Below are 110,037 nucleotides of genomic sequence, written 5' to 3' on the forward strand. Positions count from 1 at the left end.
AATGATAAGGCAAACTACTGCTAGAACTCTGCTCTGAAGCAAAGCTTGCAATCACCAACACAATAGGGCCTATACCAACAAAACAAAAAAAAAAAAAACGGGTAAAACCACCTGGAAGCATCCTCGCTTAAAATACTGCACCTGCTGGGTTACTTGCTAGTAGGGCAGTGCGATGCTAGAGTAGAGAGGTGTTACACACCAGAGTTGGCCAATGCCAAGCTCCGACACGAACCACCGCCTTGTTTGGGCTTAGATAAACTTTACCACCAGGATTGTCAGGAAAATGGCTTTTTTTATGGCAAGGAAGCATATAAATGTTGATAGACTGGGAGATTGATCTCAAAAAGCCTCATGACGATGATCCAGTAAGTAAATGGAAACAGCTAGAACCGACACTGCAGGACGCGATAGCGTGCAGCACATGCAATACAATCGGGAAATTCGAGAGCTATCAAAGAAAAAAAAACACAACTCCTGTCTCTGTCTTGAAAACCTAATAACATTTCAATTAGATCACTCATTGGATCACTGGAATCGCTGGCAAATAGATTAAAGATCTATTCATCAGAAAATTGTAAGAGCGGAGCTCGATGAATAACCAACATTTGAGGAAGTAGGCATTGCAATGAATAAACTAAAAAACAAAACATAGCGCCTAGTTATGCCTTCTGTCAGAAGTCTGCTTGATATGGGGAGGAGTGTGCCCTAACAGATAGACTAACAACCTGTTCACTGTCTATGCTGGGAAAACCCGTTGTTTCACCTGACCTTCGAGATATTCCTATTTAAAAAGGGTAACTGATCACTCTAGGGATAACTCTTGTCAGTAGCAGAAAATATCTTTGCACGATTCATATTTAATTAATCGGATTAACCAAGAGCCAATGTGGCATTAGAGCTGCTAAAAGTACATTCGACATATTATTCAAGAACAATACAGAGAGCAAAACCTGGACCCGTACGCAGCCTCGCAGCTTTTGTGGGTCTTACTTATGCTTTTGAACGATGATTTATAATAGAATTGTAGGCTTATCCACGCTCGGTTGCCTTCGAAGGTTCCTATCTATTCTCATCATCTTAATGAGGAACAAAAAGGCCACATCAGACACAATAGCGACCTGATCATTTCCCATAGAGAATAGCATAAAGCAGATTTGTGTAGTTGCTCTAACTCTTTTCGCTATTTTTTCTATAATGCTGGGTCAATAAAGCAGCGACTGCACGAAGGCACCTACATCAGGTTCCGCTCAGATGGCAATGCGATCAACCTTCGGCGCCTATTTCCCCATACTAAAACAAAAGAGATAATCGTCACAGAGCTTCTCTATACCAATAATAGCGCCTTACTTGGTCACACCGAGCATGAGCTCCAGCTCGCCTTCAACGAATATGTGTACTCTGCATAATAAAACTCTGCACAATAAAACTAGGGGAAATAGAACAGAATTCATAGTTCAGAGGTTATCCAATAAAATCTACTTAGCCCCACAGATTATCGTGAATGGACATCTCCTCAACGTGGTAGACTACTTTAAACAGGGCCGCCGCGATGGTTGTGGCCGCATGCGTGCAAAATTTTAAAATGCCGCCCCAGCCCCCTTTTTAAAAAAAAAAGAATCATTAGGACTGAGATGGACACCTATTCTTTGATTGAAATCCATTTTTTTTAAATTTCACAAAAACGAGTCTTTTTTTTTTCCGAAATAGTGTTGCCTACATACATTTTAATCGTAAAAGTTTCTTCCTTGAGATAGAATGGACCTCATTCATCAATCGTAAACAAACAACATTTAGCCACGTGATCCTCTATCTCTTCTATACAAATTACGATCTAATTTTAATACACAGTGGCAGTGGCGTAACTAAGGGGGGGAGGGGGGGAGAAATTTTAAATCCCCCCGGGCCCCCACCTAGGGGGGGCCCCCAGGGGCCCCCAAATGGGTGTCCGAAATTTATTTGTAAATACATAAATTAATATATTTGATTGACAAATAGTGTCAACGGGTGTCTTTTTTTTCAACATTTATGGATTAAAAATTTATCACAAAGACTAAACCTAGATCTAGGTCTATCAGTACGTTGACTTTGTTGACATTTTAAAAATATTTTTTCCCACAGAGATCAAAGTTTTTTTTAAAGTTGGTTTTACATTTTAAACTTTGTTGCCACGAATAAAACTGCATGATATACAGCGAATTCCAGGTATCTTGTTACCTTTACTAATAATAGATCTAAATGGCGAGTATTTTATGGCTACACTAATTAACCTTGAAACAAAATTTACAGAATCGAGTATAACAGATCCAAAAGTTATTCTTAATAATGCAAGAATAGTCCATTATTCGGGTTTGGCGTCTATAATTTCAGAATTAAACTTCACACTCGAGTTATTACCCCTCTATTCATCTTTCCTCAATCCAATGGAAACTCTATTTTTATTTCCATCTAATCCTTTTGCTTTCGCACAAAACATAAACAACAAACAATAACGTAATATCATATAATATTAGCACATCCTTCCTTTTGAAGTTATTATCACACCCTTCATTTTAAAGTTCTTAAGAGTGGTATCTACCATTTGCGGGGCCCTATGCAAAACGGATCGCGCGGGGCCTAGTCTGGGTAGGGATGAGCATAATGTCAATATTTTTTTTTGGAATTAGAAAATAGGCCTACTTTCGTCTTTGCAATACATTTTTATCAAATGAAAGCTCGCAATGCCACTTTTTATTTATTGGCACCCCAAAATGTCAATTTCGTCTATTCTTCAGGAGATTTGAATAAATTCAAAAAAAGTTCAGGACTTTATCGTATATTTTGCCTTTTCATGAGATTTCCTGGAGGCCCTGGAAAATCAAGAGGTCACGAAAACCCTGTTATTTTATATACGTTATAATGGTTTAATTTAATAATGTACACTTAGAATTAGCGCGTGTCCTATGAAAGCGCGGGGCCCACTGCGACCGCATAGGCTGCAGTGGCCTAAGGCCGGCCCTGTCTACTAGGAACTTTAACAATTCGTCCACTTCTCGTTGTCTTGACTGGCACAACAAGTTCTCTAGACGTTGGTCTATAACTGTCTGTTTCGTTTGTTCCAACAGTTTGCAGTTCATTGTCTCCATCGGTATCACAGTACCCATTGATGTCTTCATCGAAACTCTTATTCAAAAAGCGTTGATTTCTTCTGTATGTTTTTCCGTTTGCCTTTATGATGTAAGATCTGGGTGCTGAATGTTTTTTATGACAACTGCTTTCTGCCATGTTTGACCTAGACGAACTCTCCGACAGAATAATCTTTAGGTAGTCTTGCTTTTGCATCGTATTTCACTTTGCTTTTCATCTGTCGTTCGTTGAGTAATGTCTCTGCATTTTCAGCTACCGATGGTTTCAATAGTTCGGGATCAGTTCGAATGATTCCCTGAGTCTTCTACTCGTCAGCAGTTGTGATGGTGAATACGGCAGTCCACTTATCGGAGTATTTCTATACTCGAGCATAACGAGATAAGGCTCTTTCCCACTTTTGTATGCTCTGAATCCTTTTGCTTGCGCACAAAACATAAACAACCAACAATGACGTAGTACCATATAATATTAGGACAGAATCTTCTTCATGCAGTGGAAAATTAAGAATTTTTTGCCTATCTTCAATTCTGGTCAAAGCTCTTGCTCCCAATTAATATAGTTCGGAAGAAACTACAAAAGTCTGGACTGCATAGATGGAAAGCTGCTAAAGAAATTAGTACCCTTTCATGCTTTCTGCAAAATGATGAGAAACTGACAAAAACCCAATCCATCAAAAAAGCAAAAGAAGGTAGTGAATACTATGGATTCCCTGTAATCCCTGTGGGAAGCGTGGTCGAGAGGCTAAGTGCGCTTGAACTTGTCTTGTCTTGGCTACCTAGAAGGGGACTCGAGGTTCGACACCCGACTCGGGCAGAGTTGCGTTTACTGAGCGCCTAAAGGCAGAACGGAAAACCAACTCCTAGATTGGACCAAAGCGCTCTGAGCATGCTATAAGCATGAAAGTAACGATATATAAAAGCTATAATAATAATAATCAAAACAACCAGAAGAAAGAAAAGACTTGATGGGAAGTTGAGTTCTAATGTAGGACTGTCAATTGAACTGCAATTCAAACGTGTTGCGACAGAAGTGCTGGACAGATTTCATATGGAGATGAAGGGCAGATTTCAAAGGCTGGAAAGAAAATGGATACCTTTGGGTTTCTTCTTGAACCAAGACACCTGTTAGATGAAGACCCGCTTATGACAAACTGTGCTACTTTTCCTGTTTGTATGATGAAATAAATGGAAAATCGCTTTTTCAATGATGTCATTGATGCACGAGCACTTTTCATCAACAAACCAGTAATACAATCACCAATAGACATATTGAGGAAACAGGCTTCATATGGTAATTACGTGTGCTCAAACTTTGCAACCTCCTCCGAATACTGCTAACTCAGGCCACTTCCATTGCGTCATGTGAGAGATCATTCTCAAAGCTCAAGTTCATCAAAAGCTATCTCAGGAGCACAATGACACAAGAAAGGCTTATCATGGCTTTAATGTCAGTGAAGTCACAAATACTAGAAAGTATCGATGTAGTTGATGTTATAGATGTCTTTGCTGCACAGAATGCACGGCGATATCAATTGAGATTTGTCACTTGTGCATTATTTAAGTAATAAACAAAGCTTTTATTCATTAAAAGAGTCTTGATTACTTTTTGTTAAGTTTACTGATATACTGAACCAATTTGATTTGGGGCTTATATATTTTTGCGTACATTATTCCATGCCATATGTCGAATGTCAAAATGCAAGGGGCCCCAAAAGAGGTCAATCCCCCCGGGCCCCCAAATCCCTAGTTACGCCCCTGCACAGTGGCTATCATGTGACAGTTTTTTTCCGTTGTTTTATCAATATTATCATGTGACTAAATGTTTGTTTACGATTGGTGAATGAGGTCCATTGAAGAGGCATCAGGTTTTCGCTTTAGTCGGCAATGGGTTTGATTTAGGGCGGGACTCAGCGCTAAGGGGAATCTGGCGTTTTCAACTTCAGAAATTCTTTTTCCTGGCATCAACGGTGCCTTTTTCTCTTAAAAAAGATTTTTTTAAAAAGGCTAATATTGGTGTGTTTTCTTTCAGAACGCACTATTCATCATAATAAAAAAAAAGTCGAGGGCCATATTAGGTCTAATAATAAAGTGGCAGCCCAGGCCAGTAGTATTATGTGAGACGCAATTTAGGTAGGCCTACATATTGCCCACGTCTTGAATGGGCGTGATCGTTTTAAAAATATTCTTCGTGTTAAGTAAGACGTCTCTGTCGCGGACGTTTTTAGCGGCCCCCGTAAGGGGAAAAAGCCGCTATTAGGTTTGTGCAAAATGTCCGTCTGTCTGTCTGTCCGTCTGTCACACTCAGATCTCGAAAACTAGAAGAGATATGAAAAATATTATTTCATCATTAAATGCGGCTTGAAAAGTTTAGGTGCAACGCCTATTTTTGGTTTTCTAAAAGCAAACCGTTTAATTTATAACATTAATTATGCAAGCGATTTTTTCATAAAAATACACCAATTCTAAAACAATTACGTAAATGTAAGGGAGGCAATGTTACAATATGCTAACAAAGATGGACAATATTGTTGTGTATTTTCAGTATCACTAAGTCAAATATATTTTTAAAATGTACAGGAAATGTTTACAACAAATATAAATAATAGTTAAAGATGTTTTTTCTGGTCAACTAGCTGCTAAAATTAAAAGAAAACATTTCTGTTTGTTTATAAAGGCTAATAATGCATTTTGTATGTATATATCACGCGATTTTCGTGCAGTAGCGTAACGTCGCTACATGATCGGGTGCTAAACCAATTCCTAAAACTTTTTTAAAAAATCAGATTTTATTTATTTTTTGTTTAGTGCCCCCATCCGAATAAAAGAAGATTATTTTTGTGCGTTTTGTCTGTTGGTCGGTATGTCCGTCACGATTAAAATAAAAAACTAGAACTCTAAAAGCTATTGAAAATCTGATTTATACTTTAATGTTCCTTCCGTAACATCTCAATAGTTTTAAGTATCTAAAAATTTATTGTTCCGGATTTTTTTGTGCAAAACTAATCAACCCCAACAAATGTTTGTTTGCTCTTCTAATTTATAGTACATTCAATTTCCATGCTTTAAAGTTGCAAAAACACATTATCAATAATATGTTGTTCCGTTTTTTATGTAAATAGCATATTAATGCTAAATCAAAATCTCTATACTGAATTATATTTCATTAAGTGTAAAAATGTTTCGGATATTGTTTTATAAAACATGAATTATGCCTAATGATTGAAATCGCATAATTTACTAATATTACACTTATATTATTTGACAATGCGTCCCTATAATTTGGTTATCAATATCAAATTGTTCCGTATTTTCATCTTTAAACAAATTTTTAAAAAATATCGACAATAGGTTGTTTAGGGCTTTAAAAAAAGTAATTTACTAGAATTGATTACTAAAAATTACTTTTTAGACATTCAATTTTCTTGCTAAAACATAACATAGAAGTTTTGTAATCGATAAAGAAAGTTCCGGATTTTGTTTCTTACAAATCGTCGCCAGAAATTTCCGAATTTATTTAAAAATCTACTAACGCCAAATAATTGTTTGAACTCCCTCTTCTAATTAATAAACAAATAATCTTCTCATTTACGAAATAATGTTTTTGCGGATTTTTATGAAAAATATTTTAACTCACTACTCTCTAACAGTACATTTAACTTTCTACCTAAAACATTAAAAAATCTAATTATCGTTAATATTATGTTCCGATTTTTAAGGAAAACAGAATCCAAACACCAAAGTAAGGTATGAAAATCTCTCCACATGGCTGTATTACATCTAATTTTTATACGAGACCATCCAAAAAATTTAATTAACGGTATTACATTTATCTGAAATTCTCTTTTTCTTTTACTATTTATACAAACATCCGGAACAATCTATTATATAAACTTTTCAATTGTGTTCATACCTAAAAATTATTGCGATGTTTTAAAACGTAAAATAAAGGTTAATCAATTTTTAATAACTTTTAGTTGTTGTTTTTTTTTTGTATCATGATGACGGACAGACCGACTGACAGACAAAACGCAAAAACAATGCGGCTTTGATCCTTTTTAAATAAATTCTATTAGAACTCAGTGCACCAATGTCTATGAACCCTCGTTAAATATCTCGTGTAAATAAAGACATTTTTTATGGTACCGTACTTGCCTATTGTGAGGTAATGGAATTTTTTTTCTTTGACGTCATATGAATGGACTCTTTAAATGTAATGTTAAAAGAACGCACTCGGTGCACCTATGTCTATTAACCCTGGAAAAATTGCTCGTATTAATGAAAACATATTTTAGTCTAACTAAGCCGTGTGACGTAGTGTTTTTTTTTCTTTGACGTCATATGGAATGAATTCTTTAAAAGAAATGCTAAAAGAACGCACTCGGTGCACCAATGTCTATGAACACTCGATAAATGGCTCGTAATGATGATGGCAATTTTTATTCTAGCTAGGCCGTGTGACGTAGTGTTTTTTTTTTCCTTTGACGTCATATGGAATGAATTCTTTAAATGAAATGCTAAAAGAACGCTCTCGGTGCACCAATGTCTATGAACACTCGATAAATGGCTCGTAATGATGATGGCGATTTTTATTCTAGCTAGGCCGTGTGACGTAGTGTTTTTTTTTCCTTTGACGTCATATGGAATGAATTCTTTAAATGAAATGCTAAAAGAACGCACTCGGTGCACCAATGTCTATGAACACTCGATAAATGGCTCGTAATGATGATGGCGATTTTTATTCTAGCTAGGCCGTGTGACGTAGTGTTTTTTTTTCCTTTGACGTCATATGGAATGAATTCTTTAAATGAAATGCTTAAAGAACGCACTCGGTGCACCAAAGTCTATAAACACTCGATAAATGGCTCTTATTGATGAAGGCGATTTTTAGTCTAGCTAGGCCGTGTGACGTAGTGTTTTTTTTCCCTCTGACGTTATATGGAATTAATTCTCCAAATGAAATGAAAAAAAGAGCTCGGTATAGTAATGTTTATTAAGCCTCGTTATGTGACTCGCGTTTTAAAAAGGAATGATATCTTGATTTAGATCTAATCTAGATTTTTTTAACTAGATCTAGATTTTTATTACAGTAGGCCTATATCTAGATCTGGATTTATATTCTAATTAAAATTATTTTAGAGTGTAGATCAAGAATTTCTAGATCTAATTTAGACTAAAATAGACTAGATTAAGATGTAGAATTTCAATTTCAAAACTTAAAGTGTAAGAAAAAAGTGTAGATTTTCATTTCCAAACGTTTTGATCAATATTGTAATGTTTTAATATACTAAAACTAATCTACTATTTTTTCTTTAACTTAAATTTTAAATTTACGGCAAATGAATCTTTGAAACATTATTACTTTTGACCATCAAAATTAAATCACCTCTTGAATATTATTTGCGAATATGCAGATCCGACAGGGATCCGACTTCGACGGGGGCCGCCTCTGAGTTTGTGTAACACAAACTCTCTTTGAAATCTTGTTTTTTCACACGATTGTCGTCACTATAATGATGTGCGATAAACTAAAGAAATTCGACCATTCTGAGACAAAAATCCAGAAGAATCACACTAGCGGGACGTTTTGAAATGTTTTCTTCAATACATTTTGACCCATTTTGTTGCATACGCCCCTCGCAAAAAAAGGTCTACATTTGACAAGGTCTTCTTAGAAGATAAAACAACGTCAAACAGCTAGTAGGCCTACAACTGAATCAATGTAGGCGTTTTATATTTTAAATAAATAAACTTTAAATAACTTGAACAAACTCTTTTATATAAACATAAACTTAATATAACTGTTATTTCAATATTCAATATTAACATATTTTACTTGAGATGAGTTGAAGATTAATGAAATAAACTGATATTTAAACGAAATCTAGCTCACCACAAAACAACGTCTTTACACTTTCATGTCTCAAGATCGTTTGCCGTTTAACATTGCATTTCGCTAATTTCATCATCCTCAATGCATAACCACCAATCAATCGTCTTACCGTCGTTTAGGAAACACACACACTCTATAACAGCCCTTTTGTCAGGACGTTGAGCCCCTCCCCCATTAGGGGTACTAATGGGAGTCGGGGGCGATTGCATCTACAGCCCTCCCCACTCTAGACTTTTGAGTGTGGTAGGGCGGTCCAATTTTTTAAGCAGAAGTCATAGTGTGTGATCAATGAAGAATCTTTATAATATAAGCTACTTATTGATATTTGAGCCCATTTGTATATTATGTCACATCACACTCTAATCTCGAATTAAATCATTAGTAAATATTAAATGAAAGAGGATGTACCAGGTGGTAGGGGCGATAGATGTAATCACCTCCTCTCCACCTGGCAGGCCAGTACTTTTTCTTTTGTATTATAGTTAAGAAATTAATTTTTTTTCAAAAACAAAAAATCTGTCACTTAGATAAGTTATATATGCTAAAAATTGTCTTCTTATATCAAGTCACCCCAACCCACACTCTTTAATGCTAAACTGCAATAATTATAAAAAGGAGAAGGGACTCCTTGCTGTCTCTTACAGACCCAGATGCTCCTTATACTGTAAGGGAGGCCACCAACGTGACTTTTTGCTTATGACGAAGTTTGAGAAACTGTGCTTTAGTTGTAATATGACCAGTTTTTGTTATTCTCGTATATTTGTATCAGTAAACGCCTACCTAGATGATGAGGTTGACTTCCGTGTTGCTCGTGCCAGTGCTGCTTTGGGCAGACAACAAGGACAAGTGTGGCAACGGAGAGGACTCAGCATATCCACAAAGCTGAAAGTCTACATTGCTGTAGTTCTCCCGTCGCTCATTTATGCATCAGAGTCCTGGACCCTATATTCCCGCCACACCAAAAATTTAAACTCCTCCCACCTACGCTGTCTAAGGAGTATCCATAAGGTACGTTGGTCCGACCACATACCAGACACAGAAATCTTAAAGCTGCCCAACATGAATAGTATCAGTGCGACAGTAAAAAGGTCCCAACTTCGATGGGCGGGACATATAGTCCGCATGCCAGACAAAAGCCTTCCCAAACGACTTCTGTACGGGCATTTGTGTGCAGGAAAGCGCTCCCAAGGAGGTCAATACAAGCGTTATAAAGACACTATCAAGAGCTCCTTCAAGGAGTGCGATATCGACATTCACGGCTGGGAAGCACTAGATCTCGATCGCTCCTCATGGCGTGAAGCTGTGAGTCTCGGAGTCTCAAGATTTGAAGCAGGAAGATTTGCCAGGGTAAAAGAGCGCGGAACCAACAAAAAGCTGAGAGAAGAAGCAGGCCTATCTGCAACTGACCAAACCCACCCATGCCACGTAAGCGGCCGGCTTTTTAAAGCTAGGATATTGGACTTTACAGTTATCTTCGAGTCCATAGGAAATGAGAAATGTGCTCATTTTCGATCACGAAGGAGGAGCTATATTTATAGGCATAGACATAGAGCTAGGGTTTTGAAAACAAAAATCGCCCCCCCCCCCCCACTCAGATCGGATAGTGAGATACGTTCCGAAAAATAAAAAAATTTCGCGGCATTTAATTTTATATACGTTTACTATTTTTGGATACGAACAGTAGCACATCCCGTAACACTTCAACAACTCTTTCCCATTCTCTTAATAACCTTTACAAGCCAACTGTTTCTGACGTCACCGCCTATGAAGGGGTAACGAGCTATTGGTCTACACAGGTTGCTACGTCTTAGGTCAGTGTTGAGACTAACTATAACGATTGGTCTCAATGTTTAACCAGTTCATGTGCTGTACGGTTATTTCGGCATATCAGCATCCAAAAGTTTGAGGTATTCATTTTCCTCCCCAATTGGCTATTGTGCATATACATCGGGTGGCCGTGGAAAAACCTGTGTTAAAAAAAAAGGAGGGAGTATTTTTTCATTATTTATTTTGAAAACCAGTGGTATAGCCCTTCCGCGAAGGTCGGGGACAACTATAGCTCCTATCGCACACCTTTTTCTTAAAGAACCGCAATTTGGATTCGGCATTCGGACTCCGCATCGGGAGAGAAGATACATTAGTTCCGTGACTGAATCCATCTGTGACCGTCTAAGCAACTATTTGGATATTGCAAGCAGTGCTTTTTTTTTTTTTTTTTGTTAAAAAAAATAATAAAAAAATAGGTGCCGGTATTCAGTGATGGATTGCCTAACTTTTAACTACCAGTTCACTGCGTTTGCACCTCGATGCAAGCTAAATCACAACTACAAAGATACTAAATGTCTAAAACAATTTTATTTTATAATTAACCATCTTAAATTGTTTTATTATTAGTTTATTAAGCAGTTTTGTATTTTATATTTCAATACTTATTGCGCGCAATTAAAAAAATCAAATTTAACAAATTAATAATATAAGAAATTAATAATAAACGTATTTTTTTTCTCCACAATGAAAAAGGTGCCAGTACGCCGTACCGGTGCGTACCGTCAGGGCCGGTCCTAACAATTGCGGGGCCCTATGCGAAACGGATTGCACGGGGCCCAATTTGGGTGAGGATATATATAAGGATAATAAGTGAAAATTAAGATTTTGTATTAGAAAATAAATTCAGATTTGCATTTTATTCATTTTTACTAAGTACAATATCACGATCAAATTATAACTTTTCGAGCCTTGCGTGTAGGGAAGTAACACAGTAGCCTACATGTATAGGCCTATAATCAAAATTCTGTTTCCTACATAGATCACGCTCAAAAGCAATAGAAAGTATTGCCAAATCGTTCAATCTATCTTCTTCAATTGTTGACCTCCAGTAATTGAATTACACCCCAATATGTCAATTTCGTCTATTTTTCAGGAGATTTCCATGTGCCGTGGAAAATCAGGAGGCCGCGGGAAACTTGCAATATAAGTTAAAATGGTTTAATTTAATACTATACACCTAGAATGAGCGCGGGGCCTATGAAAGTGCGGGGCCCACTGCGGCCGCATAGGTTGCAGTGGCCTAAGACCACTAAGACCGGCCCTGCGTACCGTCACAAAAAAAAAAAAAAGAAAAAAAAGCACTGGTTGCAAGAGTTCTAGTTCTCCGTAATTAATAGTTACTTTCCGACTCCAGCAGAAATTATTATCATCTTATTTGTTAATTCGTGTAAAATGTTTCTGAATCATTACTTACGTTTAGTAACCTTAAAGGGCGAAATCTTTCATGAAGAACATTTACAATACAGTATGTAATTAGTGAAAGGCCAATAGTACAGTACCTACGTTATGTACTATGTTTAGTAGCAAAAAATATGACTTACAGTGTTAGAGGCGGACGAACCCGTTAACATAATGTGGTACGGTAGGCCTATATATATATTGGCTCAGTGCCCCACATATGACACTCGCCCAGGGCCCCGCTTTCTGCTAAGGCCGCATCCGATAGGCGCAAGCTTGCTTTAACTGACATAGAAGAAAGCAAATGGCAGCAGACGGCTTCCGAACAAGACAGATGGAGATTTCGTTATATGGTCGCGGGAGACCAAAAGGAAGTCAACTGCGAGGCACAGACGTAGGCCTAGATGGCGTAAGCCTAAAGAGAACCTAAAACGACCACCGGAAGACAACGGTAATGTCTTCGCTCGAGCCTGGATGTTGCAAAATATATAGATCACAGCTGCGATTGCGTAGCCATGCACATGGAATGATGTAGGCCCACTCCTCCTTGATCCTTGAACTCGAAGACAAGCTTATAAATGCATGTTATTATTATATTATGATTGCGTATGAATCAGCGAGGAAAAAAAATAACATCCTGTTGTAATTCTAATAGAAAAGATCTAACCAAACAAATTTAAATTTAAAATATTGAATAATAATTATAATAATAATAAAAGCTAGGAAAAAAAAAAAACAAAGAAAAAATAACACTTAAAATCTAGATGAACGTTAATGCAACTTTGATTAAATTTTATGTTTAAAAAGGTGCTAGATTTAGATTCCCTAAATCTAGATCTAGTAAGGGAAACGATATTATGTTTGTTCAGTAATCACTGACATTTGGTATTAGAATCTAGACTAGATCTAGATTTAGATAATTTAGATTAAAATGTTTTATTTTAATTTTATTATTATTTTTTTTTAGTTGTAGGCACAGTCACATTTTTGAGTTGGCAACCGTAGAACTGTAGATGTGGCCTTCGCTATGGCCGGCATGCAGTTTGAGTATGACGCGGAAGGGGGAACGTTCTTTTATTTCTTGCTGTCGTTTTGGGCCTTATTGCTTATTCCAGCCACCTACTTTTTATGGCCTTCTAAACAGAGCACTGGTAATTAAATTTTCTTAGATCTAGAGTATTCTAATTCTAGAAGGTCTAGATCTACCCAGAGTCGGCAGAGTGAGAGTGTCACCCGAGTCAAGAGTCAAGACTTGTCAAGAGTCGACTCTTAGTACAATAGTAGTCACTCCAGACAGTCAAGACAAGTCACTGACTTCACTGCTGAGTATCTGGAGTCTAAGTCACTAACTCTAAGTACTCTAACTTAACTCTATTGTGACTATTCATCTCTAGAGTTAGAGTCTATCAGTATCAGATAATCAGTCACATTCAGTGTCATGACACAGAGAATGAGTGACAATATGAATATGATTCAATATGTGATTATGTCAATATCAATACTTCAATAGACAATACTAATACTAGTAATACTCAGAATACTTCAACAATATGATATGGCAATACTCTAATAGTAATTAACAGTGTATTGTATAGTAATAGATCTAGTATACTATTCACTATTGTCAATAGTAATAGACAGTCGCAGTGCTGGTTCACATTAGTCTAGACTCTATAGTATAGTCTGTACAATAATACATACATATGTTTGTATGATATTATGAGTATACGGCTCAGTATAGTAGTATACTACAGACTCAGTGACTGTGACTAGAATTAGGTACTTCGATAAAAATTTCAAAATGATCACAATGCAATGGAACCTATTTAGTTAGATAGAGCTTGAGAAATGCTTTCCAATGATACCAATTTTATATTGCTGAGTTAATTGTGAGGGAAGTTATTACATTTTTAGTGGCCAAAAATTAGCCTTCTTTAGCCTTTGTAAATAAAAAAAAAAACTGACCGAAACAACTGACAGTTGAACTTAAATTAACTGTATTATAAAAAGTCTTAAAGATATGGGGTTGAAACTTCACACTCTTTTACATTAACCAGTATTCTGTTAAAATAAATTAAAAAAATAAGACCAAGCAATAAAATCTTTGAAAAAAAGTTAATTAATATATAAAAAAAAGCCTTCGACAAAAAATAAAAATATATGTGATTTTGTCATCATATGAGCCCAAAAATCACAAATAAAACAAATCAGAGATCTGTATTGTGTTTTACTTTGTTTAATTATAATTCTACTGTATTTAAATAGCTATTTATATGCATCAGATAGATAATTCTTATAAATTATAAATGAAAATAGCACTGCGCAGAAAAATATTTCCTAAAATTTAATGACTATAAGTTTCATAAACTTCATAAAAAAACAGTTTTAACCTTTTTGTAGAGCACTTGCAATTAATCATTTTAAAATGCCTTAATTTAAATGCTTTAAAAATTAGATTGTAAATGAAAAATTTCTTGCTTCGGACAATAAAATAAAAAAGAAACCTTGCGATTTTTTTAGAAGTTATTAAAAGATTTTTTACTTGAATTTTTGTGCAATAATAGCTCATCATTTTAAAAATATAATGTACTCATTTATTAACTATTAATTTACATGTATATTAATAGAAAAAAAACAACATACAGAAAAAAAAATTATTAGTTTGCTGAGCTAAAAATATGAAAAAAAAAAAGTAATATTTAATATTATTTTTTAAAGTAATTAAACTTTTACTTTAAAATTTGCAGATTACAAAGTCATATAATAAAGACACATTCCCTCTCCATAATCTAGCATTCAAACACTATAAAAGTTAATCTAAATGAAAAATTCCTATGTGTGCTTCTAAAAATAGCTTGTGATAGACAGAAATTGACCATTTCCAGTAAATCACAGTGTTGGTTGTTACTAAAAATAGATTTTAACCATCAACTTTGAAAATTAATATCTAAAGAGTGCGCCAAGCTACAAAGTTCAAACTTAGCACACATATATATATTAACATGCTAAATTCAATAGAATTAGTGAGATTGTTGTAACCATAAACACTTTATTTAAAAAAGCAAATTTTTCCCTTCTTTGTCTTTGTTAATTTTAATATCAAATATCTTTAAAGTGCGCCAAGAGAATTTAATGAAATTTGAAATATACACATTTCATAATATGATAAATTATTGTAGCAAACAGCATTGTTGTAACTTTTATAGGAAAAAAGTTGTAAAAATGTCAACTTTCACATTAACTTTTGTTAAGAAAAATTTAACAGATTGGCTTCAAAAGCAAATAAAAATGATCTCTGATATCTTATGTTTACAAAAAGTAATCATAATTAGTCCTCAAATCAAATACAATATGCTAAAACTTGGATGGAAATGACCACCCCTAAAAAAAGGGTAAAATGTGCTGACACACTTTTCAGCCATTTTTTTGGGAGAAAAAAAAATGGATCTAGGTCAGTTTATCGAAGTACCTACTAGAATCTAGTGTGACTCCTCAGCACACACATAATAATATTATAAATATAGTATAGTAGTATAGTATATAGATAGAGAAGTTTATTTATTCCAGACGTTACATGAATTCGGACACTCGCTGCTTTTGTAGCCATTAAATTGATTAAATCTTTATTTTGATATTTAATATAAACTAGCATGCTGTATAATATGCTTGTCCATTTTCCAATTATTCTGACCCAATTTCCTTCATTTAGCTGTCTTTTTATGTTAGAAAAAAGAATTTCAAATTTGTAAGTCAGGTTGTTGTTTTTTCCTATGTTACCCGGATGACTTTACCTCTTCCTAGGGTTAAGACTACATTTTTTGATTGGCTAAGTCTATGCTAATGCGCCCAGCAATATTTATTCTGTTTTTGGAACTGATTTATTTGATTCATAAGTTGTTTGATTCCATAAAAAAAAATTGAATCTAATAGGGTGTTTGTATTAAATTATGATTTTCTTACCAATTTTTTTTTCGTTTATTCATTTAATAAATTTCTTATACAAATGATCTTTAGTCTGACTTACTGGTTTACCATGAATAAGATAAGTGGAATTAATTTGTCTTAGTTTTTTTGTTACTCTTAATAACTGACATTTTTCTGGGTGGAAAGACATGCTCCAATTTGATTCCCATTTCTGTAATTCATCTTTTCTCTTTGTAAAATTTCTGTATCTTGTGTTGTTTTTATTGTTCTATATATTATGCAATCGTCTGCAAATCTGACTTTTGTTCCTGAACTATGGTTTATGTAAATTAAAAATAGTAGTGGACCTCAGACTGTTCCTTGAGGTACGCCTGAGTTTACTGTTATTGGTGTTGATTTAGAGCCATTTATTATTACAGTTTGTTCTCTCCCTATCAGAAAATCTTTAATCCACTGATGCAATAGACAATCAATGCCAAAATATTTTTTAATATTTGTAAGTCAGGTTGTTGTTTTTTTCCTATGTTACCAGGATGACTTTACCTCTTCCTAGGGTTAAGACTATATTTTTTGGTAGGTTTTCTTACCAAAATTTATTTTAAACAGCCAGTTTTGGACATCAATGTTAATGATCTTATATTATATTTCTTTAAGTTTGTTGTTGTTTTTTTTTTAGAGAATAAATGGGCAAATGTTTGGAGTGAGCTTGATACATTGAATGAAGTTAAATGCCTAGATCTTGACCTACTAGATCTAGATTTATATAGAGAGAATATCTAATAGAGGGTTCAGCTATTTAGGCAAGAATGGTCATTCTAGCTTGTACTATACTACAAAAGATCATTTGTATTAGAAATTTATTAAATAAATAAACAAAAAAAAATTGGTAAGAAAATCATTTGTGGAGGCGTCCCGAGACATGACGTTAAACTGCGCTCCTCTTTCCTTAGCACTTTTGGAGCTCAAAAGTGCCCTTCTTCTTTTCTATCATTGTGTCTGCCTCCTCTTTTCCTTAGTCTGCCTTCATTGATCATCACACTGTCTCCTTAACTTTAAATTCTCACTACGTCCTAGACCAGTCCGTTTGCCGTGGACTGCGACGGGTAAGGGGGGATAAAGAGATCCTGGTGTTTGAGTGATGGCTATCTGAGGATAAACCACAACAACACAATACTTTGGCTCCAAGTTCCCCTAGACCTGAGGCCCAGATGGCCCGCTCTGGGTCAACCGGCTGGTCATGCTGAGCTACCAGCATAGGTCGTCGACCTATGCTGGAGGGGGGTGGCTGGAGGGTCAATCAGGGAGCTGCTGTATCGGACACATGTCCGATGCAGCAGCTGACTGAGTATAGCACCTGTGTAGCCCTGGTGGCCTCATTCTGGACATCCGAATGGCTCGTCCCCTTGTTGGACTCGATGGCGGGTGGGGAGCACAGGTGCCGAACTAACAAGAAAATATATATGGATTAAAAAAATCCCAATAAACTACTTGCCCCAGATTTAAGTCTGGGTAAGAGACGCCGTATTGAGGCTAAAAAGGAGGAGGCCACAAAAAGCTGTACTACCTGGCCATCATTTTTGGTGGTCATGCGCACAGAGGAGGGGAAAAGCCTGACAAAGCTGAGCCCTTTCCTTATCTATAAGGGACTCAAGTCAGTAGTGGGAGAGCCCAAGAGTGTGTCTAAGCTACACAAATCAATGGAACTTCTTGTAGAAGTAGATGGCAAGACACACTCTGATGGGCTTTTAAGATGCAGAAGACTCTGTGATCTCCAAGTGGAAGTCATGCCACACAAGAGTCTGAACACCAGCAGAGGTGTAATCAGCTCTAGGGACCTACTGGAATGTTCTGAGAAGGAAATAGTGGAGGGCATTGAAGGAGTCACCCATACCCGGCACATTACCAGGCGCAGGGATGGTGAAGAGGTCAAAACCGCCACTATTATCCTCACATTCTGAACTAGGACACCGCCAGAGTAGGTGAAGGCAGGATACCTACGAGTTCCAGTGAGGCCCTACATACCTAACCCCATGAGGTGCTTCAAGTGCCAGGGTTATGGACTCGGCACGGCAGTCTGCAAGAGGAACACTGTGTGTGCCAGATGTGCTGGAGAGGGTCATAAGGACAAGGGCTGCACAGCCTAGTTCAAATGCCCAAACTGTCATGCTGGCCACTCAGCCTACTCCAAGGACTGCCCTGTGTGGAAACAAGAGGTTGCCGTGCAGGAGTACAAGGCAAGAAATGGATGTACCTTCAGCCAGGCAAAATCGGCTGTATTGGCCCTACCCAAGGGCCAATTCGGCTTGACAAAGACCTATGCCCAGGCTGTTGCTAAGATAGGAAGATCCATAGCCACACAGACGGACACACTGACCCTACCACCCCCTCCTCCTCCTCCAACTCAGAAGAAAACACCGCCAAAGAACACACCTCTGAAGAAACAAGAAAGCCCTGTTGTCATGCTAAAGAACAGGTTCTCTGTGTTCGCTGATGAGAGCATGGAGACTGAGCAGCATGTCAAAACCAATACTCCGGGAGAACCCGGAGACAGTATGTCTGACACAGGTTCTCCTCAGAGAACCCAGCCAGACACCCCAACCTCTACAGAATTAGAGGTTGATAAACTCCCTAAGGGGAGAAATCAAAGCGGAGAGGATGCCCGAGGTGAGAGAGGAGAAAATAACCTCGGCTCTAACCAGAGGGATCTCCCCTCTCCAGAGAGAAAGACTTCCCCCAAAAGGGGGTTGTCCTCCTCTCCATCCAAACCCAAGAATAAAAATACCAAGGTCACTGGAATAAAGGGAAACCCCTCTGGGGGCCTCCCAAGGCCAAATAGCTCCAAGTAGGTCATCCAGAATTGTACAGTGGAATTGTAGAGGCCTCAAGGCCAATTACGAGGAAATGCAGCTACTGATGGACTCTGAGACTCCTGTAGCTGTCTGCTTACAGGAAACATTTCTGAAAGATAGCATCAGCTTCCGAAGCTACCGTGCTTACAGCAAGAATGTTGAGGATGTAGAGAGAGCATCAGGTGGAGCCTGTATCCTTGTGAAGGATAGCATCCCCCATGAGAGGGTAGAACTACAGACCACACTACAGGCCGTAGCAGCTAGGATAACCCTTCACAAGGTTATCACTTGCTGCAGCCTGTATCTACCACCAGGCGCTCCATTAAACCCAACAGACATGGAGGACCTATTGAAACAACTCCCCCGGCCTTATTTAATCCTTGGGGATTTCAATGCCCATAACACGATGTGGGGATCCAACAATACCGACACAAGAGGTCGTATGCTGGAGGATATCTTCCTCCAACATGATTTATGCATACTTAATGATGCATCACCGACCTACTTGCACCCAGGAACTGGATCACTCACATGCATTGACCTCACCGTATGCGTCCCCGGACTTCTGGACGACTTTAAATGGTCAGTTAGCAATGATCTACAGGGAAGTGATCACTTCCCAATCATCATTACTAACAATCTACCTTCATTGGGACAACCTCAGCGGTGGAAACTGAATAAGGCCGATTGGGAACAATTCCAAAAAAGATGCTCAGAGGATATCACAGAAAATATCCTCGATGAACAGAACCCAGCTGATACCTTTGCTAGCAAGCTACTAAGTATAGCCAGGAAAGTTGTACCCCTAACCTCTGCAAATCTAAAACGGCCTAGCAAACCATGGTTTAATACAGCTTGCAAAAGTGCTATTGGCAATAGGAAAAAATGATGGCTTCATTTATAAAGAATCCTTTCCAGGAAAACCTAAAGCTATTCAGGATAGCTAGAGCAAAGGCTAGACAAACCATACGGTCAGCCAAAAGGAATTCCTGGAGAAGTTTTGTCAGCAGTCTGGATGCCAAAACTTCTGCTAGAGCGGTTTGGAAGGCAGTAAGGCGAATCAAAAGGAAAGAATCAAATGCAATAGGGCATTTGAAAAACCAAGGATGAACTGTCACGTCCCCCAGAGAAATAGCTGACTGCCTTGCATCCTCAATAGCAGAAAAATCATCCACTGCACACTACACGCCAGAGTTCCAAAAAGTCAAAACCAGGGAGGAAAGACACCCCATTGATTTCAGGTCAGAGAACAATGAAGACTACAACAAACCGTTCTCGCTTGAGGAACTGAGGGAATCGCTGGACAAGTCACATGACACAGCGCCTGGAGAAGACTAAATCCATTACCAGTTCCTCAAGCACCTTCTTGAACCCTCATTGGCAGTCCTGCTAGGGGTCTATAACTGTGTGTGGCAAACAGGCGCTTTCCCAAACAGCTGGAGGAAAGCCACAGTTATACCGATACCTAAACCGGAAAGAGACGGCTCTGACCCAGCTAACTATCGACCAATAGCACTAACAAGCTGCATCTGCAAAACCATGGAAAGAATGATTAACATTAGGCTGGAGGGGAATAAAGTGATCTCCAACTACCAGTGTGGATTCCGGCAGGGGCGGACAACAACTGACCACCTGGTAAGGCTGGAAGCTTATATAAGAAATGCATTACTCAGAAGAGAACATCTAGTAGCTGTATTCTTCGATATAGAAAAGGCCTATGACACAACCTGGAAACATGGCATTCTATGTGACCTGGAGCTTATGGGGCTTAAGGGACACCTCCCCCGTTTTGTGGGGGAATTCCTGAAAGATCGAAAATTTCAGGTTCGAGTGGGCAACTCCGCTTCTGACACTCATGACCAGGAAATGGGTGTACCCCAGGGCAGCATTCTGTCAGTCACCCTGTTCAACATTAAAATAAATAGCATCATAAATGCGCTGTCCCCTGGCATAGAGTGCTCTTTGTATGTTGATGACTTTTTCATTTTTACTTATGGGAAAAACATGAACACCTTAGAAAGAAAATTACAGTTATGTTTAAACAAAATTCAGGGTTGGGCAAACGACAATGGTTTTAAATTTTCAGACTCCAAAACAGTTAGTATGCATTTTTATAATCTAAGGGGACTCCACCCAGACCCTGAACTATTTGAAAGAAGATCCCTGTCGTGAAAACTACAAAATTTTTAGGCCTCACCCTAGATTCCAAATTTAATTTTCTCCCCCACATTAAGGAACTTAAGAAGAAATGCCAAAAGTCATTAAACATACTTAGAGTACTCAGCCATACGGACTGGGGAGCTGACAGAGATTAGAGATGGGAATCGAACCCAACTTTTAAAGTTCGGGTTCGGTTCGGTTCGGTCAGATTTAAGTTCGAGTTCGGTTCGGTTCGATGACGAGTATAGTTCGGTTCGGTCAGGTCTAAAGTTCGTCTCGGTTCGATGTTATGAAATTATGTAATAGCAAAATTAAGTTATAAGGTTTAATCCAATTTATTAGTTAAAACTTTTTTATTTGAATTTTTACATAAAACAAATACTATGCAATATATAATAGGCCTATGGGCAATACTTTTGCCAAAATAATGTTGCCTACATACATTTAAAGCGCTGTAAAAATTTCTTAATGGAGATACAAATGAAGATGCGGCAGGTTTTCGCTCAAGTCGGCAAGTGGTTTAATTCAGGGCATGGCTCGGCGCTAAGCGAATTTTTTAAAAAGGCTAATATCGATGTGCTTTCTTTCAGAACGCACTATTCATCATAATAAAAAAAAAGTCGAGGGCCATATGAAATCTAATAATAAAGAGGCAGACCTGGCCAATAGAATTATGCAAGGGACATTCTAGGTAGGCCTACATATTGCGCACGTACTTCTATAATGGGCGTGATCTTTTTAAAGAAATATTCTTCGTGTAAAGACGTCTCTATCGAGGATTTTTTTCACACATAAGTCGTCACTATTATAAATTGCAATGTACGGAAGAAATTCGACTATTCTGAGACCAAAGAAAATGCAGAAGAATCACACTAGCGGAGATGTTTTAAAATGTTTTCTTCAAAACGTTTTGACCCATATTGTGCATACGCGCCTCGCAAAAAGCAGTCTACAGTTGACAAGGTCTTATTAGAAGATAAAATGACATCTCCACTTAATATATTTTAATTTTTAAACATGTAATTATACTAATATTCAGATAAGTTACAATAAAAATAAAACTTTTTTTTTCGATGCCCCCTCTCTTTGTTAGTTGGTCGTTGGTTTGTCGCTTACAAACAGCTAGTACAATTGAACCAATATAGGCGTTTTATATTTTTAGATGGACTTCTTATGGTCCGACAGTTATGCTGGGCAGGGCACGTATCCCGTATGGGAGACAAACGTATGCCAAAGGCAGTCTTTTTTTTTTGGTGAGCTAAAAGGTGGTCGACGTTACAGATGCGCCCCACGAAAACGCTTCAAAGACCAGCTTAGAAGCCAACTTGCCTTAGCTGACATAGAAGAGAGCACCTGGTTGCATGCGGTCTTAGAACGAGTCAGTTGGAGTTCACTCCCGAAGTCCACGGGATACACATTTGAGACCAAAAGAAAATCCGCTGCCGAGGACAAACGCAGACGCGAAAAGAAAAACTAAATCGACCACCTGCGAACAGTGGTTATGCTTGCCCTGGATGTGGCAAAATATATAGGTCACAGCTGGGCCTGCGCAGCAATGGGAAAAACTGCATTCCTCACTAATCTTCGGCTTCGGGCTCGAAGACAAGCCTTATAACAATATATAAACTTAATAAACTTTAAAATAAAGTTCTTATGTAAACAACTCAATATAGCCTAACTGTTATTACAATATTCACATATTTAACTTGAGATAGAGTTGTAATATTAATGAAATATACTGATATTTAAACAAAATCTAGGTCACCACAAAACATCGTCTTTACTCTTTCATGTCTTAAGATTGTCTGCCGTTTCACATTTGCATTACGCTAATTTCATCATCCTCAATGCATAAACACCAATCAATCGCTTAACCTCTTCTTACCGCCACCAGAAAAAAAAACACACACACTTTATGACACCCCTTTTTGTCAAGAAGTTGCGTCTCCCCATCCCCCAATTCAAGGTACTAACCATCCCCAACCACGGGAGAGGACCCAAAGTTTGAGAAACGCTGCATTAAAAATACTGATGATCAATAATGCATAACAGAATAATAGTAAAAAATATTCAGGGGCGTAGATAGGAATTTTTCATCATTTGGGGCCCGGGAGGGGCTGGACCTCTTTGGGGGCCCCTGCATTTTGCGTAATATTGAATATTTATTGTAAAAAAACACTAATTTGGGAGCCCGGGGGGATTTTACATTTCTCACCCTCCTCCCCCTCCCTTTCTACGCCACTGATAATATTCCAATATAGAATACTTCACAATTTTGTAAAAATAAATCACTTAATAGAAGATAATTAAAATTTATTTTAAACTAGAACACAAATGAACTTATTTATATCTACACTCTCTAATCGGCAAAAAATATTCTACTCTCAACTATCAGTCATCTCAAATAAAAGTGACAATATTTGAATGTCAACTTTCTACTTACTAGGAACTTGAATCTAGATCTAATTAGAGGGCGCCTATTCGACTCAAAACCAATATTGCAAACAGCCGCGAAAATTCAAGGTTAGGGGAGAGTCGGCACGTACGGAAAAACCCATGGGAATCAAAGCGAGCCGCTTTTTTTTTTTCAAAATACCACCACCACCCCCTCCCAAGTTTTCAAAGTATAATGGAATCATTAGAATTTAAATAAAATATTTAAGTAATTTTTTGAAAACCCAAAATATAAATTGCAAAATTAGTTCGGTTAAGAAAAGGAGGGTTCGTTCGGTTCGGTTCGTACCAAGCAGTTTCAAAGTTCGGGTTCGGTTCGGTCATAAGTGAGGTTCGGGTTCGGTTCGTTTCCCATCTCTAACAGAGATACCTTGCTGCTGCTATATCGGAGTCTAATTCGATCCAAGCTAGACTACGGATCCATAATATATGGAGCAGCAAGGAAGTCTTATCTAAAAATACTGGAACCAATACAAAATGCTGCCCTGCGTCTCTGTCTCTGTGCGTTTCGTACATCACCTATCCCAAGTCTCCATGTGGAGGCTGGAGAACTCCCCATGGATATAAGAATGAAAAAGCTTGCAATGCAGTATATAGTCAAGCTAAAATCCAACCCCACGAACCCTGTTTTCGACTCCATATTTAACCCCACAGAGGTAGAATTATACAATCAAAGGCCTAACGTCATACAGCCGTTGGGCCTTCGAATGAGAGAACCCATCCAAAATTTAACCCCACCAATTGACCAAATCTCTAAAATAGAAACTCCTCAGAATCCTCCTTGGCTAATGAATAAACCCAAATTAAATTTATCCCTCCTTAATTTCAAAAAAGAAAATACAGACCCAAGCATACTACAAGTCCACTTTAGGGAACTGCAGGAGAGCTATGGAGATTGTGGCACCATCTACACAGACGGATCCAAAATGGATGGAAAAGTCGCGTGTGCCTGCTCCTTTCGGAACAAAACAATCTCCCCGATGGCTGCTCCATTTTTACGGCCGAATTGCATGCAATATCGCTTGCACTTATGGCCGTTAAAGCATCAGAAAGGAGGAAATTTATAATCTGCTCCGACTCCAAATCTGCATTGCAAGCTTTGGGGCGGATGAAGACTGACATTCCATTGGTACATAAGAGCCTGAAGCTGTTGGACCAAATAACAGCCGACCGTAGGGATGTCACCGTCATCTGGGTCCCCTCCCATGTTGGCATTGAGGGAAACGAAGCCGCAGACAGAGAAGCAAAGAGAGCCCTAAATCATGCGGTGTCAGGAACCCAGGTTCCCTGCTCGGACCTGAGACAAAGTATTGCCTCTGCCACCTATTGAGGGTGGCAGAACCGATGGGAGGCTGAGACTCACAGTAAACTCAGGCAGATTGTGGCGGATGTCAGGTGGCGGCCCACATCTAAGGGTCTGACAAGGCGTGGTAGCACGACCATGTCCAAACTTAGGATTGGCCACACCTACATCACGCACTCATTTGTGCTGAAGAGAGACGAGCCCCCACTTTGTGAGTACTGTGACTCTCGCCTCACCGTGGAACATATCCTTGTTGATTGCCCCACATACCAGGATGTCAGGGAGAGGTATTTTGGAGCCACTAGCAGCTCACTAGCTTAAAGACACTGTTTGATAGTGTCAATCCTGGGAAGGTACTGGGCTTTATCTGAGAAGTGGGGTTGTCTACGAAGATCTGATTTATGAATTTGTGAACATGTACTATTTACATTAGATTTTTACCAAATAATTAAATTTTTACTACCTTAACTATGTTAACTGTGAATAGACCTTGATTTTAATGATAGGACTGTATAGAATTTGGCCCTTGTTGTTTAGAGAGAGAGTGGTCCTTGAGGGACTGCGGGCACGACATGGCCTAAATTGTGCCGATGTGCCTAAAATCAAAATCAAATCAAATCATTTGTGGAGCTTGTCTAGGTCAAATCTTTTCCTTTTGTTTCTTTCTGTTTTATTGCTGGCCAGCTTCATTTTTAGTTTGGCAACAACTAGGTGGTGGTCTGAGCCAATATCTGCTCCTCTTCTGTTTCGTACATCTAGTAATGTGCTTCTCCAGTTCTGCCGTATGGTAACGTGGTCGATTTGATTCTCTGTTTTATTTGGCATTTTTTGTGGGGGAAAATGCTGCCTCCTATCATTAATTCATTAAATGTGCAGAAATCTGCAAACATTTCTCCATTTTCATTTATGGTGCCAAGTCCATGGGTGTCCATACTTTTCTCTCTCTCTCTCTGTTGTCACTTCCCACTTTGGCATTCAAGTCTCCCATGACGATCAAAACATCTCTTGTAGGTATTTTGTCAACTATACTTTGCAGTTGGTCATAGAATGTATTTTTGTCAGTATCACTTGCAAGGTTGGTGGGAGCATAGCACTCTAATTATTCATTCTGAAACTGGTTCCCATTCTAAAAGACTTTTGAAAGCTTCCTTGTTTAGTAGTAGTGCTACACCATTTTCATGTAAGTCATCTTCTTTTTCCTTTCCAGAGAAGAGAAGGTTTCTCCTGATTGCAGTCTTGTTTCACCGATTGTGTTCCATCGAACTTCACTCATTCTGTAGTTTGTAGTTGGCCTTTTCCTTGGCAATTTGTGCACATCTACCTGGTTCTAGTAAAGTGCGGACATTCCATGTTCCCAAGTTAAATGCTGCCTTCTGAATAAGGAAGTGTTTCTTTTTCATTGGTTTAAGTAGAGTAGTCGGCCTCACAGGATTCGTTCGACTTTCCCTGCATAGCTTCATAGGTCTCCTTTGTGGAGCTCTACTTTCTCCTCTGACAATGTTTAGTGTTTGTGCTTTTGTTCTGGTTTCTATAACACTATTTTTTTTTCCATGGACAGGTTGTTAGCCTATCGCACAACCCCTGTGTCCCGGGGAGGGGGATGCACCTTTTGTCTGGCCTCTTTCCTAACAGACCTGTCCGGCTTGGTAGTACCTGCCAGGAGTGATGAGCTCCCGCCGGTATAGCTCTGAGGGTCATTGAGGCACTCAGCTGTCACACCATGGCAGTTCTGGTCCTTATGTTATATATATTAATAACTTAGATATCTAGAATCAAGATCTATGTCAAGAAGAACATTATAATTATGAAATATTTATGATGAAAATAAGAATAAGACTATATAAGCGTAATAAGGTCCATGTCCATATCCTCTTAGACTTCTGTTAACTAAATTCTCAAATTCACACATTGTTACTTTACACACTTACTTGACATAATAATAAGACTTCCTAAAGTTTATTTTTACATTTGTATATAATTACTAATGAGCTTTTCTTGGACGATGTGGAGATAATGTGCAAAGCATTTAACTCTCTCTATATATATAATTGCATATTTTCAGCAAAAACACTGCATTGAATAGAACTTTTCCTTGGTGTTATACTTGACACTAGTGTGCTTCTCAGCTCATTTTTATTAGTTTATAAATGTCTGCTAATACTTAGCATGGACCATAGTTTCTCTTTTACTAGGGTTTTTGACAATCAAAGATAGATGAATAGCAAGGCAGATTATCATGAAAACTTGGGCAGAAGTACATGAGATTATATATTATAAAATCTGCTAATGGGTCATTGTTCATATTAAATATATGAGAGTATCTAGGCAATAGCTTTTGTTCATCAAATTCTGTATGATTGAAATGCTGAGATGTTTACAAATTATGTGATCAGTTTGCTTTGCTGGCAATCATAGTACTTTCTATTATGTCATGACAAAGACACATGTACTAGTTTACTAAAAGATTACTTGGTACATTTGGATTGGGATAAAAAAAAAAAGAAGGTACATAATAAATAGCATAATATAATGTGTACATTGTACAAACAGTTTGTAAATTTATTACATATTCTTCTTGTATATATTAATATTTCAGTTAAGCTATTTATGCTTTCAGGTATTATAATTTGTAATTATTTTGTAGGCTCTGATGATAAAAAAAGAAAATGCAAGTGCTTTCCTTGTCTCACAAAATCTGAGTCATTGGTTAAAGAAAAAGCAAGTGTTAAACCAGTTGTGATGTAAGTATGTAACTCAGAAGCTACTGATCAAAGGTCTTTATTTCTCTGCAGCTGGTTGCATACCCATTAGATTCATGTTTAAATATGTGCATGTACCTGCATAGCTTTTTCAAAAAAAACTGACAAAAAATGTTTAAAATTCTAAAATGCACACTATTAATTTTCAGAACAAAATTAAGTCATTAAAATACTGTTAAAATCTCTATATTTAAGTATTTAAAAAAATATTAGATATAATTACAGAGAAAGACATTATGCCTGAAGATTTCATGTTTGTTATTATCTTTTTACCTATACCTTCTCTATGGAACTATTTTTAGGGTGCATACAATTTCATAGCACAAGGTTAAAAAAAACTAGTCTCACGCATTTCTAAATTTAAAAAAAAAAAGAACAATGTTTAATTATAAACTACTCTTTGTTGTTTTGCCCAATAAATTGGTAGAAATGTAGAAATTTGATTAAGCTAAAAAGTTTTTAAAATATTTTAATAGATGAATTTTTAAAAATCTTAATTTTCATAATGTTTGTCTTTTTTTTAATGCAGAAAAATTGTTTTATTAATTGGCTGGATTATCTTCATACTTCTGGCATGGAAGGTTTCTATGATACAATTGGACTATTCTGAGTATGATCCTTATGAAGAACTTCAAATTGACAGAGTATGTTCTGCATATATTTAGTTTATATACACATACAAGTACAAATCTTTAAAAAAATCTTTGATAGATTTTAAAATTTCATAACAGTGTTTAGTCTTAATTTCAAATTAGGTAGATGTTTTTCAAAAGTTATTGAGAGAGACATTGAATGGACCTCATTCACCAATCGTAAACAAACAACATTTAGTCACGTGATCTTATTGATAAAACAATGAGAAAAACTGTCACGTGACAACCATCATGAATTAAACATGAGATCGTAAATTATATAGAAGAGATAGAGCACCACGTGGCTAAATTTTGTTTGTTTACGATTGGTGAATGAGGTCCATTTACATGTATGAATCCTGCTATTGATTTGTTCTATTAAAATGGGGTACAATCTATTCTGACTTTACTTATCAATTTTGGAAAGGCAGACTTTGCTAGTACTTGCATAAAAATGTGACTCCTCTTAAGACTATCACTATGGGTAGTTTTTCTTCTCTTTCTCTTGTTCAAGGCAGCCTCTCTCTGCCCAGCATACACAATGTGTGGCCTCATGCTGTTCAATCATGGCGATTACCTTCCACTTCGATGTGGTTAAGGGGATGTTAGTGTTTAATACCTTGAGTCTGGTAGCCCAGCTCTCCATGCTTTTTTATTATTTATTTTTCAGAACCAAGTCTTCTTGTGTCAATATTGCATAGACAATGTGTGAAATGGCTAGTTTCAAAACTTTTAGTTTTAAGATATGATCTTCCTTGAAAAATAGACATCACATATGAAAGCTGTTAAATACATGCTTTAAGTACATGTTTGTTAACCAACTCTCACTGCCTTACAGTTAGGTAGACTAACATTTTAGTAGTTCTGGTCTATGTGACATTTTCCTAGACTCACTTTAAAAGGTTTACCATTGTTACAAAACCTGTTTCCCTTCTTTTATAATAATAAATGTTTTTTTTTTTTTTTTTGTTTTTTTGAAATCATATGAGGCCAGTTAAGAGAGTGGCATGTGGTTTAATTTAATAATCACAAGTCCATGTAGTTACTTGTTAATTGTCCTGTCTCAATTGTCTAACAGAATGGAACATTTCCTTTCAATATTTAAAAAGAAAAGCAAACCAAAAAACTATACTTCTTACTATTTTGTAAACTGTTAGATTGTAAAATTGATTCACATTTATGTTACATCTTCTTGTCTATCTAGTTTTATATAGTCAAAATGATTCAAATAATGTTACATGTTGTTTTATATCTTGTTTATCTCTTCATTTGAATTCACTCTTAATATTGATAGGGTGCAGATGTTGCTGAGATAAAAAAAGCTTACAGAAAACTGAGTAAAGTTTACCATCCTGACAGAGAGACAGGTGATCCTAAAAAGTTTATGCGAATTGCTAAAGCTTATGCTGCGTAAGTATGACATTAAAGATGCAACTGCTTCATTCACTTTTTAATTGTAATTTTTCGTGCTGTTATTTCTTTAACTGTCTGACGACTTTACTTATATACTGTGGCAGACTATAAAGTCCAGGTTGTCACTGACTGTGTATGACCATTAACACCTAAAAATTGCACTGGAGCAATTAGTTTCTTTGCCTTGTCATTATTAACTTGGCAAAGTTATGGTATGCATGCTGTTGTTGTTTGCCTGCCAGTACACCATGAGCTAATGTCATTATTTTGTTTAATTTAAAAGAAGCTGAATTATTTAGTATGATTAATTTTGTATAGTGGTTAAGAACTTAACAAAAAATAATGTGTTACTGGAATTTTAGAAAAAGAAATTTCAATTGGACACTCCAGTTTTGAAGCAATTACATTGTGTCCTGTGTTTCCAGTAAACAATCTCAGTAGGTTTTGATATTCATGAAAATGAGAACTACCAGATAATAGCAAAAATGTACCAACAGCCATTTTCTGGTGAACTTACTTTTGTTTATATATTTAGAATGCACTAGTCAAGTATTGCAACAACCTGAATTAAACTCTTCTATATTTGTTCACACATTTTAGTTTTCTATTTGACTATAAACTCCTTAAATTATATCTCAGCACCACATTTTTTAGAATGCATTTTGTCCTATTACAGTTTAACTGATGAAGAATCAAGAAAAAATTGGGAGGAGTATGGAAATCCAGATGGACCAGAAGGTGAGTTAACTAGGTCCTTTTTGTGTTGTTTAACATTGTTTACATTTATTAAATGTTGTTTTTTTAGAGAATATCTTGTAAACAATGTACAGGTGCTAATGTTTCAGATTGGGCTGTAAGTTTTCATCATGCTCTGGCTATAATTCAAAAAACAGAAATGGAAAAGTGGTTTGAGTGCTGGGACAAGTCCCAAAAAGCCTGTGGAGTCTGGGAGCGCATGAGGCGCCCTGACCGCACTTCCCCGTGGTGGAGGCTGTCCAGGCCTGAGCAGGCTATTATAGCACAGTGCAGGACAGGCCACTGTCCTGTTGGCTCATATTTCTCTCAGCTATGGCCAAATTTTGATTCACAGTGCCCCCGCTGCGGGGTAGAAGAGGAAACCGTGCCTCATATTCTTTTTGACTGCCCCAGACTTGCTGATATCCAAAAATTCTCGACCTGTATGGTGACGCACTGCAAAAGACAGCAGGGTTTCTGTCCAGGGCTTTTGCAAGAGAGGATTTAGGCCTCTCAAGCCCTCACTCAAATGGAGTTTGATGATGATGATGAATGTTTCAGATTAAAAAAATAATTTTAGCTTAAAAAAAGTTATGTAATAATCTTTTTGATGCTACATGTTTTTTATGTAGGCTTACGCTGAATTTTTTTTTCAGCCACACGTTTTGGGATTGCTTTACCAAAATGGATTGTGGAAAGAGAAAATTCTATGTGGGTAAGAATTCTTTTTCTTATTAATTATACCTTTTATCACCTTTGTCTGCCATTTTAAAATCTTTGTTATTTTCCTGAAGCATATTATGTAGAAGTGATGTTTCCTAAGAGTGGCAGGCTTGAAGGGAAGCTGAAACCCACAAGAAATTAAAACCAATTGGGGCAGATGTGAAGCAACAGGCCACATATCCGGGTCTGGCACAACAAGGAAATATGATCATGTCCAGACTTTAGGATTGGTCATACCTACATCACACACTCCTTTATACTAAAAAGAGAGGAACCCTTACAGTATAATATATATATATATATATATCAACCAACCCATAGATGCCTGCCCTGTACTGTTGGGGGGCCTTGTAGACACACACTTTTTATGGATTATTCTGTTAATAAATTCTTCATCAACTTTATTTCATCAATCATAGATAGGAATTAAAACAATAAAGTGACAAAATAGTAAAATAAAAATAATATTAACATAGATATGTCATTTAAAAGTTTTGCAAATTGTTCAGTAACTAGACACATAGGGACGGAGCCGGATACCTAATTTTACTGTCTGGCTAAATCAAGCTCCTGCTGGATAGTACAATCCTGTGCACGTCTAGTCCTAATACTGGTTGATAGTCTTCTAGTGGTTTAACTTGTAGGCCTATATCATATTTTTTATTTACTCTGTTTTTGATTGGTAATGGTATCAATCTAATTTGATTGAACATGTATTGGAAACAAGCTCTATCACTTCAATTATATCTGTAAATGAACAAAGTTTAGCATTTTTTTCCTAGGTCCTAGCAGTTTATGGCTTAGTCTTCATGATCATCTTGCCCATTGTCGTGGTAAGTTTAGTTCATATTTGTATTTGTTCTATGCCTGAATGTGTTTGATGTTTTAATGAAAAACTGTATCAAAATTTTATTATTTCTCTGTGATAATGATCATTAATAAATTAAATGTTTGAAATCCTTACATTTTTAATGTCTACTCCAGGGCGTATGGTGGTATCGTTCTATCAAATTTAGCGGTGATCAAGTTTTACTGGAAACATCAAGAATCTATTATTTCTTCATTAGCAGAACTCCAAATATGATTCTTAAGCGTATGCTGTTTTTTTTTTTGTTTTTTTTTTACATAGCTTATTTATTTCACATTATTTTTAAAACATTTTTCTACTCATTTTAAAGATTTGTGAATAAAAGCACTTGTTGGCAAATACTATATGACAGCATTTCTCAACCTTTTAACTTTGGCCACCCCTCCCCCGCACACACACACAGAGCAATAGAAGAATGGGCAAAAAAAATCCATTTTTAGATGGTCTTAGGCAACCCCTGGCAAATCATCAATCGACCTCCTAGGGGGTTGCGACCCACAGGTTGAGAACCACTGGTATATGAGATCTAAGGCCATAATTAGATAGTCTAGGAAAATTTTTATGATAACACATTAATATGTTTTACATTTTTACCAAAATGTTTTTATTTTTTGTATTGAAAATAAGATTAAAATAATTTTTTTTTTATTTTATTCTTTTTTATTCTGCTGTTTACATTTTTTAAAAAAAACATGAACACACTTAAAAACAAAATGATGCTTGTCAACTTGTGTATATTTATTATTATACATTTCTTGCTAAATTCAATGATGAACAGTTCTTTTATTTGATTGGTATAGCTGTCCCCTGATTTGTTGACAGGTGCTGTTGAAGTGTTGGGCTCATCATGTGAATTTGATAGAATGCACAATGCAGAAATTATTGAAAGACCCACTGATAATGAAGAGCTCCCTGCTGTGAGTTTCTAAAATTCATTTAGTTTCTGAAATAACCTTCAGCAATTAAAGTTGTACTGAGCTTTATTTGTCTTCAGAGAGCCCAATTGTTCATATCTTTTTTTCTTGTAGCTCATTAAACAACTACAGAATGTGAAAGAAAAAAATCGTGAACGTTCATATTGTATCAAAACTCGTGCTTTAATACTTGCTCATTTTCAAAGATTACCTTTAAATAAAGAGACGCTAGCTGTTGGTATGTAGGGTAAAATGTTTTATTAATAATTTTTAAATAATTGTTAGATTAGATAATTAGATTAATTTATAAGTATCCCACTATTGATGCTAAAAATAAAAGTTAATGACTTATTGTTCTGTTTTAGACCAAAAATACATTTTGAAAAAGTGCCCCTATCTAATCAATGAAATGGTCCATACAGCTGCCAACTTAGTTGCCATGGCGATCAATTCAGGGAGAGGTGAGAGAAAACTCTTGTTTTCCTAGTTAAGATTTAGGAAACTTCTCCATACTGCCATTCTTTTAATTAGACTTCTTGAAATACTTGAACAAGATTTAATAAGAATGTTTTTGTTTCACAGTTGTTTTCTAGCCAATGTTAAAATTTTTATTTTTGTATTCTTATAAGATTTTTTTTTCATTTTTTTAAACAAATGTCCAGCTAATGTGAAAAGCAAGTAGTATTTTTATCTTTTGTTTCTTCTCTTTGTATGCACAAGGAGTGGTAGATATTTGAAATGTTTGTGGAGTAAAACACTAAAATTGCTTATCAACATAGAATATCACTAGTAGTAGTAGAACTCTTTAAATAATTGCTAGGGCTATCATTTTAATTAAAAATAATATTTGATTCCCTGAAAAGAGAAAGAGATATATATACTTGTTAAAATTAATCTAGATATATTGATGTATTTACATATCAATGAAATAAACCTCACAAGTTGACACTGTTATAATGATGTGAAGTCTGTTTTTTTCTATCTAAATTAAACATGCATTGTTAGGGTAAAAATACATTAGACTTTATTTTTGGGGAAAAAAAAATTCAATACTTAATAAATTGCATTTCTTACTTATAATGTATGTTTTGTTGGAAAGTTGTTGTTTTTTCTACTTTGTTTGTGGATGGTGTAGGTATTTGGTTTAAGTTTTTACTGTCTTTTTAGTTTTAAAAAAGTTTTTTTTTGTTTTAAATGGATTGTAATAATTATGATTGTTCAGATAGAAGAAAACACTCTAAACTTTTATAAATTCATTGAGAGACAAAGACAGCTAAAAATGAGAACAATTAGCACCAACTGCTTTTCTTGTTTTTATGTGTTAACATTTCCACCAACAGACAACCAGTCCCCACGCCTTGAGTCCATTGAAAACTTTATGAAGATGAGCCAAATGGTTGTTCAGGCACTTGATGAGAAATCCAGTCCACTACAGCAACTACCTCACATAACTCCAGAAATGTTACGCCACTTCACCACTCGAAAGGTTGGTCTATTATAATAAATTATAATTTTGTCATTTGATAAAAATATGTATGTGTTGGCCTGATGCTAAATACTGTTTGTCACAAATACAAGTAAGCTTACATTGAAGGAATAATATCAATTTTGTATGAATATTTTCCATCTTGAGTAATGCACATATTCAGATTTTATACAAAAGTTAAGTTCCCCTTTCAGACCTTGTGATCTATAGGGCTAATGATATAAAGGTCATCTGTTTCTGTGGCCTGTGGTCAACGAGGGTGTCATGTGGCCAACACAACGACCAACCGCCTTTACTTTCCCTAACTAATGTCAGGTTAGATCTGGGTGGACTCTCTTAAAATTAAAATCCCAGTCTTCACCAGGATTCAAACCCTGGACCCCGATTCAGAAGCCACTCAGCCACTGTGCCTCCAGATTTAAAAAAAAATCAAACATATATTTTCATTCATGAAGAACTAGAATCAGACATACTAATCCGCATATTTGTAAATTGGTCCATAAAATCACACATTTTATCAGAAATAGCTGCTATAACTACATTATAGTCTAAGTTATCTTTGACCTCTTTGGTGAAACAATAAAAATTAAGTCTAATTTCTCATCTCATTCATCTAGGTGTAAAACTTCATATCACTATAGACAGAAATCATGTTAGTAGATGTGCAATAAATCATTCAAATTTTTACTTAGGATACATTGAAGATATGTGTGAACATGTTGCATTTAATTTGTCGCACTTGATGTAAGTCTCAACTTCATTTTTCTTCAGCGTGATATTCGTCACATTCGTGACTTTGTAAATATGAAAGATGAAGATAGACGTATGATGTTGCGTAATTTATCAGATAATGAGTATTTAGATGTGATGACTGTCTGTGCTAACATGCCATACATAGAGATGTCTGTTAAAACTGAAGGTAAATACTTCTTTGCCTATTCAGGTTTCTACATACATTTTTTAGTTACAGATGAAATAACATGAATTTTGTATACATATTGTATTTCCTTGATGACTTATTATCTGTTACTAAAACCAATGTTGTAGTGTTGGATGAGGAAGATGAAACTATCACTGCTGGCTCTATAGTTACTGTGACAGTCAAACTAGTCAGAAAAGACATGGGGGAGATGTTTGAAAACCAGATTCCATTAGCAACACTTGAAGATGATACATCTGAGCATGCAGACAATGACAAAGAGGAAGAAAATGAAGACAAAGAAGATGAGGACAAACAGGTAAACAAAAATTAGTTTGAAGGGGTAATTTTAAAGATACATTTTCAAATGTAAAACATTACTTGCATATGGAATGTATTCACCATTACTATATGTTTAATAAGTTTGTCTAGATTCTTATTTGAAAACAAAATAAATGTTGTATTGTAAGGATGCTCAACAAGAGTTGGCAGGTCATGGAGATCAGGCTGGCAAAGAAGACAACAAGAACAAAGCTTGGGACAAAAACAAAAAAGCCAAAAAAAAAGGAGGCAAAGTGAAGAAGAAGACTAAACAGGTCTATCAGTGGAAGGCAGTAGCTCAAGCCAAGGCAGAGAATGCCAGTCAAGCTACAGGCGTAAGTTGTAACTATGCTTTCACCACTCCTAAGTTTTAGGTGGGATGAAAGGGGGGGGGGGGGAGGAGTTCATTCTGTTTTTGCTTATCAGTCATTAACTTTCTTAAAGAAGCTTACTTGTGCTGGGTACTTTTCTAAGCAACCTTAAACAATGTATCTTTACTTTGGTTCTTTGGATCCTAGAATTGACACAAGTTAGTCACAATAAAGTTAGGAAATTGTATGATAATAGCATTCAACTAATTTACACTCAATTTTTGTATGTAAAAGAGACAAAAGTTGATTCAACTTCAGAGGTGAGATATATACATAGAAAAATTATTTCAACCAAAATACTAACATTTTTCATCTTTATCCTTATTATACCATACTGGGTAACTAGCTTCAAATCCAACATATGTAATTGTTATAACAGAAGAGAAATATTAGCAAAGGCACCAAAAATCTTTTTTTGCACAGCCTGATTCACACTTTTGTAACCTGATGTTAATCATGTAATTATGCTTCTATTTTTTTTAAAGTATTTTTATTTTAGACGTTAAAGTGAAAGTTAAAAAATTTGAATAATACTTTATGTAATGCAAGCTACCATAGAATTATCTGTCATTGAAATTGTAGAATTTTTCTTATAAATATTAATATTAGCTCATGGATATTGTTCAGATTGTCTAGAGTCCGAGATGGGTATAATAAAACAAACTTTATGACAGATTTACTTAATTTCAGGCCAAAGCCATCACAGAAAGTGATTCTCCTAAATCAACCAAACCAAATAAGTCTGAGAGAAAAGAAAAGAGTGATGACGTTGAAGGAGATGATGTCTCTGAAGAGGAAAACAACGTCTCAGAAGATGAAGAGGAAGAAAAGCCTGAAGCTTCAGCAGACAAATCTAAAAGTAAAAAAGATGATGATGATGAAGAAGATGATTGGGATAATTACAAATTAGAATCAAAAAAAGAGAACTCATTAGAAACCAAAGTCAAAGAAAGTCATCCTGTTCACTGCCCTTACTTTCCAGAGGTTAGTTTTCAACAGCTCAATACTTTGTTTTGTCCATTGAAGAGTTTAGTTCATTATTTTTTTCAGAATAATTCATGTTTTAAGAGTATAAAACCATCTTCAGACACCACTTGGGATGTTTTTTTTAATCTGACACCATTTTGAGAGCATTACATCCATGGTACAGTTGGCCTAATAATGCCTATTGGGACCCCTACCGTGGTGTCTCTTTTTTAGTGAAACCCAGATATTTATAGCTATTTTCATATATATTTCTTTAAAATTTTTGAGACAAAGGTGCCCACACTGCAGTGTACCCTGGAAATTGAGTATTTTTATTTTAAAGGTATTAAAAGTATCTAATATATTTTTCAAACTAGACATATTTATCTACTTTTATTTTATTTATTTTTTTTTCCTTTTGATCATAATTTGCCTTCTCTTCCTTTGTCTTGTCATTTAAAATAAAATAATTTTGTTCTGATATTTATGTTCTTCATTAAGTCTTAAGATGTATGGTCATGTGATTTAAACTATTATTTCCAGCAATGACATCTTTCTGTTGTTCTTTAGGTGAAGCAGGAGGCCTGGTGGGTGTATGTAGCTGATAGGAAACGTCACTTGTTGATAACTGTCCCCGTCCATGTTTGCAGTTTGAAAACTGAGGAAAAGGTATTTATTGTAATAGTGTGGAGTATTAAATAATTCAGACAGTATTACTGCATTAGGTTCAGTACTTTTACTTTTTATTCCAGTTCAACTAATTAATCTGTTAACTGTTTGACTGATTTATAGTAGGCCTATTAACAATGTTTCTCTTACTAGATTGAATTGAAGTTCTCTGCTCCTGCCAAGCCAGGTCATTACCAATATGTTGTGCATCTCCGCTCTGACTCTTATTACACTGATTTTGATCAATCCCAACTTATTAAGGTAAGGAAATCAAATATTTGTTGGATTGAATTGTTAACCTGATGTCAAGGTGACCTAGTTGAAGTAAATGTCAGGGATCACTTTGGATTGGAACCCAAAAAATAATCTTTGAAAGTGTAGGACAGAAAAACAATGGTTGACATTTACTTTTCAATAATAACAGTTGTCTACCTTCTTATAGACTTCTACAAATTAATGACTGGTAATTATTTTAACCCAATAGCTCCAAATGCAGTAGGATGTGTTCTTTACTGTAGAGACCAAATTCAATAAGATTTAATTGCAAGTTAGCAAGTTTTAAACTTTCATCATGACTTGTTCAGACTGAGAACACAGGTGTGGTGACTCTTTAGTGACAAATGGGTGTGTGTGTGTAAAGCTTCCTAAAATTTTTAAAATGAAAGTGCTGATATGGCAGTATAGAAGGCCTACATTGTCAATTTAGTATTTTTGAAGATTGTTTTTATTCTAAAGGTATTAGAAAATATTTTTTTTTAACTAGACATATTTATCTATTTTTTAAATTGTATAATTATTTTGTGTATTATATTAAGTTTTTTTTAATAGATTTTTTTTTACAGCTCCCTCTCTTTGCTTTAAATTTGGAGGGTAGCTTTTCAAACTAGAAATGGGAGTTATTGGGTTATGCTAATTGATTTACTCATACAAAGCTATCAACTCAATTCATTCAATTCCTAAAAGAAATAATCAATATGCAGTTTTTTTTTAAGCAAAAGGTAGCCTGATCCAAAAACTTGTTCTTTTAATGACTTTCAGTTGGATGTTCATGAAGCTAAAGTGATCAAAGATCATCCACAGTGGAACATTTCTGAAGATGAGGATGAGAAAGATAAAGATGATGATGACAGTGAAGAAGATGATTCTGATTATAGCTCTGAGTCAAACGAGTCAGAATAAATGATCTTGATTTGTATTTGTTGACATTATTTGAGAGTGATTCATGAAGAGTTTCATAGCTCCTAACCAGACATTGGCATGTTTCTGTAACTTGCTGTTATAATGGAATCTTACTCGCTCCATGAATTGATTGATTCAACAATCAATGTGATGAAAAGTGAAAACTTACTGTCTATTTTAGTAATTGTTCATTGAGCTCATATACTATAGGGGACAATGGCAACAGATTTTTTAACTATTCTGTTTTATTCCATTTTTTGTGTGTGTGTAAGAGTTGATATTTTGGAGATGAAATCTAGGTTTCGGGTCAATGTTTTGTTTCTCACTCACTAAAGGTGTATAGTTATAAATAATTGTTTTGTGTTGTTGATCCACTGTCAATGTTTTGGCGGGTACCAAATTGTGGACTGTGACCTACCTGGCATTTATTAATTCCCTTTGGCAATTTAGATTACAATTGAATCATTTTGGCATTCTTTTCTATTTATACAATCAGTCTAGATTTTATCAACATTTTGCAAATGAAAATGTATTTGTAAATATAAAAACAAAGGTTGTACCAATTAAATCCTACGTTAGGGCAATTAAAGTGGAAAGTCTAAACTTTGATCTCTTTTTTGTAAAGAAACACATTTTGTTTTCTATACATGAAATCAAATTTTATATTATATATAAGTATATATATATATACTCACATTAATTGCATACAGAACATATTGTCTCCTTTTTTTTTTTTGTCACTCCAAAGCAACTTTAAAATATTTACCAGAAGCTTAATTGTTCCGTTAAGGTAACTTAAAAAAAACAACCTTTAAATGATTTTGTCAGGCTTAATTCAACAAAGCTGGACAAGTTTCATTGCTAAAATGTGTTATAAATTATTGAAACATTCAACTCTTGTTATTTTTGCCTGCTTGTCATGTTTATTTATTGATTTAATTTTTAGTTCAATGACATGTAAAGAACTAAATTTTAAATAAAAAACATTTAAATGCAAACTTCATTTTTAAAAGTCTGTATTTGTGTGTATTTGTTGAATGTTTGTTCAATTTCTGGCTCAAAATTCTGAATTTGCCTCTTAAAATTGTAAACATTTCTCTACTCTCATTAGATTGAATGTGTTATTATTAGTCTAGCATGAGTACAAGTCTGAACATTTTGTTATACTTTTATATTGGATTATTCTTGTATTTTGTTACACATTCATTGAGCATGCTCTCCTTTTCATTATTTACACATGACAACAAGACATGAAGTAATAAGCAGCCATGTTTGAGAGAGAACATTATATCTGAATGTGTGTTACATTTGTAGAGTTTAAGGTTGTAGTTTGTCTTCCTAAATATGTCATAGCAGTCTGTAGTTTGGTACATTTGTAGAGTTTAACATTTTAGACTGTTCCTAAATGTGTTATAGCAGTCTGTAGTTTGGTACATTTGTAGAGTTTAACATTTTAGACTGTTCCCAAATGTGTTATAACAGTCTGTAGTTTGGTACATTTGTAGAGTTTAACATTTTAGACTGTTCCTAAATGTGTTATAGCAGTCTGTAGTTTGGTACATTTGTAGAGTTTAACATTTTAGACTGTTCCTAAATGTGTTATAGCAGTATTTAGTTTGGTACATTTGTAGAGTTTAACATTTTAGACTGTTCCTAAATGTGTTATAGCAGTCTGTAGTTTGGTACATTTGTAGAGTTTAACATTTTAGACTGTTCCTAAATGTGTTATAGCAGTCTGTAGTTTGGTACATTTGTAGAGTTTAACATTTTAGACTGTTCCTAAATGTGTTATAGCAGTCTGTAGTTTAGTACATTTGTAGAGTTTAACATTTTAGACTGTTCCTAAATGTGTTATAGCAGTCTGTAGTTTGGTACATTTGTAGAGTTTAACATTTTAGACTACTGTGTTCATCAATAGATTGAGTTGTTCACTTCCCAGTGTCCTTTGTTTCCATCGACTCACTGGATTAGCCAGTTCACATCTCTGGTTACTTTGTATTGCCTTGAAAGACACAAGGCTCTTCTTGTTTCACTGAAGATGTTTGATGTATCATTAATCGTAGAAACATGTTAAGTCTTAACTAAATGGTGGAGGCTTAGATGGAAAGGTTGAAAGCCAAGAAGAAAAAAAAAGAAAATATTGAAATAGTTACTTGCTCTAAGATACAGGTTTATTAGTTGCGGTTGTTTTTTTTTAACTTTGTTGCAAGTTTTTCTTACTTTAAGCTAGTCTGTCATGAGCAGTAAAACCTGGGTGGAAAATAACAACAAAATAAAGTTACAATAAGACTATATTAGCGCTTATAAAATGGTTGAGTTTTAATTAACATCTAGTAAATGCAGTGATGGTATTGAAAAAAATGGCAGGGGTTATTGGGTATTAACTTCAAATCAAAGAAAGTATACTGAATGACTAATACATATATGCCAAGATGAGAAGCTAACTTTGGGGAAGGGGGGGGGGGGGCAGCGCTACTCTCAGATTTCAGAGAAACTTGAGGTGCTGTACATGCCTGAGATCCATGGCTTCATCATTCTAATGGGAAACAGCTCACGTGCGGTTGTAAAAAAAAAAACAACCTGGAAAGAATTATAGAAAACAAAATTGCAATACATATACGAGACAATTTGTACCTGACAAGTTGACTCAACTTCAACCAATCGTGGCACATTTGTCAAAGCAGATAATGTCACTCAATCCGCATGACTGTAGACAAAAAGCTCTTTTGACGGATACATTTCTGCCACTGAAGAGCTTGCATGTATTCCTACATGTGTCGTCTTGACACAGCATACACAGGTCTAGGCCTGACACAAAACATATCTTATTAATAGCATGGACAGGTCTAGGACTGACACAAAACAGTATCTTATTAGTTTGACATATTAGGCTTGTCACGGTTTTGAACAAACGACTACATTATTCGAACAGATTGCCTCGGCTCACTTTCCTCTCATTCAGACAAGTGTTCACAAACCTGCCAATAGGCTACAAGTGCGTGTCCCCATTTCCATTTTACACCACAGAAACGTCACTAAGCTTTAAACAATCAAACCAATTAGCCTACTAGATCCATTTTGAAAAAAAAAATTTTTTTTACAAATACCGAAGACGAACTTATTCTGCACCTTTTAAATCGCGAAATTCTTCTTCAGCACCTATGTTTCTACAATGTATATAGAATTTATAGATCTAGATTTATAATACATTGCGTAAACAAATGAACTAAGTAGGCCTAGACACCCAGAGGAATGCTGCCATGGTAACGACATTTTTTGCTCTAGTGACTCACAGAAATGATCACGATGGAGAACTGTTAGCCTTCTGACCACGCAATAGTCATCTTCTAGGCAAACATCTAACTTCTGACCCCGCAATATAGTCATCTTCTAGGCAAACATCTAACTTCTGACCACGCAATATAGTCATCTTCTAGGCAAACATCTAACTTCTGACCACGCAATATAGTCATCTTCTAGGCAAACATCTAACTTCTGACCACGCAATATAGTCATCTTCTAGGCAAACATCTAACTTCTGACCACGCAATAGTCATCTTCTAGGCAAACATCTAACTTCTGACCCCGCAATATAGTCATCTTCTAGGCAAACATCTAACTTCTGACCACGCAATATAGTCATCTTCTAGGCAAACATCTAACTTCTGACCACGCAATATAGTCATCTTCTAGGCAAACATCTAACTTCTGACCACGCAATAGTCATCTTCTAGGCAAACATCTAACTTCTGACCACGCAATATAGTCATCTTCTAGGCAAACATCTAACTTCTGACCACGCAATATAGTCATCTTCTAGGCAAACATCTAACTTCTGACCACACAATAGTCATCTTCTAGGCAAACATCTAACTTCTGACCACGCAATAGTCATCTTCTAGGCAAACATCTAACTTTTGACCACGCAATAGTCATCTTCTAGGCAAACATCTAACTTCTGACCACGCAATATAGTCATCTTCTAGGCAAACATCTAACTTCTGACCACGCAATATAGTCATCTTCTAGGCAAACATCTAACTTTTGACCACGCAATAGTCATCTTCTAGGCAAGCATCTAACTTCTGACCACGCAATATAGTCATCTTCTAGGCAAACATCTTTCTGAACACACAATAGTCATCTTCTAGGCAAACATCTAACTTCTGACCCCGCAATATAGTCATCTTCTAGGCAAACATCTAACTTTTGACCACGCAATAGTCATCTTCTAGGCAAACATCTAACTTCTGACCACGCAATATAGTCATCTTCTAGGCAAACATCTAACTTCTGACCACGCAATATAGTCATCTTCTAGGCAAACATCTTTCTGAACACGCAATAGTCATCTTCTAGGCAAACATCTAACTTCTAACCACGTAATAGTCATCTTCTAGGCGAAGGTATAAGAATAAAGTGAGATTACCTAAGCCTGCTGATACACAAGTCAGAGCTACGGCCATAAAAATTACTACAATTAATTTCATCTTCCTTAAGTTGAGAGCTGTTAAGTCTACTGGAATCACTGTTTCTTTTTTCCCATCTGTAGCTGTCTATGACATTTTGTGTTTTTATAGGCCTACTTATCTCTATGACACTTTGTGTAGGCCTATTTATATGCCTACTTATCTGGAAAATGAGACTAAAGTATCTTAGAATATTCTGATTTGAAAATCACAATAATTATTCATGGGACTCAGAATAACAAAAGAAATTGGGGTCGTGGTGGCTGAGCGTTAAGCGCTTTGGCTTCCGAATTCCGAACCGAAGGATCCCGGGTTCAAATCTAGGTGAAAACTGGGATATTGTGATGTTAAGTTTACACAACTCAGATGGGTACCACCTTACATTACTTGGGGAAAGTAAATTTAAGGCGGTTGGTCGTTGTGCTGGGCACATAACACATTCGTTAATAATCGGCCATAGAAACAGATGAGCTTTATTATCGCAAGGTCTGAAAGGGTTACTTTGCCTTACTTAGTACCTAAAGTAGTTTCCTAGCCTGGTCCGAAACCCTTGCAAAATAGCCGGAGTCTTCATTGCATCAGTTTCCATCTGTCACCACTTGCACGAGGTGCTGCAAAGGACTTGAGGGGCTTTCTCTATGCGCAATCACTTATCTGGACAAGTTAGGGGGGGGGGAAGGGATATATCAGGGTAAATTTTACCTTAATCGGTTTTTAAATGCCTTATTTACAAGAGTAAAAACAAAAGGGAACGACCTGAATTCAAACTCAAGGCTCAACGCGTCTCTTCAAACCGACATACTAACCACTCTGCTAATGAGGTGCATATGACACTAGAAGATTGTATAGTTTTGTACTGCTTGTTTAAACGTTACAATTGGCAACCTTGAGCTCTTTTTTTCCTCCTTAGGCTTAGGTGCATTCGATTGGGTATTTCCGTTTTTTTTTTTTTTTTTTTTTTTTTTAAGAAATCGAAAGTAGTGCTTCAAGGAACATGTCTAGAATAGATTATTTATGATCAAATAGATGAATAGATGCTAGACTACTCTAGATCTACTAATTTTATAGATAAAGACGTTTTAATGGTAATATAAATATTCAGACTAGATCTATCACTGTGGGAACACAGAAAAAAGAACTGGATCGGATTAATATATAATTATATAGAATTATAGACTCTAGATCGTAGATCTAATCTGTAAAATTAAATTTAAATAATAAATAAAAAAAACACCGTATCTTGACAGTATCTGAGATGAGACATCATCAGACATGAGACTCATCCTGAGTAAACTGAGTGTAATTATAACTAGACTGTCTAGATCTATAACTTATTTTTATAAGATAAGATCATAGATGGTAAAGATGCTGGGAAGACCCATTCGAGCAAGATACTCATATTCGTGTTACATACATACATTTTCACATACATCTATCATACCACTTATGTGGTGAAGCTTTACATCTTTACTTATTTCTATATATAATGGAGGGTTTGTAAATAAACCAGAAGATATGAAGTATTAAATTCAATGAATAGATTATATGCCATTACAGTAACTAAGAATGAAAAAGCCAGACATTTTCACACTTTAGGCTAATGCCACATAGACAGATAACATGACTCAAAAGGAAAAAGGAAGACATGCTCTCCTTTTTCCTGACTTTTGGTAACCCTAAGTATGTATATACATCTAGAGCCATCTAGATCTAAATTCAGGTATACTTAAAGTTAAAAGAGTCATATTATATTTTAATAGTATCAATACCAAATTCTAGACTCTACTAGATCTAATAATCGAATTAGAGTTTAAAATTTGTAATTATATTCAGTAGTCAGTATATATATATATGAGATAAAAGCCTTGGCATCAGCTTGAACCATTATCCAGTACATGTCAAGACATTGCCCATTATGTGTTAAAATTTAGTCTTTGAAAATGATAAATTCATTCTTAATAAATTAACAAGAAAATGACTATTTGAAAGACATTTATCTATGACAAATAAATACCCTCTTTAAATTGAATTCTTTTCAGTTCATAATCTCATGGCTTTAACATTCATAGAGAAAGAGGGGGACTTGTTTACTTGTAGCAATACTGCAAGCTTAGCTCACTGTGTGAGTGAGGATTTGATCATGGGCAAAGGTATTGCTGTTGAATTTAAGAGGAGATTTGGACAAGTAGAGGAACTTCGTAAACAAAGTAATGTCTTTCTAATCAAATCATTTATCCATTATTTTTTATGATGATGTCAGAACTTTATACGCATATTATAAATATTATAGGCCTAATTATACTATTGACTTGGAAATGATTTGATCCTAATATAAAATAGTTTAATAATAAAATATGAAGAAACAAATAGACTTTAATTACTATAACAATAGTACAAAAACATATTTTGAGTATTTTTTTCATTCGACTGTGCAATATCAGAAAAAAAATCAAATACACTTCTCCATTGTTCTTTATTTATTAAAAATCAACATCTTCTACATTAGAAATCTGACACAAACTGAGACCATTCTTTATATTAGGCCTGAACACTGACCTGCAACATCGCAATCTGTGGGCTGTGGAGACCAATAGCTCGTTGCCGCGTCATACAGGCCTGTGATGTGACAGTGAGCTATTGGTCTCCACTGCCCACAGGATTGCAATGTTGCAGGTAAGTGTTCATGCCTTCTATAAGGATTGGTTTTGCTCAAGCTAATCAACATCTTCTGACTCAAACTATTACATTAAACCTAAGTTCCAATCTTCACAAACTTTTACTTGATATCTCCCACCATCCCCCCAGACAAATATAAGTACATCTTCATGCTCTTTGTAGTCAGTTAGGGGATTTGGGTAAGTACTGTCACCTTCCCCAGCATAATCCTTGTCAATGTCCTGTAATCTAAGTTGCAGAAATGCATGAAAGTTGAAATTTTATCAGAAATTGGGGACAATGAGGAATTTTAAAATGTACAAAAAGTCATGTCTAGAGTACAAACCATGGACCTCTGACTCAACACATCTGCTTAGCGTCAATACAAACATTGTAAACATATGACCATCAAAATAAAGAAAAAGAAACTTTCTGACTGCTAATGTTCACCAGTTCTGCAATTACTACCTAGAGTCAATTGCCATATCATTATTTAACGCCATTTTCTCGAATAAAAAAAAATTGAACCTAGTGCTGTCATTATATATGTAGCATGTACTCATCCTTCATTGTTTCAGTACTTAGCATCACATTGTATGTAAATCCATCAACTATAAGACTATGCTGAACAAAACTATTCCTCTAGAGTCTAGAACATATATGTATTTATTTAACCTATCCATCCCACCTTATCTCTTTACTTAACAACTCTACACATCATGAATAATTAACTACATATTCTGTACATATTCATTAACATTTAAACAATAAGAATAAACTAAACATTTATAGGGAAGAGTAACTCATTTATTCAGAAAAGCTATAGTAAACCCTATATTAGTTTTATTTTTCACTGTTTTAATGGTTGAAATCTCTGAATAAACCTATCTATTAATAAAATCAATATCAGTCAATAGTTTTTAAATAAAATTATTCATATACATTAAAGCTTATTATTTCTTTGAATTTATTTTTTTACTTTCAATGTTATTATCATTATTAATCTCTATATGAAGAATCTACAGTGGGACAATTTGCAGTTTTACAAGATGGAGAACGCTACATTTATTATCTTGTCACCAAACCCAAATATGATAAAAAGCCAAGTGAAGTAAATGTCAAATATTGCCTTCGAGAAATGCGAGACCACATTCTGCAGCATGGAGTTAAGGAGCTGTGTATGCCCAGGATTGGTTGTGGTCTTGATGAACTGGACTGGAAGAAAGTCAAAGAAATAATAAAAACTGTTTTTCAAGGATGTCCAATTACTGTGACTATATATCATCAAGGTAAGTTTGTTTGAATTGAACAAATGAAAACGTTAATAATAATAATAATAATAATAATTTTATTTATAAAGCGCTGTTAACAAACAAAATGTAGGCTCAAGGCGCTGTAATAACATTACAAACACAAACACGACATGTAAAATGACAATTAATCTAAAAAAGTTTTAAACAGATAGGTCTTAATGTTCTTCTTAAAAGTGGTGTAGCATGTTGTCTGTCTGAGATCAATGGGGAGTGAGTTCCAAAACTTTGGTCTGTGCACTGAAAAAGCCCGCAGATATCGAGTAATCAGTTGGCTAAGGTACAAGGGCATTTCAATGTTATATATGCACTGATGACAAAGTGTGGTGACCTTCTAATCGATTCTCGCTTTCACAGGAAGCCATGGAGCGTGCGCAAGAGCGTAGTAGCAGAATCTCGTCTTGTTTTTATAAGGACTATTCGTGCGACATTGTTCTGAATACGTTGCAGCTTGGCTATTTTGTCATCAGGTATACCTGCTAGCATGGCGTTGCAGTAGTCAAGGCAGGAGAGTATGAAGGCCACTGCTAGCGTTTTTATTGACTCCGTTGTTAAATATGCTCGGATCTGGCCTAATCTGCGCAGCTGCAAATAAAGACTCTTGTAGAGCTGACTTATGTGTGGGTCGAAAGATAGTGTTGAGTCGAAGAAAACTCCAAGATTCCACACTATATGGACATAAGGAACCTGGCAGTACATGATAAAAAGAGAATCTGTGTTTTCGACTTTTGAGACGTTGTTCCAAGTGCCAATCTTAATTATTTCTGTCTTGCCTTCGTTCATCTTGAGTTTATTATCAACCATCCAATCACTCACCCTTGCAAAGGTACCACTGATTTTCTCTGCCAGATGCGACACCTCTGAGGGTACTGAGGAATCGTATAACATTGACAATGTGACCCAATCTTTTCTTTGTAGTTATGTTGCTTTTTAAGTGGCTTGGATAATTTGTTACAGCTATACTCCTGTTACTTAAAAACAAAAACATTATTCATTGATTTTTTTTGTCTTTATAAGTCAAACCTTAAGCTTATTAGTGAGTGAAGAAACTAGAACTTTCCTAGGAATTGAATTGTTTCATTATTTTTCTGAAAGAGTTCAAAGAAAACTATGAAATGTAGGAACATTTTGTTTCTTTATAGGAAGTATTGTTGTTTGCATTGGTTTCTCATTTTTCTGTAGTAGTACAATTTGCTTTTAGAATTATTTAGACAACACATCAGTTTGAGCTAAGTTCATATTTGGTGTTTTGTCAGATTTGTCTTTATGTTTGGTTGCAAAGAAACACATTTTTCTGCTCATCTAAGGAGTATTAATTGAACAAAGAAAATGATAGAAATTGTTTTCTAAAGTGGTAGGGTCAAGTGTTTGGAACAAGATACAAAAATAAAATACTCAAATTTACTATTGATTCTATAGAAATAAGGTAGAGTAAAAATATTTAAAAAATTTAAAAAGAAAGGTAATGAAAAAGTCATTTACAGATTTTAAAAACTACCAACAATAAAAATCAAGAAATCTATTTGACAACACTTGACATGCTTACATTATTTGTTAACACTAGCTTATTTGAATGGTTTTCAATTTATTTACAAAGTTTATTTATAGATTTTCTCTGAGGACCTATTTTTAAAATATTTTTTTTGAAATCATTTTAATGGAAGATCAAATGGTTAAAAACCTTTCCTGGGGTATTTTCTTTATAAAACCCCAAGGTCAGACAGCATGCACTTTGTTAACCATTTGGACTACTTAGGATTATTTTGTTTTACTGCAAGAGAAGTAATTAAATTAAAAAAAAAGAAGACAAGAGATAAGAACCACACACATGAAAGAGACTCAAAGATTAGACTTAGAAATGTATCGTGACACACTTTATGAAGCTTTGTGATACCTAATGTTAAAGATTGACATAGTTAACTTTTTTAAAATTGTATATAAGTTCAGAAAAGTTGTCAGGCACACTTGGAAGGGGTAGACAGTTCTATACCTCTCAACCTCTTCCATTTTACAATATGAAGCTAGGCTCCTGTCTCTAATTAGTAAAGCATGTAATTGGTATTTCAATGTTTGCAGCCACAAAGTCAGAAGAACACAAACACACTTATCAGAGATAAGCAAGAATAAATAAAACTAAAGGAAAACTTTTAATTTTTTACTTTGAATTTTAAGTTACCTATTAATAATATGATTTAATTTGGTGTATTTTGTTTTTGTTTTAAGGATTTTCTTTCAATGTTAGCAGACTTGTCTCTTACTGTTTTAAGAATTTCATTTGTATTTAGAACTAACAGTTGTAAATATTTAAACAAAATAAAATATTTTTGATTTTTTTTCCACTACATTTTGTTTATTGTGTTAATTTTTTAATTGATTCATATTCTGCTTATTCATTTCAATTTCTTGTAGTTTTTTTTCAGTTTAGATTTAAAAAGCCATACTGTATACTGTTTACTTTGAAGATAGATTTAAATAAGATTATTTCATGATCACTAACAATATGAGTTTATAAAGCAAAAAAACATTTTTTCCTTTTATTTTCTTTGTTTAACTGAAATTGAACTGATTAAAATTTCAAATGTGCATCCAGAAATGAAGATTATTACATCCTAGCCAAATCCTCCTGCAGGACAGCAGGGGATGGCATTGTTCAGGATTCAAACCCAAGACCATTGCATACCACAATGCCATGCACAAATCCTAGTAATCATGAATGAAGTCCACTGTTTGTTATTAGGCTCAAGAGGTTCTCATATTATTTTAGTATTGAAATCTTTGTGCCAAGATGAACTATGATGAGCTGCAAGTATTGTTTTCATGCTGGAAAGTGGACACCATAAAGATTACTTAAATGGAACTGATAAGAAGGATATCAGAAAATCTCTTTAGTTTTGTCATCATATTAATAAAGTTTTAAAATGAAAAAAAAAAAGAAACAACAGCAAAATAACTTTAAAAAAAAATCCACTTGTAAAATAATAAATAAAGTTAAAATGGCTGAAATTTGACAACGAAGTATACACTTTCTGTTTATCATATATAATTTATTTCATAATAAGACAGTTTATATATAATGTAAGTTTATTAATATAATATAACATATTTATGTACTGAAATTTTGAAGTAGATATGAGATACTTGCTAACTTTACACTGTCTTATGTCTGCTGAGCATACTTTAGCCCCAGAAAACAACTCATCACAGTGTTTCACAGAAGTTGACGGAGATTTGTTTAACTGTCCTAGCACCTGGAGCATGGCACATGGCGTTGGAGAAGACTTGGTGATGAGGAAAGGCATTGCAGAGACATTTCTTAAAAGATTTGGCCAACTGGATCTGCTCAATAGTCAGAGTATGTTTCTTTACATTATTTAGTCATATGTCTCATTTTTTATGTTTAGATTTTTGTTGTTTTAATATTTTATTGCATGTTGTATGAGATGGTTGTCATTTTAAACATCTTTCATAGTAATTAAAAAAAAATATTGTGATTAGTGACAATAAATTTTAAAGTGGTTTGATTTAAAGAAAGAAATTAATACAAATAAAAAAAAATGGTTATTCCCAAATCTAGCTGCTATTTGTCATTCTCCCCATGACATAAGTATATGATTGAAAATTGGGTTTAGAACAGACTACTAGTTGGTCTGAACAAACTTCATTTGTATTGTTGAGGAGTTTGAATAGTATATCAGATGTGATTGTCTCATGAGTTAAATGTCAAATTCTTATTAGATTAGATTGATGACACATGCTATATCACTTTGAAAAGCCAAATTTAATACGCAGCCTACTCAGTAAATGCTTTCACTGTCAAAGTAGGAAATCAATCAGTTCAGAACACTCCTGCATATCGTGTTACTTATATTAATGGTGCAAACTTGTTGGGCATAAAATTAATTTTAAATTTAATTTGTGCATTATTGTTGTCTGTTACTAGAAGCCACAGTAGGCCAGTGTGCAGTTCTAAAGGACCAATCAAGATATATCTACTATATGATCATCAAAAAGTTGTGCAATCACAAAATCCAAGAGTCATCCCTGAGTCAGGCATTACTGTTCATGAGAGACCATTGCAAGATTCATGGCGTCAAACAGTTGGCTATGCCCAAGATAGGAACAGGATACAACAGTTTAGAGTGGGACAAAGTTAGGAGACTAATCAATGATGTCTTTGCACAAACTGACATTCATGTAACTGTCTACAATTATGTCAAATAATGCAGATCAGTGCCACATTTTTATGTTTTCATAGAATGTCATTCTAATACTAATCAAGATAATAGGTGACGCCACAGATGAGTAAATCATACTAACACATTGCATTACACACATGTGCACACATTGATGAGAGGGAAGTTGCAGACAAGCTTTTTCCAGGAGTATATATAAATATATATTTGTGTATATATGTATTTGAGTGTGTATACAAAATACATGCTTAGTTGTTGTTTTTTTTAAAGTAATAGTGTACACTTTTGGAAGACTACTAGCTGTTACACTTACGTATATATTTTAATATTATTATATTTTTTTTTTACATTCATGTTACAGAATATAAAATAAAAAATAGTTTTCATCACAGTTGGTAACTCCCCTGTACTACAATAGTATTACTATATAAGACTTTTTAATCTTGTTCTTGTTCTAAAAATGTTGTCTGTGTATGTAAAACAATTTTGCATTTTTAGTTTTGATAACAAAATGGTTCACCTCCACAAGTCCAAAAGTAACCATTGCACCTATTCTGATCAGATTTTCAATAGTGCTTTTAAGTTTGAGATCTAAATGTAATAGATAGACAAACAGCACACAAAAACCAAAAGGCTTTTCTTTATGGGGGCTGCTAATGTAGACCACTACATCTAATGTATATATGTAAATAAAATCCACAAGTGAATAACTCTATGTACATAGACCATTTTCTTGTCAATCTTTTCTTTAATTTTTTTTAGTTGGTGTGAACATATCAATATTATTCTCTTCTACTAGTAACTCATCATTTTAAGTGCAGCATTTTTTCTTCAGTCTATGAATTAATGTTAAAGAAATGTGCAATTGAAATCATTATGTCTATTTTGAACAATTTTATTACCAGCTGCTTTTCACTAACCAACAGCTGTTGGATTTGTAGCCAGATGATCATACCTTCAGTCTTGAGACTTCAAAGCCTCAATTCTAACACCTTCAGATCTTTAATAGTCCAGATGCCTGACAGACAGATTTGGATACATTGAAAACATGTGTTTTTTTTTGTTTGTTTTAATGCTTTGAGCTCTCTTCTATTGGAGATTAATAGTTTTTATGACAATACTTTACTCTCCTTTCTCTTTGATTAATTATTTCATTTTTTGGGTTGAAAATGTACACATAAATTTTATTATATGAACAAGACTTCACTTTTTCAAATCACTCTTGTTTATTTTTTTTTAAATCTAAAGAAACAAATAATTAAATAGTGGATAATTAATAAGATATCTGCTACATTTTCATAAACTCCAATGTAATCATCCTACCACTGGAAGTACTGAAAAGAACAACAGATTGGTTTCAAGGAATCACAGTGAAGTCAATACAATGTAACAACAGATTTGTATCAAGGAATCACAAGTTATAAAATGTAAGAGTTTCTGAGATCAAAAAGCTACAACTCATAATATCAATTCATTCACTAAGTAAATATATAGTACAATGCTTTTTAATTAAACTCTCTAATAGTTTTGAGATAATCTAAGGTTTTCTTAAAAAAAAAAAAATAATTGCATATAAAGTTGAACAAGAAATTTATTTTTAAAAACTAGAGATGAATAATTTAAATAAACTGAATGATAAAGGCACAGAAGAGTGTGAATCTCAGTTGTCTTTTGAATCCAATGAAATTCTGGAATGTTTATATTTCATGAATGGATATTTAGAATTGAATGTAGAGGAAGTAAATATTAAAATCACAAAAAATGTAATAACAATGTTCTGGCTCATATGATCTTGACACAAATAAGTTAATTAGTCTGATTTTCTACCTTATGTAGATGAAAGATCGTTGTTCTGTTGCTTGGGACATCAGGTACAAACTTCTTTATCGAAGTGAAATACATTTATTCTTTAATGTACACAAGTTTATAGAATGATTTGAATCAGTACGTCACAAAATAGGACCGAAAACATTTCAATAAACCAAATGACTGGAAACAAAGTTAACATATTCACATCACTGTGTAAACTTAACAGTAGCTAAAAATGATTGTACATAAATTTAACCCTGACATGATTTCATTCATTAATGACATAAGAGCAATAACTCTAAAGATATATTATACATCACAATAATACTGTTGGAACAAATCATATTCTAGTAACACAAGTTACAATCAATGTGTTGACTTCTAGACCACATAGGTTTTGTTTCCTACACTTTGAAGTTTCATACATCTGAGCTAGTTTTCTCCAAAGATAGGAAGAAAGGAATGTGAGCGATGTAAACACTTTTGCTGACTTGGTCTGGATGGTCCTGCAAGGAGACATTTTATAATGTAAACCGAAAAAAAAAATGTTTTGCTACAGAACAAATAACTTTTTACTATGTAGTTTTATTCAAATTGATTTGCCACAAGAATTTATACTATATACTGCAAAAACTAAATGTTCTTATCAATACAAACCAGAGATATGGACTCTAATGTTTTATTCCATAAGACTTGATCAAATGAAAATGTTGCAGAAAGTATTTTCCTCAAAGAATCAATGCTGATCTTGCTAGTGTTTGCTGTATCATTGTCCTGGAACTGACCCTGGGAGACAAATAAAACTAAGGTCATGTCCGAAATGTGAGATATTCAGGATAGGTTATGTACTATATTTAATAGCTACTAAATTTACAAGTTACTATATTTACTTATATAGTAATAGAAATCATTTTTTAAAACTGTTATTTAAAATGGTTTCAACTTAAAATGCCTTTAAAAAGAGTTGAGTCGAATAGTAAATAAATACAATGACAAGATGTGTCTGGAAAACTTCAATACATAGTTTAAGTTTGTTAATTTGTCTACACTGTAAAACAGGAAAAAAAAAGGAACATCTTTTCTACTACATTATTTTCTGTTGATCATATTTTGTTAAACTTAATATATTTATATATATATTACTACACTTTACCCACAGTCAAGGAGTGATATAACTTATTTACTAATACATAAAGGAATGATATAACTACTTATTAATACATAAAGTAATAATATAAATACTTACTACATATTTTTTTAACTCTTGAGGTAATGTCACCAAATCTATTGACTCAAAAGCCTCAGATGCCTTACCACTGATAAGTAAAGAATTAAAACATAATTTTTAAAAATATTTTAAATTATGAATAAATTTAAAGTACTTTACTGTTATTTAGCAATAATTTAAGACAAAGCATGGGAAAATATTATTTGAGGACAGGAAAATAGTTTTAATTTTAATGTATGATCCAAAAAATAATTTTTAAAACTTTTTTCTTAAAAAATGTCCTTATAGTTGATGCCCTATCAAGTGTTTTTTTTAAATAAATATTTCAACCTTTATTAGTTATGTAATGTAAGATAAAGTTTATTTTGTCATTAAAGACATTATATTATTGGAAATAGTAAGACATTTAATCTATCCTTGCCATAATTTGATCAGTAATGCTTAAGCTAAAATGGTAAGGAAAAAGTCTTTCAAAAACATTCTTACATGATAAAATCCCAGTTGAAAAACAAAAGCAAGACAAAGTCTGAGGGGCTTTTACCTCCTAGCGTAAATCTTGGGCATCATATTAATCAATATGAATAAATTTACATCTTACCTTAAACTTTCTATTGTTTTAGAAAGCTGATTCATTATCATAAACTCATCGATTCCAAAGGCTTCCATAGAGTTGATCATGTTGTACACCTAAAAATTATCAATGAGAAAGTTTTTTTTTTAAATAACAGAGATAAGTTGTTCCAAGTTTTGTTTTGTTTGAAATAATTCCTGTTGTTTAAAATCAAAAGTGCAACAGAGCATACTTTCCTGAAAACATAATCATGTCACAATTGTTTTTTTTACTTATACAGCTTTAAAATTTTGGTAAAGAAAAAAATGGTTACATTTAAGTACATAAGATGTGTGAGGTCTAAACATTAAAATGTATCTAACTTTTATAAGTAAAAAAAAATATTGTAACACAAGCCTACCTCTTCCATGAATTTTTCTTGTTTTTCAGAGAAAACTTTGGGTAACTGCATTTTTAATTGCTCATAGCCTAAATAACTGAGTATAATGAATAAAGCAAGACAGTCAAAATGACACTATGGTGAATCATCAAATGATTATTGCTTATATTTTATATATAAATCTTATATTTGATCTATTACATTGTCTTTGAAAAATCATTATAATTGAACAAAAATAAGCAAATTGTAAGCTGACCTATTGGATCCTGTATTTAGTCTATTGAAAGTCTGACTAAGCTCTTGTTCTTCATGTGTTTGTGGTTCCGTTAAATTTGTATCCTTAAAAGACAGACATTTAAACTTAGGAAAATGTCAATTGTGTTTATTGAGCTATTTTACTATTAAACCTCATTCAGTGCAAAACATTTTTTATTTACAAGCACAATTCCATCCTGGCTAAGAAAGGAAAGTTGGCCTGTATAATCTTGTAGGATTAAATTCAAACTTATCCTACTAGATCATAGTTGAAGTTTAGAGAAACTGGGTTCAACTGTTTTTAGGTAACACTTAATTTGTAGGATTTCTTAAAATTTCTACATAAAAAAAGGGACCTATAATACAGGCATACCGAGGTACTTTTTCCACAAGTAACTCAAACTACTAAAAAGAAAGTATGTATATGATCAAATCCCCACTACCTTTGGAGACTTTTGATGTTTATCATCCATGCTATCATCATCTTCAGCTTCTAACAAATCAAAATTGTTGGACATTCTAGATTTATTGAGATTTTCTGGTGTATCTCTGTTTTCTAAAGATGATAAACTTGGCCCACGACCTTCAGTTTGTTCTTTCTCTTGTGATCTGAAAAGTAGACAAAATATTTTTTATGTATTACTATTTGTTCCCCACACTTTGTCCTTTTATAATCACTGTAATTGTCTAGGATATATATATATAGGTGGTGGAGAGAAATTCTATCAACTCACTGTGAAGTTCTTGCCTGGTGAATGAAGATATTTCTTATTGGTTTCTTAGAGCTCATTTGCTCTGCCACTCCTCTTGTTCTAAGGTCATAAAATTACATCTTTTAATTATTTTACAATAAAAAATTAGTTGTTCTTTTTTTTTTGCATGCTTTATGTGTTTTACTTTTCAAAATCAGTTAAATTATTTTTAAATAAATGAAATTATCAATAGCCTATATAAAAAAAAAAATCAACAGGCATAATAATTATTATCTCCCTTGATACAGAAAAGTGATAGCTAAAAAAAAAGCAAGTTAATTTAGATAATTAAAATTTAAAATAACTTGAATAAAAATACAAAGAAAAAATAATTAACTTTAAACTCCATTGTATGATCATGTGAGCTATTCCTCATAGTCTAAATAATTATGTTTCAGAACAACACAAAAAACTAACATTAATTTATTCTTCTGTTTGATTGTCTGCTCCTGTGCTGGTGGTGGAGCTTGGGATTGAGCACGTGATAATGGAATGACATCTCTATGAAGCCCTGTAATTATTATAGGATAAGAAAATAAAAAAATTAATAAAAAAAATATCTGAAATAAATCTTATAAAGAAGGTTTATTATCAAGATTTGAACCACTTTTTTACCCTTATTTCTTTCGACACCTGTGGCCGTTGTAGGGTGGGCCTACATGAGCTTTAACAAGAATAAAACTTTAATGAAATCCAAAGGGTTATGAGAAATAAGAATAATTTTATTCTGTGTTTTTTTGTTGTTTTTTTTTTTAGCCTGCTTTTTAAACTATATAGGCCTAGTAAAAAAAAAACATACAGAAAATGTAAATAGAAAAAATCACTTTAGCAAATATTAAGCAATAAAAACTTTACATTTTTGTGTTAATTTCAGCATATTGTTAATAGTTAAATCAGTTGCCAGCACTAGAAAGAAAATGATGATGCATCAAGTTAAAAACAAATTAAAACAAAATGAGGAAAACTGCTGAATGTTTTATAATAATACATGCATACATCAAGTACACAGTCACAAGTATAATAATAAAAATAATAAAAGCTTATATTGAAATATATCTGTATTACACAAGACAGTTTCATACGTAAGAAAAAATCTGTTTGCAGATGGACAACAAATCTGTATAGTATACTTTTAGCAAACTCACTTACGATTACCCTTAGAAGGCTGATGACCAAGTTAATAAAACGTTCACACTTCAGTTTATATTCATAAAAGAAAGCTAGAAATGACTTTAATCCAAGTTCCAAACATATATAATATAGAACAACTGAATGAATGTTAAAATTAGAACTTAGCTAAAGTGTAGCTATACTGAGATCAGGGTTCAAAATAAAGTTGGAAGTAGGGAGAGAATTGTATTCAGTCTTTGCACACACTTATTAAATGTTCTTTTTTTAAATCTAGATTCTACATTTCCTGTGTAAATAACATACCCTCATTCAGGACTCAATGGTCCATCAAATAAAAAAGTAAAACCAATTTAAGTAGTCTACTGTAGGCTATACATAGCTCTAATGTAGACATGCTTACACAGTCCCAACTATGCCAGGATATCTAAAGAGTTGGACGAAATCAGTGACATTAAACAGACTAGTGTTACAAATACTTTCTTTCCCACAAGTCAAAATAAAACTAATATGGGGCCAATGGTGAGGGGGGGGGGGAGGGGGATAATGCCATTAGTGATTTAAATAAATGCAAAAAAAGTGTTTTCAATCAATCAATGACATTTTCATGATAAGTACATAACAAATACAATATTTTAAGTCAGATATTTAGAGTAAATTACACACAAGAAATTTATTCAACTGGTTCATGATAACTGTGTCATTAAAAAATTATCTGTGTCATAAAAAATACATGCTGTAACTCAAATCAGTATGCAGTATTACAAAATAAATGAAGGATATAATTTCCTCTATGAGTCCAGTTCATCTCTTAAAGGATATAACTTAAGTCATTCTAATTTCAAACATGATGGTAAAAAAAAAACTCTGAAAAAATTAATGTTTGAGGAATTTTTACAGCTTTAATAATTGAATTAGTTTTTGCATTTCTACTGAATATTAATTGCATTAGTTTTTGTGTTTCTACTGAATATTAATTGTATTAGTTTTGTTATTAGTTTTGCATTGAACAAACAAAAGTGTTAGCATAACTGTTAAAAATATTACAACTAAAAATAGCCTTTTGGTGATGGACTCAGAATTGTAATGCATGCTTGTGTATTTTATATAGCTAATTTTAGTCTACATCTCTATTAAAAAAAAATGTGTGAAAATAACTGACGCCCTTGGAATCCAAGTCTGGCTGAAATATTTGATATAGTGCGTCTCTCTTGAAACATTGATATTCTTGGGTCTTGCTGACTGCCGTCTGCTAGATGATGATGATGATTGCAATATATGTACACTTTTGAAATTATATTTTAAACTTTTAGAGATGAAAATGTTAGACCTATAAGTGTATTTTTAGTTAGTAACTTTATAAAGTCATAGGTGTAACCAAACAATAACCACTTTGTCACAGTTTGAACAAAAATATACTACTAAACATATATGTTTGTTGAAGTCTAACACTAAAGTCATTGGTGGGGATTATACACTGTGTGATATAAGTGGCCACTTACTCCATGTGACTGTACTCCATGGTGTTGTAGGACTATAGAGTGATGAGCCTTGATAAAGGGAATGGAGAATTGGTTGACAGATTGACTTTGGTAGTTAGGAGACATTTTACAAAATACATTTAGCAAGGTAACAATTTACATATAGGATAAAGACACATTCATCGCTAAGCCTAATCTACATATCAATGCATATCAATATCATGTAGGCCTAAATGAAACCCATCATAAAGGTTAAAACATCCACTGGAGATAGCAATAGGTCGATCAAATTTAAGAAAGTCTATTTTTATTAAATACTTTTGTAGGTTAAAGACAGCAAAGATTTTTAAAACTAAAATATAGAGAATAAAGTTCTATAGCTATATGAATACCCTTGCTACAGATTGGGACAATGTAGGAATGGTTGTTACTTCTGAATGATTAGTTTCAGAAATAATAGGAACATAGAAGTGGAACATACTAATGTCTTTTTTTCTTTCTTTGGCAATCTCTTCCAATAGGCCTAAGTTCACTTGATTGATAATATCCATTGAAAATCATCCTTTAAAATAAAAATATTTCTTAAAATGTTTTTGTTATTTGTTTTGCTGTTAATTATGACAGTAGAAACCGCCAGATCTGCGACAACCACAGAGGAATATCTCTTCTCTCTATTGCTGGGAAAATCCTTGCACGCATCCTACTAAACCGGCTCATGCAACACATAGAATATGGTCTACTACCAGAAAGCCAGTGTGACTTCAGAAAAAAGCGTGGAACCATTGACATGATCTTTGCAGCAAGGCAGCTCCAGGAAAAATGCCAAGAACAAAATGCTGACCTGTTCTCAATATATGTCGACTTAACAAAGGCATTCGACACTGTTAGCAGAGAAGGACTCAGGAAAATCATGTCAAAGTATGGCTGTCCACAAAAATTCATAACCATGGTGAGACTATTTCATGATGGCATGAAGGCTCGTGTCCAAGAAAGTGGAGAACCATCAGAGCCCTTCGAAGTATCAAACGGGGTAAAACAAGGCTGTGTCCTAGCACCTACACTGTTCAGTATCATGTTCTCCGCTATGCTGACAGATGCATTCACAAATAGAGAAAACAACGGGATAAATATATCATACAGATTTGATGGTGGCCTATTCAACCCGAGGCGGCTTAAAGCAAAATCAAAAACAAATGCAGCAGTAGTCAGAGACTTGCTATTTGCTGACGACTGTGCCCTAAATGCCTGCTCTGAAAACGATCTGCAGAGCATCGTCAGTGACTTCTCAAGAGCATGCTCAGACTTTGGCCTTACCATCAATACGAACAAGACTGAAGTCTTATATCTACCTTATATCTACTGGGAAAGCCTACTCGGATCCAAGCATCACTATAAATGGACAGGATATAAACGCAGTGGACAAATTCACATATCTTGGCAGCACACTCTCCAGAAATGGAAAAATCGATAGTGAAATCGACCTGCGTATCGCCAAGGCCAGTGCATCCTATGGCAGACTGTCTAAAAATGTCTGGAACAGACGTGGTATCACCACAAACACAAAGCTAGGGGTCTATAGAGCCGTCATCCTCCCTACATTGCTCTAGATCTAGTTTATACTAAAATAGACTAGATTAAGATGTAGAATTTCAATTTCTAAACTTAAAGTGTAAAAAAAAAGTGTAGATTTTCATTTCCAAACGTTTTGATCAATATTGTAATGTTTTAATATACTAAAACTAATCTACTATTTTTTTATTAAATTTAAATTTACGGCAAATGAATCTTTGAAACATTATTACTTTTGACCATCGGATGGCTGCCTGGTCGTGCGGTTTGCGCGCTGGACTGTCGTTCAGATTTATGGATGGCCCAGGGTTCAAACCCTGCCCGCTCCCATCCCCCGTCGTCCTGCGGGAGGTTTGGACTAGGAAGTAATTATCTTCAACTCTGAAGGAACATCCGAAACGTGTAAAACATTTTACATCAAAATTAAATCATCTCTTGAATATTATTTGCGAATATGCAGATCCGACAGGGATCCGACTTCGACGGGGGCCGCCTCTGAGTTTGTGTAACACAAACTCTCTTTGTAATCTTGTTATTTTTTATTATTGTGTACATTTTTTTTGTAATTGTAATACAGATGAAAGTATTGGCTTTTTAATCATTTAGGAACTTTTTATTTCAAATAATGATAATTGCTTATTTCAATTCAGTCACAATTATTTGCCAAAATTAACTCACTTGTTTGATTGAATAAAAAGTCAGGTGGGAATGATATCAAAAGCTATCAAGTCAGTTGAATGATTGCAAATAATGATGTGAAGTAACCAACCTGTGGACTCTGTTCTTGGAGGGATAGATGGAAGTCTTGGATGTTTTTTGAAGGAACCATAACTCATTGTGTTCATCCCTCTGTCTAAAGAGGTGAGGTCCCGAAACATTCTCGGTAGATGGTGCTGCAGTGGTTCAGAGATGCGATGAGGTAGATGTTGAAATGGATTGGGAGCAGACTGGGATACTGTAAACAACATTCAAACTGAGCAACTAGGTCATTGTTGTGCTGTCAACTCTATTTCAAATATAAATAACCATTTCCTAACTTTTTAAAATAATAAACATCCATAAGGGGAAATAACAATAAAGGGAAACTACTCTTCTCCCCCTATAAAGCTTTTGTTTTGGGTGGTGGGAGTGGTCGAATATCATCCGTTTATAGCGCCATTCCGTAAAAGTTATCAAATTCCAATTCGACCAGATTTTCCATTCGGCTATCACCCGCTGCTACGTGTTTTTAATCCTATCAGTAGAAGTAAGATGACATCTGAACGGATCTGGATCTTAACAGTCGTTCAAGTGAGAGCTCCTCCTTGTGAGCTCACAGAATGTTCCTAAATGGATTGTCTTTGTCATTCTTATACGGAGCACATCCCATAATACGGGCCAGTATCGTAGAAGTGGCATTGTCTCTTTACTGGCCATAGTGACCAAAACACCACGAAGTCTACTCTCTAATCCTGACATTTTATGCCCATAAAAGAAAGCTGGCACTAGAACTAAATAGCAGAGAAGTAGCAGAACTTCTCTACAGCAGAAGTAGATTTTTATGTGGAAACAAAGAGATTTATTCCAACAAACCCATAATCTCTAGACACAGTGTATAGAAATACAAAATATTATTAACCACCCAAAATCAGCGTCTCAGATCAAAATTTTATTATTTTACATTAAACCTTGCGCGGACACTCTGGCGTTGTACAGGGACCGCCAAATCAAAGAGAAGCAAAAAGACTTATTCCAACAAACTCATTTGAATGCGCATTGAAATAAAGAGACATATTCCAACAAACTCATTTGAAGGCGCATGGCAACAAAGAGACTTATTCAAAACAAACTCATTTGAAGGCGCATGACAACAAAGAGACTTATTCCAACAAACTCATTTGAAGGCGCATGGCAACAAAGAGACTTATTCCAACAAACTCATTTGAAGGCGCATGGCAACAAAGAGACTTATTCCAACAAACTCATTTGAAGGCGCATTGAAACAAAGAGACTTATTCCAACAAACTCATTTGAAGGCGCATGGCAACAAAGAGACTTATTCCAACAAACTCATTTGAAGGCGAATTGAAACAAAGAGACTTATTCCAACAAACTCATTTGAAGGCGCATGGCAACAAAGAGACTTATTCCAACAAACTCATTTGAAGGCGCATTGAAACAAAGAGACTTATTCCAACAAACTCATTTGAAGGCGCATGGCAACAAAGAGACTTATTCCAACAAACTCATTTGAAGGCGAATTGAAACAAAGAGACTTATTCCAACAAACTCATTTGAAGTCGCATGGCAACAAAGAAACTTATTCCAACAAAATCATTTGAAGGCGCATGGCAACAAAGAGACTTATTCCAACAAACTCATTTGAAGGCGCATGGCAACAAAGAGACTTATTCCAACAAACTCATTTGAAGGCGCATGGCAACAAAGAGACTTATTCCAACAAACTCATTTGAAGGCGCATGGCAACAAAGAGACTTATTCCAACAAACTCATTTGAAGGCGCATGGCAACAAAGAGACTTATTCCAACAAACTCATTTGAAGGCGCATGGCAACAAAGAGACTTATTCAAAACAAACTCATTTGAAGGCGCATGGCAACAAAGAGACATATTCCAACAAACTCATGTGATGGCACTCAATCCACCATTCTATATAACCAAGCTGTTCTGAACTTTTAACCTATTGCCTGGTCGTGTGGTATGCTGCCGTCGTCCCGCGGGATGTAGATTATCTTTCAGGTCTGAATGAACATTCAAAACGTAAAACCGAGAGGCTTGACTACCAACCAAGGGGGCTTGACTACCAACCATTTTTCTTCTTTTGTTTTTCAAATATTGCATAAGCTAAATGTAAAGCTTCGTTTCGGTGTGGTGGACTCAAGTTTTCAAGTACTCACATAGGCTAAATGGATTTTCTACACACTGAGCCATTTTGTCAAATACGTCTTTGTATTGTAGTATTGCTCAGTTGAATTCTTTGTATAACCCCGAGGCTTGGCTGTGTATTACGTGCCTATTATCTCACGTGCAGTTGATGATATAAGTTTCCTAATATTTTAGGCCTACGGCTTTTAGCAATCAATAATAAAATGTTATAAGAAGCATTCAGTCCATCGTCTTCTCGTTTAATCTCCAAGACACAGTGTATCGAAATACAAAATATTATTAACCACCCAAAATCAACGTCTCAGATCACAATTTTATTATTTTACATTAAACCTTGCGCGGACTCTCTGGCGTTGTACAGGGACCGCCAAATCAAATTTTCTCCACGGAATCCTGAATGATACCGCGAACCCCTGGAGGTCCGCACGGACCACTTTGGGAACCACTGAGATACACTCAGTCTATCTTATCTTATCTTCTTATGTAATACAGACGTTACTTCAAAAGGAAGATGATAATTTCATACGCGTAATACATTTAGTCATGCATATTAACCAATGACCTAAATTCTGCTAAGTCACTGGTTTTAACTGAACTAATTTGAGATTTATTACAGTGTTGTGAATGTCACGTGACATGAAAATACATTAGCTAATAAGATTGGCTCATTTGTATCAGCTATATATAGCTATGTAGTAGACTTACATTCCTCTTCTAAGTCATTGGGTAATGGGTGTCTCGGATGTAAGGACATGTGGTTGCTGAAATAGAAGAAATAAACTCTAGAAGAAAACACGTAGCCTACGAACAGATGTACATACAAAATATGTTCAAACAGATGTACATACAAAAGATGTTCAAACAGATGTACATACAAAATATGTTCAAACAGATGTACATACAAAATATGTTCAAACAGATGTACATACAAAATATGTTCAAACAGATGTACATACAAAAGATGTTCAAACAGATGTACATACAAAATATGTTCAAACAGATGTACATACAAAATATGTTCAAACAGATGTACATACAAAATATGTTCAAACAGATGTACATACAAAATATGTTCAAACAGATGTACATACAAAATATGTTCAAACAGATGTACATACAAAAGATGTTCAAACAGATGTACATACAAAAGATGTTCCAACGACATTAGATAATTTCTGACTTCATAGTGGACTAGATAAAGAATGACACGATGTTTTTTTTTATTACTATTCCTCTTATCAGCTTGCAAATTCTACATGGGTTAAAAAACAACAACACCTGAACACTGAGGGGACACGAATCTCGAAAACGGCGCTAATGATTTCCTAGTTTATATATATCTTTGGAAAAAAAATCCTAGTCAGTTGGCCACACAAGGAAAACTAAGGTTTGAACGTTATAATTTTTCAAGATTAAATTTGGCTTACGTCTTTTTATTTTGAACTAATGTGACCAGACATCCTGACATAGGCGTGACAGTCCCGCTTTGGACCGTCTGTCACGCTTTTCATAAAATGTTTTGGCGGGACCGCTTTTATAAAATAAAGTAGATCAATATCACACTTTTATTTTAAAGTCTTTCTTAATCTTTCAACAAATAATTTCAAAGTACCGCCTTGTGGTGCTTTCTTCTTATTAAGAGCAAAGTAATCCCTTGTACACAAAGTCAACAGCTTCATAAAGGAGGAATTGTCTTTTTGTTTTGTCTTTTTACAAAAATGTGGGTAATTTTAGTAAGATAGTTCTCTTTGTCCAACTTCATCGTCAAAATTGTTCAAATCACAAACATTTGACTGTGACAGGTGGGGAAATGTGACGTGTGTTTGGCGCGTTTTATGTCTAGGGGATGATTATTTTTAAAGCTATAACACACCAACCTATCAGCATATGAATCGGGAGCAGACACGCAACGAGACAAGCAATGAAAGATAGATACAAAAGTTAAAAATAAAGAATATTTATTTACATAAATATACATATAAGAATAAAAAGGGGGAGGGTTTGCATCTATCTCTAAATAATACTAGGTCTAATCATCACTCTTGCACCTAATAAGAGAGTATGTCACTTTGTCCTCTGACTTAGCTGGTATTCCTGTTGATGTCGCAGCTGGCTGTGTCCTGGCTTGAGGTTCTGCAGCTGGAGGTGGCGCTCTAGCGGATAGAGGGACGCCGGTGATATAGTTCTTGTGGAGTCTCAATCCCCAAAATCTAATATCTGTAGTGGGCACAGTAGGGCGGGTGGCCGGCTACCGTGGGCACAAGGTTACTGCGGGCAGAGCGGATCTGCCGTGGGCAGCGTAGTTGACAGGATATGTCCAGTTAGTTGCAGAGGGTTGGCGTAGCTATGACGTCTCACACAGATCTGAATCTATAGGGACGTCGCACCTAATAGCTTGACAGGTGGGCTGTCGAATAGGCGGGCAATGCCGATAGCGCCGAGTAGTAGAGTTGAGTAGATCTCAGTAGGCAAGTGCAGTGCTGAATAGCACAAAGCACATAAATAGGCAGGTAAATAATCCGATAAATAGATCGTTGATCCAATAAATAGGCAGACACCTGAGGGAGGCTGCGGATAAATAAAGACAAGTTAGGACATGTCTCTCATGCATCTTATCGATGCCCTCGACTGAGGTGCATTCGTCAGATTGGTAAAATTGCTTTAAAGCACAAAAGGGGAGATGATGACAGATGGGATTTGGAAAATAGATTGCTGATAGTAGCAATATAAAAGGGTACATAAAAGGGAAAGTAATAATATAAAATGTACATAAAAGGGGAAATAATAATCTCAAATAAATAACACAGGTGGATAGAGAAAGAGAGGGGGGGGGGTGAATTGGGCGGTGGTCAGCGACCAAGACGGCTCGTTTACATATGACCGTGGGTCGAGAACAAAGGAGCGCGCTTGAATGGAGAGGGTGTCCGTTCAAGCGGCACAACTCTCATTGGAGTGAAATGACTACAGGGGAGATAATTCAATACAGGGGAGCTAACTCATAACTCTTCTCTAGACGCAGTATTAGTGCGCTAGTAAAATTATCAAGGCGGTCAACCGAGATAAAGGAAATAAAATAAGATGTACAAATATATACATGGTTGCATCAACGATCAATTGAGCAACGTAGCATTAATAGATTAATGCGATACATAAAATATACATTAGCCATGTTCATGTTTTCTACTTACGACAGTGAGAAATACACAATGCACTAATTAAATATAAATGAAATAATAAAATACACATAGTAGTCTGAAGTGAGAAATATGCACAAAGTAACTAAGATGGAACTTGTGATTAAGTTCGGCTTACCACCAGGTATTCCTCTAGGAGGGAGAATAAATGAAGCAGTCCAGACTCGATAGCTCAGCTCGAATGAGAAATGAAAGAGAGTCTGGCCTGATTTAATTTACCTTATATACAGGCCTGGAGAATGTGGGCGGAAACAGGAAATGTCCTAGGCTTAGAATTATCTTACACGTGGGTGAATTAGACTTGAGATGGGATTCGCACATTGGGAGGTCAATGGGCGTGTTTGTCCTCGTGGACTCCTAGATCAAAGAGAGACATAGGAGAAAGGGGGGGGGGGAGTGACTTGCATTCCACACAAGGTGGTGTCCACTGCGGCTGTCAGACATCCTGCCGATAAGATCAAAGAGTCTGTACGTATCTTTGCCCCGGTCAAGGGAAGATAAATCGAAAGACGTGGCCTAGCTATCTCCAATGTGGTCGACTAAGTCTAGCCTGGAGGGGAAAAGGTGGTGCGGGTCGAGAATTTAGGGGTAGGAGGGGGAAATAATTAAAATAAAATAAATAAATAATGAAAAATAATAATTAATGCTGTGATAAATTTGAGTGACTCTGACAGCGAGTTTTTGACTTGTCACATTGACAATAATAAGAAAACATTTAATCACGCTTCAAAAACAGACAAATGAATTAAAACTGAAAGGCGGTTGATGTGCTAAGTTTGACTTCATAAAGTGGATGTTGCAAATCTTCAAGGTAGATCAAATCTGTTGAAGAACAAATCGCCAGTAAGAAAAGTTCTACACAAACCTAGTCACCGTCCTAATACATTTATCGATTTGTTCGGACTACGGAAGTAGTAACCCACATGCCACTCATAGTGAGCCTAACCTCACCCTTTCCTTCATCTAGCGATACATGTAACATAATCGTAGAGTATGGGCTATTTTAAGATGATCATTGTTTATGAATACCTGGGTAATCGAATTCCTCTGCCATGAAATAAATCTTTTGCATGTGTTGGCATGGCTATGGCCTTCAGCTTTTGAATTTCACGATTGATGTCAAATCTGAAATTAATTTGTTAAAAAAAAGTCGTTAGTGCATTGTGAAAGTAAAAAGTATTTTTTTTAAGAAGCAGCTTGAAAAAAACTTGCAAAAAATACGCTTGGTTGTTAGGTCTTTTGTTGGGTCTGAAAAGTTAGTGCCGATCAGAAGATTGTTTGCGTGTTTCTGTACGCGTAGTATTACTCTTGAGCTCGTAGTAAGAGACACTTAAAATAAAGTAAATCAACAGGTGTAGATAAAATAGGAAAGTTTAATCCACAACGGGAACAATCTAGTCTCGGTCTCTCTCTCTCTATAATAAAAGATGTTACTCCTAAGAAAGTCTAGCGTCAACTGTCTGTTTATCTAGAGCTAATCTACATTTTCACTTTGAATTCATTATGTCATCACACTTGCGCCTTTAAATCGACAACTTTGACAATCATTTGCAACCACTGAGAATGCTTTTTTACAAAGCTTATTTCAACTCTGTCTGTCTGGTACAATTGTGAACACGTGATTTCTTCCTTACCCAATAGCTCGGATCAAACTGAAACGTAACATAGTTTTTAATGTACTTAACAAAACATGACTCAATAAAAAAAAACATTCAACCATTAGCCAATTAATCAGTGTAATTAATTATTTTGTTTGATACCAACAAGGGAAATTAATACTTCAGTATTAAAAGATACGGCTAAATAGGTAGGGTTATGTCCCCTTAGATAATTGTACGCGTTATTTATCCCACACCCCATACTCAGAAAGCTGAAACTTTTCACAATTATTAATTGTACGTAACAAAACATTAATCAATTTAAAAATATAGTTAACAAATTAGTCATATTTTGGTTTTGTTTAATATCGAAAAAGGGAAATCAATTCTGCATTCTTGATATATACATTTATATATGGAATTCTTCCCCTTTGATAAAGTATTTTAATATTTTGCTTGTTTTCTAAATATGTAAGATTATTTATTTCATCTACTTCGGACAGCGCTATTAAAAAGATGTGTTTGTGTGTTCTAGGTAAAATGTTAAAAATCTCTTTCTTTGTCAATTGCATTCTTAAACATTCTTTTAAAAAATGAGCAAGTCACCTTTCTTCAAACTCGATTTGTTTTCCTCCCATAATCAGATCAAACTCAGCTCTGTGAGGAAGCATTTCTTTCTTTCTTTTGTTGCCCCTGACAGACTCGACATAGTCTACACCTGCCTGGAGTCTCTCTCGTTGGCTGTTACTAGAAATGTAGTGGAGAAATGGCACGATTGAACATTTATAAAAGTAGTTCCTCGTAAGTAGATCACAATTAACTCGGTAACTTACTGTTTCAGAAACACTAAACATTCTTAATAGTTTAACTAGTCAACGTGAACTTAAAACAATACAAGTTCGGGTAAGACATTAAGAAAGTCATTCAAACTTGTTTTTAAACAAAACAATAGAGTATATATACACACACACATGTACTTTTCTTTATCCTTGTGCTTTTTCTTTCTAGGTCCTACGTACCTCGAACAAACGTAGCAATCAATCTGCTGTTTGGTGTGATATGTTTCTCTTACTTCATCAATCTGTTGTTTGATGAGATATGTTTCTCTTACTCCAACAATCTGCTGTTTGGTGTGATATGTTTCTCTTACTTCATCAATCTGTTGTTTGGTGTGATATGTTTCTCTTACTCCATCAATCTGTTGTTTGGTGTGATATGTTTATCTTACTTCATCAATCTGTTGTTTGATGAGATATGTTTCTCTTACTTCATCAATCTGTTGTTTGGTGTGATATGTTTCTCTTACTTCATCAATATGTTGTTTGGTGTGATATGTTTCTCTTACTTCATCAATCTGTTGTTTGGTGTGATATGTTTCTCTTACTTCTTCAATCTGCTGTTTGATGAGATATGTTTCTCTTACTTCATCAATCTGTTGTTTGGTGTGATATGTTTCTCTTACTTCATCAATCTGTTGTTTGGTGTGATATGTTTCTCTTACTTCATCAATCTGTTGTTTGGTGTGAAATGTTTCTCTTACTTCATCAATCTGTTGTTTGGTGTGATATGTTTCTCTTACTTCATCAATCTGTTGTTTGATGTGATATGTTTCTCTTACTTCATCAATCTGTTGTTTGGTGTGAAATGTTTCTCTTACTTCATCAATCTGTTGTTTGGTGTGAAATGTTTCTCTTACTTCATCAATCTGTTGTTTGGTGTGATATGTTTCTCTTACTTCATCAATCTGTTGTTTGATGTGATATGTTTCTCTTACTCCATCAATCTGTTGTTTGGTGAGATATGTTTCTCTTACCTCTTCAATCTGTTGTTTGATGTGATATGTTTCTCTTACTTCATCAATCTGCTGTTTGGTGTGATATGTTTCTCTTACTTCATCAATCTGCTGTTTGGTGTGATATGTTTCTCTTACTTCATCAATCTGTTGTTTGATGTGATATGTTTCTCTTACTCCATCAATCTGTTGTTTGATGTGATATGTTTCTCTTACTTCTTCAATCTGCTGTTTGATGTGATATGTTTCTCTTACTTCATCAATCTGCTGTTTGGTGTGATATGTTTCTCTTACTTCATCAATCTGTTGTTTGATGTGATATGTTTCTCTTACTCCATCAATCTGTTGTTTGGTGAGATATGTTTCTCTTACTTCATCAATCTGTTGTTTGATGTGATATGTTTCTCTTACTCCATCAATCTGTTGTTTGGTGAGATATGTTTCTCTTACTTCTTCAATCTGCTGTTTGATGTGATATGTTTCTCTTACTCCATCAATCTGTTGTTTGGTGAGATATGTTTCTCTTACTTCTTCAATCTGCTGTTTGATGTGATATGTTTCTCTTACTTCATCAATCTGTTGTTTGGTGAGATATGTTTCTCATACTCCATCAATCTGCTGTTTGATGTGATATGTTTCTCTTACTCCATCAATCTGTTGTTTGGTGAGATATGTTTCTCTTACTTCTTCAATCTGCTGTTTGATGTGATATGTTTCTCTTACTTCATCAATCTGTTGTTTGGTGAGATATGTTTCTCTTACTCCATCAATCTGTTGTTTGGTGTGATATGTTTCTCTTACTTCATCAATCTGTTGTTTGGTGTGATATGTTTCTCTTACTCCATCAATCTGTTGTTTGGTGTGATATGTTTCTCTTACTTCATCAATCTGTTGTTTGGTGTGATATGTTTCTCTTACTTCATCAATCTGTTGTTTGGTGTGATATGTTTCTCTTACTTCTTCAATCTGCTGTTTGATGTGATATGTTTCTCTTACTTCATCAATCTGTTGTTTGATGTGATATGTTTCTCTTACTTCATCAATCTGTTGTTTTGTGTGATATGTTTCTCTTACTCCATCAATCTGTTGTTTGGTGAGATATGTTTCTCTTACTTCTTCAATCTGCTGTTTGGTGTGATATGTTTCTCTTACTTCTTCAATCTGCTGTTTGGTGTGATATGTTTCTCTTACTCCATCAATCTGTTGTTTGGTGAGATATGTTTCTCTTACTTCTTCAATCTGCTGTTTGATGTGATATGTTTCTCTTACTCCATCAATCTGTTGTTTGGTGAGATATGTTTCTCTTACTTCATCAATCTGTTGTTTGGTGTGATATGTTTCTCTTACTTCATCAATCTGTTGTTTGATGTGATATGTTTCTCTTACTTCATCAATCTGTTGTTTGATGTGATATGTTTCTCTTACTCCATCAATCTGTTGTTTGATGTGATATGTTTCTCTTACTCCATCAATCTGTTGTTTGGTGAGATATGTTTCTCTTACTCCATCAATCTGTTGTTTGGTGAGATATGTTTCTCTTACTTCATCAATCTGTTGTTTGGTGTGATATGTTTCTCTTACTTCATCAATCTGTTGTTTGATGTGATATGTTTCTCTTACTCCATCAATCTGTTGTTTGGTGAGATATGTTTCTCTTACTCCATCAATCTGCTGTTTGATGTGATATGTTTCTCTTACTCCATCAATCTGTTGTTTGGTGTGATATGTTTCTCTTACTTCATCAATCTGTTGTTTGGTGTGATATGTTTCTCTTACTTCATCAATCTGTTGTTTGGTGTGATATGTTTCTCTTACTCCATCAATCTGTTGTTTGGTGTGATATGTTTCTCTTACTTCATCAATCTGTTGTTTGGTGTGATATGTTTCTCTTACTTCATCAATCTGTTGTTTGGTGTGATATGTTTCTCTTACTTCATCAATCTGTTGTTTGGTGTGATATGTTTCTCTTACTCCATCAATCTGTTGTTTGGTGTGATATGTTTCTCTTACTTCATCAATCTGTTGTTTGGTGTGATATGTTTCTCTTACTTCATCAATATGTTGTTTGGTGTGATATGTTTCTCTTACTCCATCAATCTGTTGTTTGGTGTGATATGTTTCTCTTACTTCATCAATCTGTTGTTTGATGTGATATGTTTCTCTTACTTCATCAATCTGTTGTTTGGTGTGATATGTTTCTCTTACTTCATCAATATGTTGTTTGGTGTGATATGTTTCTCTTACTTCATCAATCTGTTGTTTGGTGTGATATGTTTCTCTTACTTCATCAATATGTTGTTTGGTGTGATATGTTTCTCTTACTCCATCAATCTGTTGTTTGGTGTGATATGTTTCTCTTACTTCATCAATCTGTCTATATCTTGATCTTCCTCGTGGTGTAAACTCTCAGGGCTGGTTGATAGTCTGGCACTTGACTCGGCAATCCAATGAGTTTATTCAATTCTATTGGGTTAAAAATGTGCAGCATTCTATCGTAACATCTCTATTGTGAACTGTCGATTTTTTCCCACATTTCTTCCTGGGCATTTAATTTCACAACCTACTTTTTTTGCTCTTGCGTTTAGTTGAGGTCACAGGAATACAAATGTTAGGTGATTGTGTTGAGGTCCAGGTCTGACATTAGTATGTGAGTAATGTTGAGTTTTGGACTAATGACTGCTTTTGATCCATATTATCCATAGCAATGACAATGAAGACGGGAGGCCCTGACCAAACTTCATAGTATTCTCATTATCATTAGTTTCAAAACCAATGGACAACATTCAAAGATAACAAAATTACATGTAAAATGTAAAATGTTCAATAAGTTCTCACCTGTCCATTGACTTCATAAAATCCAGCTGAAAATAAAATTAATACATTTAAGAAAGTTTTAAAATATAATAATGGATTTTTTTTTAACCGAAAGGATCATGAAATTCCAAAATCAACTATTTACAATTCCTCTATTAAAATGTTTGTAAAATGTTTTACATGTTTCGGATGTTCCTTCAGAGTTGAAGATAATTACTTCCTAGTCCAAACCTCCCGCAGGACGACGGGGGATGGGAGCGGGCAGTGTTTGAACCCGGGACCATCGATAAATCTGAATGACAGTCCAACGTGCAAACCGCATGACCAGGCAGCCATTAAAGTCACAGCTTTATGGGGAGGGGGGGGGGCGTAGGATGGAACCTGGACATGGATTTCAAAAAACGGTTCTAACGATTTTTCTATAAATTTGCATATCGCTGAGAAAAGAATTACTAGCTCGTTGGCCATACTAGGAAAACTCTAGTTTGACCGTTATAATTTTTTCCAAGAAAAAAAAAGAAAGAAATGTACATTTTATCTATAAAATTTAGCGTAGTCATCCGTAGTGTATCTAACCTTTTGTTTTGTAAAGCTTATATCCCTCACTCTGTCTGACTGGTAAAAAGTGTGTACACATTATTTCTCCCACACCCATTCTCGTATCAAGTTGAAATTTCACACAATTATTCACTGGCATAGACAAGACATGAATCAATAAAAAAGGTGACCAAGTAGTCAATTAGTTACTGGTAATTATTTTTGTTTGTTTGATACATGTAACACTTTGAGCAGTTTTAAATACAAAATACAAGAAAGATAATATCACTAGCCTAAGTAAGACTTTCACCAAATCTGTAAAACCAGGAGTTATATTCGTAATTGAAATCTAAAGACATTTCTTCAAATCTTAATTCGACAGTTGCGACATCAGTTTTGTTCTTGATCATTTTCATGGATGAAAATGCTTGCTTGCATCTGTATGTAAATCCAAAGTGACGGATATAAGTATGCGCAAATTTTCATAGTTCTACAAAATGCTCACTTGGTAATAATCGCCAAAATGTAAACATTTCAGATGCATTGGGGAGTTAGGAAAGTTCATCTAATTTCAATTTCAGTTCCATCTCTATATTAATAGGCATCCTCAAAACATTTCGTTCAGTAAGTGAATATGTTTAATATTTATAATTTTTCAAAATCTTCTGAGAACTTTTTATCTACAAAACATACACTTCGTAATGAACTATGAGATTTCTACATTCCATAGAGGCTAATAGATCACACTCTTCTCTGATTTCTCCTCTGTTTAATCTTGCTCTCATTTTATTTTCACATTTCACGAATGCTTCGAATTCCCCATTTTTCCACATTCTTTGTGTATAATGCAATGATATTTCAGAAGACTAAGACTCGTCTTCCAAACCTGGGGTGATGGTTCAAATCTGGGTCAAGACTGTGGTGATTTTTAATTACAGGATTTTAGCACTTCCCCGAGTCCACCCAACTCTAATGGGTACCCGACTTTAGTTGGGGAAAGTAAAGGCAGTTGGTCGTTGTGCTGGCCACGTGACACCCAGCTCGTTAATCGTTGGCTATAGAAACAAATGCCCTTAACATCATCTGCCCCATAGATCGTATGGTCTGAAAGGGAAAACAGACTCAGATTGTTTTATTGATCCTTACTGGAATTAGTGTGATTATAAAGACTCTTTTTATTTATAAACAACAACATTAACAAAGAGAACAGACACAACATATAGAGAGGTGCATTGACTTCACAAAGATGTTTTGATCACAACACATAGAGATGTTCACTGACTTCACAAAGATGTTTTGATCGCAACACATAGAGATGTTCATTGACTTCACAAAGATGTTTTGATCACAACACATAGAGAAGTTCATTGACTTCACAAAGATGTTTTGATCACAACACACAGAAATGTTCATTGACTTCACAAAAATGTTTTGATCACAACACATAGAGAAGCGCATTGACTTCACAAAGATGTGTTGATCTTTTTCACGTACCCAATATATTTTTCGTGCAATGTTTTAACAATTCTGCCAGTCATTTACGTGATTAATTAGAACAGATACTAACATTTACTTGCTGATTTTTCAGACATGACGTCGCTTTCTCAAATATGTCTGACCCTCTGGCTGGCCACCCCTGGTTTACTTTGATAAAGAGATTCTATACATTTCTGGTACTAACAATAGCTCGCCTAGGACCCTACCATGTTCAGTCTCGGTATAAACTTAAAACTATGTGTTAAATTTTTGCTTAAGCCCTAAAGCAGGGGTTCAACCTGTGGGTCGCGACCCCCCTTGGGGGTCGATTGACGATTTGCCAGGGGTCGCCTAAGACCATCGAAAATATGGATTGTTTTTGTCTATTCTTATATTGCTGTGTGTGTGTCAGTGTGGGTGGGGGTCGCGGCAGAGTGGGGGATAGTAAAAAGGGTCGCCGAGCTCAAAAGGTTGAGTACCGCTGCCCTAAAGGAAGGGAAAAAAATCTAACTAAAGAAAAAAGTTAACAAAAAACAAGTGTACCAATCCACATATTTGACCTATTTGATCCTAGGGGCTATAACTCTCATGCTACCAGTCTATCCAATCAATACAACTATTAATCCCTAAACCGCCTGTAACAGTTCTTGACACACCTGATATCTATCTGTATGTAACATGACTCCTCGTCTGGAAAGTAAGCCGTAGTCATTAGTGCCACCAAAATTATCCATGTGTCGTTTGGCGATCGGAATCTTTTTCAACACAGTGGAAGACCTGTCCATAATTTTGATGGAATTATTAGTCAAATAGTTGACAGACGCACAAAGACAAATATGAATTTTTTCAAAATGTGTGTTTAAGTTTAAACATTTTGTGTCTTACAATTATATTAAGATGAATGTATGTGACCTAACATAAATTCACCAAACTTCATAAACTTACATGAATTGATCAGACTTACATGAATTGATCAGACTTACATGAATTGACCAGATTGAAAGGACGGAATGTCAGGATTGGCCTCATAATCCAAACTGTCAGACGTTCCCTGTTCTGAGGCTGCCACTTGCTTGGATTTTGTCTGTGTGATTTATAAATAGTTCCGTCAAATAGTTAGCTTGAACTTTACACGATATGAATCAAAAGAGAGAAAGAAAAGCAAACCCTAAACTTAAATCAAAGTCACTGTTGAATTAGTTTCTCTCACTAATAATTCATCTCCGAAATCAACTTTTTAATGCGTTAATGTTATGTATTTCTGCTATATGATGCTCTTATGTCATAATGTCATGGGCGTAGCCAGGATTTTTTTTCACCCGCGAAAAAAATATATTTATAAGTATGTATGTGTGTGTGTGTATATAATCTTTATTACATTCTGTACCATCATTCTTTCGGAAGACGCTTATTGTGCCCTAGCATAGGTTCTTCCTGGAGTTAGTGGAAAAATTGTAGACTTACCGCCATTGCCAGCAATAGGGTCTGGGGGAGCGCTAGGAGCTCCCCCAGCGCTGGGCGGAGCCCCGCCGCCTTGTACTATTTCTGATATTGAAAGCCAACAAAATGCATATTCTGAGGTATCTACAGTGCATTTTCAAGCTATTAAAAAGTTTTATTTCAAAAACCTAATGTGCTATTCTTACTGACTTAGACCCTCCCGCGCCGTTCGGCGCATTTGCCGTCAAGCTGTTTCCACAAAAATCTGTCACTGGTAATGTCTGAAGCCTCTTCCACCTGCTCCGAGGACCTCAATGAATGAGTGGAGTCAAGTTGTACTAGGATATCATTGCAAATCTTCTTATGCGTAATCCATTTTGTCGGAGAACATGTCCCGCAAACCTCATGCGACGCGCTGTCACAATCTTACTAACGGGTCGACTCCCAGATCGGCATAGGATTTCCTTGATATAGACCCGATCTCCATAACTGACTCCTAAAATCCGTCTTAGCCATCTTTGTTGAGACACATTTAGTGCTTTTCAATTTTGGCAAATGACTTTTCACTGCACTTTATTAATTGAGCCCCACCACTGATAGAAATATGTAACCTCTCTTGAATACGCTCTTGGAATTACGTGATTATAGTTTGCTTTAGATTTTATATCGAAAAGTTTTATCGTCAAAATCATCTGTTGGGGGTTTTAAACTAAAAAATCTCTGGGGTTATGTTGTTGTTTTTTAAATTCAAAACACCATTTAGCTACGGTCATAGAATTTAGTAACTGTAGTTTGCTTTAGAATAATATTGAGGTTTTCCACCTCAAAACGTTCTGTAGGGGGATTTTAAACTCAAAACCATCCGGAGGGGTTTTAAACTTTTAAAAAAGTATCTGTAGGAGAGGGATTTAAACTCAAAACCCCCAATTATCTTGGCTACGTTCACAAAAATTTTAGTGTGTAATTTGCTTTTTTTTTATATATTGAAGAGGTATTTTTTTTTTTTTTTACATCAAACCACTCTGAAGGGGGGGTTAAACTCAAAACTCCTTTTGGCAACGCTCATAGATTTCTGAGTGTGTATTTTCTTTTTTTTTTATATTGAAGATGTAATTTTTAGCTTCACTACACTTAAACTCCACTGGAGGGGAATTTAAACTCAAAACACCTTTGAATATATTCATAAAATGTTGAGTGTATAATTTGCTTTGTTTTTAATATTAAACAGGTATTTTTTACCTTCAAACCCCGCTGAAGGGGTGTTTAAATTCAAAACGGAGTCAAAACACATTTAGCTACACTCATAACGTTTTGAGTGCGTAATTTGCGTTTTTTTTTTATACCGGGTATTGAAGAGGTATTTTTTAGCTTCAAACCCTACTGAAGAGAGGGTGGGGGTTAATTCAAAACCCCTTTGGCTACGCTCATAGAATTTTTAGAGAGTAATTTTCTTTTTTTCATACTGAAGAGGGGGTTTATCATAAATTTTGGAGGGCGTTAAAAATCAAAATCTTCCTTAACTGTGCTCGTGCAATTTGGGGGTGTTTCGTTTGCATTTTTTTTTGTTTTGTTTTATAGAAGAGGGGGATTTAAATGTGAAAACCCCTGGTAGGGGGGTTTTAAACTCAAGCCCCCCTGGTAGGGGTTTTAAACTCGAACCCTACTGGTAGGGGGGTTTAAACTCGAACCCCCCTGGTAGGGGGTTTTAAACTCAAAACCCCCTTGGCAGGGGTTTTAAACTCAAAAACCCCTGGTAGGGGGTTTTAAACTCAAAACCTTTGCTGTGATGGGGCAAATGATAGTTTAGTATTAAAATCTCACCTAAAATAAACAAAATCAAATAAAAAAAGCAGTCGCTAAATACCGATCCCCCCCCCTCCGGGGGGGGGATTTCATTTCCGGGGGGGGGGGGGGTTGAACCCCAAGAATCCCCCCCCCCCACACACACTGGCTACGCCCATGCATAATGTTATATTTTTTTGCTATATGCTGTTGTCATGTGGTACAGTTATGTGTTTCTTTTATATGATGCTGTCATGTGGTACAGATGCCTAGCGAGCATAGCTGGTGCCAGGTGCACGGCACTTCATAGCCTCCCCTCCCCCCAAACACACTTTTCCAGAAACATCTCATAGTAATATAGGCTAAATATATAGAATGAATTGAATAACAAGAATACAATACAAATAACAATAGAAGGTATTACCTAAGTAAAATATCAACACTATACACGTATTACGAATAGTCACCACCTAACTGCTTCTACCACAAATTACACTGTTTTTCGTGCTAACAAGGTACACTGATGCTCCGTTGTATTTCAGAGTCACGTTTTACGGTTTTGTTTAAATTTTAATCTTTCTACAGTAGCAAAATCTATTAGGCCTACAACGAATATTACCTAAAAACAACAATTTCGAGCGCTTTTTCAGCACCTTAGGAGAGCGGGCTCCTCAATGGCCTCAAACTTTGAACAACACACAAAAAAAGGAAAACTTACATTATTCTAAACTACAAACTGTATGTTCTAGTGTTGAAATCAGCCTCTTATTATCTCTCCACAGAGTTGTACTATAAATGACTTGGGGCATGCGCTTGAGAATTTTAAACATAAAAATACGAAACAAAATCCTTGCGTGTAATGAAGGTCTACAATCAGCAGAGCAAATAAAACAATGCAAGTTACAAAGAATAGGTCTTTTACATTTTTATCAACAAACCTGAAACTTGATAAAATTTGGATGGTGCATTGAAGACACAGAATGATGAACAGTATGAAGTACATCCATTATTCAAGAAATTGTCGACCCTTTTTACGACGCTGACTAGTGTTACTAATTTTTGTTTTTCATTTGTCAACAACCTCTAGATATGGCTCTATAACCAAATAGGTCTGTGGTTTTATCATATTGTTTGCGTTTTTAAGGATCTATATATCACAGTCACGTCTCTAAAACACATTACGATTCTACCGATAGAATATTATCTGAGTCCAAAAATCGAGTTTTTAAGTGAGGTTTACGTTACTAGATCTATCTGTCTAGGTCAACATCTTATTTAGCTTGTTTCACAGAAAGCCAGGCCGATTCATTATTGAACACCAGTATTTAAATCTGTATTTATAGATACATGTCAAACGAAAGACGATGTACTATGTATTTCAATACTATTGTTCAGATGAAAGTTAGTCTTGACATATAATCCGAATACAGTCCAATTAATCACTTCTCGTTTCGTATATAAAATGAGATCTCCATGCCATTCGCTACGCTCGGCTTCACAGTTATGTGTCGCTAATGATTTGAAGGACTTACGCGTACGCGTGCTGAAAATTACAGTAATAACTTAAATATCTGCAGCGTATTTATTTTAGTTTTGATTTAATTTTCATTGAAATAATCCAAACACACGCTGTTTATAGGCCTAAAAATAAAAATAGTAAATAAATATTTTTTTTTCTAAAATGCTAATCCGAAATGAGAAGTGAACATCTTGATTCATAACATACAGTTCCTGTATGTTGGATGTTTACAGTATGTAACATTTAAAAGCATTTGTACAACCATGCATGTGGTGAATGGGGCAAAATAAGCGCATCGATGTCGGTTCAATGCAATCAATACTGATCAATACTGATCTATTTCTATCGAGATTTAGCGGTTGTTTGGAACTGTTTATCGAATTCTACGCACTCGCTAACTGCACAAGGTCCTACCAGACTGCTTGACATAGTGTTTTTGTCAATCGATGACAAGATTGATCCAATCAACATATTCATTAACCTCGACATAATTACACAGAAACCATGTTTTCTTCATTTCCTATGTAATGTCATTTCTTTTCTACCAAAAAAAAGTTTGAATTTCCATCCACGACTTTTTTTTTTCTTTAAACCTTCCCCCCCCCCTCTCTTTGACGCGCTTCTTTCATTATTTTTTTTTTAAATATAAATTGTAATATGGTAGAGTGGTAGCAAAAGTTCGTTTGCTGGACAAAAGTATGGTGAAGCCTGAGAAATTTATATCTTAAACACAACTGGATCTCGTCTCCTGAAGGAAGAGGGAAGCGCTACTTTAATAATTTTTTAAAAGCTTATATTAACTCACACGTAATTTCTCCCAAACCCAATCTCGAATCAAGCTGAAATTTCGCAAAATTATTTCTTTTACCTGACAAAAAAAAAGAATAATTTAAAAAAAAATATGCCTAACCAATTAGTTAATAAACTAATTAGTTATTAATTATTGTACTTGATTGATGTGGTGGTATAAGTTGAATTAGTCCCCTTTATACTTTGTAGAGAGAAGAGTTCGAAACTAACAATAGATAACTATAAAAACCTATTTTCAGTAGCACTTCCCCGGGGAGGCTTTAGGCGTCCATTTCGAATTCAGGTCGTTAAACTTTTTTGTACAAATGCATTTAAAAAGCGATCGCTGTACTATTCACCCAGATATCCCTTCTTTCTTCCCCCCCCCCTCCTTTTTTTTTCTCAACTGATCTAGACAAGTAGTAGTATCGTAGCGGATTGAGAAAGCTAAAAGCATGAAATAGCGATAAACAAAAACCATTGTTAAAAATATTTTTAATCGCACAGATTTATTATTGTTAGTCTAGATCTATTACAAATTTAATTACATGACTGATCCAAACTAACTGATACAACTACGCTTAATATAAGCTTTGTTTTTTTAAAAGTTTTTTTTTTCTTGTTATGTGTTTGTATGTTATATATATATAAGCGCTATAAAGATCAACTCAGGCGCCATTTCGCCCTCACTGGCAAAGAGGAAAGTAGCTGGCAGCAGATGGCCTCTGAAAGAGAGAGTAAGAGAGCTCTCACAAAGGTTGTGGGACAAACATTTGAGACTCAAAAGGAAAGCCATTATAGAAGACAGGCGCAAAAGACGGGAAAGAAAGCTTAAATAGACAGCCAACGGACAACGGCTTTATCTGTATGAAATGCGGGAAAATATGCAGGTCGCAACTGGGTTTGTGTGTCATGTGAAACACTGCCCCCTTCCTTACCTAAAAGAGAAACAAATGGCTTCAAATAAAACTATATTTGTACACCTAGTGAATGAAGAGTGAAATAAGTCGAAAAACGAGTTTTTTTTAACGTGTAACTTTCTTCATAGTTGAGAGCTATGGGCATACATCTCCCCGCTCTTAGAATCATCAGTTCTAGCCAAATAAATAAACAAAATAATAATCTACGCGACCATTTTGAAAAATTGGTTTTGGGTCCCTACTAATAGTAGAAATTTTAGGATATTGAAACTCAATTGTACATTCCCAGACGTCCCAGTAGGTCACCCAATGCCATTTTAGCCAACATCGATTTCTTAAAAATCTTCTAGTTATAATTTGTTACATGAAAGTTAAGGAGTCATTCATAAAAATGTATTTTAAAAAACTGGTCAACAATGAGGTGAATATGTTATAAATCTAAGATTTATGTAATGCAAATAACATTAAATAGATCACCTTGAATTGTCCATGCGCAGTGAACCATCACTACTGTTCTATAGGTCAGTGAATACAAGATCATTTATAACTGTCATATATTGAAGGGAAAAAAAACTAGAGTATCTTCTAGACAAAATTTGAATAAAATCGATAGATCTAACTGGACAAAAAAATCAATGCCGTATCATTTGTATTCATTCCATATCGGCGCTTAGGTCATTGGGTATTCCACGAGAACACATGTGAGATCCCTTTTGTTATAAAATAGGCCTACAAATGTAGAATAGCCTGCATATACCACTGCTAATAGGCCTACATTTTTTGAAAGCTTTTGTTGATGATTATTTAAAAATACGTAATGTTGTAATCGATACATTAAAACGTAATACTATCCTAACAAAATCAGATATATATTAGCGTACATTACACTAGAGTACGTATCTCTATCAGACAATAGATTTCACTAGTGTAGGCCTACAATGCTATATGGCTCTACAAGATTATATATTACACTAGTGTACATGGCTCTATTTGACTACAGGTTATACTCGTGTATATTTCTCTATCAGATTATAGAATTTGGCTCTATCAGAGTAATGATTACACTAGTGTACATGGAACTATCAGACTTTAGATTACATTAGTGTACATGGCTCTAACAGACTATAGATTAAATTAGTGTACATGGCTCTATCAAACTATATATTACACTAGTGCAGAGGTTCTCAAAATTTTTTGCCCATGGACCCCTAAGTGATAAAGCTACATTAATGCACAGTATGTAAATTGTAATTGTTAAAAAAACATTTTGTTGAAAGAGTGTTTATTGAAATAATGACTGACGTGGATAAATGTAATGAGATTGTATGAGTGTGTTTAGATCATGTCTTATCTTATCTTATATAATACAGACGTTACTTCAAAAAAGATGATTACGTCCTACGCGTCATGCATTTAGTCATGCATATTAACCAATGACTTAAATTCAGCCAAGTCACTGGTTTTCCTGGCTAGCTCAGGCAACCCATTCCATGCTCTAATAGCACTAGGGAAGAAGGAGTATTTGTACAAATTTGTCCTATCATATGGGACGAGGAATGTGCCTTTATCTTTGTGTCTTTCAGAGTATTTTATTAAATTTTGTTTTTGTATTTGAAGATTATGGTTCAGTGTTTTATGTATGATTGCTACTTTACTTTTGAGCCTTCTGTCCTGAAGACTTTCTAAATTTAGTGATTTTACTAAAGGTGTTACTCTAGTCAAATGTGAATATTCGTTTGTTATGAATCTCACTGCTCTATTTTGTGTCTGTTCCAGTTTCTTAATGTTTTCTTGAGTTGAGGGGTCCCAAACGGAGGATGCATATTCTATTATTAGTCTAACCAAGGTTAAATAACATTTTAGTTTTATGTTCTTATTTGATTTATAGAAATTTCTTTTAATAAATCCTAATGCTTTGTTTGATTTTTTTGTAGTTTCCTCAATATGTGGATTCCATGACAGTTTTTCATTTATTATAACACCTAGGTATTTTGCGTTTTTAGTCTGTGTTACTGGTTTGCCATGAATAAGATAAGTGGAATTAATTTGTTTTAGTTTTTTTTTGTTACTCTTAACAACTGACATTTTTCTGGGTGGAAAGACATGTCGGGCTTAATGTTTGTAAATAGAAACCGCAAATCTACTCGAGCACAAATAATTATTTCTAGTCGTTTTTTGTTTGTGATGAGAATAATTACGACACTGAATCCGCCATATAAGAAGAGGTGAAAGCTGTTAACAAATTATGTACAATGACTCATAATGCAGGATATAAAATTGGAATGTTGTAGAAACCACTTATTAGAATGGATTCATAGCTGTGATTGGGATCTGAGTTTGTGTATGCGCAAAAGGGTTCAATACCGAGACGGGAATATCCAAGTGAAGAATGTCTTCAAAACTTTGGTGTCATAGAATAGCACGCATGGACATATACAGTAGTGAGGGGCGAGTGGATTATTAGTCATATTCTCCTTTCGGATAAACTGACGTTTAGCGAAGAAATTATCAGATAGATTATACTACATCAGACTATAGAATAAACATGTATTGACCTACATGGCGCTATACGCTACATTACTGTGTAATTTAATGTACATCTAGGACTACAGTAGAAGAGAATCTACTTGGATATTAGACTATCTCAAGTACCAGAAGGTTTTGTTTCAAACTGTTAGAGGGTTATTGTAACCTATTGTTATCGAAGTAAACAATGTTCTAGACTGGAGTCTAGACTAAAGTTAGATAAGAAGGATTATCTTGAAAGGTTTAATGCAAACTAAAAGATAAAGCAACTAAATCTTGACAACATGATACGGTATATAGCCAAAGATAAACAATATGTACCTATTGAAACGGTTTACTCTAGACTGACTCTAGACTATATAGAAACAAGAAGAAATTATTGGAAAAGCTAGTTAGACTAGAAGTAAATAATACCTGTGGTGAGCAAAGCATATTATAAAAGTTCCTAATAATAATTTCGAATCAAGAGTAGGAGGTGGCAAACAAAAAATGTTACTACACTGCATTACTCTTGCCCGTTTAATAGGCATTTTATATCTCACCAAATGTTAAAACATAATGTAAAACAAATACTCCTGTATATCATTGAAAACACAAGGGACATATATCCTGAAGGGGAAAAAATGGATTATTTGAAGCAAATTATTTCTAATACGGGATTATCCCCATCTTCGGGGCCTTTGTGGTCGCTAATGAAAGGGAGAGAACTCATCAAATACACGAGAGTACTCATACTATAACTCTCTTACTTTCAGATTCAGCTACAATTTCAGGCCAATCTTAAATCTATCTTATTGTTTTATGCTTTTCATTCCCAGAATAACCGAAATGTAAATGATATCTTTAAAAAAATCAATAAAAAAAAATCAATAGACAAGTATTAAATATTGAGTCTTAGACGCAACCTATTTTTTTTTTTTGGTAATTTTTACGACAACGTGAATACAGCAACATTACAGCTATAATGACTATTACAGATTATTGTTTAGACATAAACAAAAATTATATTGAACACCGATCTATAATACACAATGTCCTGAAAACTTTAGGGTGGAATGTCTGTCTAAGTAGCATAAACTGTTCGACTACATGAGAGCGTTCAAACTCAAATCCTGAAGCAGACTAGGCATTTGGAATTAAGATTTGAATAAAGCAGATTTGTGTTTGCTAAGCGAGTAAAAAACAACAGGCAATCCTCGTACTCATGTCCACAAAATAGATTGGACCTAGCGCACTGACCTATAAGAAGAGCATGGAAGACACAAAATCAATATTAATAAACCGAATTGGATCATTTTCGATAAATGGTAGATCATTAATATTTACAAGACTGTTAGAGAGCAGTATTAACCATCAAGACTATGGGCCTGCCTGGACTACAATTAAAGGGGATTGCCAAAAGTATTTATCTAATGTCCTAGATACAGCGCAAAGTCAAATAAACATATGTCTTCATAGACCAAGCAAGAGATATAACGTTATTAGCGTACATTTTCAAAGGAAGAAAGTGTTACCATGAGTACACAGTTAGGGTGTACATTTTACAAAACTCATTCTGTCTGGGTGTCTGGGTCTAGTGACAAGTTTAAACATGTTTTTGTCTCCCACTTACCAGTCTCGGACCCAGGTGAAACTTTGCACATTTATTTCATTGTATCTGACAAAACAAGAATTTAAAAATTAGCAAATTAGTTAATTATTTTGTTTGATATCTAAATAAGGGGAATGAACGCTGCTTAATGTGAGATGTGGATGCCTATAGGCATGCATATAGTCTACATATTTATTCCCCTTATTACGTTTTGGCCCCTTTTTTTCTCATTCTAGTTGAAATTTTGCATAATTATTAATAGTCGAAGATAATACACGAATCAATCAAAATTTTAACCAATTAGTTAATCAATTATTTGTAGTTAGTTCTTTTTTGTTTTTAGCAGAAAGGTAGCTAAGCCCTGCCATCTTGAGATAAATGGCATTAATTAGCGGTTCTTTCCCTAAGATATTTTTTTTTTTTTATATAATTTTTTCTTTTGCTTATTTATTTTATGTTAAGTATTTTTTTAAAAATCTGGATAGGGGATTAGTTCTACATCAATCAATAAAGTTAGCTACATTTCCTTTTTAAGGGTATTCCCGTAGAAACGAGACCAAAACGGCTCGCGCCAAAACGTCTGCGCAAGACGTCGCGTCTCCTACCAGCACATCTAGAGTACACATGAAATAGTCTTACCCTCATTGATCCTATAACACATCAGCAGCAGCACACATAAACTATTCCTACCCTCATCATATATTTAAACATTTAAAGGGCTATCAATCAGACAGCATGGAGTAAAAAAAATATGTGTACCCTCGGAGATAAAAGTCGAGATCCCTCAAGAACGAATTGAGTTAGCGTTGGCATTGAGAATGTTCCCTGGCTGTGCTGGCCATTCTGAAAGTCCTCATGTCCAAAGTCTTGGACACTATTTTCAATGATGTGGTCATAGCGTGGACCTATCCGGCCAAGTCGACTCGCCTTACGCTTGTTACTCGCCGTGGCCATAACATCGTGGACGGTCATGGATGCATTTTAGCAGAGACAACACACCATATGGTCCAGAAAATGTCAGTAATGTAAAGTGGTCAGGCGTTTGTTACGTAGGCCTCACTTCTGTGACGCCTGATATTTAGCGTGTGGCTTGATTGGGTCTGTACCAGACGTTAACACAATCACTACCTTAGTTACAGTTAAACAATAGCTAGTTGGTCGGGCGGGGTAGGGGTGGTTACATCCACGGGTGGCTGAAGATAAACAATCTAAGTACTGCTGGTGTATAATGTCGTGTCACACATCTGGCTGGCATTGTGCCTTGCCATGGAACACAGTCGTGTCACAGATCTGGTGTGTAGAAACATACGTAGATTTCCACATTGAAGAGTTATCGACTTGAGATTATAAAAATCTATTTAAGAGCTATTCTTTTTTTTTTTTTAATTACTCTCGAGCTGTCCATCAGAAATGAAGATTTTACGTCCCCTTGCAAATCTCCAGGGGTGTAAGTAGTAAAGGCATAGAGGCCTATGCCCTTCATCGCAGTGAGGGCTGGAAACTGAGTGGTCATAAAAGAAGAGGAGTGGGTTATTTCAAGTGCATAAATAGGCCCTATATCAGTGGACATTCAATAAAGTAGGTTTATAATACTTGATATTCTGGTTACATAATATTCCTCCTAGACTCAGTGACTTCTTTTCATTAGTAGGCCTCCTACAATAAAACCCTAATGTCAGAGTGTATCAAGTATTTCAAACATTGATAATGGATAGCTTCGAGTCCGAAGATTACGGAATGTAGTATTTCACGTATATGTGACCTACATAGAGTGGTGACATAGTTTGACATATATCGTCTGCTGGGATTAATTGCAGTTCTCTTTTTGTCGTTTTCGCATGACTTCGGCGGTAGTTTTCCCTTTAGTCTCAAATATGCCCCACGCCTTTGTAAGTTTTCCCGTCTGACAATCGAAAGTATTTGTTGCCGTTGTTTTGCTCCGAAGAGTTGTGAAAACAAGTGCTTGGTATACATGTTGTTTTTTTTTGTTGGTAGACTTAGATTTATCCCGCCACTTTTGTATGAAGGAGGCAAAATACGCTACTACTTTAGTCAGTCGTTTATCTATGTCTCTCGACAGTACGGGATGCATCGATTGAATGCTAAGTAGTCTACCTGGCGTTGGGGTGTTTGTGGTGTAGTATCAACAGAGACCCGAGAGTCCAGTCCATGGCATTTTACGCTATCGCGTCAAATGAAAAGATGCAGTCCTCGACAGTATGAAGGTTACACGATAACTGAATGTGGTTTGTATCCTTGTCTCAGATAATAAGCACCATATGTTTTAAAATAGAACCATTTTCTAGATTCAAAAATTAAAGAATGTATCAATTTTAATGATTTATTGCATTAAAACCATAGACTATATATATAGTCTATAAGTCTATGATTAAAACTAAGAACACCATTCTAATCATATCATAGATCTCTATACTATATACGGTGAAAGAATTCGTGCTTTTTACTTTTCACCCACACACCCACCCTATCTCTCTCTCTCTCTTTTTTCGGTCATGATTTAGTCTATTAATTTGTCAAGTCTTCAATGAATCCAAAGAAATCGTTGTATGCTTGTGTATGCTGTAGGTTCTTCATTCTCATTTTTATGTCTGAGGGTTCAGATGACTAGACCAATATCTGAGATCAGGGCCGGCCTTGGAGGCCCTAAGCAAAGTGAGTTTGAGGGCCCAAAATGAAATTTTAAAAATAAAAAGGAAACAGCTAAAAAATATAAATACGCGGTTTATCCTGCTCGCCTGTATCTAAATCGGACGAATAACTGAAATTCATATATCTCAATTTCTGTAGTAGAGACAGAGTTAAACTAGTAAACATAGAGTCACAATTCTCTACTATGCTATAATTAAAATCTGATCTCAGTTTTTTATTGGTTTAGTTCTGTGCGAGGCTTACACCAATTGACTGCCTAGTTTGTCTAAGCTTAAGGCGGCCCTGCTGAGATGAACTGTGCAGTGGTTTCCAGATCAGGCAGTCTCCATATATTTTTTCTTCTATAGAGGTGTTTTCGGGCCACTGTGTAGTTCGGGCCTCTTGAAGTTTTGAAGGACATGATCGGCTTCTCTGGTGACACTCCAAAAGTGCCAATATCAAAATTGTGCCCGATTATGAGGCGAACCATTAGACGATGGTCTTGTCATGATAACTTTCTTGTTTGTTCTCTTCTTGGAAAGTGTTTGAGCCTTCTCATTTCCTTCTGTTTCAATATGTGCTGTCTTGATGTTGTTTTTGAGCTCTACAATGGCTGTCTTGAGTTGTTACACATAGATTTTCTCAAGCTTTGAAGAACTGTTTTGGCATAGGTCAGAAATCAATCTGACTATTCGGCGTATTTGGGTGGTTTACTAGCGTGGTAGCTGCTCCTCTTTCTGCTATGTGGCTCTCTCATCAGTTGCAATGATCTTTTCTAGTTTTTCTCCGTTGAGTCATTCGATGAGTATTCCAGCTCCTACGTTTGTGGGGGACTTCTTGAGATTCTAATATGCTCGATATTATTGCATTATTGGAATGCTCTGAATTCTCTCCCCACCCCCTTTTTTTTTAAATTTACAGCTTATCATTACAATAAAAGCCATAAAAGCTAATTAAATTATTTTCCATTTATGATCATATTTATTTGTATCATTGAAACATACCTTTTTCAAGATGTGCAACTTTGGACACTTAGACGTTTTCACTTGTGTATTTGTTCTTTGTCTATTCTTTGTATTTCCAAAGCCTAGCGTTTCCAACAGATACAAATGTATTCTTCTTTTTGGATCATCTTTGTTCATTTTTTCTTGACGTGTCTTTGTAGAGTGGTTCCCAATGCTCCGGTTGAGACCAGTTTGGCCGTGATGGATCCAGTAAAGAGGTAACAAATGATTCACTCCAATGAACGTTTTAAAGATTTGAGTTTTCTTCTGAATCCTTTTTTTCTCAATACCTTTTAGAAAACGATATTTTCTTGCCGTCTGATAGTCTCTATCTACATCCGGTCTTTTGCTGGACAGTTCTTCAACATTTAGTTCTCGCATGATTATTAATAATTTAAGTTCTGAATGACAACCTACACTTTAAGCTGGTGTGATATTCTAACAAATAATCTGCACATACAGCACAGTAGTTGTGTTTTAAACTGATATTCACTGGTTCTGCCTGTTTTAATAAGTAATGAAGGAAAGATATTCACTGGTTCTGCTATTTCAATAAGTAATGAACGATAGATATTCACTGGTTCTGCCTGTTTTAATAAGTAATGAACGATAGAAATTCACACATTTTTACCGCATATCTTTTATTGCTATTATTAATACTATTATTACAGAAAAGTGAAATCCATTGAATTCAAAATGTCACATTTCTAGTCGAGCAGAAAGAACTCATGCAGCCAACACAAGAAAGGAACATGGAGACATAGCTTTCAAAATGACAAAGGTCTTCCCATGGACCGACGGAGCGATCACTATTAATTTCATCTGAGAGAGAAAAGGAGAGCTAGGCGAGAGAAAGGAGAGATCAGAGAGAGATATCGGGGAGGAAGAGAGATTAACAATGGCATAGGTGTAGGCCTACTTTAGAAAAAAAAAATAGCACTCAGTCGTACAAATAAAAATTGGAATTTAGTGATAACACTAGATAAAAATGAAGAAAAATAATTTCGGTTCGTTTTAGTCTTCTCTTCCCCGCACCTTCCCCCCTTCCAAGTTATTTAAAACTATTTTAAATCATCTTTGCATATTTTTAAAAAAATAGCTGTACACCTTGGGCTGGAGCAGCCTCCTAACTACCTCTCAATCGAGTCAGATATGTACTCGATACCAGGGATTCATTTTGTGCACAAGCCATACGTCTGTAATACTGTAACTACCTAACTACCTCTCAATCGAGTCAGATATGTACTCGATACCAGGGATTCATTTTGTGTACAAGCCATACGTCTGTAATATTGTATTCGAACAACGAACTCAGTTCCTGAGATTTTATAAATTACAGACGTTACTTCAAAAGAGAAAATTCATTTGTCAATCTGGTCATGGGAGGCGCTGTGGCTGAAGGGTAAAGCGCTTGCCGGGTTCGTGGTACGAATCCTGGTGGAGACTGGGATTTTTAAATTCGGATCTTTGGGCGCCTCTGAGTCCACCCAGCTCCAATGGGTACCTACATTATAGATGGGGAAAAGTAAAGGCTGGCCACATAACACCCTCGTTAACGGTAGGCCACATAAACAGATGACCTTTACATCATCTGCCCTAGGTCTGAAAGGGAAACTTTCCTTTTTTTAAAATCTGGTTATGGATGTTAATCAGTGACTTAAACTTGACTATTTCGTTGGTTTACCCATTCCATTCTCTAATGGCACCAGGGAAGAAGGAACATTTGTACGACTTTGTCGTCCTAAGATACGGAATAAGAACTATGTGTCTTTCTGAGTATTTGTATTAGATTTGTATTTCTGTCTGTGAAATCTATGGTTCAGTGTTTTATGTAGGCCTTTTATTGCTACTTTACTCATTAGTTTTCTGTCCTGAAGCGTCTCTCATGTCTATATGACTATGCTTAGAACTAAAAATGCAACTATCTAGCGGTGAAAAATATGAATTGATCCGAAGATGAACTGCCAAGAACTGAGATATTGTTAAAATTATAATATTTTTATAGTTTTAGCATACATTCATAGATCAATGAAACATAACAAACTATCTTTCCAAGTGAAACAACAACAAAAAAGATACGCCCATGTCATAGCTTTGGGATTTATTTCAGCAAGCAAGTCACACCGAGAAACGAAATATGTGCGTGAAGTTCTACTGTTATTGCTTCCGAATCTTTTTGATAACATGCAATTGAACTTGATTAGACTTCTCGATAATCTATTTTTTTTTTTATGATTATATCAGAATTCATATCCTTGTAAGGGCATTTCTTTATCTCACGTAAAGGTGGTTTAGAGCCTTCTAAAAGTTATACCCTTTACCTTGCAACCAATATTATTTTTCAGCAGTAGATTATATTTTCACCAACTGTGCACGTGTTCTTCAACTCGGCAAGTGTGGCTGATTCTAAAAATAAATAACGATAACATAGAAATATAGGCCTACATTTTGTTGCCGAAAATCAGTATCTGTAAACAAACAAATATTCATTATTACCAAAAGTTAGGTTATTTTATCTAAAAATTACTTCGTTTCATATGTTCGTATGTTTCAGAGGAGAAGATCATTACATCCTATTCCAAACCTCTCGCAGGACGGCGGGGCGTGGGCGTAGTCAGGATTTTTCCGGGGGTGGATTTGGGGTGTGTGATTTTTTCCCCCCTTTTCGCGCGCGCGTGCACACACACACATGGGGCTGCACAATGTCTACAATGCAATATCTGCTATTCACTATCCATCCATCCATCCCAGTGGCGCTACAGCCCATGGAGGGCTCTGGCCTGCTTTAACACATCCTTCCATTCAGATCTCTCCTGGGCCTTTCGTCTCCACGCCCTAACCCCTAGCTGCTTCAGATCTGCTTCCACGTCATCTATCCATCGCATTCGGGGTCTGCCTTTGGGTCGCCTGCCTTTTGGTTTTTGCCTGTATATGATTTTCGCCCCTCTGTTGTCTGACATTCTTTCAAGGTGACCTGCCCAATGTAGTCTGTTCTTTTTTATTTCGTTCACTATTGGTGGGTCTTCATATAATTGATATAACTCATGGTTAGTGCGTGTCCTCCACCCTGTTTCATCCTGTATGGCACCATAGATTTTCCTAAGAATTTTTCTTTCCCAAGTGTTAAAGACCAACTGAAGAGGTTTTGGGGTCAGACGCGGAAACCGGTGTTATACTTTTTTTTAGATTCATAATGCTTAAAAAAACATACATACGAAATTTTAGACCTATATTCTTTGTAATTATTTAGATATAAGCAATTTAATGTGAGTTTTAGGGACTATTAAATTTCACAATCTCGAAGCCATTCGAGATCAGTATTTCCCAGACAACCAAGGTCGATGACGTAAGTAGTTTAAGGGAAATTAGGTCAAATTTTTCAGTTTATGGCTTAGCGTATTTCCCTATTCCTTTTTACAGGAATGCTAGTTTCTAAAAACAAAGGCGACTAAAACACGCCAATTTATAAAAAGTGGATGTTAGATTTGGGGAAATTAGGTCAAATCACGCAATTTATGGCTTTGCATGTTAGATCTACTGTTTGTCGGCTTATTCTTGATCTAGTCAAGCGAACAGCGTTTCACCCCACGCAGTACCGCGAGCCTCAGTTCACATGTTTCGTTTTAGTCAAGTTACGCAATTTATGGCTTATGTTACTGCTTCAGGCTTATTCTAGTTCTAGATCTACTGCTTTTGATCAAGAGCAGAGTTCTTTTCTCAGATCATTAATGATGTACGAAGTAGACCTAAATTTAGATCTAAATCCAATTAGATGAAGTCTAGATCTAGATCTAGTAGTATTGGATATTTAGAGATAAGACCTATCTATTTAGACTGATCCGATCGAGGTGCTGGGCCTAGATCTAGAAAAACAAAGTTTAAAATTATATACTCTATCTATACACTTAGTGATTATCAACCTATAGTCGTCCCTAAATAGGCCCAATATGGGAAAAAAACAATTATTACAATGTGAATGTTGAGCTCATTCAATGTAGTTATTGTAGTATACGATTATATTTAGTTTGAATCTAGAGTCACAACCCTGTACAACACTATAGGCACATAGCTTTAACTTAAACCTTAACTTAAAATTAGACTTAAAAGTAGTCTGATTTAGATCTACTAGTAAAAAAAGTACTAGATCTAAATTTCTAAAAACTAATCTATAAGGCAAAAATTAGACCTAGATCTACCAATTCTATAATATTATTAATATACGAAATATGGATTTTATTACACTCTTATTTAAATATATTAGTACCGTATATTCGGGCCTTTATACTTACATAGTTCTATAAATATATATCTCACGCTTGACTCATTTGTTGATTGGAATAGAATCATATATTATTAGATTATTAGATAGTTAAGTTAGCAAGTTAATCTGTAACTGTAGGTAACAAAGTTTTAAATTGTGTTTAGACTATAAATGAAAGAGATTATCCTACTGGAGAAGGAGTTGTCGTTTTTTTCTTTTCTCTGGGAAGTCAGGGAAGTGGAAAATAAATTATAGTATCAATATAATGTTAAGTAATGCATATAGGCTACTGTTGATGTAATTATGCAACTCATTTTATTAAATTTTAGTAACCCAATTATTGCCAGTTAATCACTGAATATATATATTTTTTTTATTGTTATTAAAAAATGCAGAGCTATTCATAATTTAAAGTGTTTAATAAATAAGGCTGGCAGTCGAGTCGAAAGATTAATGAGAAATGCAGTATTTTCCATGGCTACGCAGCCCCAGCTGCAAACTAGATATTTTGCCGCGTCCAGCGAAGACATAACCATATTCAGCTGGTGGTCAATTTAAATGTTCTTTACGACGTCTACGTCTTCCCTCATTAGTGGATTTTCTTTTGGCCTCTAATATGTATTCCAAGTTTCTAATAAATAGCATCATTCGAAGAATGAGATCCAACTTATTTTTAAAAAATGTAACCCCTTTACAGATCAAGTCATCATTGCAATGGACATTCAGATCTGCATTAACATAAAAATGATCAAAATTTGAATAGGTTTCGAAACGCAGAAAGTTGTGTGGTTTGCATTCCGAACTGTCTTCTCTGTGGTCTCAGGTTCAAACATTGACCACTGCCATTAACTAACATCCTGCTAGAGTTTTGGGCTATGACTTAATAATATTAAATCCTGATTCGAAACTTTGTCTAAACCTAGCAAGTGAAAAGGAACATACTAAAATAATGTTGTGTGTATAATGAAGAACTCTATTAAAATGTGATTTTGTATTTACATTTATTGGTATTTATTATATAAAATAAGATTGTAGAATGTTTCTGTGATTTGTTTCGCAGGGAATATTGTATTTCCAAAATGATGAAAGATCTAATCATTATTAAATATTACTCTTTCACAGAGATCCATCCATCTATCCCAGTGGCGCTACATCCCATGGAGGGCTCTGGCCTGCTTCAATACATCCTTCCATTTAGATCTCTCATGGGCCTTTCGTCTCCACGCCCTAACCCCAAGTTGTTGTAGATCTTCCTTCACATCATCAATCCATCGCATTCGGGGTCTGCCTTTGGGTCGCCTGCCAATTGGTTTTCGCCTCTCTGTTGTCTGACATTCTTTCAAGGTGACCTGCCCAACGTAGGCTGTTCTTTTTTTTATTTCGTTCACTATTGGTGGGTCTTCATACAATTGATATAACTCATGGTTAGTGTGTGTCCTCCACCCTGTTTCATCCTGTACAGCACCATAGATTTTCCTAATAATTTTTCGTTCCCATGTATTTAGTAAATTTTCAGATGTCTTTGTCAGTGTACAGGTCTCACTTCCATACATTGCTGCTGGTCTTATTATAATTTTGTATATTATTTTCTTGGTTTTACTTGAAATCATTTTGCTCTTAAGTAAATGGTGGGTGCTATAAAATGCCCTGTTGCCTGCTGCTATTCTTTCCTTTATTTCTGTTAGTAGGTCATTTTTTAAATTAATAGTACTTCCTAGATATTTGAAAGTTTGGACGTTTTCAAATTCGTGGTCTTTGATTTTGATATTTTGTCCCTCTGTTTGATTGTCTATTGTCATTGTGATGTACTTGGTTTTACTGTCATTGACCTCAAGTCCTGCTGGTCGAGATGCTTCTTCTAGTTGTATGAAGGCTCTAGCGATGTCAGAGGTTTCTTTACCCAATAAGGCAATGTCATCGGCATAAGCAAGGTATTGTAGAGGTTGGCTGTATATCGTCCCTGTTGGTTGTGGACCCATGTTTTCTCTCCTGAAGTAGTTAGTAATAGTTCCCCTTGTGTTTATGTGTATATTTCTTATAACTCTCTCCAGTGTTAAATTGAAAAGCATGCAGGAAAGTGCGTCTCCTTGTCTTAATCCTCGTTTAATCCTAAATTCCCGTGAGTGTTCTCCTTGTATTATGACTTTGCTTTTTGAGTTGTTTATAATAAGTTTCTGCAACAAGTGGATCCTTTGTGAGTTTTTGACTATCATATTGCTGTGCTCTCTTTCTTTGGTAATTGTGTATGGTACTTATTCTTTGTCTAAATTTAGCTTTTAATAGTAGGTGGTCTGAGTCAGCATTAGCTCCTCTGAAACTTCTTACATCTAGTATGTCTGATCCATGTCTCTTATCTATGAGTATATGATCTATTTGATTCTGGGTGTTGCCATCAGGTGAGATCCAGGTTACCTTGTGAATATTCTTATGTTGGAATTTTGTGCTGCTGATAGACATTCCTTTTCCTGATGCAAAATCCACTAATCTTATGCCATTATTGTTGGTCTCTTCATGTAAACTTTCTTTGCCAATTATTGGTCTGAATGCTGGTTCCTTTCCAATTTTTGCATTGAAATCTCCTAGGACTATTTTGATGTCATGCTTTGGCGCTTCATCATAAATTCTTTCCAGTCCATCATAGAAGGCTTCTTTTGTGTTATCATCTGCATCTTCAGTAGGGGCATGAACATTGATAAATGATATGTTGAAGAATTTTCCTTTCAAACGTAGTGAGCAGAGTCTATCACTTACAGGTTTAAATCCAATGACATTACCTACCATTTCCTTTTTAACAGCAAAACCTGTACCTAAGTTGTTAGTGCTTCCACCACTATAAAATATAGTATACTCCTTGGTTCTGAGAATGTCCGAGTCTTTCCACCTGATTTCCTGTAGGGCTACAAGGGGTATCCTATATTTCTTTAACACTTCAGTAAGTTGGGCTAGCGCACCTGCTCTATAAAGGCTTAGCACGTTCCATGTCGCAAAACAAAAATCATGTACTTTTCCAGGCCTAGGTCGTTTTCCGTTGAGATCTGTCCGGGTTTTCTTGTGTGTATTAGCTTTCGTAACAGTATTTTTTATATGACAGAGTTGTTAGCCCTGTGCATAACCATCTGGGGGGCTGCCCCTTTCAGCTCTCTGGATAGCTGCCTTTATTTTCGGGTAAGGTGCCCTAGCCTTTGTGGATCCCTCCACTTCCTGCAAGGCAGCAGGTTTGATTTTAGTCCACCCCGGGTATTTTATTTCCCCGGTACCCACCATATCTGGAGGGCATTCCCCTATCCGCCACCTGGGGAGGCGCTCGATGGGAGATCAAAAACTCCACACGAGATCTGCTATTCACTGCATTTCATTAATGAAGCCCGAAGCGCACTGGCGGATGCAGAAGGGGGGGGGGGTGGTTGGGGCGATGCCCCCCCCCCCCCCACTCGGCCGAGGGGGGGGGGCCGGACGAATTTTAGTATAGAATTCACACAATTTGTATACGAATTTATTACGTATGTTAATAATAAATACTAATTATTTATATTTCAACCTATTTTTAGATTATATCCCCCCCCTCTACGCCGCAGCGACTCGTAGAAAAGCATATTAATGAGTGAAATGTTTTATTTGGTATAGCCTATGGTTGAGTCTCATATGACTTTTAGTTTGCTTTATTGGAATTCTCGATTTACTAGATTTACTGTATTAATTGGTTCCAGCAGAAAAACTCCATTGCATGGCTCAAATGGTTAATAATTTTTACTTTAGTGTTTTTATTGGAAAAAAAAAAGGGGGGGGGGAGTTAACCACAAAACACCTTTTGGCTACGATCATGGAATTAAGTGATTATAGCTTTGCTTTTCTTTTTATTGGAAAGGGGTTTTTAACTTCAAACATTGGATACGCTCATTTCAATTTGTTGACTGTATTTTTTTAAAGTTTTTTTTTTTTATTGGACGGGGTTTGAATGTCAAGCCACTCTTGGCTGCGCTCATGGAATGAAGTGAATTTGGCATTGCTGGGGCAAGTGATGGTTTAATATTTAAATCTCCCCTCCAATAAAAAAAAATGAAGCAAAACAACAGTCACCAAATTCCTTTCCCACTGCAGAGGGGAATTTCATTTTGAGGTGGGGGGGGGGTAACTCTAACCTCTTCCCGGCTAAGCCCATGGGGCGAGGAATGGTAGCGAGCAGGGTTCGAACCTGATCCCATTGAAACGACAGTCCAAAGTAATTCAAATCTTGTTCAGATGTAAACTGGAAAGAAATTCGGGCAACATTTGATTGAAATATATAGTGACCATCATGGACAAACCGCAGGCTGCCATAACATCAGTGATGGACGAGATCAAATATTCTAATCGACACCCTTACACGCTACTGCCTACCCAAAAGCAAATATAGTAGATGACAAGATAGTACTTTAATTTACAGAGTGTGGTGAGGGGTGGGGCGTAGCCGAAGAAACATACGACAGCTTTGGGTGAAGAGTGAAGCACTGGCGGATAGAGGGGAGCCGTAGAGGCGATCGCCCCACCGAGGCTGGGGGGGGGGGGAGGCGGGCGAATTTTAGTAAAGAAATCACACAATTTGTATACGAATTTATTTGTTATGTTAATAATATATACTAATTATTTATATTTCAACAAATTTGTATATTATTTCGCCCCCCCCCCCTTTCAAGTTTGTTGGCCGATTTGGGGGGGGAGATGGCAATGGCATCAATACCGCCCCCCCCCCCCCCCCACCATAAACTTTCGAGTTTGTAGAAATCACAGCTTGTTAACAGAATCAATTAAATATCTATATGATTAAAACTTGTTTTTGATATTTTAACCGATCTTTATATTATGTCGTTCCCCCTGTTAGCCGATTGGGTGGTGGGAGGTGAATACATCTACTGCCCTTCCCACCTAAACCCTTTGAGTGTGGAGTGGGTCCTACTTTAATGGAGAAATCATAGTTTGTGAACAAAATAAGTTGAATTACTATGTCATTTTTATATTATGTCGCTACCCTTCTGGTATCTTGGCCGATTCGGTGAGGTGGTGGTTTGGGGGGGGGGGGGAATTGCCTTCCCAATCTAGCCCTCTGAGTGGGGGGACGGTCCTATTTTTATGGAGAAATCATAGTTTGTGAACAAAATTAGTTGAATATCAATATAATATGCGCTACATATTGATATTTGAACCCATTTGTATATTATGTCGCGTGTACACTATAATCTCAAATTTTATCATAAGTAAATTTAAATGAAAAAATGTTGTAGGCCTACCAGGTGGGAGGGGCGATACATGCAATTGCCCTTCGCCCATCAGACAAACCAATACTTTTTTTTTTTAATTTTAGTTCAGAAATTACAAAATAAAAAAAAACTGTCACTAATATAATTTATATATTAAGCTATAAATTGAATTCTTATATCTAGTCGCCCCACCGCTATTCTTAAATACCAAATGCAATCATTAGCAGAAATTTTCACTCTATTGCCCCACCCCCTTTTCCAGGTGAATGCATGACGTTTTAAAATAGAATAGGCAACAGAGTTTATGTAATTGCACATGATTTACATAATTATTTTAAGAAATACTTTATTTGGAAAATTTAAAATTCATACGAAATTTTTAGTATAAGAGTAACAATAGAGATGATTTCTGAACCCAAATATTATTTTCCTAGTCACTTTTTCCCAACCTTTACTCATACTGATATTTTTCTATTGTATAAATAAATTTGGGACTATAACTCACGATATATAGGCTACTTAAATCCTAACAAAAAAAAATTACAGTAGAATCTAATTGGTCCACTTAATTTCTCCTACCACTTCCGAAATTATTAGTTTAGAGCTTTGAATTATAGTTCTGCAACAAAACAAAGTTACAAACATGACTATAGAACAAAATGTAGGCCTACCTCTTACAAATGAGCTTTTTTCAAAAAAACATATTTTTCAAATATTTTTTTCGGCGGCGATCCTCAATGCCTAAATCTAAATATGTTTGGGTATCTTATCTTTTCATGGAACAAATCGGTTGTATTTGCAATGTAGTAAGGACCTGTAAATTCATATTAGAATATTTTTCAAGTAAAACATTATTTTAAGGTCCTTTCTTAATAGGATGAATAATGAGCTGTAGACGTCATGAGAATGCGTTACTGCAGTGAAGAATCCAAGAAAACGCCCTTGGCATATATATATATACATATATAGGCCTATATATATATATATAAATATATATATAGGCCTATGCCAAGGGCGTTTTCTTGGATTTCTTGGATATATATATATATATATCATGGGCGTAGCCAGGATTTTTTTTTTGGGGGGGGGGTTGGGGGGGGGGAGAAAAAAAATTCCCACCCCGGCGAATTTTTTTTTATATGTATTTATGTGTGTGTATGTGTGACATAATCTTTATTACATATTGACCCTTCATTCTTTCGGAAGACGTTTATTGTGCCTTAGAATAGGTTCTTACATTAGTTTGTGGAAAAATTGTAGATTCAACGCCATTACCAGCAAGGAGGTCTGGGGGAACGCTAGGAGCTCCCCCAGCGCGCCGCCAAGCACTATTTCTGATATTTTAAGCCAACAAAATGCATATTCTGAGGTATCTACAGTGCATTTTCCTGCTATTAAAAAGTTCTATTGCAAAAACCTAATGTGCTATTCTTACTGACTTAGACCCTCCCGCGCCGTTCAGCGCATTAAGCTGTTTCCATAAAATTACTAGCAAGGGGGTCTGGTGAAGCGCTACGAGCTCCCCCAGCGCGGGGCGAAGCCCCGCCGCCAAGCACTATTTCTGGTATTGAAAGCCAACAAAATGCATATTATGAGGTATCTACAATGCAATTTCCTGCTATTAAAAAGTTTTATTTCAAAAACCTAATGTGCTATTCTTACTGACAAGACCCTCCCGCGCTGTTCGGAGCATTTGACGTCAAGCTGTTTCCAAAAAATCTGTAACAGGTAGGCCTAATGTCTGAAGCCTCTTCCCACCTGCCACGAGGTCCTCCATGAATGAGTGGCGTCAAGTTGTACTAGGATATCATTGCATTTCTTCTTATGCGTTATTCATTTTGTCGGAGAACATGTCCCGCAAACCTCATGCGTCGCTCTCTCACAATCTTACTAAGGGGTCGACTCCCAGTTCGGAATAGGATTTCCTTGATTTAGACCCGATCTCTATAACTGACTCCTAAAATCTGTCTTAGCCATCTTTGTTGAGCCACATTCAGTGTTTTTCAATTTCGGCAGATGACTATTCACTGCAGTTTATTAATGGAGCCCTGCCACTGGTAAAAATGTGTAACGTATCTTGAATACGCTCTTGGAATTAAGTGACTGTAGTTTGCTTTAGATTTTATATCGAAAAGAGAAGTTTTATCGTCAAAATCATTTGTTGTGGGTTTTCCACCTCAAAATGCTCTGTAGGGGGATCTTAAACTCAAAACCATCTGGAGGGGTTTTAAACATTAAAAAAAAGCCATCTGTAGAAGAGGGGTTTAAACTCAAAACCCCCGATTGGATAATTTAAGTGTGTATTTTTAGCATCAAACCCCTCTGAATGGGGGTTTAAACTCAAAACCCCTGTTGGCAACGCTCATAGCATTTTGAGTGCGTAATTTGCTTTTTTTCTTACACTGAAGATGTACTTTTTAGCCTCAATCCCCCCTGGCGGGGGGTTTAAACTCAAAATCCCTTTGGCTACGCTCATAGATTTTAGAGTGAGTAATTAGCTTTTATTTATATTGAAGAGGTACATTTTGGCTTCAAACTCCACTGGAGGGGAGTTTAAACTCAAAATCCCTTTGACTACACTCGTAACATTTTGAGTGTATAATTTGCTTTGTTTTTATTATTAAAGAGGTATTTTTTACCTTCAACCCCCGCTGAAGTGGGGTTTAAACTCAAAACTAAGTCAAAACCCATTAAGCTACGCTCATAACATTTTGAGTTCGTAATTAGCCTTTTTTTTTTTATATTGAAGAGGGCAGTGGCGTAGCTACCAATGTGCGGGTGGTGCGGGCCGCACAGGGCACCAAGTGGAGAGGGGCACCAAAATTCCCCCAGTATGTATTAATTTCCTATTTCCCAGAGCGTTTCAGTAGAAACGACTAATTGTATGGACACGAGCAAACATAAACTACTTTATTTTAAACATGAGCTAACGATTTATAAACTAGTCAAGTCGTTATTTTGTTTCATCTCTTTGACTATTTCTTCCATACAATGTAAGCTATAGAACAGTTTGAATCTAATTTACTAGATTTATTTCGGACACACGGTACATGTTGTTACTACACTGATCAATGCTCTGTAATATAAAGAAGAATATAGGCCAACCTTTTTTTCTTCATTATCCACTGGTTTAATCTAGATATAGAGTTTACAAATAAATTACTAAACTCTAGCTCTAAACAATTGCCTTAGTTTATTCATTTCCTTATGATTCTTTATGGTTTAATTTTGGAAATAATTCTATTGTAATGTCAATATTTTTAAATAAGCTAACCTTTGTTTTCTAAGATTTTTTTTTAACTAACTAGTTAATTGTAATACTGTAACGTAAACAAAATGATGAACAGTGCTCATGACTGATTAGTCTGGCTGACGCCTCAAAACCATTTTAAGCTCAGACGGAGAAATCTCTGATTGAAACGGCTGACCCATGGATCAAAGAGTCTAGAGGGTGAAAATCTGTTACATATCAAAAATCAGCAAAAGGAAAGGCTAGAAAGCTTTCAAAGGCTTGTTTTTTCCGGCAAATGTCAAACGGCGAGGAAGTTCTTAGAAAGTGGATGTGTTATTCGCCAAAAAAAGAATCCTTATTTTGCTTCCCCTGCATACTCTTCTGAACAAGTTCAATTACCAAATCTTCATTTAAATCCAAAGATGGATTCAATGATTGGTGGAGGTTATCCCCGAAAAAGAAAGACATGAGACCAGCAGATCTCACATTCAGTCATCGCTTGCTTGGAGGAAACTTGAAGTTCACCTGAGAGTAGGGAACAATATTGACAACACGGCCCAAGATCTATTATACAAGAGACGAAAACCTGAAGAGACTACCTGAAGAGAATCTTGGACATCATTTGTTTTCTCTAAAGCAAAATCTGGTACTACGTGGGCATCGCAAGCGAGCTGAAGAAGTGTTGGAAGGGCAAAATCAAGGCAATTTAATGGAGTTAGTAAAATTACCATCAAAGTACGGTCCACTCTTGAGGGAGCATGTGCTTCGAACTAACCTTTGTTCCAGACCGAATACATACATGTCTCCACAAATACTAAATGAATTTATTACAATATTGGGGGATCACGTTAAAAAACAAATCATACAGCAAGTAAATCAAGCCAAATATTTCTCTATTATTTTTGACAGTACACCTGACATCACAAAATTGGATCAAACTTCCCAAATTTTACGGTACGTTGTCATGGATAATGACGGGGTGCTGGTTCGTGAGTCTTTTATTAACTTCATCGACACAAAGGACAAGTATGCTGCTGGAATCGCCAAGATGATTATAGAGAAACTGCATTCGGATGGCTTCGACATAATGGACTGCAGGGGTCAAGGCTGTGATAATGCTGCGGTCATAAAAGGTTAATACTACGGTGTCCAATAACGTATTCTAGAAGTCAATCCCAAAGCACTATTCATTGCCTGCTCAAACCATTCTCTTAATTTAGCAGGAATTCGAGCTGCTGAAGCTGAAGTCAATTCGGTAACATTTTTTGGTACATTGAACCGTTTACACGCCTTTTTCTCAACTTCAACACACCGCTGGGATATCCTCATCAAAATAAACGGAACTAGCCTTAAACGTTTAGTTGAGACCCGCTGGAGCGCCAGAGGAGAAGCCGTCATGATGGTTAGGGATACATTTTCTATAATTATAGAAATTCTGGAGATATTAAATAGCAGAGAGAAAAATTCATCGACTATATCTGAAGCAGGTGGATTATTAGTTGCTATTCAGTCTTTCAGTTTTCTCACCTATCTTGGATTTTGGGCTCCTGTATTAACTGAAATTAATGATGCGCAAGTCTACCTTCAAAAACAAGGATTGTCTATTCGAGACTGCTCACTCAAACTAAAAACATTAGAGACATTTTTAAGTAGTAATCGAGAGGACATCGCTGAAGCCAGCATTACCTTTGCCGAAAGCGTGTGCTCAGATCTGAGAATCAGTACAGAACCTCAAAAACGTGTAAGCCATAAGTAAAAGATGCCTGGTGAGAAAAGTGACTACTCTGTACTTACACACAAAGAAGAGCTACGAAGGGAAATTTATTCTACCTTGGACAGGATTGTTCAAGAAATAATCACCCGATTTGAGCAACTTCATGTTGTAGCAGATAGATATGAATTTTTGTCGCCTTCCCAGCTATTAGATCCTCAGGTCGAAATCAATCTCGATAGTACTCCTAGCGACATTGATAAAAAAACGAATTTCTGCTGGAGCGAAAGAGGCTTCAACGGTTTGTCACAGTTTCATCAGAAGCCTCCGAACTTCCCAAACAAGGACATGTGAGCTCTTGAATTTTATAAAAAAAAATATCAGCTAGATGATTCAGTCACAAATATCGTCATCATGATTCGCATATTTTTTATTATTGCGATAAGCGTCGCTACATGCGAGAGAAGTTTTTCCAAACTGAAACTGATCAAGAATTACTTGCGATCAACGATGACAAATTTACGTCTCACTAATTTGGCCATTTTGTTCATTGAACAAGAGCTGGTGGAAAAAATTGATTTCGATAAAATAATTGATACTTTTGCCGGCAAGAAAGCGCGTAAAATTCATTTGTAGTATGTTTATGTAAAGTGATTTTTTGAATTAACAATATTTGATTAATGAATGCATATAATTATTTTGAACAAAAACGTAAGGTTTTGCAATGTTATTATTTAGTTAGCTTTTTTTTTTTGGGGGGGGGGGGGCATCAAGATGAGGTAAAGCACCAGGCATCATATACTCTAGCTACGCCACTGGAAGAGGGGGTTTATCGCAAATTTTAGAGGGGGGTTTTAAAATTAAAATCTTCCTTAACTGTGATCTTGGAATTAGGGGATTTTCTTTTGCATTTTTTTTTTGTTTTGTTTTATAGAAGAGAGGAGTTAACTGCAAAAACCCCAGGTAGGGGGTTTAAAACTCAAAACCCCTGGTAGGGGGTTTAAAACTCAAAACCCCTGGTAGGGTTTTTTAATCTCGAACCCTCTGGTAGGGGTTTTTAAACTCAATACCCCCTGGTAGGGGGTTTTAAACTCAAAACCCCTATGGTTGTGCTGGGGCAAGTGATGGTTTATTAGTATTAAAATCTCACCTAAAATAAACAAAAAATCAGTCACTAAATTCCAATCCCCCCCCCCACCGGCTACGCCCATGATATATATATATATATGTATATATGCAAGCCTACTCGCATATGTGCATAGGGTTAGGGTTATTTATTTCTTTTAAGCTCGCGATATTCGGCACAAACTGGATTATTCAGTCTTCACTCTAGAGCGTACACACGTGGATCAAATTAGAGCTAGCTAGATCTAGATCTAAATCTGTTAAGTTATTAGTTATACTACAAGTTATAGAGCTATAGTCACTCTAGACTCTAGTCTAGGTCTAGTCAATCTAGACTTTCATTAATATAATAGATCTATTATAAATAATTATATGAGCTGTACTTCTTGATATCAATACGTAACCGTATGTTCTTCAACTCATGGCAGCAGCCATGGAAATTCAATTGGAATGGTCGTAACTTATAAGTTAAAGTCTTAAGCCTATCACTATTATCACAAGTACAGATCATCATCAGATGACGAATCTCTAAGTACTCTAACACTACTAACAGATCTAATCTAGATAGTAGATTAGGTCTAGACTTAGAATAGATTTAGATTTATAGATATATCAGAATATATCTAGATAATCTAGAATGCTAAGACTAAGAATCTATGTCTAGATCTAGAGTCTAGAGATAGATCTCTCAAGACTAGTTTTATTATAATATCTAATAGTAGTAATAGGCTACTAGATCTAGTACGATATAATATTATTAATATATATATTATATCTAGACTTGAGACCTATTAAATCTAGATCTAGCTAGACGACTTAACTTAAGTGATTAACATGCATGCATTATGACTAGATTTACTATTTAGAATAGATTCTAGATCTAGATTCTAGAATCTACCACGACACCACGAAATGCATCTGCAGCATAGAATTAGATTAGATTTAGTTAAGGACTTACTAGATCTTAAAGCTAAATCTACTACCTTTTATTTTAACTTTCAGGTCAGAATATTAGATCTAGTCTGTATGCCTATCTAGTCACATAATTAACTGTAAACTAATACTTAGACTTAGGACTTTGGACACTTTGGTATATTAATATAATAATTATTATACTCATAGTACTCATACTCATATATATATATAGATTTTAGTTCTATTCTAATTCAAATATTTTGAGGTTAGAAAAAATTGACCTAGACTTGTAAGATATACTAAGACTTAGTAAACTTAGATCTAGATCTAATAAAAGATAGTCTAGAATAGTCTAGATTCTAAAATCTAGTTGTTATTAGAAAATTTAGTAGATATAGAATAATATTTAATTAATATATTGTTAATACAGACTAATCTTTAATTTTTTCATACTATAGGCGATAGGTCATTTAGATTAAATAATTCTAGATCTAGTAACTAGTTATAGTCATAGACCTATAGACTTATAATCTTATAATATAGATATTTACTTTGTAGAGACTAATGTACAATATTAGGCCTACACTCCAGATCTTGAAAATCTAGTCTAGAGTTTAGAATGTTTAAATTTACACAAATAAATAAAATCAAACGTTTATATTGGTTTTAAAATCAGATATTGAATCATATTGAGATATGTCTAGAAAAATATGTATATATATATATATATATATAGTATATCTATATTAGGGGCCTATATATAATAGACTAATGCCACTAACGGCTAACCCTATAGCTGCTATAGACTATAGCCCTATATTGTTTTTGTTTTTTTTTTTTAAATGTTCCTTCAGAGTTGAAGATATCTACTTGGTAGTCTAAACCTCAAAGGAGCTTAGGGAAGTGATGGCAGTTGCAGGGTATGAACCAGACGACCATGCAGAGACCAACGAGGCGACCAAACAGTCCATCGTGCATACCACATAACCAGGTCCAGGTAGCGTTACATCTTTATTCACCAATACTCAATGTCTCAATATATGTTAGATTTTATTTTTTGTAAATTTTAAAGACTCTAGGCTCTATGTAATAGAATTAAATAGATCTATACAGATCTAGAAATTCTAGATCTATAAACTAGACATAGATTCATAGATCTAGATTATATTTAGATCTAGCTAGAATATCTAGAGGTCTTAATACTAATTATTATATTATAAATTTTTCTACAATTTGATCTAGGATTCATTCTATAGGCTTAGCTAAGGCTTAGGCTTTTTAAAATTTCATTGTGTGGATACTGTTAAAGAAAAAATACAGTCTCATCGTTAGGCTATAGCAACAGTTTTTCTTATACACCATACCATAAACATTTCAGGATTTGTCTTTATTGTAATTTTTTTTTTTTTTTTTTTTTAGAATGCCAGTTTTCTTTAAGGGCAGCTGACAATAAGAATTGTCTATGTATGCACTACAGATGCTGTTCAATATCTTTTCATGAGGAAGCCTGCTCAAAAAGGTACGAAGAATAAATTTTTCTTTAAGATTACTGATCAGTGACCCCCCCCCCCCCCCTCCCCCCAAACCAAATGAAAATTTTAATGAGATCAAATCGATTAAATAAAAAAAATGTAAAATAAATGTTAATCTTGTGAAACAATGTTCGAGAGCAATATCTTCAGCTTTTTGTAATTTCACTGAGATTTAAGTTCATTATTAATTTGCATAAAAAATTATAATGAACATTTATACAATGAAAATAGGGCCTACATAGGATTGTTTTTGACCTAATGTCATTATATAGCAACAATCCTTCTTGTATACCTTATCTTAAACATTTTGTGTTTTGCCTCTATTGTAATATTATTTTTTTTTGCATTCTTTAAACATTTTTTATGTTTTTATTTATTTATTTTTTTATTTTTTTTTAACAGATCGCCACATTTTCTTTAGGGGAAGTTGACATTAATCTTTTAGGTTAATAATAACCTATGCATGCAGTACAGATGCTGTTCATCATCTTTTCATAAGCAAGCCTGCTCAAGAAGGTAAGAATTAAATTTTGCTTTTAGATTACTGATCAGCAATCTGAAAGTAAATTGTTAATGGGATGGAATTGATTAAATGTAAATAAAGAAATGCTATCCTAATTTTGAAATATGCTGGTTGTGGTTTTTTTTTTAGTTATGTTTTTTTTAAGTTTCACTGTGATAATTGTTTATTTTAATTCTAGAATAACTTTTCAGCCAACTTATTTTTAAAATTACCATAGAACTCTAATTACAACAGAATATAGTTGTATTAGTAAGAGCCTGTGATAAAGTTAATATAAATAAATTGGACAAAATATAATATTGAATGAATTGAAGCCTAGCTCGATCTAGTCTGCCATTGCACTTTTAGCATAGTCAAATACCAGTGCCACATTTGCTGACACCAATTCATAACATTTAATTTAAGGAGAAGATTGAACTCCAAATTTTGAAATACCATTAATTTTTGTGTTGCTTAATAGGCTTTAGAAGCAACCTAATTTTTGAGCACCGTTTATCATCAAGGGCTGGAAATATAACCGTTAAATAGTATGTCCACATAGATAAATGTAAGGTCTTCTGATGTTTAATTGTTAGATTCTTTTTATTATTATTACAGCTTGAAGGTAGTTTTATTACATGACTATAATATTTATTTGTTTGTTTGTTCCAGCTGCTGTATGGAAGTCAAAATATGAATTATTGCCACCAGTCTTGAAGTCAGCTTGTAAAGAATGCTAAGAATTGAATGAAAATGCTGTCTTGATATCTTGTTTGTGCTGTTATATTTGTCTTTTGTGTTGGTTAATTATTCCATGAATAAAAAATAAAAAAAAGTTAATTGTGTAAGTTTGATTTAAGAATAAATGATCAGAGCATGCAAGTCTTATATAGTACGTTACCAAAAATTGTATTGTTTGATAGTGTTCAAACCCAAAAATGTAATTTAACTTGTCCATTACTTTATAAATATGTTGACATTATAGCTAGATGTATATAGAAATCATGCACTGATTCAATTATTATAATTTCCAAATAATTCTATTGCTAGATCTAAATCATCAGTGTGAAAGTAGACCTATGTAAAAGGTTAAAAATCTCATACTAAACCATTGAGCTGCATTTGAACAAAAAGGGCATTATAAACAAAAAATCACTAATGAATTTGTTTTAAACTACAGTATTGAAAAACATTAAAGATTATTACTAATTAAGCCATAATAAAATTTAATGACTGAACCATCGGAGACAGTATTTGCATGATAATACCTAATTGAGCCCTAATAAATATTTCAGTTACTAAACCATTAGGGCCAGCATCGGACCGATAATGGCACAATAAGGGTTATCCCTAATTGAACCCTAATTAATATTTCAATTACTAAACCATTAGGGCCAGCATTGGACCGATAATGGCACAATAAGGGATATCCCTAATTGAACCCTAATAAATATTTCAGTTACTAAACCATTAGGGCCAGCATTGGACCGATAATGGCACAATAAGGGTTATCCCTAATTGAACCCTAATAAATATTTCAGTTACTAAACCATTCAGGCCAGCATCGGACCGATATTGGCACAATAAGGGTTATCCCTAATTAAACCCCAATGAAAATCTCAGTTACTAAACCATTGGGGCTAGTATGGGCTTGATTAGGGCGCGATTCTGGAAATCCCCAATGAATCCGGAAGTGGGTTTACCCATTCTGGGCCGATATTGGCACGATTAGGGTTGCCCGTATTGGTCCCTTATGGGAACCTAATGACGCCAATATGCAAACGGTATGCGCGCCCATTAGGGCGCGATTTGGGCTATTTAGGGCTGCAATTAGGGCAAAGGGGGATAACCCTAATTAAAACTGATACTGGGCCGTAATGGGCATGTTTATAGGGTTTACTGGGCGTTAGGGTTTTGAAAAAAAAATCGCCCCCCCCTCCAAAGGTCTGTAAAAATCGCACCCCCCCCCCACTCCAAAGGTCTGGATCTAAGCTATTATATAGAGTCTATATCCTATACTCTTAAGCGAGCAATTCTTGTATGTATGTATGTATGTATGTATATATATTTATATATATATATAAATTTTATTTCGAAAACGGCTCTAACGATTTTTTTTAAAAGTTCACGGTATGTGCATAATAGTGAGAAAAAAATTCTCAACTCATTGGCCACATCGGGAAAACTCGAGGTCGACCGTTATATCGGTTTGAAAATGCCTCATTATCGAAAAATTAATTTTGGCTAGAATGTTTTATGAATGAAAATTTTCCATGACGTAAACGGGAAAAACGCTGCATACGTAACTAGGCTTATCGCAGTACACT

The 110,037-nt window shown here is 35.2% G+C and overlaps 3 protein-coding genes and 2 long non-coding RNA genes across 21 annotated transcripts; 3 read left to right on the forward strand and 2 right to left on the reverse strand.

Annotated features, from left to right (window-relative positions):
- Positions 1-13,230: 13,230 nt before the first annotated feature.
- LOC106078798 (translocation protein SEC63 homolog) lies at positions 13,231-39,880 on the forward strand. The gene is made up of 19 exons (XM_056032897.1): positions 13,231-13,388; positions 27,572-27,668; positions 28,216-28,330; positions 29,613-29,728; positions 30,408-30,469; positions 31,123-31,181; positions 31,972-32,022; positions 32,174-32,282; positions 32,880-32,974; positions 33,086-33,209; positions 33,337-33,432; positions 34,312-34,457; positions 35,229-35,376; positions 35,505-35,695; positions 35,847-36,032; positions 36,759-37,052; positions 37,605-37,703; positions 37,857-37,964; positions 38,742-39,880. The coding sequence occupies exons 1-19, from the start codon at positions 13,265-13,267 to the stop codon at positions 38,880-38,882; spliced, it is 2,361 nt and encodes a 786-aa protein (XP_055888872.1). The 5' UTR covers positions 13,231-13,264; the 3' UTR covers positions 38,883-39,880.
- A 1,148-nt stretch (positions 39,881-41,028) lies between these two features.
- On the reverse strand, positions 41,029-43,472 carry LOC106078802 (uncharacterized). The gene is made up of 3 exons (XR_001219891.2): positions 43,312-43,472; positions 41,517-41,690; positions 41,029-41,132 (listed from the first exon to the last, which is right to left on the reverse strand). It is a non-coding gene; the product is annotated as an uncharacterized LOC106078802 (long non-coding RNA).
- Positions 43,473-44,300: 828 nt separating this feature from the next.
- Positions 44,301-52,135, forward strand: LOC106078797 (uncharacterized). 2 transcript variants are annotated; one of them, XM_013239823.2, is made up of 5 exons: positions 44,301-44,436; positions 45,391-45,558; positions 47,023-47,295; positions 50,498-50,668; positions 51,257-52,135. In XM_013239823.2, the coding sequence occupies exons 2-5, from the start codon at positions 45,402-45,404 to the stop codon at positions 51,535-51,537; spliced, it is 882 nt and encodes a 293-aa protein (XP_013095277.2). In that variant the 5' UTR covers positions 44,301-44,436; positions 45,391-45,401; the 3' UTR covers positions 51,538-52,135. The 2 variants fall into 2 exon arrangements, with proteins under 2 accessions (XP_013095277.2, XP_055887957.1); XM_056031982.1 differs by lacking the exon at positions 44,301-44,436 and adding an exon at positions 44,629-44,650.
- Positions 52,136-53,060: 925 nt separating this feature from the next.
- LOC106078796 (uncharacterized) lies at positions 53,061-89,946 on the reverse strand. Of its 12 annotated transcripts, none has more exons than XM_013239813.2 (19): positions 89,199-89,944; positions 75,962-76,062; positions 75,635-75,755; positions 72,987-73,012; positions 68,966-69,106; positions 67,791-67,886; positions 64,273-64,328; positions 61,451-61,636; positions 59,134-59,181; positions 58,794-58,880; positions 56,921-57,014; positions 56,486-56,563; positions 56,195-56,360; positions 55,753-55,835; positions 55,518-55,593; positions 55,145-55,233; positions 54,565-54,634; positions 53,976-54,104; positions 53,061-53,824 (listed from the first exon to the last, which is right to left on the reverse strand). In XM_013239813.2, the coding sequence occupies exons 1-19, from the start codon at positions 89,577-89,579 to the stop codon at positions 53,738-53,740; spliced, it is 2,115 nt and encodes a 704-aa protein (XP_013095267.2). In that variant the 5' UTR covers positions 89,580-89,944; the 3' UTR covers positions 53,061-53,737. The 12 variants fall into 12 exon arrangements, with proteins under 12 accessions (XP_013095267.2, XP_013095266.2, XP_013095273.2 ...); XM_013239812.2 differs by having other exon boundaries at positions 58,794-58,883; XM_013239819.2 differs by lacking the exon at positions 89,199-89,944 and adding an exon at positions 86,305-86,653 and having other exon boundaries at positions 58,794-58,883.
- Positions 89,947-104,908: 14,962 nt separating this feature from the next.
- LOC129927001 (uncharacterized) lies at positions 104,909-108,550 on the forward strand. 5 transcript variants are annotated; one of them, XR_008778713.1, is made up of 5 exons: positions 104,909-105,020; positions 106,531-106,673; positions 107,096-107,195; positions 107,611-107,802; positions 108,383-108,550. It is a non-coding gene; the product is annotated as an uncharacterized LOC129927001 (long non-coding RNA). The 5 variants fall into 5 exon arrangements; XR_008778709.1 differs by lacking the exon at positions 108,383-108,550 and having other exon boundaries at positions 107,611-108,300; XR_008778711.1 differs by lacking the exons at positions 104,909-105,020; positions 108,383-108,550 and adding an exon at positions 105,196-105,214 and having other exon boundaries at positions 107,611-108,300.
- The last annotated feature ends 1,487 nt before the right edge of the window (positions 108,551-110,037 follow it).

The sequence above is a fragment of the Biomphalaria glabrata genome, chromosome 6 (genome assembly GCF_947242115.1).
Source record: "Biomphalaria glabrata chromosome 6, xgBioGlab47.1, whole genome shotgun sequence".
Taxonomy (NCBI): Eukaryota; Metazoa; Mollusca; class Gastropoda; family Planorbidae; genus Biomphalaria; species Biomphalaria glabrata.

Bases quoted from the DNA above. Each gene is read 5' to 3' on its own strand.
- LOC106078797 (XM_013239823.2), top strand. From the start codon at position 45,402: ATGGCTTTAACATTCATAGAGAAAGAGGGGGACTTGTTTACTTGTAGC. The intron at 45,559-47,022 runs GTAATGTCTTTC...CTCTATATGAAG, and splicing joins AGAGGAACTTCGTAAACAAA to AATCTACAGTGGGACAATTT. The intron at 47,296-50,497 runs GTAAGTTTGTTT...AGCATACTTTAG, and splicing joins TGTGACTATATATCATCAAG to CCCCAGAAAACAACTCATCA.
- LOC106078798 (XM_056032897.1), top strand. From the start codon at position 13,265: ATGGCCGGCATGCAGTTTGAGTATGACGCGGAAGGGGGAACGTTCTTT. The intron at 31,182-31,971 runs GTAAGAATTCTT...TTTTTTTCCTAG, and splicing joins AAAGAGAAAATTCTATGTGG to GTCCTAGCAGTTTATGGCTT. The intron at 37,704-37,856 runs GTATTTATTGTA...TTCTCTTACTAG, and splicing joins GTTTGAAAACTGAGGAAAAG to ATTGAATTGAAGTTCTCTGC.
- LOC106078796 (XM_013239812.2), bottom strand. From the start codon at position 89,579: ATGCGAGAACTAAATGTTGAAGAACTGTCCAGCAAAAGACCGGATGTA. The intron at 56,564-56,920 runs GTTAGTTTTTTG...TTATGACCTTAG, and splicing joins AAACAGAAGAATAAATTAAT to AACAAGAGGAGTGGCAGAGC. The intron at 55,234-55,517 runs GTAGGCTTGTGT...GATAATTTTTAG, and splicing joins AAGAAAAATTCATGGAAGAG to GTGTACAACATGATCAACTC.